The following is a 121,915-nucleotide window of genomic DNA, read 5'->3' as shown; positions in this document are numbered from 1 at the left end:
ATTCCTTGTTGAAGTCAGAGATGGAATGGCCTGACTCTTTGACCTGAACGGTAAGTAAAATTACCACCAGTTACATCCAAGGTATGCAGAAGAGCAGCTTTGAATGCATGTGTCAAATGTCTAAGGAGCTTGGAAACAAAAGCATCTAGACTTCTTTTCTTTAAGTTTTGTCTTTAAGATGTTTCACCTCTTATCTGAGAAGCTTCTTCAGTTCTAAGCACAATTGGTGGAGAATCCCAGATTTTAAGCCCTATGGGAGTGTCCGCAAGAGGGTCATGGACTCTCTATTGATCTTTTACCTAATCACATGAGCCAAGGTCTGAAAACGGGTGTGTCTCACAGTCAGCCAAGGTTTCAGGTGAATCCATTGTGAAACCCATCCCCACCCTATCATGTGATTTATTGAGGTCAAATAGCCCAGGATGTGAGTGGGCGTTAAGGCGTCTGGGAAAGGATCTCAAAACTGTATTGCAGATGGCAGACAGTTGGTGTCGTGAACCACCGCCTCTGTTCAAAGATGGCCGTTCACAGTTGACATAGATGGATTCTTTCACACCATCCTTCTGCTCTGTCCAAAATGTGAACACTGGCATCCTCCTTTAGATGCAGATGTCCTGTGGAGGTGGCTCTTCTGTGTTGTGCCATGCTTTTATGAAGTGTCTGTTTGGTCTCTCCGATGTAGAGGTCTGAGCATTCCTCGCTGCACTGTACAGCATACACTACCTTGTTAAGTTAGTGTTTAGGAGTTTTGTCTTTGCAAGCTCCTTAGACTACGATGACTGAGAACCTTCACAGACACTAGTCAAATCTTGGATCCGCTCACCATAACTGGAAAACAGTAGACTGAATGTTGGGTTGATGAATTTCCATTGCTGTTGGCATAAACAGCCTGAAAGCATGCTTCCACCCTGGCTTGTATCAACTGTTCAGGCTGTTGCTGGAACCTTGTGAGGGATATTTTCCTCGGCCCAGTTTAGATTCCAACTGTACCAACTGAGTATCGTTTAAACATCAAAGACATTCACATCATAGATGTACAGCCAACAGATCAGAAGCAACTGTGTGATGCTATCATGTAAATATGGACAAAAGATTTTTTCCACTATCTTGCTAAATGCCATGATGAAATAAGGCAGTAATGAAAGCAAGAGTCTAATCTGGTACTAGCAGGGTGTAACTAACAGTGTCCAGTAAGTGTATAATACGGTATCCAACAAGTGCAAATTTAATTGTTAAATAATTTAATAATTGTTAAAATATTTCTTTCCACAGCCATTAATAATGATTGTTAACTATTATTTAAGTCCTTTTTAATCGTGAAAGCTTAACAACTGTTAGCAATGGCTAAAAGACAGCGTTTTGTGAGACTGTTTGTGTATTACAAGGAGGGTACGTTTGGGTAATCACTTCAGAAATCCTGGTAATTTCAAAGGTTTCACAAACTTACATGCAACTGGAACTGGAATTACATCACAATTTCTTTTTCAAGCACTTATGAAGAAAATGAGACCAAACAAGTGTTAATAAAAACCTTTATTTTTCTTTTTTTTTTTCTAAGGTTTTCCAATAGTTGTTTCAAGCTTTTCTTGCCCATTTGACCCACCCAGCCCTGTCCCCCCGCCCCAAGTGTTTCTCTAATGATTCCTCCCAGTTACAACCCATAAGCTCCTCTACGATCAAAATAACCACATCTGTTGAACAACCTGCCACATGGAAGAATGCTACAATAAAACACAAAACACGTGCCCGAAAAAGCCAGAAGAGCAGAGCAGAGAGAATCAAGTATCGGAACGAACACGTTAAAGAGTATTCTTAGGAGGAAATACGCAAGAACTCTAACTAGACAAAAATGGAGTGTTGAGAAACCCAGAACTTAAGAGCAAGCTTGACACATTCAAGTGAAATACCTGAAATACAGCACCAGCTGAGGAAACAGAGCTTGGGAATAAACTGTATATACAGAAGATAGCTGCAGTTTTTTTTGTTCGTTCATTGTCAGATATTCACAGTGACCAGCGAGACTGGACATATAGTGGACACGACTACTCTGCTGGTAAACTGTGGTGCTCATTGTGGTTATAAGCAGCAAGTGAATGCTTACAGCTCATACATTAATGCTATACATATATATACCTATGTACACAGAGTATAAATAAAACCACAACAAAATTCAAACCCAAAAATTTTCATACATCATTCAACACCAAAAGAAAAAAAAAGGGGTTGATTTTCTACTGTTACAATTTAGGAAATCCAATCAAATACTTCATAACTTTACAATTGTCATTTGAAGTGCTCTGCTGCTGGGATAAAGAAATGAACATACAGTCAAATAAAAGAAGACTTAAAAACAAAACTCTACAAAGCCCCCCCTCCCATCCTGTTTTTATTCAAGCTTGCTCTTAAGGATTCCCTGCAGGTTGCCAGTTACAACACCCTTTGCTCAAATCTGTATCAGTTACCTTCATTAGTCCTGATTCTCAGGCATTCTTATATAAGAAACCCATTAAAAAAAATAGGAAATTACTTTGAGGAAAATAAGACCAAGGAATCAAATTTTAATAAAGACTGTTATTTTGATCATAGAGGTATTACAGGTCATCTAGAAAAAACTACAAGTTAGAGAAGAAAAAAAAAGAGGGAGACCAGAGATTTAAAGGGGCAGTGTCTTTAAACAAATATTTTTTCTTAAACGGCTTTCTAGGATTTTTACTAGTGAGGACCTTTTTTTTTTTTCTTTGTTACACTGGAGTGTTCATAAGTGGGAGTGAAACGCATTGATCAACTGGGTGGGATGACAACGTTGCATAGACGAAAAACTAAAATTAGAGCTGTGTGACAAACTGTATTTTGCTTGGAAGTATCCTCTACAACACATCACTGTATTGGCCATAAAGATTTAGTCAGATTTTTAAATGTAGAAGCTTACATACAAAGGAAGTGCAGTTCACTCCCACAATTCCCTTTGAATGCCACTACCTATTCTTAGTTTAGACCCAGTGTACAATGAGAAGCACCGCTCAGGGGAAATCTTAGCAATGCTAGCAGACCTAAAAGTGGTAGGTAGTTTGAGCCTACCGTGGCCATATATAAAGTTTGTTCTGCTCATGTTTTAGATAGAGAGACATGATTGGAAAGCCTGTCAGTGATTAACTAAACACACTTGAAGACTAATGCTATGACAATTTAAAAAGGCCCTTTTTTTGTGAAATGGCATTGAAAGAATACTGTCTCTTTGAATCCTATTAAATCCCTGGGGTTGGAAATGACAAGGGGTCAACTTATATCTGCTTTTTGATGTTTCCACCTCCTCCCACCCTTAACACTAACCCACAGCTACTTCCAGGTTGGTGCTTCAGCCTGACTTTGCTCCAACCAAAGACATCAGTCCATCTGTGCTCATGGACTTGGGGCGCTCCAGGGGGAAGCCCAGGGCTCTACTCCACACCAGCTGGGCCAGCACGCCGAGGGCACGGGACACACCGAAGAGCACAGTGTAGTAGTTCATTTCACTCATTCCATAGTACTGAACATACACACAAACAGGGAAGCAGTCAGTTACTTCGGCATCTGTGATTATTTCAGTTAGATAACAAATGCATGATTATAATCCCAGGTCTTACCTGCAGCAGCACTCCACTGTGAGCATCTACATTGGGCCAGGGGTTCTTGGCCTTACCCTGCTCCAGGAGCACATTGGGTACAATCTTGTAAAGCTGAGCAACCATCTTGAACATGGGGTCACTGGGCAGATGCTTCAGGGCAAACTCACGCTGGCAGGTATAACGTGGATCAGTCTTCCTTAGGACAGCATGGCCATAACCTGGAACCACCTACAGCCAAGAAACATTTTTAACCTGACAGTGCACTCTTCTAGTCTCTCTGACAACTCTAAGTACTCACGAGACCTTCAGAAACGCATTAAGAACTTAAACACACCCATATGGTCAATTTACAATCACTAATTACCCTAGCATGCATGTTTTGGGGAACAAAACCAGAAGAAACCAACCAGGTGCAGAACTTACATGTAAAACAACTTGCTGTTGTTGCTGGTGACATCAACACCGTTCTATCTGTGCTAAAATACTATTATTTTACAAATTCTTTATGGTATACATTAACAATTTTAACCTATTATGAAAGACAAAAACAGAATTTAGTTATTCAGTAAATCAATAAACTAGAATATGAAGGTTTAGATGAAGGTCAGAGTAAATCAGGTGTAAAATATAGTAAATTATAAAAATTGTAATAATAGCAATTTCTTGGTTTTGGAAACAAAAAAACTGTAATTACACAACTTTATTTGTGCCAACATTAAATCAACTACTCCTCTTAGTCCTGTAGGTGAAGGAAGACTATACAAAAAACAATGATGCCATATAAAGTGACAACACTGCTCCAACAATAAGCCACTTGTGTTGATGTTGCTTTCGAGTTACTGCTTTGACAATGGGGTCCTAACAGATTTCACACACTATTAGGGAGATTAGAACCAATTAGAAATGTTTAATGCAGAAAGCCTCATGCCCAAAGTTTCTACTCTTTTAGACAAAAGCCCACCAGGGACTTTTTAAAGTGTTAATTTTTTTTTCTTTTAATAAAGAATCTGGTTTGAGCTCCTCCAAAGGTTCCTAAATCTAGCTGTAACTTCTGGTAGAAACAACTGGACCCCTGACATCCCCAGAAGTGTTATTCTGAAAATGAGTGAGAGTGGAAAATGAAGTCATAATAATAACTATAGTTGTTTGTTTGCAGATGTGGTGCTTATTTACCCTTCCAGACTTGAGTGTGTTCCAGATATAATCCCTCATCCTCTCATCAGACACCTCTCCTCCCAACTCCTTCTGCAGAGCAGTCAGCCACACCAGTACCTCCTGTAGGTGCAGCAAAAACCCACAAAACAAGACAAAACACACATTCATAAGCTAAGTGAATTTTCTGCAGTATTTTTGTTGGCACTGTGTTTGAAATCAAACCAAAAATCATTTTAAGTGTCAATATGTCAAATATGTGAGCAAAGCGCAAACTGAAAGAAAAAATCATTATGAACATTTTAATCTAAAATCATAGGTTATTGTACAACTGCTCATAATAGTTGGTCATATCATATGACTGTATTTAACTAGTTAAGTAGCTAATAAATAAATGAAGCAGGGACAGGCTCCAGCCCCCCTGACACTATAATTGGATAAGCACTTAAGAAAATGGATGGATAGTAATTAAACAGATGCCAAAATTTATTGGAGGAGGTAGAAGGAGCTTTGACAAATTGCTAGCTAATAAAAGTAGGGGAGACCTTTCCTCGGGCGCTGGTAAACAAGCAGTGCTTTGTGAACGTTATTGAACTCTAAAATAATATTTATAATTGAGCACCACAGCAGTTTGACTCTGAACTCTTGGTTCTTTGTCATTTTCACCTTTAGTGTTTGTCTACTGCACTGACCAAAAACAGCCAAGTCCTCAATGATTATGTTGCCATGTTGGCACAAAGGTGACAAGGTTGTTTCAAAAAAAGGCTTCTACCACAGTGGATATTTTGATGTGTGATTAAAAACACAGAAGTGTCTAATAATTTAATGATCCGTTTTATTCAAGTGTTGTGACAATGTGACAGTAAGCTAGTATTCAGAATAGCAGGCCTGTGAAAGTAAAGCTAAATAGCAGAACTTGCTCATCGCTAATATGCGAAATAAACTCTAACCCATCTATATGCTACAGAAGAGATCTATGAGATTATAAAGGCATTAAATTCTTATGAACCAACCATTAAACTACACGTTAAACTTGTTTTCAGTTTTTTTCCCCATCAGATTTCAGTTTTTTGGTAAAAATCAAATAATTAAAGTGTTGTATGTAGTGTTTTTGGAACAATTGTAATAAACTGACTGAAATAAAAATCATTATCACATAATAGATATCACATAAACTGCAGTCTTCCTAATAAAAATGCTTTCTTTATAAAAAGATGAATGGGGGATTAACTTGGGATCTCCAAGTTGTTTCTATCAAATCTCAGTGTGAAAACAGAATGAAAATGATGATCTGTGCATTACTAACCTGATTGGCCAGGCCATGGAGAGGACCGGCCAAACCATTCATGGCAGCGCTGAAGGACAGGTAGGGGTCAGACAGGGCACTCCCCACTAGGTGGCTAGTGTGAGCACTGACATTGCCTCCTTCATGATCACTACAATTTTACAAACACACAAAAACACATAGTAATGAACACATTAAAATTTTAATTCTAACAGTAAGGTTTCTAGAGTGTTCCATTTAAGTCTACACCAGCATCTGCTACACATCATCACAATGGCAAACAGTAACACTGGGGAGGCTGGAGAGTTGTCAATCCTTTTTATCTGAGTAGAACCATCTGTGTGGGACATAAATTGAATTTACTCTTTTGTCTGTTTTTTTCAGTGCACATATCCTGCATGGCATGTTTGATTGCTAAACAAACTGCAGACTGTGTAAACCCATATCTATTTTTATTGTATATTGCATCAAATTCAGGATAAGAGGACTGCTGTCACAGTAAAAAGCAGGAATTTCTCCACATAAATAACTAAAGATGCTACTTTCTTGGTTAAATTTCTTTTCTTTTCTTTTTTAAATCTAGCATTTCTTTTGAGACAAGAAAAAGCCTCGCTGCTCTAACCTCTGTCTGTCTGTCTGATAATAGCAATTTTATTTATATACATGCGCCTTAGCAACAGTGGATTCTGTTTATCCAGGAGCACTGAGATTCATTACTTGAGCACTCAAACCTTAAAGCCTTTGCACATCATTGCACACTCAGGTTGGATGGTCTGTTTTGTCATGTTGTAGCAGTGTTGGGTAAGTTACTTTAAAAAAGTGATTAATTACTAATTACTTAATCAATATTGTATTTAAAATACTTATCTAATTACTGTGTCAGAAAAGTAACTTAATTACTCAATAAGTAATTTAACTAAATACATTTTAAAATCCCTATAAACCTTGAGTGGACAAACAATAAAAATTAAACTCTTTAAATAATAAATACATTTTCTGAAAGACGGAGACTCTACAGTACGCAGCAGTAGCATCTCTTCCACAATGTAGCCTGCAATCATTTTTTAAGCTCACCTTCAGACGCTTTCTGTGCTGCTGAAGTAAAATCAAGTTTTGCCTGCTTAGCAGGAGTTGCCGCGCTGTTATCCATGGATGATGAACAAGGATCACTCAGAAGTGTTCGTCTATGCGCTCGTGTCAGGCGCTTCAGTAGATTACTTGTGCTATTAACAACGGCCGATAGTTTTTTCTCCCCAGGACATAGCTTACATATTACTGTAATGTTCTTGTCTGCTTGTTTCAGAAAAGTGAAGTGACGGGAATATTTCCATTTCATAAAACAGCCACACGCTTCAGCCTAGTCCGACATCTTCCGCTTTAAAATATGACCATGCAGCAAACTGGCGCGAAATGACGTGCAGCTGCACTACAGCGATGTTAAAGCGGCAGAGTTTACTTCTACGTTTAGAAGATAAATTATTGAAATTAAATAATAATATTCAGCGAGTTTAATTATTTTACAATGTAACGCAAGTACATTGTAAGTAACTGTGATTAAAATACCTAAAAATGAACAGTAATCAGTTACTCTACTTTTTCAGTGGAAAAGTAATTTAATTACAGTAACTTGTTACTTTAGTAACGCATTACACCCAACACTGTGTCGTAGACTACACTACTATATATATTCCTATTTACAATACTATTCTCAGTCAGCTCCCATCTTACTTAACTGACCTACATCAATCAAAAAGTCTGGGAAGAGTTTTTGCTTCTGTCCATATTAAAATTGGAGAAACAGTCATTACATTTGCAGCTCCTTCCACCTGGATTAAGCAACGAATTCAACTAAGCTTGAGAAGAAAAAAAAAGAAAAAGGTCATGCTAAATAAATTTAAGGTCACTTTAGGAAACCTGTAGGTAGTTACCTCAGGCTGTGTTATAACTACTGCTTCTGTTTGTAATAGTTTGGTTAGTTTTGATGGTCAGATGATGAAAAAAAAACAAAAAAAAACTTTAAATTCCCTCACACTTGGCCAAGTCATCCTCATCAGTAATCAATCAAACCAAGTAGTGACATAATGTCATGCTGTCTAACTCCAGATAGGTTTGCGAGTTTCATTCTCATCTTTTCGACATCTCACTTAACATCTCTAATTCTTAGATTAAAAAGGCAAGACTTTGATTCAAGTGTTACTAGAAAAAAAACAAGATTAAATCCAACTTGTTTTATGTAAAAAGGCATCTTAAGTTGCACCTGTGGATAGTGAGGTAGAGCCTCATAAGCTCAGTGAACTGGGGATCACTGTAGCCCAGCATGTTGGTGAAGTTGTGGGACCAGTCGAGGTTGGAGTCGATAGCTCCGATACTGCTGCCTTCACGGTTCAGGTTACGGTAGATCTTGGCAGCAATGCAGGGGAGCTTGGCAATCAAGTCCATAGAATCTTCATAGATAAACTTTAAAAAAGATAATAGATAAATTACACAACAAGAAAAGACCACATGAAACCAAACTGAAAGTGTTCTTGTGTCTAAAGTGATTCAGTCTCTTGAGCAAAAAAAAATTCTGTTAGTCCATATTTTTCAAAAAAAAGGTATTCGTGTAAACTCACCTCCCAGTACTTGGACTTGTGGACTCCCTCAGAGTAGGCCCGTGCAAAGCTGCTCTCACTGTTCAGAGCTGTAATGGCAGCGCTGAACTGGGACATGGGGTGCAGATTTGTGGGGAAATTATCCAACATGGTGACAACATGAGAGGGAAGTGCTGCTCTCTTTGCCCACTCTTTGGACACCCAGTTCACCTGGAAAGAAAGATGGACACAAAATAAATAGATGAGGCAGAAATCTCAGAAAACTCTTCGATCAATAAGGAGACAAATGTGTGTTGAGAATAAACATTTCCTCCTTGGCTGATTTGAGCAGATATGAGATGCAGGAAGAACAGATGGAGAGGTGCGCTTGAAAGTTGCAAGCAGGTGAAAGGAGCATAGGTTGTCCTCATATCATTCTGTAAGGAGATAGTTGGCAGCAATAAAATCCCTATAGATTGTTTTTACAACTGAGAAACAAGATACAACCTCTAGTTTATACACGCCAAATTTCTGCCGTCATACAATCTCCAGCTAACATGAGCTAGAAACAGTTTTTCTTAGATATCGACTTTGGTTATTGATTCCCTGTAAAAATCAAGATTATTCTTGTATCTACTTTCTAAAAATCTCACAGCTCCATATCGAAAACTTCACTCAGCCTTACTTGTGCTTCTCAGAGCTTTTAAATTAACATAAGTAGCTTTTTTCACCGGCAGATGCTGTACAAAAAACTAAATACTGATGATTACAATTAGGGGGATAGGTTAATTGATTAATCCAAATTGCCTATAGGTGTGAATGCAGGACTGAATGTGAGCGCGAATGGTTGTCTATCTCTGTGTGTTAGCCCTGCGACTTGTCCAGGGCGTACCCCACCTCTCGCCCTATGACAGCTGGAATAGGCTCCAGCGCCCCCCGCAAACGTGAAAAGGAAAAGCGGAAGCGAATTGATGGATGGATTGATTGATACAATTAGGGCTGGCTTAGTTGATTCTGACTCTTGCTGCTACATGGGCCTATGTTGCTGAGACCTCTAAATTCACAGAGCACCTGTCTTGTGCTGTTCTGTATTTCACTCTGCAAGCATTTATTTATTATAGTATTGTATGTCATTTGCTTCTATTTTCTTTCTTGTAGTTTGTGCATTTTGTTCTGTCCTCACTGTCCCTGTACCTTTTCTGCAAACATTACAAATCTTTGAGTTTAAAACTGCATGCATTTCATCAACAGTGACTGGCCCTACCAACCTGCCCAGAAGTTATTATTGTTGTGTCATTTGGTTTGTAAAATGCTCATCTTCGCTTTCCTCAACCCAACCAATCAAGGCAGACTGCCACACACACAGAGCCTGTTTTTTTATACTCCCCACTGCAAACAGGTTCTTGCTCAAGGGTGGGGTTTTTTTTTTTGCCTTAAGTGATTCTCAAAATTTTGGTGACTCAGTGCAAATATATTTTTACAGGCTGCACAAGAGAAATGCTCACGTCAAGACATTTAGTATAATATATCACTTCAGTTGGTTGTTTGTGTGCATTTGTCACTTTTTCACCGAGTTAGCTTTTAAACTACTGTTAAGGTACTATTTCTTTTATTGTGAACGTAAAGAAAAATTAAATGTAGATGATAACTAGAAACAACTGAAATTAAGACATTTCTGAGTTAAAGATTACTACCGTAATTGTCGGGCTATAAGCTGCTACTTTTTGCACAAGCTTTGAACCCTGTGGCTTTTAGTCAGGTGGGGCTTTTCTATGGATTGTCCATGATTTTTGTGATATTGTAAGAGGATTTGTTTTGTTTGTTCCGCTGTTGTACGGCACTACGTTGCCTGGCGGAACCCCGATACACACAGTATCGGGGTTCAAGAGTGGTATGTTGGTCACATGTCCGTTCGCCAGGCAACGTAATCCCGTACAAAGTAGTGCAAAAAACAAACTTCAAAGTAGCGCTACGCGTTCAGTGGGAGGGGTGGATGACGAGCGGTGATAAACTTGCGAAAAGCAAGTTATGCCCAACTCCACCAGTGGATTCTGACAGCGTGGAAAAGTGTGAAAACATCCATGATCACCAACGGATTTCGAAGGGCTGGACTGCTGCATGATGGAGAGGAGGACACCGCCACGGCCCTTCTGAGGGTGTTCGACTCTGACACTGACGACGAGGATTTCTTTGATTTTGAAAGTGACAACGAAGGAGAGAAGCGGAGAGTGGATGACGTAGCCATCCTGAGCCTGTTCGTTTCCGACACTGGAGAAGAGGACTTTGGTGGTTTTAGTGCGCAGGAAGAAGAGAAAGACGGTGGTGAATGACTGACTTTTCTTCTTGTTAAAGCCGTGTCACTGCACCTGAGCCTAAAGGGTAGTCCGAATCTATTTTTCTGGTGTGCTGTAGGTTATTGTTATGTACTACATTTGTTACTCATTTATGAAGCACAGTACATGTTTCGTACTTGTAATTACCGGTACTTGTACATCTACCTAAAAAGTTATGCAAATATGTACCCATAACTTGTTTTCAAAATATTAATAAAAGGGATGTGTCTCCAAACAGCCATCTCTTTCCTAACAATTCCCTTGCATATTCCCCGTGCATATTCTCTTACATATGATAAGTCAACATTGAAACACCTGCGGCTTTTAGTCAGGTGCGGCTAATGTATGTACAAAACAGGATTTTCCCCTGATTTTAGCTTGTGCGGCTAATATTCAGGTGCGCTTTGTAGTCCAGAAAATACAGTATATAAATTCTTTCCTTGACAAGGCCATTGAATTTTTTTTTTAACAAGGATGGCAGTTTGCACTTTGAGAAGAACCAAGGTTAAAATTTAATGTGCCTTGAGCCTTTGTACATTTGTATCTGTCATTACATAAATACACTTGAACTGAACACACGCCAAGCATCTTGTTATTCACGTTTCCATGATGCAAAAGAAAATGTCGTGACTCACGACCTTAACTGATCCAGGTGCCAAAGTCACCTTATTTACTGCACTGCAAGAATATTCAGTTTTGATGAAGCATTCTGAAGAGATTTGACAGCGTCTGACATACCATGACAGATACCTGCTCACTGAAACTCCAGTAGACAACAACATTTTACGACAATAACTTCTTGCATCGACTCACCTGCTCCTCAGTTGGGATCTGTCCTGTGACCAGCAGCCAGAAAAGACCCTCGGGCAGTGGCTCCTCACCTCCTGGAGCTTTAGGCAGCAGCTTCTGACACTCTGGAATACTGTAGCCCCTGAAGCGGATGCCCTGATTATCAAAGTAGAGACGAGAGGGGAGAGAAGATGTTGAAGTAAATGTTATTTGTGATAATTAGCTACATATTCCTGTTATCATCAAATGCACAATCAATTGAGTGCTGGCAAGCTGCATCTCTACCAATGAATATTGATGATTCAATGCCTCAGAGTGCCACAGCTTTGGCCAGAAAGCAATCAACTCAAGTGCCTACAGGGAATGCTGATGCGTATGCAGTTAAGAATAAAATAACAGAAAAAAAGCTTACCATAATAATACCTTGTGCTTTTTGTGTTTAGAGTCTGACTGATAACATGTTTGTTCAAAAACCTTATCTGATTTAAATTTAAGATATCATGCCATGCCAGTGCAGCTTTCTGGCTGCTGCCTTTTCTACATTACTTTCAAGAACTCTCCGCACAGAGCAAGTGGTCACTGCTATGAGAACTTACACTATGCACTCTGCGCTTTTGTCATCGATGTTGAACGTGAGCAGAGAGCAACCATTAATTTCTAATATAGATTAACCTGAATTTCAAGCTATGCAGTTATCAGCAATTTTCAACAGGAGAGTCAATAATTTTTAAGGAGAACAAGAGGAAGTATGCTTGTTGTTAACAGAGTATCTGAAGCATGTGAGGGAAGTCAATCACTGAACAACCTGAATTGATGTGCATGACAGTATGCCAAGTAAATTCATTTTAGGCCTGAAACCAATTTTATGCGGTACACAGCGCTCAAAAATCTGTCAAAAAATGTTTTAGTACGACTTTGGTAAGCTACAAAGCCGCACCGCTTGATGGATTGTCAGAACATTAAGACTACCGTAGTCAGGAGCCTGGTGGAGTAATACGTACAGTGCTTCAACATAATTTTACCGTATTGTGTCTGTGGCACTTATGTGTATGAAGCAGATTTTAAACTCAAGGCTATCTGACTGTTTTGTTTCGCTTAATCTGTCTTATAATCCCGTGCACCTTATGGTCTGAAAAGTACGTATTTGACTTATTTATTTGGCACACTGCAGTTTCATGTTGCAAAGCACCTCTTTTAACTTTTGTGGATATTATACGTGGTTATGCTGAGGATACGTCAGCCCATTTCCACTGGAAATGCCTTTTGGTTAAACTGTCAGCAAGGAATTTGCGTTTGCACTGTTACATTTTTTACATGGCTTTAATGCACATAAAAAACAGCTGCTTTTTTAAGTGAAAATAAAGTTATGGGGGTTTTGAGTTGTGGAGTTGCAACATATTTTGTCTTGCATCAATTAAAACGTCAGTTATATAGTTATCGCAAATTTTCAAATATATAACATGATAAATATTTATGGCCATATTGCCCTGCCCTACTTTGCAGTACTGACTTGATCACAAGTCGTTCTGTTTCTAAACAACCTCAAACCTAGTGTTTGAGGTTGTCTTGCAACCCCCCCCCCCCCTTTTTTTTTTTTAAATATAAATGTACCAACAAACGCAGGCACTAATAGATCTGCAATAATATATCAGTGTATTCTCTGTGGCTCTGATACTGACCTCCTCAGGATCCAACACAGAGGTTTCATACACCAGACCCTTCATTCCCCTCATACCCCCATAGACCTATGGATGAAAACAAACAAAAACATGGAATGACATTCAGAAAATTGTCTTGTCAATAATATATATAAACAGCCATGTGTGTTTGTAGTAACCAAGTTACGCTATACTGGACTTTAAAACCTTTTATCTACTGATTATTTTTATCAGTAGACCATTTCAGAAGCTCACCTCTTTGATTTTGCTATCAGTGTTCACCAAATGTCTTTATAAAGGCAGGAAGAAACATCCTAAATACTATTCAGGTTTGTAATTCTGCACACAGAAATAAGTTAATAGACACTGAATGCATTATTGCCGTGACACATGAAGCTCAACTTAAATCTACAATGCAACAAGTTAGATGCAGTGTTTGATAGATGGAAGAGGATAGATTTGTTGCAGTGGTGTGTGTGTGTGTGTGTGTGTGTGTGTGTGTGTGCGCGCGTGCGAGAGAAAAAGTGCAAGTGCCAGTTTACAGTGGAGGTTTGAGAGTCAGCTCAAATATGCCTGTTGGCAGGAAGCAGCACAATTTGTGACCTTTGAGGGAGATGACCGAACAGTGATACCTGGCACAGTAAACAAGACCAGGCAGGCCTAGATGGATTATGTGCAGCTAACATGCCACAGCTAATCTGCATCAAGGTAAAGCCCAAATGCTCCTCCCTGAATTAATATAATCGATCTGAGGAATCCAGCTCAGTGCCTCACTTGTGTGAGGGTCTTATTTTATTCAGCTCACTAAACGTGTGCAAAAATCTCTGCCACTTACCATGTCTACAGTAATCTGCCCTATGTTGGTTTTCCCATACTGTTGTTTGAAGTTCTTGATCCTGGTCTGTTCTTTAGGAATGAGGTCTGAGAGGACATCCTTCAGATTCTGTAAAAGACGATGTTTACTCTTTAATGCCCTTGAATAAACATTCAGCCTTAAAATAGACTACATTCCCTTGTGATCCGTGATTAAACAAACTTTATGCAAACATTTCAGGAAAAAAATGATTTGTTGCTCCACAAATGTCAATATCTTCACAGAGATCACAGAGTAAGGACCAATGTCTCTTCCAAAGGTTGTTAACACAAACAGTAAAACTACAGAACAGCTATATAAAACAAGCAGAAAACAGTGGAGTAAATTAAATGCACTTACTGTTGTTGATGCGCTGGCATTTCTGGCAGCCACAAATAGGAAAGAGGCATTCTGCAGAACATATTAGGAAATACAATTTGGATTGTTAGTACAACAAAACACACACACAAAACAACATTATAGCAATAACAGAATTTCTAGACTACCTACTGCTTGTATTTAAAATGAAACAACCTTGGAGGTCCTTAAAAGCTACAAAACATTTCTAAGGATAATACTGCAATCAGTCTGTGAGTGAAATGGCTCCAACTCTGTAGTAAGCAATATACATGTTAAACGAATCACAGTGTTTTTACCAAGTGTACAGAAACTTTTACACAGGAAAAAAAACATTTTCTATAATAGTCAAAGGAGCTTGCAAAGAAAAGCGTCTGGAGCTTGCTTTTCTTTGCAAGCTCCTTTGACTACGATGACCTGGATGACTGAGAACCTTCACAGACATTTTCTATAATAATTTTTTTCTCTTTTTTTGATTTCCCACAGTAACAATTGTTCTTATTGTGGTCCAGAAAAAAAATGACACTACAAGCAAACAGTATTATATTTATATAATACTGCATGCTTGTTTTGTCCACAGCACTAGCACGGCTGTCACTCAGGAGGTAGAGCTACTAATTGGAAGGTCAGTAGTTCGGTTAGAGGCTCCTCCTCCAAATGTTAATATATCCTTGTGCAAGACTGGTGCTACACCAATATTACACTGATTGTTACAAGCACAAGCCCATTTCCATTTATACTTTCATCAAACAATTTCTGAACACTAACCATTACATGGTACCAAATACATATCGGCTACTGATGTTGGTAAATGCCATCTTATTTTTTTTAATATGACGATAACAGTGTAGAGCACCATATTTTCAGTAACAATGTTTGTTTGCTGTACAGGTGCCTGCCTAATACATATAATTACAGGTTCTTTCTAGCATTTTACCTATTAAAGTGTACCTTGTAGCATAATACATAGCTTTCACTAAACTAAGCAGTTATTCAGAGTACTTTCTCCATTTTCATCATCATTTTCTAACTGCCACTCAAACTTGCCCAAAATTTAGAGTTAAAAAAACAACAACACTTATAACTGGGTAGTTCACAGTACATGGTCTGCAACAAAGAGCCACTAGTGACAGCCATTTCAGGGCATTCTGCACCTGATACCTTCAAAGCCTGACAACCTGGCCAAAAAAAAAGAAAAAAAAAAAAAAAACGGATCACAAACTGGGGCTTTGTGTTATCTGCCAAAACTGTGGAGATGTTCCAAGTCACACAAATATTACCCCGCCTCTTTCAAACAGCACAGTGTGCACCTTTTCTAAAAACCTCACACCACAATCTCATTATAATATAAACAAATTATTCGCGCTCGTGTGTCATTTCTAGTTTGTTTTTTTCACAATGTTAATGCTGGTGTAAAACAATCAGACTGGTCCTGTAAAGCCAGGAAAAGTACATCTACTCTTATTCTTTCAGATCTAACTGTTGGTAAAATGTAAACCAGCCATTACATGTATCCAAGGGGCAAATCCAGAGTGAAGCAACCTAATTACAAACTAGGAAAAGATGCCTCCTTCCTTTCATGTCAAGGCATGAATTTAAAAAAAAAAAAAAAAGTGTTTATGAAAGTACTCTTAATGGAAACTCATTAATAGTAGTGAGAAGTTCAGCTGGCTGTCTCACTCACTAGTGAAATACAACTCCTGTGTGTTCATTTAAACATATCAGTAGATTATCAATGGGCAGGAGACAGTTACTCCTCATAACCACAACCGTTTTGAATAATCAGGACCATCAAGGCTCAGCGAAACAAAAAGGTAGGGTGCGTCACTACATACACAGTTTACCCAGCTGAGCATCAGGGAGATTATGTAACAGCTCAGTGTCTTAAATATAGAGCACCAGTTAAACTCACTCACTCCCAACTGTCCATCAGCCAGGGTTAAAGAGCAACTACAAAAATTACTCCACACAAAAAGGCAACCCCTCCAGAGGCTGTGTTTAGAAGAAACACATGATGCTTGAGTGATTAGCAACAAAGCCATCCTCTCTATGGACAAACAAATCAAAACAGACATCTTGGTATAAGGAATACACATTTTAATGACATTTAAATCTAGAGGTACTTAAAACAATCCCCCTTTTCAAAAGATGAAATGATCTGAAGCAAGAAAAAAATAAATCATGAGACTCTCCTTTATAAGACTTCATTGTGTCACTAAAAATCACATGACTTTCATAGTTCAGACACATACGTTCTTATGTAACTACAGCTTACTAATAAATCTCCAGAGCAACGATTACAAATGATAAGAGAGAAAGGTAACTGTGACATAGGTGAGCTCCCCTCATATGATAGAGATTTCAAAGAAAGAGAGACACTACTTAGTCGCCATGACTGAAAAATTATCTCTATTATTTCAGTAGTAGGAGACTTGACTTGATATGGCAACCAAGTAGTTCATACTGAGAGGTCACTGGAGTAAAGCAGTGGACTAAGGTCACTGGAAGGGTACTTTAAGATTGACAGGCTGGCCAAAGCATATTTTAAATGATTTAATTAAAACAAAGTCATTTATCTGTTCAAATAATCACATTTTTTCAATGGACATTACAGCAATATGCTCTTCCAAATGCAATTGGATTTTACCCTAATGTTGGATATTTACAAAAACATAAGATACAAAATGTGCCCTGCCCATTTCATAAACCATAAATCTTATTTCTGTCTCCATGTCAAGATAAAGCCACATTTAACCGGTTAATCTCCAATCTCACAGACAAAACCCAGACTGCTGCTGATGGGATTATATCATCAATCATGCAATTTTACCATTAGAAACAGAACACCACAGGGGATCTCTAGTTGTCAATGTAATTATTTTAATGAATACCTAATTGTCCTAGCTCAGAGTATGACTATGCTTCATCTACCTTTAACATTTTCCAAGCAGCCACATCCTAGTTTTAAAGGCAGAAAATAAAAATGGTGTTATATGCCCTTACAAAACACTTTCATTTAAGGGAAAATAAAACAGTTTACAATGAAAGAACCCTGACTTCCTCCACTGTAGTCAACCTTCATGCCTGTCCTTGACCATGGACATCTTCAAGATTGTGGGGTGTACCTATAAATACTTCTGCAGTTAAACCACGTCTAATAAACAACATTTTATACTCATCACTGCTCTTTTTGAAAAGGTTGAATGGACTTCCTTCCCGTCAAGAATTAAAAGCTATTTTATGGTATTCATTTGTAAAGCTTTCAAACCATCCCATAACTATTATATTATTAACCACACAACATAATAAATACTTCACCTCTTAACCCCAGATGTTCCAAAGGTATGCACCCTTCTACCTTGTAAGTAGTATAATCTCTCCCTTTAGATATCATAAAGTTTTATTATATGATTTTTGCAGCTTTTTTTCGCTGTAATTGTCTGCTGACTGCCTCTTCATAGCTCTTATTTTAAGAGAGGTCTTTTCAGTGGACCTAACCTGATTACATAAAAATTGATTTATGAAAAATGATTTACACCGGCTATTCAGCTGTATTTTAAACATATAAGCATTATATGGTTGGTTAAAATCTTAATATAAAGATCAACTGCGATGGTGAATAAACACTGAGTTTAAAGTGAATTTAAAAGAAAATACAATTTTATGTTATTACGCTATACTACAAATAGTTAGAAACTCGTAGCGTAAAGTTAAGAGTTTGCTCTGTGGTGGTTGGACATACATACCACAGTTATGACACTACAAGGCCAACATGAGTGTAATGATTCATGCGCTATCGTTAGCTAACAAGATACGAGATACACGGTTTCTGTCTCTGAATAATATCTACGAAAAACAGGGTCCATACATTACTATGATTAAAGTTCTTGTCAGTGTTTAAGCAAATTGCAAAAAACTCGGCCAATTGCATTTCACAATGTGGTTGACAGGGCTAAGCTAGCCTGTTAGCTACCAAACCCGACGTTAGCTTAAAGGAAACGTCCACAGATTTAACCAAGAAAGAGGCATCGAGGCTCATTCTGTTTCTCTTACCTTTGAATTAAGTAGTTTGGGCGCTAGCCTGGTGACAGTGAGGAACGACATTGTGTCTGTCTAAAAGTCTTGTTTCCAGTTATTCTTTACAACTAAGACAGCCGCTGCCAGTGCACCGCGGACCTGGTTGAAGGTGCCCCTCCAGAAAGCAGAAGGTTGAAGAGGGATTCAGGCCCGCATTTACAAACAGCGTTGATTGGACAACGGGCTGGATCGGCGCACTTACGTAAAGGCATCTGATTGGTTTACATACCGTTGAGGTTATTTTCATTGGATAGAGATTCTCCTTCAACCTGTGACAAGGGCTGAATATCAGGCTGTGTTCACAAACACTGGCATTATAAAAACGCGCAATTATTTAGCTTAATCTGACAAATCGAACAAATTGAAGGATTTTTCTTCTAAAATGATCTTTATCCTTCCTATTGTTCAGATGCAGTTAAAGAGCTTTTTTGTGAGGCTACAGTAACATATACTTAACATTTAAGTCTTCACAATGTTAATAAGTGGTATTCAGATAAAAGGACAACAGCAACATAGTGTAGTTTTTCTCATTTGACTGCCTCCTTCAAAGGTTCCCACATCTACCTATAGCTACCCCAACCCTAGCATTGTGCTATGTCCTCCTTTTACCCATGAGTCTCCTCTGTGGTATTCTTCATTTCCTCCTTCCTGGGAGCTCCATCTTCAACATCCTTTATCCACTGTACCCAGCATTCCTCCTCTGCCGGTGTATAAAAAATAATCTCAACATTGCCTCTCAAATTTGTCTCTAAACTACTTTACCTGAGCTGTCCTGTTTACTCTTGCTGCTATTCTTCTGTCACAAATCATCCCGACACTCATCTCCAACTGCTCCATCCTGCCTGCACTTCTCTTCACCCATCTCATGCACAGTCTGTTGTTCTGGGTGGTTGACCCAAGTTATTTAAACTCATCCAGCTTCACTTCCTGCTCTTTGCATCTTTAAATTTCAATCTGTTACCCTCCCATTCATGCACACCTATACTGTCATGTTTATACTGGGTTTCATTCTTCTTCTCTTCAGGGCATACCTCCACCTCTCCAGGCTCTCTTCCACCTGCTCACTACTCTCAAGACAGATCACAGTGTTGTCTTTGAACATCATAATTCAAACACCCTTCCTGCTTCCATCCTTCCCACTTCATCCTTCCTGGCCTCATCTGTCAACCTATCCAACACCACTGCAAACAAAAAGCCAATCCTTGAGGTAATCCCACCCCCACCCCACCTTAAACCTTTCTATAACTCCTGCTACATACCTCACCACTGTCTCGCTGTCTTCATGTGTGTTCTTCACCAACCTCAAATGCTTCTTTCCCATTATTGACTTCCAGATGCAGTACCATAGTCCCTGTCTGTCATATACTTACTCCAGATCCACAAAAGCACTCCTTCTGACCTCCTCTATTCTTCTCTAGCAACAATCTGAGATCAACCATGTCATCTGTACTGTTCTTTCTCTGCATGAAGCCATACTGCTGCTCACTAATCGTCACCTCTCTTCTAAATCTAGCCTTCTCATGTCTTCATGGTGTAGCTCATCAGCTTTATCCCTCTGCAGTTAATACTTTACAATACACTACACTACCCATGTTCTTTAAACTCTATACCAGTAGCTATTCTCATTTCCTCCAGGATCCTCTCACTCCCTAACATTCTCTATTAGAAATACTCCACATGATACTAAACAATCTGGTTAAAAGGTCCACTGCCCTCTCTCCTAGTCTTCTTCCATACCCCCCACATGTGTGTAATCCGGAACAACCTGCTTTCCACTCTTCATCCCCTTCATCGCTGCCCTTACTTCCTCATTACTAGCAAAGAAAGCAAAATGTATTTTCACTGTAAAATGGGAAACTTTATTTTCAGGGATTTATAGGGAAAGGAATAGCTGGTTGTCTACAATCAATGGCATTCTTTTCATACCAACTGCATGCATGGTTGACAGACTGATGGTCAGGCCCAGCATCTGTGGACTGTAACATAATGGCTCAACAGTTTGTTTCAAGGAATAATTTAACTGTGCAATACACAATAAATGGTTAAAATGTATCAAAACAGAAATGTACTGCACTTCCAAATACAGTACACAGGCCTACAGTTGTTTTCATTCTTAAACTGGAGCATTTAGTATAAATACGCTCAGCCTCAAAGTCATTCATAATCACAAAATGCAAACAAAACAAGTGGATAAAGTCCACAAAATGTATTTGGCACACTAAAAATGATCCTTATCTTAGTTTATTTAAGCCGGGAACACACTACATAAAAAAAGAACTTGAAATAACTGATTTTACAGTGACACCTCAAATACTGTGCAGAGTATGCATAGCTCAGTGACCAGTGGTGACAGCTTGTGTTGTATCTTAACTTTTGTGATGCAGACATCTTGCATCACAGCTGTCCCAAATATTTGGTTTTGTAAGACTGGACTTGTTCAGATGGGGTGATCCAGCAGCTGATTTATTTTAAGCCTTTTAACGGCATTTAATGCAAATCACTAAACATGCAAGGCTGATTCATCTCTTACACCGAGTTTCCTTTAAAGTGCGTCGTGTATTCCCGGCTGTTGGCAGATTTTGCCTTTGCAGGCAAGATTTAAAATCAGCAAAACACCCAAAATGCAATGTAAACTAATCCACATCATGCAGCCATTACGACATGCATGTTTTAAAATCTTTGTAAACTCTCAGCAGAATCATTAGCTGTCTAGTAGTCCACATCTTCTAAAGTGAATTTTGTAAACAAATAGGGCCTCAAACATACATTAAAACAGCAGGAACTGTGCAACACATTATACAGTACATCAATGTTTCCAGAAGTTATAAGAGGTGATCTGATGCGGTTGGTCCCCACTCCTGTGCTCTTGCGCCTGATATCCGACTCAAGGTAATGCATTAGATGGCATACAATCCTTAGAGTGTCCCTTCAGAAGAAAAAAAGGGGAACGCTGGGCTCAGTCATCTTCCTCCTCCTCATCCTCTATGGGATCTAGGAGGGGCCTGTGCTTCAAGCAGGTCTGGAGGTAGTTCACCACTGTCCGCTGGAAGTGTTTGATGCTGCGGGGCTCTCTTAGGACGTGGCCTTCATCTGGGTACAGCTGCAGAGAGTAGTTGGCCTCCACCTTTACCAGACGGCTCAGGAGCTCAGCGCTGTGCTGGAAGTGTACTCTTGCTTTGGATGAATACACACAAACCCACAAATAATGTAAGGAAAATTTACCCCCCAGAAATATAGCTGTCACATTTTTCATAAAATGAACATGATCTCACCGTCTGCAGTTCCATGCAGAATGAGGAAGTTCTCATCTTTCAGCTTGTTAACCTCCTCCAGCATGGAGGCAGTCTGAAAAGATTACAAAAGAGGATGAGATATTGGGTACACCTAAGCGAAATAATAGCAGTCTATCACACTGGCTCCGCAGTAAATCCCTCCTTGACAAAAAAGTTTCAATGTTTAGTATTGGTTTAACTCTCTACCCCTTGAAAGTAGACTAGAAGTAACCCTTAAACGACCTAAGCTCTTTTCTGAACTGAACAATCAGTTTCTGGGTTTCTGGCAAAATTACTGTGTCTATATGAGAAGTAAGTGAGGGTGGTCTTGACGGCTATCTTTGAAAAAAGAAAAAAAAACAGTAAAAACTAATCTAATGGTCATCAAATCATGTATTTATTGATACATATCATATACTGAAATGTCAAAACTCATAATTGAGGTTACTGGGGAGTTAAATGTCGTCTTAATAGGGTAAAAAGTTAAAGGGTGGTGATTCAACTTTGAAATCTTCCATGAGGCTGTGGTCTTTTGTTCAGGACAATTTTATCATCAATGTATTTATAATATTTCGCACCATTCATAAATCAGCGAGGGAACACAGTACAATTCAACAGCTCTGCAAACTAAAGTCTCCAAAATGACCATAAATTGTTATTAACAACTTGGTAAAATGGTTTAGTTATTAGTGATTAACTTGCAATCAACTTCAAGTTATCTCTTAACCTATCAAAACACACTGAGACACCTGAATGTCTCAGTTCTAGACTAACTTTAGAGTCTCACCAAGTAAGCATGTTCCTCCTTTGCAGGAAGTCCTAGGTACCTCTCCGAGAATGCAGCACCTTCAAACAGTAGAAAAACTTTTACTCTGATAAATTAACAGCCTCTGAGCTGTGACACAATTTTTGTAGCCCGGTTACATGAATAGTTAATGACAAGATCTCTGCTCACTGTAAAGCCTGAAGTCAGTTATTGGTGCCACAGCAGCTGAGCACTGGAAGAGCTTATCTGTTGCTGCCAACATCTTGAGAGTTAAATAACCACCAAATGCCTGTATTGAGAAAATGAAACGTGTTAACATCAATTATATCTGCGATGAGTTTCATCCAAAGGAAATAAATGTCTAAAATGAAAAGTGCCATAACCTTTCCATAGAGGGCCATCCGGCGATCGTCTATATAAGGCAGCTGCATTAACAACCTGCGGAAACAACATAAAAGACCTTTAGTTTTTCAATTACCAAGATTTATTTTTATATTTAATCTATAAATGCTTCTGTTTTAGCATAACTGGACTGACTCTATAATTGCCAGATAGTCTTTGACTCTCATTGAGCCAAGTTTGCGTGGATCCACAGCAGTGGTCTTCTGTCCACGGCCAACCCCGCTCCTGCCATCCACCTGGGCCAAGGCCACGTTGTGCATGCTGGAGAAGACCTGAGGCCAGTCGAGGGCAAACTCCTCCGTTACGGACTGACTGCCAGGAATGCCATCTCTGAACAACAAGAGGAATAGGATCAGCAAGTGTGGCGAAATCTGTTAGTCTCGGACGAGCGATGAAAAGATTAGGGGTCACAGGTTGCAAAACAAATGGCAGCTGTCATTTATCAAGCTTGTTTAATGATACTTACACAATGATGAGGAGAGGGTGCAGGTTGGCCTCATACCCCTGAGGTAGAGATAGCTTCAGGTGCAGATCTACAGAAAGGAAACAGGCCTTGAAGAAACACATTTGTCTGCAGATATTTTTTTAGTTACTAATTACATCCCAACCAAAGGACATTTTTACTATAACTCACAACCAAATAAAACGAATTACTGCTTTGGTCAACACTTAACTACAGTTGTCCCTTCCAGGCAGAGATTCTTGTTCTGCCAGTGCTCCATTGTTTCTACTGATATTAACTGATTGCTTAAGAAGTATACTTCTTCAAACAGAGTTTAACAAATAAGTGCAGCGGTGTCTTTGCGGTACCATGGTTATCTGCTGAGAGTGTCCTGAACAGAGTCTCAGGGAGTCGTTTGTCCTCCAGAGCTTTAGACAGACGGCTGTTATCTTCCAAGACGACATACCCTGTGGAGATTAAAAGACAAACAAAACACCCCCCCAATACTGTCTTAATGTTTTTCCCCCATCAAGACAGGCGCAGCATGCCACCTGGTTCCATATCATCTTCACATAAATGGCTCTAACTGAGAGCCACAAGCAGAGGGCGGTGTTCACAAGCATGACAGTAATGGATTTACATTTGGGCTCTGCTTGAATGTATTGCTCTCTGTAGGCTGTCTGGGGAAACTGCAGACAGCCGGTGTGTATGTGTATATGTGTGTATTACTTTACCATTACTGAGACAAGAAGATCTAACACTCACTGGAGGGTTCCTTTGTACTGTGAACCGTCACTTTAGGGATTCCCGGGCCTGTGGATTTTTCAAATTGACATTATAAAACCAACTGTCTGAGCAATGCAAGCCTGTATGTGTATAAATATGCGCGTGCGTGGGTGATTTACCCAAACAGTAGAGTGTAAAGTGGGTTTGATTGGGGCTGAAAACGGCTTTATAGAAACGGCATCCATCTATGAGGTTACAGGTAATGCACTGGCGCTGAAACACTCCATCTAAGTCCACGCTTTGAAAAAAAGAGAAGAGATTATTGATCACACTTCAAAAGAACAGGAAAGTCTAAAGCAGTTTGATTTGCTCCAGGAGTGGGACAAATGACTGGGGCAATATAAAGGAAAATGTCAATGTCAAGAGACAGACTGTTCACAGAGTTGACTTTTCAGAAACAAATGGGGTTCAATAAGGTTAGACGTAAAAGTCGTTATACAGATTGCTCTGTTAGGCGGTGTTGAGTCTCTAAATGTCTCTCCACCACAGTGCTTACAAATTTTATACAGTATTAATCATAGTCAAAGTTTAAGCAAGCCATCTTCCCTTCTCTATAATGGTGAAGCATTTCCCCAAGCCCGAAGGTATGTAAGCTCATAAAAAAGATATGAAAGGTAGGAGGCTGATGAGGGAACAGACAAGTGGTTTACCATAGGTGAGATCATTTGTCTTAAATGACTCTGGCCCAAGCAGCTGGTGTGGCTCATATACAGCTGATGCAAAAATGTGCAGCTACTCTTTCTTAGCTTTATTTGATAATTTTATAGAAACATGACATCCTGCTAACATTCCCACTAAACATCGCACCGCTTTCTTTGGTTTTAAGTAAAGTATCTTAACAGCTATTACCCGGATTGTGATAAAGTTGGCTTAGACATTTATGTTGCATTTGAGATAAATTAAAATTACTTTGGTCATCCTCTAATTTCTCATTTAGCAACATCCTGAGGCAAAAATAAAAAATTAAGTCTGTCACGGTTTATGGCCAAGTTCCCAGAACATTAATGACATTTCCACCAGCCTCAGCTGCACTTTCTGTTATCTTCTAATTAGCAAATGTTAGCAAATAAGAACAGCCTCACAGAGCTGCTAACAGAGCAGCAGACTATAGGTCTAATTATATGTTAGAACAAGTAATGTTAATAAGCTAAATATCTAATTACCCTGACTACTGTCACAATGTTGCACAAAATCTGCATCAGATCAGTGTCTATGACAAGCAATTTTAAGTGACACTCCTTTTTGTAGTTTCATTTTATGTATCAATAACTGCATTTCTCCTAATGCAACGTTTAATTTTGAAGGTTCCACGTTTACATGACTTGCTATAGCAATATAAAGTACTGTAAAGTAACTTTTATATTTTTGGCTGTATTTTTGACATCCTGAATTAACATTCTGGACCAAGACATAGAAAAACAGGTCTTTGGTCAAGAGTCAGGTACTTCTTTTTAAGCACTCTAAGCACTAAAACAACAGAAGTTGACCAATATGCCCTCCAGCTGAAAGAGCAACAGCGATGAATAATAAGAAAAAAGTAAAACAAAGGTCTGATGGGAGTTAAAAGATCAGAGAGGTTAGGAGGTGCTAATTCATACAGTGATTTTACAAACAGGCAATAAAATCTTTACATCAGTACTAAGATCACCTGTGAGGAAATGCAGAGAGGTGAATATAGTTAATACATCTTAATTAAATATGCATTTTTTTAGGTGACTGCAAAGACTAGCTGCCACGTACATAAAGAATTATACAGCCAGTGTGAAATGAATGAGGGAACCACCTTCTTAAAGTCAGAGAAGGAAATGAAGCTAAGAAAATGATTCTGACAACTGATAACTTTATTTTCATTAAATGAAAAGATTTTATTTTGGATTTTATGGTAGCCAAGGTCACCACAAGGCATGAGACAACAAACAATGTTAAAAGCAGGTTATTCAAAACAACCAGAAGTGAAGCTGCGAAATTTTAGTTGGTTTTGGAGTACATCTCTAATTAGTCGTTTTGCATCTTTGTAGTTGAGCTGAGAACTACTCTTTGTGTTTTTGGAGTGGTTTTTAATCTTTCATTCATCTTTCAATGGTTTCAAACATCACTTTAAACAGTCTGCCTACCCTTTGGGTCCCTGGGCCTTTATATATTATGATTATGATATAACCATTATATATCATAATCCATTACAAGCCATAATTACAATTTCAGATCAAACATTACCTGTAAAGGTGTCTGCTCTGTCTGGATTCTTCTGTGCTCAGGAAATAGCTGAGGAGGACAAAAACAAATCATAGTCATAGCACGTTACTCACAGTATAGTCCTAGCACTGCAGATAACATCTGAGAGCCCCTGCTACATCCTAATTATTCCAGATATCAATAATTCATGACAAAAATCTATTTACAGCTATTTACATACTCCAGCATGTAATAAAAAATCAGCCATGTTTATTTTCTAAAACAGAATTAGAAATGATGATTTTTCTCACAGTACAGTATTCCTCATGCTTACCAGCCACTGTATAAATGTAATCATAGGATTGTACACTTGTGTCAAATGTAAGTAGAACACTGTAAGTCAGAACTACTTGTCTTCAGGCAGAAAGCAGCTACCTGGGGGCTTTGAGACTGAAAATAACTGCCTTTCTTTGCTTGTCTGCCATGCTCACACCTCAGTCAATCAGTTCATGTGGGGTTTCTGGCCCCAGCAGGATAAAGACAGATTTAAGCAATAATCTGCTCTGGTCCAGTCTAAGTAATCCTTTACGCTCTTCAGATTCAATGCAATACATTCCAAAGTCAGAGTTAAAGCTGTTTCCTTTGGGGTATTTAACCGAGATCAATCCTACATGTTAAAATGGCTTTTTAGTTATTTTTAATTACAATCACGTGTGTTTGGCCTGATAAAAGAGCCGAGCAGGTTCAGGATGTGTCAACCTCTGGGGAGCACCCAGAGGTTGACACATCTAGAACTTATTCTCAGCTCACAGAGCATAATTATGGCCAGTGTTCGACTCTACTATACCCGCTGTCACTTGTGTGTTCATGGTAAGAAGCAGAGCACTGATAAAGCCTTATTCGCCCCAGCACCACACACTGTGGCTCACACATACATTTTTCCAGCCTTCTCGTCTAGGGCGCAGAGCACGGTGACGTCCCAGCTCCCTGATGTCAAGAAGCGAGGAGGGACAGAGGGGATGGCAGGCTGCGTTAGACAGAGACACAGAGATGAAGAAGTAGACACCTTCGCTGACTAAAAATAGGCAGAAAGATACAACAAGAATGCGCCAGAAGATGACAACAAACACGAAGAAAGGGTCATGAAGTTCAGTCGAGGAAACTGACACAGAGTGAGGTGCAAAACTAAAGTTAAAGAGATATAGGAGAGAAACCTCAGAATATGAGCCCAAAAACAACAAAGGTGTTGACTTTGAAAAGATAATTTTCTCCTGAATAGTTTATGTTTCTTATAAAGCATCATTAAACATGTTTAATTACCCTGCTCAAGATGAATGAGCTGTAAAATGGAAATAAACTGCAAAGATAAAAACAGCGAAGGACCAAGAAAATATTAATCTGCAAAATCACTCCGGGGATAAAGACTCAATTGTTTGTATAATTAGGGGGGAAATAAATGCAATCAAATAGCTTTGCCTGTGAAAGAAATGGAGGAGACGGTGAGAAAAACACACTTTAGATTCTACTGTATGCTGAAGAGATTAGCAATCACAGTGGGGGCGTTTATGTGACGTCCCCCAAATGTTAACAACAGCTTATTTTAAAAACCTCCCAAAACTGACCTGGGCTGCAAGACCAGCAATGTGGCGAAACTCTCCACGAGCACCTTGTTTTGCTGGCAGGATGGTATAGAAAACAGAGCCGTCTGCTGAAAACAGTGGCACATCCTGCCACAGAAAAGGACACAGTCAAAAGAAAGACAGAAGAAGAAGAATGAACAGATTTCATAGGACAAAAGAACAACATACCTGTCGCTGGTTTTGCATTATGTCCATGGCCATCTTGTGTTTCTGTGAATTTTAATTTCAGATAAGGTAGAAAAACATTAATTATATGAGTTATAAAGTGCTTTATACTAATAAAAGTGAACTAAAGCAAATGAAAATAGAAATTGTTGTGGGTTAGGGTTCAGCTTTTATTCTTTAGACTTTTTAATTGAATAGAGTTACCCGAGGCTCTCAGTGTATTAGAGATAGATAATAGTAGAGGAGAGGGCAGTAAACACTGAACAAATATGGATTACATTCTTTCAACTTTTCTCTAATGTTTACTGTTTTTTCTTTAGCCTTCAGGATTAGTCAATTCTGTTAATGTGTTTTTATTATTGGACTCCAGTACAGCGTGCTTTAGCGCAACCTCTGATAACACATCGCCTGACTGTCACACACAAGTCATTCTAGCTCTCTTTCCTCTTCCTTTAAGTCAGCTTTCTTTTGATTGCTTGCCCCTCACAAACACAGGGTCTGAACTGTATGGGCGGGGCTTTTGTGCTCACACAGAAAAAAAACTTTGAGAAACCAAGCATTTAGAGCACTCTAGTACGTCAGGATTTGGCTTCCAGGGCTATGCAAAAGTCTTGAGCCACCCCTCAATTCCTCATATTTTTCTGGGAAAATGGGAAATCGATGCAGCAATTTACTGAAACATGCAAACATAAATAGAAATACAGTATATATGTCAAAAACATAATTTGTTCTGGTATTGAATGGTGGATCAAAATCTGTACTTTTCTGTGTTCATAATTCAGTTTCGATAAGATCTCCAACACCCCTGGCTGAAGTGCAGCCCAAAACCATGACAGAGCCTTCACTGTGTTTTATAGCTGCAGACAGTCACTGTTTGATCTCTTACATGACCCCTTCTATACATACTGATGACAATACAAACCAAACATTTTGAATTTGTCTTCATCAGTCCACAACATGTTCTCACTCCCAAAGCTTAACATTTTACACTAGGTGACAAATCGTCAATATATTACCCTCCTATCCACCCAACACGTCCCTGGATTACGAGACTGGAAAAATGAGGAAACATGAATCTACACATTTACTTTTGTTTTACTTAAATGGCTTTGGAAAACACTATCTAATATCGTTAAAGTGCTGTTTAAGGTTAGGGATAAGGTTATGGTAAGGGCTGGAATACATGGCTGGAACGTATATTATCACGGGAGTGTCATTCTACTGGATTACATCCATAACTTGGCACGTAGCCTAAGAACGCGGATGGTCACCTTTCACGTTCCTCAGGAACGCCGTGGCACGTGACAAATCGTCATTATATTACTCCTTGGGAGTGAGTCCTTATAACCAGTTACCACTGATTATCTGCCCATTTCTTCTATAACTATCAGACTGTAGTGATGATGATTTGAACCAAAATTTTCAAAATCGAATCCACTGGTTGTAACTTGACAAACCTCAGACTTTTTCTCTTTTTCTGTTTCCTTTCCTTAAGAAAAACTCTTGGCAGCCACCCTTCCACTGAGACCATTTCTGATGAAGCTTCAGTGAACAGTAGATGGATGAACTGAAGGGCCAGATGGATCTCTTAAGTCCTGTGTCAGCAGTTTGCTGGATTTTTTCCCACAATTTCCTAAGTACATGACTTTCTGTTCATCTACTGTAGATGGGAAATGAGAACAAATTGTTCTTCTCGGGACAGGCTGCCAGTAGGAAAGTCCCCAGAGATACAAGTAAATTTGTTTATTTGCTAAGTTGTCTGCTATGTGTAGACACAGCAGTGGTTCATCCCTTGAATTAGATGCCACTTGTATGCTCGAATGATTCATCGTTCTGTGTTACTTGCCTTAACAAACAAACAGACATCCTTCTGAAAACAGTCAGGTACAAGGATCGAACGGAAAATGAGGGAAAAAGCCGCCAATGTCCAAAGAAAATTTTTAAAAGACATTACTTTGAAAACCTGGAGAACTGTTGCTCAAGACCTTTTCAAAAAGTTACAACCGAGTCTGGCGCCTTCGAAGCAAAATGAGGCCTCGCTTAACATTTTTTCACAGTACTGTATATATGACAAGAAGGAAAGATTAAAATAGGTCCCCTTTAATATAATATTTTGGAATATTGAAGTGAGATCTGTGAGGATTTATAGAAGAGCAGCAGGGCTAAAATACTGCAGTACATCACTGAAAATTCTTCTCATGCAGCAAATGACCTTAAATATTAATCCAGTCAGTGGAGATTTGAGAGCTTAAGGAAATCAATCTTAACTCCCAACACTGTGTAAATGAAGCAAAAATTCTATTACAGCTGTATATTGCAGCAGAAGGTGCTCAGATTACTAATGTGGAGCAAGTGATGACCGCTCACCTCTGAGCATGCCCCTGTGGTAGCCTCGCAAACACAGAGCACAGATTGGTTCTGTGCACGATTCAGCCAACGAACTGCGAGCCGGGTGCTGCTGATCCAAGTCACCATGGATATGTAGTTGTCTCTGAAGAAAAAAAAAGGATACATGAAGAAAGTATTAGAAAGTGGTGCAAAGAAACTGAAAGAAAAAGAAAAACAAGCAAGAAAACTTTGGACACGTGTAGTAATTTCAGGTGTGCTTTGAATCCTTTAAGGCTTATTCTGTTTCAACATTTACAAAGGTGTACTACCTGGCTCTGAGGGAGTCCGGAGGCATCATTTCCAGAGTGTGAGCTGGACCATACAGATTCACCACAAACAGACTGACTGATGGGATACTTGAGCCAGCCTGTGAAGACATCCACATGAAGGAAAAAAACCCAGATCAAATAAACTTAAAAAATATGAAGTGGATGCTCTTTATAAAAGCAAATCTTTTTAGTCATGCTAAGAGCAAGAGACCAACTGCACTACTTGTCAGTCCGCTATTTTGGTTCAGGCTGAGGCACAGCTGCTTCAGAAAGACCCTTTGTTTTTCCCTTTATAGTTTATTTTATAGTTTTGCAAACTCAACTTCAAATGATGAAACTGTGGCATTTTTCTAAACTGCCTACACTTGGTGACTGCAAAGTGCTTAGCTGTTTTCACCTTGGGGTAAGGGAAGAGCACATTGGAGGGGTAGAGACCACCTAAGAAATGAGGTATTTCCATCACAGGTGTAACAGAGTTGTTGATGCTGATGTATGCAAGCCGGGCACCATCCACAGACCACCAGTGGGCGGCATATTGTAGCAGCACCTCCTCTGTTTTGGAAGAAAGAACTATTGTAATATCAAAGTAAAAGTATGAATCTGCTTTTCATGACTGCTGCCGTGGAGAGTCGGCAGGTGAACTACATTTTACCTTCATAAGTCCAGTCAGAGAGGCCGTTCACCACGTATTGCTCCTGGTCAGTGGATGTAAGACGTAGGGGTTCGCTGGTCACACTCGGTTTGTAGTAGATATCTCCGTCAAACACAAAGGCCTGGCATGAGCAGCACAGACAGAAAGCACCGCCAATCCATTATCAAAGACAGCAAGGTTGCAGACTTCATTGCTGGCTCCATGATTCGAGAAGCGGACACCCTCCAAGAATGAATGAATCATTGGCTAGCACACACACGGGTGGGAGCCAATACATCTTCACTTGCCAGTTAATAAGCTGCAGATGAGCACTGACAAAGCAGCAAAAGCCAATTACATTGCAGGTCAGGTAGATGAATTATATATGTATTATGAGCACAAAACCCCATTACAGTGCGACAGCCACTTCAGGTGGAGTTCATTGTATAAGATATTGTACCTTTGACATTATGATGAATAAAATTATGTCAAATGGAGGATGCATTCAGCATTATTATGGATTTTAAAGGGTGATAAACACTTCCATCTGACTGACAGTTTTAATTGATGCAGATGACAACACATGAGTAAGGCCCTCACTTACCAGCTGGTTCCCCTGAGGTCCCCAGGAAGCGTACTGTAGTGCTGCCTTCTGCCCCTCTGGAGGGCTGAGTTCAAGCAGATCCCTGAAACACACACAAAAACTCAAACATAAGCCCTCCATTAGGGAACACTCTCCTCTTTGAAGCCATCCAAGGTCCATCCAAGCCCTGCCCTTGAGGGAGCTACTGCACTGTGAGAACAAAGGGGCAAGATGCAGAGAGGGAAAATGAAACAGAGAACGGGGCTGATTCATGCAAGAGTGCAACATTTCTTTTTCTATATTTCTAGCCACAATTTTTTTTTATTTTCTTAGGACAGGCAAACATTTTTCTCCAAGGCATACTCGGGCAATATTGCAGGTCCTCCAGAAATCCTTTTCAGAATAACTCCTTAGAATTTCAAGGGATCACCCACAGCTACCAAAGAGTTTTTTTTCCCAGAGATAATGCTGAATATGATTCTCAGGCAGTGAAATCTGAAGTACAATACAAACCTTATAGAGCCTGGAAAGAACACTGACAAATGAATGGACGTCTGAAAGAAACATGAAATACTGATTCAAATGAAACACGCTTTGGGGAAAGTTTTTTTTTTTTTTTTTCCAATCTGCAGGTCCGCTTGCATTGGTAACGCTCATGCCCAGTGCAGCCCATGCATTAGCAGTGATGATTCCACCTACCCATTAGCCACACTGTAGATAGCATAGGAGGCAGTGAAGGACTGAGAGAACACCTGAAAAAGGTAGAGGATATCATGCACAAAGGTGTGCCGCACATAGATGAAAACACATACTTTAGTGCTCACACATGCACCTGTGCATGTACAATTAAGGTTAAATGCAAATGAGACAAATACTATGACAAAAAAATTTACAGTTAAGCATAAGCAACAAGGAGCTGTGTTTGCAACGTCTAAGTGCTTCTGAAATCACTGCAAAGACTGAGTCGAGTGGCTTATTACTTGGCAAAAAGGAGCAGCATAATTTTATTCCAAAATTACAAAGGTAAAGGTTTAGTGAGCCTATAAATATTTCACTGATAATAGTTATATTTAATATTATTCTTTCACCTAACCTAGAATGGAAGTGGAAAATTGCTTCGTGCTGTAAGTATTTGCATATGCAATCATTTTTAGTAGATGGTATTTTAACACTCCCCTACTTTTTATTGAGCCAATCACATCTTTACGTCGTAGTGATATGGACTTAATTTGCAGGAGTCATTAAACTACTGGCAGCAATTTCATCCATATTACATCATAACTGAGATCTCAAGTGAATAAGAGAAAGTTGGACCTTCAAGACTGAGCAAAAGAGACAACACCAAAGACATGGCATGTGAAAGAAAAGACAGACATTCCCATTAAACAGCATCGTTAAAGTTAATATCCTTCACACTGAGCTCTATAGTGGCTGGCAGCTGTGTCGCAAACCTTAGAAAAGCATCAGAAGCTCTGAATAATTAAATGAACACGTGTGTGAACGAATTTGTGCATGTAAGTGTGTCTCTTAACCGCAACTGATCAAAGCAATAGCTAATGAATTCAAGGCAAAATATTGATTTGCACACCTCTTTTTTAAGCAAAGAGTTGGAAGCAGCATTTGCCCACTGGCCACTAAGGGCCCCAGCCACCTGGAAAACCAATCCCTAAAGAAATTAAATGTCACATCCTCTATACAACACACTTAGTAGTGAAATTGGATTTTTTCCCCCCTTCTTCAGTGCTGTCTGTTGTTAGAAAATGCATGAATGGAGTGACACAGCGCTAAAGCTGCAGGGATAAAGGAGTGGAAATAAATTTTAAGGCTATCTAAATGAAATCGAAATCTGATTGTAGCATAACGGCTGCGCATGAGGGGCTATGCATTAGGTGGAGCAGAAAAAGAGCTGTTCACAACACAAAACAGGAGCAAGGAAAGGAAGAGGATAACATGAAGTGGTGGACACAAAAGGGAAGGTGAGGGAAGAAGACAGAAGAAGCGACAGAACGTTAAAGGGGGGTACAAGTCTTCGAGACCAAAGGGGGCAGCACTGCCGTCAGCACCATACTAAATCAGCTATTTGTGATTTTTTTAGAAACCAAAAGATTCTGCTTGTGATTTAACATCACTGGCAGATTCTGTGTTATTGTGTGTTTGTGTGATAAATAGAAAGAGAGAGTGAGAGCATCTGTCATAAAGAGGCAGAGTGAAATCTAATGTGGCAGTAACATATCATAAATCCTCCAGACCGCGCTGCCTGTCAGCCTCCCTTTTACTACCCACCCCCTTCATGCTGCCAAATAAGGGGGTATGGGCACAACACATGATTACATTCTCAGAAGATATTGCTGGATAATGTGACAAAGACTGCGTATAGAGATTACAGCACCCTTTGCAGGAGCACAGTTATTAGAAGCTTTTGTACAACGTAAAACTCACAATGCGGAGATAATAGCATCCTTCCTTCTCCACATTGTTCCTGCCTCACATGCATTACTTAGCAGCCCCACAATGCGCTGCCTTTGATACAAGCACCCATCAGGGTTTGCTGCAGAGTGCAGACCCAACTCCCTTTGCTTTTTATTTGTCCCGAAACTACACTGTCTTGGCAGGCACCGGTTCATTTGCCTCTGCTCATCAATCCTGGTAACCTCCACCGCCGCTGAACTATTTCAACATCACTCATTTGAAAATATGTACGTCCTCGCTTTTTGCTTTTCTGCTCTCACACACACAGAAAAGAAACTCTTAAGGCAAACCTCTTCAATTCAAATAAGCTTTAAGAAAAGATATTTTCCTGCTTTCTCTTGTTCCTATGTGTGGCAAAATTCCCTAACTGACTTATGCACATACTCTCTTATCAAAATCCATTTATTTTCACTCACGGGGCACAACTCTCCCCTAAAGCCTCTAGAGGTAGTACAAAATCCAAAGAAGCCTTTTAACTTTACACATAGCCTGCACACACATTTCTCTCTCTACTACAGCTCTCTCCTTCTAGTATGGGCATTTTTGGGTATTCTTTCTGACTAATTTCAACTGGGCATTATATCTAAGGTCAAGCGATGCATATCCCATTTGCAAACTCCTCCATCGTTACTGCCTTTCCCCACTGCTTTCTGTGTTTTTTCCTCTCATTCTCTACCACTCTCTGCTCTTCTGAACGGCAAAGCCGCTGCCTGGCGCAAACTGCTTCAGTCAGCACAAATCCCCCCAGAGATAGACAGAAAAAAGGAGTGAGAGTGAGGAAGATGAAGCAGGAGAAAGAAGGAGGCAGCCACAGAAAAGAGGAGCATGGAGGAGGAATAGCCCCCGCGCACACTGACAATATGCCAGCCATGCTAACACAGAAATTCATTTCTAAATAAACAAACGATTCCAGGTGCCATGCCCATTGTCTCTGATTTCTTCGAGTATGCGCACACTCTGAGCATACAGATTAGACAGGACATTTCCTGCTGATATCAAAGGAAGTATGCTAATGACATAGAGTACGATCAAGCAAAGCAACCCACAATCTGGGCACAGATCTGAGCCCTTTCTCTATAGAAATGTGTGAAAGCTGACTGAATCCCCACTAACCGCTCAATAATTTAGTTAGAATGGATGCACTGTGTTTGTGATGATGCTGTAACACAGCAACAGGCTCATTCGTTCCCCCCACACAGAGAAAATATGATACGCAGTGATTAGAGCAAAAGCAGGTCTCTAAAGGAAACCCAGAGAAATGGAAAAGGCTGTGAGGTTGAATAAAGAGGAGACCGAGAAAGCATAAAAATCTGTTTCAAGATTGTTAATAAAAACGTAGGGAAATGTGCTGAGAGCCTTCATTTCCTCCTAATTCTGTTTTCTTGCCTCATCGATTACTTGCACATTACACAACTTGCCTTCCCTTTGAAGAAAGATTCACCTGTTTATTAACCATGAGGGCATTTAGAGAGCGAGGTGGCTGGTGGGGGGTGGAAACACCGAGCTACGCGGTGTTAAAAGTAAAGTGAGCAAAAGATCTGTGTTTTGTCCACCCCAGCGCTGATCTGAAACCACCTGCAATCGAGATTCTCGTCAGATTCTCATTAAAATCCCCCCTCCCTAAACAGGCAGAGGTGATTTCATTACTGCAGCTCCAACTTCACCTCTTCATCTCCTTGATCTCCCCTTCCCCCATTTGCACTTGTGTGCTAAACTCTTCACGGCAATCACATTCAACGCTTTCCTCAACTCCCTGCGCGTCGTGCCATCAGCCAGTTTAAATATTCAGCCCCTCATATGTTAACCCAGTCATCAAGCAAGTGGTGTTATGGAGCTGAAGATTGCTGCAGTTGCATAAATGAGCTCACTCACACGCTCTTTTCTCCTCACACTCCTTCTGTTCTTGCTCTTCTCCTCGTTTTTTCATTGGGGCTCTGATCAGGATGCCTGTCGCAATTGTTTTGCTTGTCACTAGTGGCCTGTCAGACATATGGTGGTCTGTGAGTCATAACAGCTTGTCTTTGATACTAGTGGATAATTCATGACCCTGGATAATTTCTGGATAAGATTGATAATTCTTTCTGGGGGAATCTGAGCCCACTTGTCATTCAAAGGCAACTTACCGGTCGAATGTTATATGCCAAGAGGACAAACCTCTTGTCTGCAGACACTTGGAACTGAGTAGTGGTCAGGTCCTACAGAAAAAAAAAGACAACAACGCTTTATTAGAAAATCTTCTTTTTCATTCCAAAATGTTTTAGAATATTTAGTATGATAATTCCACTTTTAACTGCCCTCTATCATTTCAAATAAAGCCTGTGACTGTTGTTCTCTGATGTCGAGTTTTTTCTCAAGAATCATGTCTGTCTTGTACTTTCTATAGCTGCTTTACTGGAAACATTACCTGCCCATTATTATGATGCCGATGATGCATTTATAATTTTGGGAATTCTGCACATCTTGCAAATGTCACATAAAGTCAAAGAGGAAAGAATATGATGTAAATAACGTGGAAATAATGTGTATTTCCAAGTGACATTGAATAAACTGAGCCACACACGCACATTAAACGTAATAACTGTCATGTATCCTGTAATTTTTGTTTCCTCTGTTGTGTACGGGGTCTCCAGCCTTTCATGTATCCAGAACAAAGCCAAAGACCATCAAATATAAATTACTGCCGACAGAATATCAGTCTTCTTTTCACTACTGTGGTGTTCACTAAAGCAAAGATTTCTTCAGTCCTTTTATTCAGTGTGTAACAAGACATACACAGAAAACTCACAAATAACCAAAACTACTGTTTGTTCTTCAGTGCTATAAAAAAGCTACATAGCTTCAAACATCAGTCTGCTGTTCTCCTTCACATTTCGACAGTTTTAATGTTTTATATTCTAGTTTAAACCAAGTAGCTGTGGGATGATTATAGTTTAAAATTCTCGAGGACATTTTCTAGCTAAAACTCCATGTCACACTAATTCCTTCTTCAGATTACTGACTTCCTCCATAATTCATGACTTAATTAAAAATCCCTCTTACAAGCCAGTTTTGTGTCATGAGAACATGTGCCGTGTGTTTAAGGCTTGTGGTGATCTAGCTTTTGCTTCCCATGTTTTTGCTTTCATTAAAATCTTCATTCACTCATTCTTCATTGTCTCTTATACAGGTACGAAACTCTTGGAAATAAAGTTTTACTGATTTAATGTGAATTTTTTATTTTAAGGATAGACACTATATTTAGGTGGATCTGTCTCAGTGATTCATTTATTTAAGGAAATCCTGTATACTTCTTCATACCAAAACAATTTTTTTTTTCTGGAATTGGAAACAGCAGCAAAGATGAAAAAACGCTCTATCCCAAAACCGAGGAGTGACTTCTCAACCTGACAACACAGCCCTGCTTTAAGCTCCTCGGCAATGACCCACATAAGTCTGTCAGTGTCGTGCAGAGGCGGCGTTCAAAATGATGCCCCTGCTTGGGAAATTCTCTTTGAAGGCTCGTATTGAGGGCTCACAGAGCAGCCAGATTGGGGGGGAAATTAGACGATGCTGTCACTCTTCCAAATCTTTTTTTGTCTGAAGTGTGGGATGTGGAGCAGTGGGAAATACAGCATACTCCTCTTAATCTGTCTATTTGGGCATCAGTGTGCCCAGGTCTCTGTGGATATGATCAATTGTGTATACTGAAATCTATTCTCTAAAAGTTTAGTGTTCCTGTTACTCACCAGGGAGCTGTTGTCCAGCAGAGTTGTGGTTAAGTTGCTGGTGAGGCTGAACGACAGGACATGTCCCTCTCTGGTGCGAAGAGCAACTTCGTTTTCTAAAAAAGGTCGAGTTCACAGAAGAAGGTCTTGTGCTATTCGAATGAAAGAACAGAACCAGTGGCTGCTGCTGCAAACCAGTGGCTCAGTCGTAGGTGACCTCATTAAAGAGGCGTCAGACTGTTATGAGGACTTTATCAATGAAGAGTGATTTGTGAGTGAGAATATGGATCCTTACCATTCAGCCATGCCACACAGGGGTTATGAATCTTAAACTCTTCACTCTCGAGGTCCTCCATCGTGAGATGGGAGCGAAGTAACAGGTGAGACTCGTCTTTAAAAGCAAAGAGACAGCGATAACTAGCACATCGAAAACTCTCCTTTGTTTACAGAAATGCAAAGTCTGAGGCTTTTCGCAACTTGGCCTACATTCCTGCTTCATCTTGGATTCATATTTTGCATTCTCAAAGTTACTGTTATTATTTTGCAACACTCAGTGGAATATTTTCAATAATGTAAGGATGGGGGGGGGGGGGGGGGGGGGGAATACCACTGCGAGCTGGCCTAAAATTATCAGTAGTAAAACAGACATCTCAGTTCTTTAAAGGGACTCAGTATGGCATCAAGCACAGTACAGCTACAGGAGCATTGGTGCATTTAATATTTGTACGTGTCATTACCATATTATGAGCACAGGGCAGATGTCTCATTACCCCATAAGTCTCAGTTATGGAGCCATGTTGCTATTTAAATTTAATAATAATTCTCCTCTCTTGAAGATGAACATTAAGAGTTTCATGAGACTCCAGAGCTGTCCACGCAGAACTGTCAGTAGCCTAAAGAAACCACCTCACTCAGTCATTGAATTTAGTATCTGAGTGTGTGAACTAATCTAAACATTTTCCACATTATTAAATACCTACCACTACTAAAATGCAATTTACAACAACGCCCTTTTCCTTTTTTTGGACCCCTTGGATCTGAATTTATATTCACTGAGCAGCCTTGGGGGAACCGCTAACCTGGCCCGACAATAACAACCTACCAGCAGCTCTAATTAACAGAATATATCCTGTTTGTTTAATCTCTACTGATTCTAAAATGTGAACCCAAGAAGTCACTTTTGCAGGTTTTTATGATCTCTCTAGTCTGGCTGTATAGCTTCCTGAATTCGTCCTTGGTTGCCTGGCAACTGCTCAGGGCCAAGAAATTGTCACCTAGATTAAAATCCCATAAACGGTTGTATTTACACTGTGTTTTTTTGTCAGGATTAAACAAACAGGAGAGACAGCGTTAATTAGTGAGCTTTAGAGGTGCCGGTAGGAGGATGCTGTTACTTCTGGAAAGAAGGGAGCTGGTTCCCTCTGTTTCCAGTCTTTATGCAACTAAGCTAAGCTGCCTGGCTGCTGGCCTCATATATTCCCTGCCCTACTATAGACTTATGAGGAGTGTATGCAATCAGCATTGCATCAGAGGTTCTTCAGTGCTCCTTAAAACATCTCCTCTCTGCTATGATACTTTTACTTTCCCCAACATCTTTACAACTATTTTAACCATTTTCTTTGTCCACATTCTTACCAGGTGTGAGGAGGATGACGGAGAGAATGACCAGAGACATAACAGCCAGGATCACCACCATGGCGATCCCTATGCCCTTCCAGTTCCTCGGAGGACCATCTGTACTGCCCAGGTCCTTATGTTGAAGAGTACACAAACACACAAACACTGTGATGAATGCGAGAACAGCTGAGGAGGAGGAGGACATTAGTGCTGCTTCATTTCCACAGTCACAGAAATTTCTCCCCGACAGGCTCAGGGGGCTAAGACCAGCCTTCAGCATCGTAGGGCTCTCACTGAATTACACCAATTTTCCATATGAGAACAGCACAAAATTGCTGCATATGAGAGATATGTCTTTAATTGCGGCACCAATTTTAGCCACGCCATATAAAATTTTTCATCTCTGCTTCATTTCACCTGTTACATGACTGATGGGCCATGTGGTACGGCTAAAACAGAGGGGGATGAGTTAAAGAGTTGTTGAGAAATGTGTTGTTCTTGTGTGCATTTACAGAAAAAAAAAAAGCTATCTCATACTTCACCTCCAAAGAGCTGCTTTGTGTGTCGGGATTTAGACAACAGCACTGGATGAAGTTGTTAAAAAGTAAAAAGGAAGCAATAAAAGGAAGAAGAAGATAATATGATGAGCAACAAACAACAAGCAATTACCAAGAGAAAAAACATTTCAAACTTTAGATTCTAGTCCTCGCGTACCCTCCGAATGCAATCAGGGGAAACTGATAGAATGAGCCTGCATCAGTATCAGTCACAATTAAACACAATTGTGTGTCATTCCCAGGCTGTGCCCTGCTCCCCTCATAATGAGTTGCTGGCACTGCTGGAGCCACGCACCTGCTGGAGTGTGAAAGTTCAGTCACAAAGCAGCCATAAAACTCAGGCTTCATTATTTCTGTTCACCCCTTTGACTTGGCCCTCAAAACCTCGCTGGTCCTGATCACTTTCCACCAGGCCGTCAAGAGGAGGGCAGCGGAAGAAGGCCATATGGGGTGCACTGGTCAACAGATTGCTGCTCTTCCGTGCTCCCTGCATGACACCAGATGCCCCAGTTCTGTGCCATACTATCCTTGACATCAGCCTTTAATATCTTAGCACTTTCTCTCCCCCACACATGTGCCCTTACCTCTCTTCACAGTCTGATTTAAAGCCCCCGATACTTTGTCTATTAAAGTGCTGAAAGCTGACAATGTACTTACATAGCTGGAGTTAAAATGTCTGAAAAAACTCATTTCCATGTGTGTTTCTTTATGGGTCCAACTGCATCAAAAGGTTAGTTCTGAGACACATTTTTTACCACTTTCTAAAACATTACATGTTTTTACACTCAGAGCCTGCCAGCACAAAACTCCTGCCAAGGTCTCATCTTTAATAGATCTGCTTGGCTGCAGTATTGTAACATGTTCAAAATGAAAACCAGTTACACCTGCAGGGCCAACTTGTAAGCGATGTTTGAACTTTCTGTGCAGGCCAGAGCTAGAAGATTGATGTCGAAGGCTGTGTATCTCCTGGCTGGTCTAACACTGCTTTATCACATTCTCTTGCCCTCTTGGTTAACAATTGCTCCCCAGTCTGCTTCTGTTAGATAAAAAACCTATAGTATGTGAAGACTTTGGTAGAGTACAGTTACTGAATCATATTGCACAGTTAGCACTTTTGGCTAAAAGTTTTAAAAACTGCTATAAAAACAATTGAAGGTCCATAACAAAACAGTGGATATGCCGTAAAATGCAGTCATTATTAAGCATAAAATAAAACTGCATTGTTATTTCAGTCAAAACAGGCATTTTCAACTAAAGTCTTCACTTAACTGATACCACTACACTTTGTTTTCATTTGCACGTCCTTTCTATCTTTATATGAGCAATATGAGACCTGGAACATCTGCCTAATGAGATGCACGGCTCTTATTATTCTCCTGAGCACAGACATTAAGCTATACTTCCAATTAAGGTCGCGCTGTTGTTAAGGCAGACAGGGAGAATCCCAGATTTCAGTATATAAGGAGTTTTGTCACGCTTGTAAATGAGGTACAGAGCCGACAGACTGAGCAGAATCCCCAGAGTGAACATTGGCGAGGCTGCTAGTGCCTACTGGCTGCTGGTCACAAAGCATGTGGGAACCTAATGCAGCACAAACTGCTGTCACAGTCGAACAGATGACAAGCTGTATGACAGACCAGGTTTATCTCAGTCAGCACCCTGACGGACAAGCAAAAATATCTCCATGTGGGTTTTCTGCTGAGCCAAACCACAACTGAATCACACATAGACTGTCTTTTTATTCAGCCTGCGTGATCCCACACGAGCTGGAGTGGAATCCGGGATGTGGTGTCAGTCAAACACCAGAGGGTGCAAGATTGCAAATCAAAGGCAATACCTCTGTGGATAACTCATCCTGAAGGCATCCCTGTGAGAGGATTTTTGGCGAACCACGCAGAACTGAATTAGAAGAGAGAGAGAGGTCTTACATTTGCCAGCAGAGCCACGGGCTTTTCATTCAGCCAAATCATAGAATCAATAATGTGTACAAGGTCCAAGGAGAAACAATTAACAGTGGGAATACAGCCACTGAGAAAACTTTTAGACAGACACTCTTCGTTAAACACGGTTTCCTGCAATATATGACAGCTCCTAGTGGAAGAACCTCACAAAAACTAAGCCTGTTTTGTGCCTTCTACTATTTTGACTTAGAAATTACACTAAATAGAAGCAATTGTTTATTTAACTGCACACAAACAGACTCAAACAAACTGGCCCCCTTTCCTCAATGAAGTGCACACAAAATCAGACAATCTGAACTGTATTGATCGAATTTGCACACTACAAAAGCAAGTCACGCCAAACACAATTACTCAGTCTGCACAGCCATGCACCACAACTGGGTTGCGCAGAATCCAGGCGGCGCTCAGAATTCATAAATTAGGCTCAGGAGACCTCCTTAACTCCATCTTCTGTGTCTTTGAGGCATCCAACAATAAATCACATGCAGGGGAATGAGGAAACCAATGCAGGCTGTTCAGGGATTCTGCTTGTAGATTTGCATACCTCCGGGCACCCACCCTACTCCACCTCATCCCTTAATACTGGCTAGTAATGTTTATTGCACACAAAACATCGGAGAAGGCATCAACGAAATAAATACCAACATATAAAAGGGAGAGATGTATTGGCAGTCACATACAGCCCTCGATATAAACAAAAGCTTCCTGATTTTAAGGATTCACAATAACAGGTTGCAAGGGACATCTGCAGATAACCCACATATGCATTATCTTGTCAATATTTCCCCTTCCCTTCATTAAAAATGAAGGTCATCATTAGAGCAGACTGCTAACTTTAGCATAGTTTGAATAAATGGTAACCAAACTGCTGTAGTAATGAGATCAATACTGATCCGTATCTAACGCTGTCTTTCATGAACTTCAGTGCTCCCACTCACTGCACCAGAATTATGATTTTTAGTTTCTTATCCCCCCCCCAAAAAACCCCAAAAACAGTAGGTGGTAGGACACCATATGGAACTAACAGGGCAGTTCTTTTTGCCCTCGAGGCTATTACCAGACAATGCAGCAAAAGCCTTAGTGAAATGAAAGGCTGCTTTAGCCTCTACTGCTGCAAGGCTGCCCTATCTTCTTTTCATGCTCCCCATCACGCGCACGAAAATTACTGTACAAAAGGTTGCTGTACAAGGGAGCTTTTCCTCAGCGTGTCCAGCCACTCAAAGTGGCCAAGCTCCTGCCTTAGGAAATAAGCAGCATCAGTAAAAACACATGTGGGAGAGCTACGGGTGAGATACAGAGTTACAGTACAAAAAAACCCCAAAAAAACCGAACATGCCATTTTTTAGCAAGCTCTAAAGGGATACCAGCAAATGATATACACGTAATAGGTTCAGTGTAAGAGCTCACAGTGTCATGCTGGCACTTAACCAGTGTTAAGGATAAAAAATATTGCTGTCACTGCTAGTTGCATTCCTTAATGGCAGGGATTTACTGAACCACAAACAAAGCGCTGTGTTTTTCTGACACAAATATGCATTATTTTGTTGATGATTGTCACATTAAGTGGAATCCACAATCCACTTTGTGCATTTTCTATCTAATATTTTGACACACCAACACACGACACAAGTCATTTTCACTTTTTTCTTTTCTGGTCCAAAGGCCAAGAGACAGATGGTGCCTCGTGAGGCTGTAGATTGCAGTCTTGTAATACTAGGCTTTATAGTGTCAATAGTATTTGAACTTCGCTGACTTGAGACAGGTTAGAGTCTATAACCCAGTGAAGCAGCAACAAACCCTCTTATTGAAAATGAACAAATATTATTGTCTCATTAATTGCTTCGCATATTGATTGGAGACTGCACTGAGATGCTGTGTCACTTGCAGCTAATGGAATATTTATAAGCCTCACAGCCGTTTGTGGCCCTCTGAAAGAGACAAAAGTGCAGAAGGGTTATTATAAAAGATTATTTTAGACTACGATTTCATTAATACTTCCTCTCATCAGCCTGTAAGTAAAAGACTTAAATATAAGTGTGTCACTTAATGCCAGACATCTCCGTGATCTGTATCACAAATAGGCTATGTACTAATTAGATATAATAAAACTACTCAATCTAGTCTCTTGAACACTTTCACCTTCAGGGTAGCCCTGTTCTAATGACCACTTGATTGAAACCCTTTCCCAAGAAGAGTGACAGTTTGACCTGCTCATTATTTGACTTGCCAAGATTTGAAAATGGACTCTGCTGAAGAGCAGCCAATAAAAATTCCTGAATAATTCAAGATTTAGTTTTTAATTTAAGGGTTAAATTCAGAGTTTACAAATGATGCCACCTAACGTACGTGTATTTTCAATTTTACATTAAACCATTTATAATGCAACCACACTTACACACCATCGGTGAATGAAAGGCAGAAATGAATCTTGCAGATCACATCCTGTGCAATAACATTTCATGTAAATGCATATCAGTGAGCTCACAAGTTGTTTAGAGGCAAAACTGTCTACTCATGAAAATACATGAATGTTACATTTGAATAGGGAATCTGTATGGAATCAGAATTACAGATATTGTGGAATGTGTGTCACAACTAGTAAGGGTTTAAAGTGTAAAAAGAAGATATTGGCTCATAATCTTTGCTCATTGACAACACATCTATGCAGCAGAGGGCTGATCAATCATACAGCGCAGCCTGCCTCTTTATCACTGTGCAGGTAAACGCTGGAGGGGACAGTGTCTTAGAACAAATTCTCACGTCTGACTGTTGGAGGAATGGGCATTGTTTCTGGTGCAGATATTTTGCTGAAAAAGTCTGCATGGGACAGAAAGACAATGTAGGAGTGACAACGACCGGACGTTAGCCCAGCCTGCACCGCAGTGCACAGAGTCAAGCCTGTCCAGGTGATGGATATTAACGAAGAAAAGTGTGAACGGGCGAAAAGGCAAAAACACCAATTCCTCACTGCACATCACAAAACACCCCCTTCTCTCACACACATACACGTGCTCTGAATCTAAAAAGGAAAAAAAAGAAAAAAGTGCGGACAAAACAAAAGAAAATGCACACATACCAGATCCGTGGTCATATTTTGTTGAGTTGTTGCAATCATTGTTATCCGCTGCAAGCTCTGCTCTGCCTCTGTAGCCTCAAAACTCGCCGAGCTGCTGCACTGTTGTCTTGCGGAGCCTTTTCTGTATCCTCTGCTTCTTGCAAGTTTGTCCTCGGTGGGCTGGTGGTCCCCCTCCCCACACTCAACCAACCCACTCCCTCTAAACGTCTCTCTCCGCCTCAGTTTCTCTCTGGTTGGGTGCCTTTCGTTGATTCACTCATCTGTTTTTAGGCTATTAATCATGATAAAATATTGTTGGGTATGTAAATACAACCGTAGGCGACTCCAGATGTTCAGCTTTTCCAGTCCCCCTTTAAAATGCGTAATTATAAAACAATAAAACATGTTGGAGGTGATATAAACCAGATTAACGTAAAAGCACTGGCAAAGGTTAGTGCCATAATATAATAGCGTGACTATTGCCTCTATAAGTAAATTAAAGCGCAGTGAACACCTATTTTAATATAAGGAGTACCACAATAGGCAAGGACCTTTATATAGACACATTTAGCCCGTCTGTCATGACTTGACTAGCTCATACACAATTCTGAATATAATATGGCCAGAGAATAATAATATTGCTTTAAAAGTATGATTGGAGAAGTTAAAAGTTAAGTATGTGTTCTTTAGGGGGTCGGTGTCAAATACTTTACCACGCAACGTCCTTCTGAAGTTTGTGTTAACAGAACACATTTAATATGGAAAAAGTGAAACTATTTGCGCTCCTGTCGAATAGAAAAATACCCATATTATAAGGTGAAGATAGTTATTTTTATAGGTTTATTTGAAAAAATGCAATAATAAATTATGCATAAAAATTAATAAACACAGTCTAAGTGAAAGCCCTTTGGGACGTTATGCTCTAAAAACATTAAAATATATAATTAATTTTAAGCAAAGCAATAATCAAAAATTGAAACGGAAGAGTTTGAAATACAGTGTAAATTCTTAGCTGCCCTGCTGTGATGCTGGTTGTGCAGAAGGGTTCGCCCTGTTAAAAGGGAGTTGTTGTTTTTTTTCTTTAAAGTGCTTGCACATATTGGGCTGCCTGATTTGGGGGATTTTTTCCAGAAAGCGATAGGGTCTTTACTTTACGGTATAAAGCGCCTTGAGGCGACTGTTGTCGCGAACTGGTGCTATATTAAAAACAAAACAAAACTTGAATTGAATTATGACCTATGTTGGACACAAACAGGTTAAGGATGGTAATTTTAGTTTTTGGTGTATCCGTGGCCCTGCAGATTCTGGCCATATTACTTGCTAGCATGAGCAGTATATGTTTTATAGAGTGTCTGTGTTTTGACAGCCGCAGCATAACGGCATTAACAGTCCAAACTCGGAAGTCGTTATTTTTCCACTTACGTGCTCGTAGGGAAAAAACACGGGTCTCTATTTTTGAAAGATATGACCGGAAGTATTACTTTTTATTCTCATTTCTTCTTAGTTCTAAATTTGTTTGCTTATTTGTTTGCTAAATATTAAATGTATTATCATTAGGGTTAACACTGGATCTATAAACAGTTCTACCCATTCTGACGCAAATCTAATCGCTTACCTGTGAAGCGACTGGCCGTTACGGGGGTTTTACTTTGAAAATACAAACACGGAAGTTGCATCTATTTTTTGCGTTCACACCCGAGCCGTCTTCATCTCTCATTGGGTAGCGGTGAAATTTGAAATGCAACCCGCTCAGTGTGGCTGTAGCTGCCGAAGGATGCGGACAAAGGTTCGAAAAGCTAACAGCTAAAAAAAAGAAACGGAAAAAGAGCAGTGTGGTGGCTAAATATCGCCGAAAGGCTTTTTTGTACAACGCCTCTCCAGGTATGTAGGTAACTGTTGCTTTCTGAATTTTGCAAATGGAGGAGATACACCACCTAAACTTAGACCCATCGTAATCGCCATGTTGTTTAGGCAGTGTGCGGTTAATAGAGAGTTTCGTCTTTCCGTCAGAAGAAAAGCAAAATAAGCCAGCGTGTCCAACATAAGGGCAAACACATATTTGCGTGAGCATACCAATACAGCAAGTTATCTGTTTTGGTTAAAATACTTGCAAAACTGAAAGGCAGCTAGAAAATCTAGATAATCCACTGTATTCTGTGTGGTTGAACTTTAAAATGTATTTCTTCTCAGAGGGCCTTAAATTGTAAGACACCATGGAGACTGCGGTGCTGAACCTCCAGGGCTTATATGAAAGGATGAGGACGCAAGTTGACCTTCTCAGTGAGAACATTGAACCCAGTGAGTATATCATGGCTACAGGTTCTGTTGTCTTTACCTTCTATTAATTCACACAGGCACTTCAGGCCCCTATAGACTATACTGATGCTCCCATTTCCCCCTAGACTTTATTCAGATGGCACAAAACTTTGATGACTGCCGTCGCAAATGGCTAAAGACTGAGCATGAACTGGGGTCATGCAAAGAGATGCTGAGAAAAACGGAGACTGAGAGGGGAGCCTTGGAGGTCAAACTGAAGCATGCCCGTAACCAGGTAGACGTGGAGATACGGCGCAGACAAAAGGCTGAGACAGACTGTGAGACACTGGTAGGAAGGATGACTGGACCCTCATTGCCAACCCTTATTTGTTGTTGGTGTCAATTTAGGCTACAGTGTGATTTCAATTGACTCATTTTTGTGTCGTGCTTGGATTTCTATGATACAGGACCGTCAAATTCAGTTGATCCGGGACCTCTTGACCTGTGAGGGATCCAGTAACAGCATCCAGTTGAGTGCAGAACAGCGCTCAGCTCTGGCTTTCCTGAACACAAACTGTCAGGCAACATCCAACCTTAATACCAGCCGAAGGTAAGTAACTCAAGCTGTTTAATGTAAAGCTCTTATTTCTGATCACTGATTGTTTGATTTTAAGGTACTTTCTCTTACACATGGGTACATCTAAACATTTCAGCCTTTTTATTGCATTACTACTTAGAGTTTTGAATCAGCCATTAAGTTAGGTGGGACACATGTGAGTAAAAGAACAGCATTAGCTGATCTGATGCATATTTTCTGTTGCTCTTGATAGACTGATGACGATAGATGAATCAGGCTCCATCTTGTCAGATATCAGCTATGACAAAACGGATGACTCTCTTGTAAGTATTTCTCTTTTACAAGTTAAAGCTTGAATGTATGAAAAAAAAAAAAACAACCTTTAATTTTGAAACCTTTTTTTTTTAAACTTTATTTTTATCACTTTGTTTCAAAGGAGCAGACATAACAGAGCAAAATAAAACCGGTCACCAGGGGTAGGTAATACAATAAAGCACACAGTTACTGTGTGCTTTATTGTATTACTGCTTTACTGTGCTATTTTATTGTTTTTTGAACATTATTTTTATCATTGCATTTCAAAGAAGCAAACAGATTTCACAAGACAGAGCAGATCAAAACAAGTCAACTGGGGTAATACATGAAGCACACAGTGGCTAGTTAAGTACATGATAGCGATTGTTTTTTGAATTAATCCCAGGGGTCTACCCATGCAACTGTGGAAAATCAACAAAAGAAAATGAATGGAAGTCCAGACTAGTCCATCAAGTCCTTCCAGACCCCAGATGAAGTCAAATGTTCACGCATAAAAAAGTCGATTATGAACAGTGCACAATGTTCAAAACTATGGTTACCACAGAAAGAATTGTCTAATATGATATAGTTATTATATAATTATCAGTCCATCTCAATCTCATCTAAAACTGCTCTTCATATATAACAGCCATACTTCTGAAATGTATCTCTACAAACTCTTTTCATTCCTTTTCCATTTCTTTTACAAGGCCAGCCATATTCTCAAATTTAGTGTCTTTAATTTATGATACTATATCTAAGCAGTAAGATTGGACTGCTGGGCATTTCCAAAATATATGATAGTGGTCAGCCAATTTATAATTACATTGTCAAATCCATGAAAATTCTCTCCACAGGCTACGACTGGAGGTGCTGACATTTATTTCACATATATTTTAGCAATCCTCATTTGTTGGTGTTATTTTTGCTTCCTTCTCCCATTTAACTTTGAAATATAAGGTGAAGTGTTTCCTGAGAAATTGCATACACTAATACATTGTAGATACCAGATTGTTGTGGATGATATGGATGATACCCTGTCGGTATCAATGAAAATAATTGAAATCTGTTAATGACATGCTCGATCTTGACAGGATTGGGATTCCTCCACTGTGAGGACAGTGCGACTCAAGAAACGAGAAAAAAGGGTGTGTTACTTCTGCTCTTTCAAATTTGAGAAGTGATGACATTGTTTTATATGTAATGGAAACAAGAGTGTTAAAGTTCCGTTTTGATTTTAGCGCTCCTCGAGAAATCATGTTGATGGTCCTCCAGTTACCTCCAAAAGGTCACGATCAACAGGAAAAACTTCAGAGATGGTAGGTTATTTATTTAGCTCTGGTATTGCTTTCATATATCATACATGATCTTAATCATTCATCGTTTTTGTTAGCTTTGGCAACCAAATGCTGATGGCAGATTGCAGCCAAGTCTTGCAGCTCATTGCTGTGCCCTGATGTAGTTTGGCTGTATTTGGTTATTCTGACTGTTCTTATGTATTGTGACAGGGAAATGAGGCCATTGTGACAAAGACCACAGTGACTGTTCCTGCAAATGGAGGCTCTGTTGAGGCAGTTTCTACCATTGAGACTGTTCCATACTGGACCCGCAGCAGGAGAAAGACTGGTAAGATGTCTGTTATGAGGTAGTATATAGCTAAAATATCTGTGGACGCTGCTTTTATATGTGGCTTATCTATGCTGGAGTTATATTCCAGCCTGCTCAAATGATTGTGCTTAGTTTCATCCAGCTAACTTTGTTCTTCAGTAAGTAAAATCATCTACTCGGCTAACAAGATAACAACATGGGGCTCTGTTGGGTTTCAGCAAAAGTAATAACACATAATTTAATGGAAAAACAATGTTGGATGTGTTGGAAAAAAAAAACTTCATTATGCAGTAGGAGTGATTCAGAACTGCACGATGAAGGTTTGTGCTATTTTACAAGCAGGTATTTATTTTCTATCTCTCCTGTTCAGCTGCCATGGAATGGGACTCTGAATCTGTCAAGTCTGAGGATGTCTTCAAGCAGCCTGCCAACCCTGAGCTAGAGATGAAAGCTGTGCCTAGTACTCCACAAAGCAATGGAGGCGTCCGCCTTCATGAGTTCGTCTCCAAAACTGTAAGAATGACATTAATGCGAAAGAACAGCACTGACTGAATGTGACTAGAAAAGCACATTTTCCTTTTGGATTAAAGGAGGGTTCTCTTTATCTCCAAATTAAATATGTCTTGCCATTATACAGCAATGGCTGAAAAAGTAAAAGGAATATTTACTTATACTTTTTAAGATTTGAATATGTTAAATTATTTATTTTTTTATTGACTTAATTTAGTGTCGCTATAGCAAGGGTGCACAATTAATTTCCCCAAGGGGCCACATGAGAGACTGGGGCTATTGTGGGGACCTGCACTAACATGCTTATGAAAAGATAAAATTAATATTGAACAGAATTGAGTTCAGCTTCAGATTGGTACCCCCCCAAAACAATAGTCCCAGTTTCTCTTGCGGCCCCATGGGAAATAAATTACCCAGACCTGTGCTTCAAAAAAAAATGTTGGCATCCATATTGACAATGTTGTTTGCTCATTTGTATCGCTATTTATGCAGGCTATTAAACAAAGTGTCTCCGCTTCTTTAGCTCCATATATATGGTAGATAACTTCACAGTCTTCTGTGGAATGTCTTTATAGGTCATTAAGCCTGAATCCTGTGTGCCCTGCGGAAAGAGGATCAAGTTTGGCAAGATTTCACTGAAGTGCAGGGACTGCAGGGTGGTCTCGCACCCCGAGTGTCGTGAGCGTTGCCCTCTACCATGCATTCCCAACCTAGGTGGCACACCAGTCAAAATTGGGGAGGTTTGTAATAAAAAAATTTACTTTTCATGTGCAGGTGGATCCACTGAAATTTAATCACAGTTCTGGCTGCTTAACCCATATCCTGTCTTTGTTTTTGTTTTGTTTTTTCAGGGTGTTCTCGCAGACTACGTCCCAGACACATCACCCATGATCCCTCCCATTGTGGTCCACTGTATCAGTGAGATCGAGCAAAGGGGACTGCATGAAGTGAGTGCTATTTCACCGTCCTAATATTATGCAGAAATGTGAAGAACAGTAAAGCCTCAAGCCCCAGTAGTTATTTTTAATGTCTTCCCCTTAAGCTGAGACAGAGCTGTAACTAAGATTTTACAATCTGTTACTGGGAGCTTAAGTTTGTAATTGGGCTATGGAAAGGCTCCAGATCTGCTGATTGCTGTTTGACTTTGCTGCCATCTCTTCTTTCTGGGTTGTTTATTTAGCACTTGTCTTACTTGCCTTTTTTGTGCATAACTATCAATTTCATGTGAAAATTGTTGCGTTTTCCTACCCGAGTTTCTTGCCTTTTCTGTTCTTATTAGATATCCTTTATCTTAACAAGATGAGTTGTGGACTCATCAAACTCTCTTATTTGCAGAAATTTTGCTAAAATTAATGTGCAAATGGAGCTTAAGTATGACTGACTGACAGATCTGCTGATACTCTGTGTGATTTCATGTGCTTTGCTATTTATCAGTAAATATTTAGTTGAACCATTTCTATGAAACGGTGAAAGAGGAAGGCAGAAAATTAAGGAAATCAGAGCTAGCAAATGTCCTGGGGATGCTGTCTTTTGGATATTGGATTTTTTTTATTCGCATAGTACTAAATCACAGCAATAACAGAGTTAAGACACTTTATATTGAAAGATAAAGACCCTACAATAATAGAGAGAAATCCCCAACAATTGGACATTGCCTAATAAATAAGCACTTGGCAACAGTGGGATGAAAAACTCCCTTTTAACAGGAAGAAACCTCAGGCAGAATCATGGATTGGGAGGGGCAGCCATCTGACACGACCAGTTGGGAGTGATGGGGGAAGACAGGATAACTAAGGGAGAGTTCAGTCACCTGATCCAGCCCAAACTATCAGCTCTATCAAAAAAAAAAAATTAAGCCTAATTCAGACTGGGAGCTTTTCCATAGAAGAGGGGCCTGGAAGGCTTTTCCTCCCAGCCCTACGAACCATAACAGCCTACAGTATAAGAGTGAAGTGCTCTGTTGGGCTTATATGGTACTATGAGGTGTCTAAGATAAGATGGGGCCTTATTATTCAAGACCTCTTGTTTCTGGATTTTAGTACCTTGCTGCAGAGGTGCCCCTTCATATCAAACAGTACATTACAGATAACAGCTGCAGTAATTTTCCCTAGAAACAATATCAGTATAATTCAGATAAAAAATGTTTTTCCTCTTACTCAGGCTGGACTGTACCGTCTTTCTGGTGCTGAGCGCACTGTGAAGGAGCTGAAGGAAAAGTTTCTCCGTAGCAAAACTGTTCCCGTGCTCAGTAAGGTGGATGATATCCATGCCGTCACTGGCCTCCTCAAGGACTTTTTGAGGAACCTCAAGGAGCCTCTTCTCACCTTCCGCCTCAACCGTTCCTTCATGGACGCAGCTGGTAAGCGTGTGTTTACTAGTCTAGGGTTTTGGCACAAAGCAATGTCTACTTGAACTAACTGCAGTGTTGAAAGTTAAGCAATTTATCCAACACATGATTAAATACAGGTTTCATAAGTGCTTTTGCTTTACATTTGTGATTTGTTTTGATGAGTGATGGAAACCTCTGGTGGGAATTTGCCTGGAACAAAAACAAAAGATTGATCTCTAAGTCTGTTAGCCTTTTTAGTGTTTGTTTTCTACTGTAGTCAGATGCATTTTCCTTCTAGCCGCTAATAAATCCACAGAAGTCACAACACCCTATTTCTTGGTCTGTACTGAAAAAATGTGTTTTTCTTGTTTTCCCACAGAGATTTCAGATGACGACAACAGCATAGCTCTGATGTACCAAACCATTGGTGACCTGCCACAGCCCAACAGAGACACGCTGGCTTTCGTAATCCTTCACCTTCAGAGGTTTGCACCTACTCTTCTCTCACCACATAAGTCATATATACATCATGTTAAAAAAAAAAAAAAAAGAAAGTTTATTCTCTCTAAAGACAACATAGCAGCGCAGTTTTGGTTTGCGACGTTGCATCTTAACATCAGCTGTCTTTACGGCAGATGAGACCAAAGTTTTTGGCCATAATGCACATCACATGCAGCATCACATTTGGTGAAACCCAAACAGCACAAATTATGTCAGCACAAATACATCATGAAGCACTGTGGGGGAAGATTTAGACTCGTTTTGGGCACCTTGCCAGCATGGAGTGGAGCATAAACTCCTCTTTATACCAAAGTTATTCCAGAGTCAAATGTTATGCATGCTGCCTCACAGCTAAAGCTTGGACCAAACTGATTAATACAACAAAAACTATAAAACTAAATGGCTGAAAAAGAAGAATCAAGATGTTGCAATGGGCCAGTCAAAGTCCAGATTTGAACCAAAATGAAATGGTGTGGCATGACGTTGAGCGCTGCGGATAAATGAATGCCCCACAAACCTCAATGAACAGAAGCAGAACAAGTAAGAAGTTGGCCAGAATTCCTCCAACATTGTGAGAGCCTGATAAATGTTATTACTTCTAAGTTATTGCTGCTAAAAGTGGTTCTACAAGATATTGAATTATGGAGTATACTTAGTATTTCACAGGCTTTCAGAGTCCTGTGGTAAATTTCTTTTTCAAGCGACTGTATTTGTGCTTTGGTAGATATATTTTAACTCTAGTCTCTTTGTACCTCACCTTTATAGAATATCGATATGCATTCTCTAATTGTAATTGGGTCGAGAGAATTGCATAAACAACCTGAACTTTTTACTATATATTTATTTCTGCTGTTAAACTTAAAATGAACTTTTTTTTAAAGGATGCTTTTGTTTTTACTTTTTATTATATTTATTCAAAAACATGGTGGATGCTCATTTTTAAAACAGAAATCACAACAGCACATGTACTGTTGTACCTGTGAGCCAAAAGCGCTGTTTGAGTTTTCTAAACTAAGTCAAAAGGCTTAAAGGCAGAGAGGGGCCGCTCCAAGGACTGTATACGATAAATGATTATTTTAAGTGGTGAATGATGCAAAATCACTTTCTGCAGGCACCAAATTAACATTTTGGAGCTGGACAAGGGCATTATAGGCCCTCTTTAAAATATCAGTGTAATCTCTCGGGAGTTATTTTCATATATATATATTTCATATTTCGTTGATTATACATCAGCTGGTCAGTACTGAATCTAATCAATTCTTTCAGAGTTGCTGACAGTTTGGACACCAAGATGGACATCAGTAACCTGTCCCGAGTTTTTGGTCCAACAATTGTGGGACACGCAGTTCCCAATCCTGACCCTATGACAATCCTACAGGATACCAAACGACAGCCTAAGGTAAGCTTGGAAGATGAGACACAGTTCTTGCATACCTGTCCTAGTGTGCACCTGTTGAGCGCCTGCTGCAAAAATAAACTAAAGAAGAGCAACGGATGCCTCTCTTTAAGGTGTAGTTGCACACACTTTACAATTGCACAGTTTCCTTTGCCTTAAACTGAAGCAATCTGAAATGCTGAGAACAGCTCTTCATCTTTTTCAATTACTCTTGGATTATTTATAACTGATTCTCTGACAAAAGTGACCATAATAAACCAAGTCTGTGGCAAACACAGTTGGCTCATTTTAATATGTTCGCTGCAGGCATCAACAAAACGTGTAATTTGCCCAGGGGTAGCCAGACTTCTTGCAGCTGTTCCCTTCATTACACTTGTTGTGGTTACAGTCTCCTTCCACATTTGCTGGTTGAATACTTTTAATGTGAAATACCAAGTTGGTGAAAGCACAAATTTATCTCAATGACACAAAATGACACGCAGTTTTCCTGTGAATCCCTGTGAGCTGTTATTATATAGAGATGTACCTCTACAATGTAAAGATTGTTTAATAGTTAGTGCTAGAAAAGAATGCATAAATAATTTTTAAGATGTCTTAAATCTCACAGATTATAAATGCATTATACTTTCACTAGAATTTGCAGCAAAAGCTGCCATTTCTTAAACATTTACTTATTTTTTAACATTTATAACATATTAAAGTGTTTTTTTGTTGTTGTTGTTGTTTGTTTTTTTTTAATCTAATTCTGATGCATTTTGCTATTTATCAGGATGACAGTGTCTGGCAACAGATTTAATATAAATTATGTGGAATGGCTTAATCTAGGAGACTGAACACACACAACAGCTGGAGGCCACAAAAAAAATCTCCTTACAGTGTAATATTGCACAGAAGAAGAGCATAACACCATTATTTTTTTTCCATTTTTCTTTTTTCTTTTTTTAGTAACTCCCCTCGATCTTGCTTGAGGCAAGCCTAACTAGCGTAGCACGGGCGGAAGTGGATTAGGCAATACTCTGAAATAACCCTGATCTTTTTCCATTTTTTACTAATCCCTTTCTGTTCAGGTTGTGGCGCGTCTGTTGGCTCTGCCGGTGGATTTCTGGGCCCAGTTTGTGATGGCAGCAGAAAACGAGCAGCCGAACTTGGAGCATTTGATCATTGAAAATGCAAACTGCTACGCCACCCCTGAGAGAGCTGGAGGTTCGTTAAAACTTTCTTTGTTGTTGCCGTATGAGTGTGGGCGCAGTCGTTTCAACAGCCTGACATTTCATGGGAGGCTGAGATTGTAAATGTTAACTGTTTGTGATATTTCAGTGAGCATACTGGGACCTCTGACCACTCCGGAGTACCAGCTCAATAAAACCCCCTCCTCCAGCTCTCTGTCTCAGCGCATGAAGTCCTCTCTGACACCCAGGTAATCACATGAGCACAGTCCTCCCAGCCCTGCTGGCATTATAATCAATGATCTCATGATTAATTGAGAAGATAAAGTTACAAAGTGTTTTCTCTCCTAATTTACATAAATGCTGACTTCTTCTGACTATCATATAACTTAATCTACTGTGTAATATCTCATTATCATTCATCAGCTCTGTTTTATTGACTATAGCTCCTAATTAATAATTCCATCATGTTTTTTTTTATGTATGCTGTTTGTTGCAGATTTGGGTCAAAGAGCAAATCAGCAGTGGGATTTTCTCGCCAAGGAAAGTTCTTTTCTTCTCCGCTCCTCAAATAATATCAAAGCAGCTGCATTTAATCCTTTATTCTTACTGCAATAACAGCGACTAGTTTGTTTTATGAATAACATTTAATTGCGTCTATAAACACCTCCAATGTAGTCTTCCTCTGCATTCTTAAAAATTCTGTTTCTGAATGTTAGTTTTTATTGTTGTTGTTTTTTTTTGTTTGTTTTTAACATTTGTAAAATGGGAATTTTTTTTATTTTATTTTTTTAAAACAACTAGTTTTTTCTGTCTGTGCACACATGTGTCTTTAGGACTGTTGCTCCTAATAAATGTCCAGAGTGGCATTCTCATTTCAGATGACAACACATGAAAATGCACTGTCTATTCACTCTTAGATAAGTGTGCTCATAGATGAAAATATGTACTGTATATGAACAGTTTTATTGTGACCTGCTTCTAAATGTAATTGTTTCCCTTTAATAGTTTTTCAGCTCATGTGTCACTCAGAAGTTGAGAAACTTATTTTTTATTATTATTATTTTTTTGGTATTTTATTCTAGGTTAGAGTTGATTGTGTGGCTGATGTTTGTATTTCATTTGTTTTTATTTTATTTAGATTGTCTTCATCCCACAGTATTTTGTTTAGTGAATATAATTTAGAAGTGTGCATACCCTTTCCTTCTTGCTTAATAACAAACTGTAGTAATAAGAACTCAATGAAGACTTTTCAACCAGATCTACTTGGTCATCGTCTGCAAGCTTCACTAGGTGTGGATCGTTTTAGTAAATGTCAATGATCTCATTGTCATTGAAAGGCAACAAAGCTTTTACCAGGAGCTTTGGTCACTGGTTTGTGCTGCAGGCTGTAGCCTCTGCTGCACCAGACCCTTTGGTGTTTATTGATCTGTGTAATATTTGTACTGTGGGAGGTTGCTTAAAAGCAGTCCTGCACAAAAGGCAATTACAGTGGGCTATTAGCCTGTCCAATTACTGGGGCATTATTTGATAAACTATAATCACGCAGTTTGAACAAAAATTAACTATCTGAATTTCATATAAAATACATTTACAAAAATGTCTCCTGTCCTTTCTGTGAATGTTTTGTGTAGCTTCTTTACATTTTGAAAATTAATCAGTAAAGAAGGGTGCAATCCCATTTAGTCTACTTTAATATCATTATGTGGGATCATCCTGAAAGGAAGGCTAAAGCTGGTTGAGTAGGAGATCCATATTGCCGAAAGCCAGTGGAGAGGCTTGTGCTCCCATCGTTAAGATGATTAGGTGTACTAAGAGCCAATTATTTTTTGGATTTTGTATTGTTGCAACCAATAATATTGCTGATGTGAGGACTCCATATTTGGATTTTAAGTCTTAAGAGAAACATCGGGAAACCTCAAGAAAAATTCTAACTCCTGTAACTGATACCACCTCCTCCGATGACTGATTCTATTTCCACTTTGATGCCCATTACCATGTTTCACTCTTAATGCCAATAACGCCTGAATAACTCAAAATTATTACCAGCACTCAAAGTAGAAACATTGAATGTAAAAACAGAGGTGACTTTATGCTCAACAAAAATGTATATATTCAGATATTGATCAAAGCCCCAACAAAATATTTAACATGACTTTTATGTAGATGGTGTATGTGAAAAATTTACATTTAAAAATTGCAGACACCAAAAGTAAATTACAAAAAACCTCACTCATTTTCAGTGATTTGAACGTGCGTAGCTTCTTTGTGAGAGGTAACTCTTGTTCAGTGTTCAAACATTATAAAAGTGACATCAAAATTTAGGGAGTGGCCACAGAAGGGGGGTATTTTTCACATAGTTCTGGAAGGCAGGGTCAGATCCCCACTTCTTCATGGCCTGCTTTTCTAAGATGGGGATACCGCTGACGTAACGTAGCAGGAACCAGACGAATAGAGGGGAGACCACACTGAGATACTGGGAACCCTGCATCGCTGAGGAGGCTGAGAGCCAGAGACCTGACCACTGCAGGATTTCTCCAAAGTAGTTAGGATGTCTACTGTAAGCCCAGAGTCCACTCTGGATGAACTTCCCCTGGAGGTGAGAAAGTAAATTGGACAGTACAGTTACAACACTCGGTGAGTGAGACATTAATACAGTTTAGGGTTATCCTCACTTACAGCATTATCTGGGTCACGCTTGAAAACCCACTTCTGCTGGTCAGCAATAGCTTCTGTAGCAAAGCCAAGTCCCCAAATGGTCCAGCCAATGTAGTCCCTCGTTCCCAGAGGCACATTTCGCTTCTCACTGTTCAGCATGAGGGTGGGCAGGAGGGTCATAAATACCCACACAGCTGAAAGAATGGAGGAAAAAATGTATGATTTTCAAACAGCATAACCTTAATACTTCCATGAAATAAATATAACTGTAACCAACAGCTCTTGCCTAGAATAAATACATATAAAGAGCCAGAAACTAGACAGTGATTTATTTGTGCAAAGTCTCCCTTCACTTGGGTGCAGTTGGTCAAGGACTCTGGTAACAAGAAAGAGGTGTTTACATTACTTCCAAGTACCTTGAACAGTCCAATACACAAAGAATGTCCCAGGGCTGTCTCTAACATTGTTAAACCTGCGATCATGACCGTCCTTTAAGATCCGCATGAAGAGGAATGTCCCCAGCCTGCAGAAAAAACATACTTAAAGTCTTTTCACATTAACCAGGCCATTATTCATTAACTTGAGTTACCTGGCTTTAAAGTCTCACATGCATTAGTTCCTCTGACCTTACCAATGACCCTCTAGGACTAAAATTACACAAAACTCTGATAAAAAAAAAAACATAACCTGCTCATATCTCTGTTTAGTATTCTAGCGTAGCAGAGCGGTCAAGAGGTGTTTGGCACTTGGCATCAATACTGACTGCCTTACCTGAGTCCCCATGCTGTTACCAACCCTGTCTGCACCTTCTGCCGGGTATGACTGGCCCCTCCCCAGATACGACTCAGGTGTGCAAGTAGTATAAATGTGCCAGAGCCTGAAAATTTAGAAAAAGAGAGACAGAGTTGTAGAGTGAGGGTGGTTTGAAAGTGGGCACGGCTGGTGGCTGTACTTGTTGCAGACTAAGGTGTGTCCGATAAATCTTTTACTCAGGATACTGCAGGCAATTGGTTCCAAAGTTCAAGGGTACAAATACACAGGAGAACAGCGCGGAGTTGGAAAACCAGAAGAAGACGAGTAAAAGAGAAGTGTCAAGGTGATTAATTTGGGATTTCTTTTTTCTAATTCCGTCACTGGCGTGGCCAGGTAAGCAACGTCAGTCTATATCTGACAAATGTTTGAGAACTAACTTTAGGCAGACTATGTTCATTTCTATACTTCCTTATTGATTGTGAGTGTACGTTTTTTTAATAGATATCACAGGCAGATTCAAAGTCACACCAGGCTGCAACTAACATTTATTTTTTAATAATTTGTACATCTTAGTTATTTTCTCAGTTAGAAAGTTTGCAATGTGTGGTATTGATAATAATATGGGCTACGTGATGCTGTATTAACCTGCACAACACCCAATGACATTCAGTTTTCTTTCAAATGAAAAAATGACAACCCCCCCCCCCCCCCCCTAAAATTAGGTAACTATATGTAGAAGTACAAAGTAAAAGCTATTCAATTATCAGAATAAGTGCAGTGAAATTTGCTGTAAACTGGCTTACTGACTCATTGGGTAATTCTGTCAGCTGTGGCGTGCAGTAACGAAATGCAAAAATGATTAAATATGACACTAATATCCCTCTACAGCCATATGAAATACTGTTAAGCTTTCTCTCTGTCTCTCTCTCTTTTAACCACTGCATGATTAAAACTAATTATAAATTGTTTAATGGGGGCCCTTAAAAAGCGCCCTTTTTGATTCAACCCAGGATAGCTGTGCACGCCCCTGCTGACACATGCGCCTGTTAAGCCGAAGGAGGAGCTCCTTCCGCGCTGTTTCACAACAAAGCTGTTTTAGATAATGCAGGTTTTGTAATGATCAGTCTTTTTTTAAGTGCAAAACACGCTTTTACAAATTAAATCAGTCTACACGGATCAGATATATCGACTGTTCCCCCTTTAGATGTATTTTGCTTTCAGTCGAGTCGAGTTCGAGCACTTTTTAGTTGCAGTTCACTGGCAGACAAGCAAAGCTGCAAAAGTAATCAGTACAGGGTCGCAAATTACTGTTTAGGAAACGGGTTTTCAGATTACCTGCCAAGTCATAAAACTTCTCGGTTTTGAAAGCCGCAGCCAGAGCCCAGCCAGCCCACTGGATGCCCAGGTTGGTGATGGCACATTTGGCCAGAACGCTCCCCATGATCATGTCCTGCAGCTCGGCGAGTAGCAAGAGAATCCGCGATTCTGTCATAAGACCACTCCTCCTACGCCAAAAGTAATAAAAACACTCCGTGTAGGCGAAAGTTCACCAATATCACACTGCTGGAAGTGGGTTGCCGCAGGGATTTCTGGGTATTGTCGTTCTAAGAGGTGATGTAAGCAAGTTCCATAAGCCGCTGCCCAATATGGAAGACTCCAAGTGCCAAACGAGTTAAGTCAATGCATTAATAAATAAATAATTCCATTTGACATAATAAATTAGTTATATACAATGTTAATTAGATATCAATTTTATTTATTTAAATAATTTCACAAGTTATTTATTTATTTCTGATTTCAATTAATAATGACGCAGTTAGTATGAATTAAATGCATTTATTTAATTCATTTTGTCCTTTGAGGCCTTCTATAATCCCCCAGTGGAATCAGGGGCGTTTCCAGGATTTTTTCAAAAGGCCCAGAAAAGTCATGAGTCCTCAGAGAGCACAACTTCCCCCGAAGGGCAACACTAAACACTAAAACGTTGAGTTTTACAATACGATGATGTCAACTTGTGACGAAGCAGGGTGTCAGACTGGAAAAATACGAAGTGCATTTTATTCTCTCCATGCCCTTTCATATTCAATACATTTCCTTGAAATTATTTTTCAAGGTCAACTTTGACCTTAAGTGCTAACAATGAAGGTCAAGGTAAAATACTAACCCTAGGTACTCATATCACCAAGGCCTAGTATATTGTTGTGAAGTTTGAAGACATTTTAAAAGTTTTTACTCATTTTCACGTTGCTTGTGACCTTGACACAATTTTCACCAACATTAAATCAGCTTGAGCTGTTATTGGTATTTACTGTCACAAAGAAGTTAAACATTATATCTTGGAAACCGTGATACATTAATGTGTATGTGACTTAAATGCTGCTGCTGGAGATTATTTTAATGACTTGTTGCTCTGTCTGCTGACACACAGACTCAGCTTTGTATTGGCCACTATTGTTTATTTGCAAAAACTGTTCACACTTTAGCACTGTGGGTTTTTTTTTTTTTTTCCAGTCGTGCACATTGTGACAGCCCTGCACTGCCATGTGTACTCAGGGTTAGATTTCTCTGTTGGTTTCCAGCTATTGTCTGTGCTTCCATCCTGCGTTGGTGCCAGCATGCTGCTGCATAAGTAGAACAGACTTATTAGTCCATGTGCAACAGCTGTCCCAGTCAGCCTTTCCTCTGCAGTGAACCTTGAACTTCCTGCTTCACCTCTCCCGCCACAGCTGAGCCAAAACCAGAACCACACCCTGCAGCCACACTTATATACAGTAGCTTTATTTATATGTGGCTCCTGCCAATGCAGCAAGGGTCCTGCAATTTAGTTTTAGGTTGATTTATAGTGCTTAACAAATTTATTCTACCACCCAATGTAAGGTTAATGTCACAGTAATTTACTTGCATCTACTTGACGTAAACTAACAGTATTGGTATTTACTAAAATCCTTTTTAATGCTTCTTTAATGGTTAGACTATTGTTATGTGAAAGTTAGTTATTCAAATTCTAATAAAAAGGCACATGGTCAATGATCTGTTAAAACAAAAAATTGCAGAGGCACATCAGACTTGCACATAAGGCCATAAAAAGGAAGTAATATTGAAAAACTGTACTTAAAGTACTCGAGTAAATGCGCTTAGTTACAATCCAAACCTCTCTCTATCAGTGTTTTCACTCAGCAGTGTTGTGAGGTTATTCTTTGTTCCAGACACAGTAGTAATTCATGTCCACCAAAAATGTTTGGTGCATTGTAGTGTATTTTCTCCAGAGAGGTAAACTCACAGAATTGAAAACCCGCCATCAAGACTTTTCTCGTCCAATGGGTTTGGTGGGTGTGGGGCAATCACACTTTACAGGGTGTCATTGCCAACCTGTGCCGTCCCTTTAGAGGTAACTCTGCCTCCTACATTTTCAGAAACTCCCACAATATTCTTGGGTCTACCTTTCTACAGTGATGTCAAGTGCCAAATAACAGTACTTCAGCTGTTTTGTGATTAAAAAAGAAGACAATGCATGAATGTTTAACTAATTGTCCCACACAATATAAAACATTGTGTCTTTGTTCCACATTTAGTCTGTTGGTTTCTTGTTACTAATGCAAGTGTCATCAGTGTGTGTTGCCTACAAATACGGCTAGGAATTAAATGTATCCTGTATCGTTCTATTAACTGTAGTTATGCACATTTTAAACCTGATTTTACCTATTTTATTCTCTTATATTGGTGTGCATTAATTTTCCAACTTGTGATTTCCATCTTGTGTGTTTCCGTCACTTGTAATCACTTGAATTACATTTAATTTGTATGGAAGGTGCAACAAATTGAAATGAATACTGTGATATAACAGCCACAAAGGTAACAATGCTCTCAGGCAAAATATATTTGAACCAGACATTCTGCAGAAGTACACCTAGTAATTGTGATGTTGCAGGACAGTATTGTGATATTTATTTTTCTCTTTTTCCTCTTAGGAATAAACACAGACAAGACAAAATATGGCAGATAAGACAAGTCCGAGAGGCAATTCTGGTGACTTTGCTAAAAAAGTCCAAAGACAGCTGAGCAGGGGCAAAGAAAAGGTACATAGTCTGCAAGTTCCTGTTTCCCCTATGGCAAGAAAGACAAATTTATTGCCATTTAATTGCTGTTTCTTTGAGATTTAGCTTTTTTCTGTGCTTTATCTGCAGGTAATGCAAAGGCTGGGAAAGTCAATGGAGACCAGAGATGACCTTTTTGAACATTGTCTCCAAAACTTTAGTGACCAGCAGGTAATCATCCCCCAGCATTGTTTTTATTATGGGAGTTGAAAAAGACTTTGAGCAGAAAGTTTTTCATATCTGTCTTAACACATTTTGCAGTATATGCAAACACAGGGTTATTGAGTAAAAGCAGTGAATCAAACATCATAAAAGTTAATAAACGTAAGCAAGATAATCATGTGTATACTTATGCTTTATTTGCAGACTGATGGGAACCGAATATACAAGGACTTGAGGGTCTACGTTAATGCAGTTAGAGGTGAAAATAGTCTTTGTTTGAAGATGCTGTAGAACTGTGGATTTGTGCCCTCTGCAGGTCTCAAATAGTCGATTCTGCTTTATACAGACATGCGTGAAGCTTCAAGACGCCTTTCTCAGTCTCTGTTTGATGTTTATGAGTCTGACTGGGCTGGAGAGGAAGATTTAGGAGCCATTGTTGAGGTCAGTGGTACGAAAAAAAAGACCTATTGCAGCACAAGTGCAAAAACAACGAAATGCATGCATCACCAGGGAAATAAGACCCCACATTTTCCCCCTTGTTATGCATAATTAATGCAATATTTATGCTGTACTTGTGATGCAGGGGGAGGACCTCCTGTGGAATGACTACGAGGTGAAGCTATTAGACCAGGCCGTGCGCACCATGGAGTCCTACGTGAGCCAATTCCCTGATGTCAGGGTAAGGCAAACAAGTATGCAAGCAAACATAAGTCAATATGGAGACAGACAAAGAGCCTGAGAGCAAATGCACAAAACTAAGTTAAGACAAACATGTACTATAATTCACTTACATATACATAGACAATATGTATGACTCTGTTTTGCTCTGTTGTAAAAACTGTAGGACAAAATTGCCAAGAGGGGAAGAAAGCTGGTTGACTACGACTCCTCCCTTCACCAGCTAGAGGCACTGCAGACTGCGAAAAAGAGGGATGATATCAAGATAAGCAAGGTAATTAGAATAACATCAATATCTCTTTGTAATCAACCCTAATTTGTTATAACACATGCATTGAAATTGACTTGCTTTTTCATTCTGCAGGCAAAAGAAGAGATGAATACTGCCAAAGTTATCTATGAGGGGATCAATAACGATCTGAAAGAAGAGCTCCCAGTTCTCTTTGACAGGTCTGACAGTATATATTTATTCTGTCAGAATGAATATGAAGATTAGTCAGTATTGGATATTATTCAAATATTAACTGAATTTGCAACAATTTATCTTTTTTTAAACACATTACTTGTCAATGTTTGTCTCCTTTAGTCGTATTGGATGCTACGTAGCTGTCTTCTCAGCTGTGTCAAATTTACGAGACATCTTCTACAAGGAAACGAGTACGGTATGTTTGCTCTCTTATGTGTGACCCAATATTGATTGTTCTGAGTTTTTGGTTTTAACCATCCATCTTCTATTTTAGCTCAATCAAGATCTACAAAATGTGATAAAGGAGCTGCAGGCTCAGCATCCAGACAAAGCATTTGCTGTAAAAGGATTGTCCCGGTGAGAGTTTTTTTAATTCTTAACTTTAAAGCTTGAAGGCAATTTCCAAATGAAAACCATTTTTAATTTCTCATTACAGTTTCAGAAAAATGTGGAAATTACCCGCCATAGTCACATCCGTGTCTTCCCCTAGAGTAATAATACAAGCAGCATTTTCTTTTAATTATTACTTTTGCAGATTCAGAAAGCATTTAATTGTGCTTTATGGCTAAATGCACTGTTGTTATAAAGCTTTATTCATTTGTGAATTGTTCCACCATATTCTGGCAATACTCCACAGTACTGAACTGAATTCTTATCTCCACGATTTGATCTTTCTCTATCTCACTCCCTCTCTCTCACTATATATTCCAGGTATGGCTCACTGAAAAGACGAAGTCTGATCTCTCCAAAGGCTTGGAAGGCCAGCTTTTCTGAGGTTCACAGGAGCTTCAGTCCTAGAACAAGCCAGCGGTTTAGTTTCAGATCCCCGGAAAAACCTCGACACAGCACCTTGTCCAGAGAAGGCAGCATGCTTAGAGGGTCTTTAGTCGAGTCCAGGGAACTGGATGTAGGGTCGTACCAAAGTGAGGTCCACAGCCCTTCTGCACAGGAAGATGCTGTAGAGAGTGCATCAGGAAGTGAGCTGAAGTCGGGAGACAACAACAATCAAGTTGAAGGAGAAAAGGCTGTGAAAGAAGAAGAGCCTAAGCCGCCCGTAGAATCGGAAAATAAAGGAGATGGAAAAAAAGATCTACCAAGTGCAAGCAGCTCTGAACAAAATAACTCCTATGAATCAGATAGCTTGGAGCTCCAGCTGTCTGCAGCAGACAATGGCCCACTGCACATTGAAGAGACGGACGACAGCCCGGTAACCCTCGAAACTCCAAAACTGAACAGACTGGAGAATGGTGACGCTTCTGGCTTGAATTCTGACGCCAAGGATCTGAGCATTCCTCAGAAGGTTTGTCACTCGAGTAGCACACATGTGGTGCAGCTGTCCTTTTTTTTAATGCATATTGTGTCATAACTCTCTTTTTTTTTTTTGGGTGTGCTATGTAGGACGTCCCTGCAGAGAAAGAGATATCCTCGAACTCAAAAAACACAATGGTTTAAAGTTTTCATAATAAAACAAAAGGTTTGTGCGTTTCATTTTGTTCTACAAGATGCCATATTATTATTTCTCTTCTTTCTTTGTCTGCGTTTCTTCGTTTGACTCACTTTATCATCAACCTTTGAACGCCAGAACCAAACAGCGCCGAACTGACTGAAGTCAACAGCTGCAGAAGAAAGAAAAAAAAGACAGGGCGACAGTTGCAACTGTTCAACTGCGATTTCACAACTGACAAACTGTTGCTGTTAGTTTTCTTATTTATCTTTTAAGGAAATCAACTTTACATATATATATTGGTGTCTTTGGGAAAAGCTATATTTTCATAAACTCACTCACTGCATTATTAAAGCAAATACATTTTAAAATGAGGGATTTATACAACTAATGCTAGCAAAGACAGAAGCTCTACATAGGTTTACACTGCTAAAAAGATACTGACCACAGAATGGTTAATCTACACAGATATGATATGTTTCAGTCTCTGTGTAAACGTGAAGAGAATGCCACTCCACTCTTATTTTGGAACCAACAAGGAGGTGTTTTAATCATTTTAGCCTTTTAGTCTGTTTTATTATTTCTTTTTATTTGTTTTTGATTTTATTTTATTAATTATGCCTGCAGTGTGAGGACAAACTTTGTAATTCTGAAAAATAAACATAGTTCAAATTTTGTTTATACTAAAGCTGAATTTCTGACTTTTTAATTTTTGGGTTATTCGATGTATATGTACACAGGATATAAGAACATTGTGTAAACGGCAATAAAAACTGGGTAATGTCACCATTTTGTCTCTCTGCTAGTAGATGTTTAAGATGATGGGGTGGAAAATGGTGAGCGCTCACTCAGCCTGGACTTCAGTACTCATCAGATGTATACAACATTGCTTGCTTAATGATTTGACTGTCATGACAAATTATCTGTGAAATAACATAATTGATTAGACAGTATTGGAAAGGTTTGATTATATATACACACGTTTTAGCTTATGTTTCTTTTATTAGAACGAAACAACATGAAGGGACAGCTTCCTGAAATTTCTCGTGGTCATCTGAGCCCAGTGTGTGTCTCACTTCTTGATGTGGAACGACAAGCAGTTTTGTTTTCAGTTAGACAGCTTCTAACTTACTTACTGGATTTTACTGGTGACCGTTACACATGACAAATGAATGCTTACGCGTAAGAACGCTTACCAAGCGCAACTACATCTACAGAGGTTTTCAATCTGGCTATTTCGGCTTAAGATTGTTCCTGCTGTATGTGCAAACAATGTGAACTTTGTCACACATTTAAATAATCTGTCATGACTCAGTCCCCCATATTTATGCATAATGTAAAATAAAATTGCTTTTAAGGAGATACACCTACACCTATGTAATAAAGAACCCCAGACATAACTAGGATTCTGTATTACATAGATTTCTACACTAGGGCCAGCTAACCAGGGCCATCTTTGTCACAAGTAAAATTATGTTCAGGATTAGTAAAATATTTTTAGAATACATGTTGTCATGAGAATTTTTTATTTTGTTTTTTACTTCACTTAACACGATGTATGTTCTAGCATTCTTTAAGAATTAAAACAATGTTAAATACTACTACTACTACTACTACTACTACTAATAATAATAATAATAATGACCCTAATGTATTTCAACAGGTAATAGTTTATAATACCATTGTAATAATTAAATAGGTAAATTTATTTCAACTATTAGTTATTTTCTGATTGTTGGCTATGTACTAGAACACTGTCTGCAAAGTTAAAACACTTGATAATGTCATAGTGTGTCATTTATAAAGTCTTTGTAAATGATTAATACATACCATAATGCAGCCATAAACATTACAGGCGTGGCTAGCTATTAAGTTGAAACTAATGCTCATAAATCTTGTTTGCGAGTGTGAAGTAGGCAGGTGGGGAGGCGACTGAAGCTGCAAATCAAACACGTAAACCTGGAGAGCTGGTTTGTGTCCTTTCCTACTCACTGTTTACTCTGTTTTCACTTACTCTTTGGTTGGGTTAGCAAAGGATTGTGGTTTACGTTCAAATACCACGAGTCAACGCGTACACTAAACCAAATATCTTGTCATCTGTGACACCATACACAAAACTATGCTGTATATAATTCATAACTAATGACATTTGTAACCCATTGCATAAGTAATTATTATTAAACCATAGTAATTAGTCATCATTATCATCGGTTTACCCTTATTAAAGGGGTTCGCGGTGGTAGTGATACATCTTGATGAGAGACGATCTTTGACATGGAGGAAAGGGAGGGGAGGCGGAAACTGAGCGCGTGTGCTTTATGACTCACGAGTGCTGGAAGGAAAACTGTAACTAGTTAACTGTATTCAACAGACTCAGATTCAGACCCCTTACCAGAGCCGCACGCCGGTTAGATTACCAGACTTAAATAGGGCAGTGGGCGTTAGTTTTCTCTACCATAAAAGCTCTCCCAGGAGGGGGGAAACTCAGTGAATTTGTCCGGTTTTGTGACGCGCTCCTCCGCTGCGCTGCGCCCAGACAGGTAAGCTCACTCAACAGCTGCGATGAACAATGCCTGGTTGATCAGCTCGAGTTTGAAAAGTGTAAAAACTTCTTCTGGAAGTGTGTGTTACTCACTCGTCGGTTTTTGCCCCGGGCTTCAGGTGGATTTGTACCAAACAAGTACATTTTCAGTTGAGGGCTCCTTAAAAATAGTCAGATGGTTGACTGTGATAAAAAAAGACAGCTGCGCTGCGAAACGCGTTGGTAACAAAGCCGAGGGACGAGGTGTTGAGCGGTTTGAGAAAACATGTGTGACAGATTCACATCAACATGTTGGAAAAGCTCTGAGCGGAAATCACCATGAGCTCGTTGTCTGTTTTTACAGTTTTTTGTTTTTCTTTCAGGTATAACCGGTGAGAACAATAACCAACCATGAATCGTAAGCTCTTTTTTCTTTTTGTACTATATAGCCTTTTATTGCTTTCTTCCTGTTTTGTTACAGGTGTCATCTGACAGTTTGATATATTGTTGCGTTTTGGAGAAGTAAAGTTTCAATCTACTTTTACTCGAGTAGTTCTTGTTGGATAACATTTCAACTTAACCATCGTAGAGCTTCCACTCTGGTCGATTAACCGATCACTTCAGTGAAAGTTGGCAGCTATTATGTAAATTGATTATTTAAATAAATAAATACAAGATTGCTTTCCTTTTCCTGGTCTTATATTACACTATATTGTAAATCCTTTGTGTTCAGTTTTGACCTGTTGAATGAAACAAACCAAGTGTAATGGGAATTTAAAAAGTCTTCTTTAAATGTGAAAATATTATTGAAATAACTATATAGTAAAGCTGCATTTAATAGTTTCTTTGTAATTTCTTTTTTACAAGATATAAAAATCCATATATGTCTGTTTTATGTTTTTATTACTGACCATTCTCACAAGCTATAAACCTTTATTGATTAAAGCTGCCTATAAGTCTGTAATAACATAGAACCCAAAATGACATCTTTATTTGTCTTGTTTTGTCCTGCCAGTAATCCTTAAACCACAAAATTTAAATTTGCTGCAATGCAAAGCTCAAAAAATGAAAAAAAAGGCCCAAAGCGATGGCATTTTTGCTGTTTCTGTTAAATCTGTGATTATTGCAGCTCTGAGTTTTTATATTACAGTTACTAGTAATGTGTTTCTCTTTTCCGTGCTCTGACTAATACCATTGCATCACAGCTATTCAGAAACATAGGAGTTGGACAGGTTTGTTTCAGTCCCAGCCCTTAATAATAATCAGATTACTGTGTCTCAACAGTGAATATTCCCTCCTCAGCCAGCAGCTGTGGTGTTACACAAGCCACTCTCAGCAGACTTGGAGCTGAAGATAGAGTGCTGTGACATTTTTAACATGCTTTTTTTTATCTTCCAGATACAGATAGCGAGAATTTGACAACAGCCTTTACCACCACATATAAAAGCAATAAAGTGTGTAAGTACATTTGTCTTTCACTACGATTGTTTTTACTTTGCTTAGACACAACCAACAAATGTTCTGATATTGTGACCTTTAGTTATAGTTTTTCTTATTTTAATAAATAATGTTTATATTTTTTTTCTTCCTCCATTTATTTTCAGCCCCAGATGTGGCACTTGTTGAATCACTTCCCACACAACCAGCATCCACTACCGTTCAGGGTACGCTCGAAAGCTTTTTGTTTTATGTTTTCCTTTACTGGTTGTCTCTTTCTGAACTCACAGCATTACAAATGGCAACATTTACGCAAAGTAGAAGTATATCCTGGTGATGCACGTCTACTTAGCTCTTGTTGTGTGACTTTTTTCTTCAACTAAATACTTCAAAATCAAGAATCGAACTGTTCAGTAGTACAAATCATTTTGAAAGTGCCCTAGGTTCCTTGTCTGCTAATTTGATGTCTTCAGCGTGAAATGATTGCAGTTTGAATCCCTCCCAACCTTTAAACAACACATAGCTGTCCAATTCTGCTTCTTTCAAATAAAAATCCACTCTCTCAAAACCGAAGGGGAAAAAAAATCTCCTGGGCTCTCTGTATACTTTAGAATTGGTTTTAGGATTTTACTGATCCTTTTTAACATTGTAGTCCCAAAGTGCATAGAAGATTACTCTGTATTAGCCAGGTCCTCCAATATGGCTTTACTGGCTGTTCCAAAATTGATGAAGACAATGCAGCTCAATGAACTGATCATCAGCAAGTCTAGACACATATATAAACACATATGTTTTGGTAGCTTGCTGTCTGGAGCATTCAGGTGTGTGTGCAAGTGTGTGGGGACAGCTGCCAATCTTCTCAGGAGTTGACATCCCACCAAATTCACCGTCATACTGTGCAATGATTAGAGAACCTACAGAAAACAAACCAGATTCTACAGGCCCCAGTTAGCACCTTAAAGTTAATAAAAGTACTATTAGAAAAAGACTGAACAAGTATGACTTCTTTGAAAGTTTTGCCAGGAGAAAGCCTTTTTTCTCTAAACAAACATGGCAGCACAGCTTAGGTTTGCAAAGTTCTCAACAAACCCCATATCATTTTGAAACGGTGTCCTTCTAGATAGACAAGACCACGCTGAGTATGTTTGACCATAATGCAGAGCACCATGTTTGGTGAAAACTAAACACAGTATATCAGCACAAACACCTCATACCAGCTGTAAAGCACGGTGGTGGAGGGGGTGATGATTTGGTTTTGTTACACAGCCACAGGATCTGGGCCCATCTGTCCGACAGCTAAAGTTTGGACAAAAATGGGCCATGCGACAGGACAATAATCCTAAGCACAGGAGCAAATCTACAAAAGAAATAGCTGAAAGAGAAAAGATTCAAGGTGTTGCAGTGGCCCAGTCAAAGTCCAGACCTCGACCCAAATGAAACGCTATGGTGGGACCCTAAGAGACCCCCAACACTGAACTGAAGCAACACTGTGCCAAAAGTGAGATAATGACAGTGAAACAAAAAATAATTGCTTATTGTTGCCAAAGTTTGTTCCACAAACTGATGAATCACGCATGGCATATAATTAGTTCTTCCACATACTGCTTCTGCATTTTGGCTCAGTTTATGCTAAATGCTGACACGGTGTAACATGTCACGTGTTGTTCTTCACAGGTTGTTTTTAAAGATCTTGTAAGGACTACATAGTGTTTCATGTACTGATTCGTAAATCCTTAGAAAGGAAAGCAGATGTAACTTATTACATACTTGCTTATTTTTTTATTTCTGACGGTGCTTTAGGGGTCTCTTGACTTCTTAGATCACTTCTGAAAATACATTTTTGTAGACTTTGTGTGGCAGCTTTTTATAGCACTTCTTTAAGCATTTGTTTATCTTTTTTTTCAAGTTTTGTGTATTTCTGTTGTACTTTTATTCCTTTAGTAGCATTAATTTGTTGAATTGTATTTATTTTGGTATTTAATATTGTACATTTGATTTTCAGAGTACTCTTTTTAAATGTTCTATTTTCTTTCCCTCAGTGTTAACAACAGTTGCTCCCACAAGTTCAGACACTGCAGTTATTGCAGGTAACTGTTTGCACTTTATCTTGAGATTTATTTCTTCTTCTTCTTTTTTTTTTTTGCTGCAGTTCAAAGTGTCTTCTAAACCTGCCTCTCCCCCCCCCCCCCCCCCCCCCCCAGTTGTTGTTATTCTCATTCTGCTGACACTAGCTGCTTTGAGCTTTGTGCTCTGCCGGTATCTGTACCACAACAGAGGGGACTACAGGACGACAGGGGAGCTGGCTCCAGGAGAGGACCCTGATGAAGAGGACAATAACAAGCCTGCACCCGAAAAGAAGGAATACTTTATATAAACCTGGTGGAAGACTTACAGCGAGTTAGTTGAGCTTAAGAAAATGATCTGTGGAAGTGTGATAAGAAGGAAAACTATTTCCTTGCATGTGTGTTTTGAGGGAAACCCGTTACTGGCAGCATACTGTGCAGAGGAAAAAAAAGCCTTGTTGAAGATATTTTTCTTTAAAAATGCAAGTGAAGCCAAAGACAAGAGTACCACTGTGAGGGTGAATGTTGATTGGCTGAAGGAGGTGAAAGCTGAAGTTGTGCACAGGTTAGCAGAGCCAAGCACAAAATAGTTACATGATCAGTAAATGCAAAACAGTCAAATCAAAGGAGTGCCTTGAATGTAATATTTATCACCCACATTTAAATTTCTCTTTATTTGCCATTTCAGTTAGTTACCGTACTTTTCCCAAACTAACCATGTTTAAGATGATTTCTGGTGCTATTATGGGCTGTTACTTTCATATTCATTTGCTTTTAAGAAATACTTTTTTTATGCAATTCTTTTATTATAAGCTGGTCAAAGAAAGTGGTTATCTTTTAATAGAACAGGACAGCTACACAATATTTCTTGTTCTTGGTTGTGTTTTGTATACCTGAAGTGGTTGCTGGTTACTTCCTTATTTATGATAAATGTGGAAGTCAATTAAACTTGTTTTTGGACGAGTGTTATTACCGTGTGACAGTGTGTGAATGTTTTAATGCATTGCTGCCCCCAGTCTGACATTGCAGACAATGCACTAGCACACTGCACATTAGACTGAATAGATACACTTGGCTACATCCAATGTAATGTAAAACCTGCTCAAACCAATATGTTGTGATGCTGTTTAGTCTTGAAAGAAATTGCTTAATTTACAAGCCATCTATGTCCACTGTGAGCGACCATCTTTGAACAGAGAGGGTGGTTTACAACACTGTCTGCCACCTGTAATCCAGTTTTGACATCCCTTCCCAGACGCCTTAACGCCCACTCACATCCTGGGCCTTTTAACCTCAGGAAATCACATGATAGGGTGGGGCTAGGTTTCACAGCGGGTTCACCCGAATCCTTACCTTGGCTGATTGTGATCTACACCCGTTTTCACACCTTGTCTTGTTTGATTAGGAAGAGGATCAACAAGGGGTCCATGTCCCTGTTGGGGCATGTCCCCTGTCCCATAGGGCTTAAATCTGGGACTCGCCACCATTTGATCCTAGAATTGAAGAAGCTTCTTGGATGAGAGGTGAAACGTTTTCAAGCAACTTAAAGAAGTCCAGACACTTTTCTTCCTAAGCTTCTTAGACGACGATGACCTGGATGACTGAGAACCTTCACAGACGTATTTCTTAATTTACAATAACCAGAATCGCAATATTTTCCATTCTTATAGGACAGAAATAATTACTTGGCCTGATGTTGTAATGCATCATAAATGTGTAAGAACAATGAACTGAAAGCAGTGGATTTGCTTCATTTTGGTTTGGGAGTTTAAGTATTCTGGGATCTTGTTAGTGTGTAATGTAAAATGGAGCATGAGATGGACAGGTGGATCAGTGCAGCATCAGCAGTAATGCAGGTAGTACGCCATACCATTATGGTGAGGACAGCTGAGCCTATGGCCATTAGCTCTGGGTATCAAAAGAAGGAATGAGGTTGTGGACACATGGCTGGATCAAATATCCTACGCAGGGTGCCTGGTCTTGGACATAAGATCAGAAGCTCAGACATCCAAACTTATACTAGAGGAGCGAGTTGATCGCAACACCTAATTGGATGCTTCCTGGGCACCTTGCTTTGGAGGATTTCCTGGTACGTCCAGCAGGCAGGAGACCCATAATATACTAGAGAGAAAATACATCTCACCTGATCTGGGAACGTGTTGGGATCTCTCAAGATGAAGTGAAAAATGTTGCGGGGAGAAGAACATCTGGAATACTCTGCTTAGCCTGCTTCGATTCAGAAAATGGAGCGACTGATGCACAAAAGGAAGACTTCGCTATGTTTCAAATTTCCAAAATAACCTTTATTCTAAACTTACATTTTAAATTTTAAGTTTAGTATAAAAAAGTTAAGTGCACCTAAGTTCTTTTTTCAAAGTATTCCATCTTTGACATGTCTCAGCAAACTGTAGTGACACTCATCTCCTTTAGTAATCTTAAAAGATAGAATGTGTACCAAAGTCCATCACATCACTTTAGTACATACATCTATTTTAGAAAATATTGTAAAGAGAATCCCTGAACTATAAATGTCCATAATCCTTCAACAAAGAGTGCTCCTTTTGCTGGCTGTGGTTGGCATAGCATCTACTGGTCAGCTGTAAATTACAGTACTTCATATTGCTGGGACAAAGCCACCGTTATGCTGCTTTACAAACAATCAGAGCATAGATGGGAAAAAAAGATAACGTTTATACAGTTTCTAAGTTTTGATAGCTGTGGCCTCCTTTTCCAATGAAGCTGTATGAAATGACAGCATGAGCGGGTAAATAAATGGACATGGAGATGACTGTCACATCTGGTGCTGCAGCTTTATGTATGAGCTGCGGAGGAGAGGTTTATTAGAAGAGTGATGCAGGTTTCCAGACAGATGATTCTTCTGACTTAAATAACACTTGAAAACACTAAATGTTGGTTGACAAGAAAACAGGTTTTGTTTTCTGGCGGCCACAGCTGTTAAAACTTGATATGCTATGTCGGATACCCAGTGACACATTGACGCTTGACACAAATGAACAAGTCTACAAATATTAGCTGATGGTATCCATACAGGCAACTTGCCTATGTTTAGCAGTCTTCTGTCAGTTTGCCAGATTATGTAATATGTTACGACCCTAAGGAAACAAGTTTAAACAGCATTAATTTTTTTTTTTTTTTAAATCCTGGAAATTAAACATTATGCCGACAGTCATTTAGCCTCTTTGCAAAAGGTTTGCATACACGTGCAGGCAACTGAACAATGTGACATGTCAAAAGTTTTAAAATTGTTTAGACTGAATGAATTTTAAAATGTGAAAAGTGCTTAAAAAAAAAACAAAAAAAAAACAAAAGCCCACCCACACAAAAAAATTAAAAAAAAAAAAATTCCCCAAAACATCACAGCTTTCTTAAAAAAAAGCATGAAAACTGATTTTAAAAAAAAGAAAGAAAGAAAGAAAAAAAAAGAGCCCCTTGTCTGCAACTCCTCCGATTTGCTTAGCAGTGCATTTCAGATAAAAAGTACTTTAATCTAACTTGTACAGGTGCAAAAGTATGCAGCAACTTAAAGATGCAGTTTACCCACATTAACTAAAAATTGCAGTCACATCAGATGACCATCGGTTCCAATGGCCAACAGTGTCACAAATTCTTGTCCAAGGAAAAGTTTGCTTTTAAATTGTGACATTTCAAATATGACGTCACAACCAAACATAAGTGCATTGTAGACCAGATCTTTGGTACAACCAGCTCATTGGTTATACTAACAAATTTATTAGCCTAACTACTTGCGTAAGTCACTTAAATGTGGAAATGTAAAGAAACACTGAAATATAAGTCTCAGTAACTTTGCTGAAAATGTTACCTAGAAATGAATGCTATCACAAAAGGTGACATTTTTCTGTGGAGAATAAATACTTGATGATCTAAGATATACTGCGTGAAAAGGAAATAATGAAAAGTAGTTTAAATCTGTACAATAAAACATTTAGTGTATAAACTCTGGGTATCCGACTGTGAAATAGAAACAAGAGACAAAAAAGCTAAAATGTTACACCAACCACCCCTTCCCATCCATCTTTCTATTTGGATTTACTTTAATTTTTCTTTCCTTTAAGTTTACTGAAGTTAATTTGCTTAAATTTAGGGCTATCCCCAGTGCTCTTTGGCACTTGACTATGTTCATCTACAAGTTGCCCAACAAGGTACAGTAAACCACTTTCATATTGCAGTAAATCTTTTGATTTTTTTATTCTTTTTGCTTTAATTTCTTTAATTTACATGTGATTTAAATAGAACAATCTCTCAGAAAGTTCACTGTGCAACAAATTTTCCGTGGTATTTTGGATACTGTGCAAAAGACAAGACATTTCTAGCTAAAAGCATCCAGGATGCTGACTTTTTTTTTTTCTTCTTTTTTTTTTTTTTTAAATAGTTGAGATGTAATTTCTCATAATCATACTGGTACTTACATGGAACTACTAGACACCTATTAATTGAACTACACTAAAAGTTTCAAAAAAAGACAAGTGGATGTTTTTTTTTCTTTTTTACTGCAACTTTGTAACTGCGTTTCACTTTCACCATAAAGCAGCTAAACTATATTTATGCGGGTCTGATATTTCAATATTTCATTAAAGTATTTTTACAGGAGTACAAGAACATCTCAGTGTAATTTGCGACCATTCAATCAAAGAAGAGAAGATCTTGTTGACAAATAAAGATGCCTGAAAGAGGTCAGATCTGGAATGACCAAAGAGGTTATACCCAATGAAGAACTATGGAATGGATTCTGTAACATTACAATTTTCACTTGTCCTCTTCAGGCAATGGAGTTTATCATTTCATCTCTAGGTCAGAAGTGGAGTACTGTACCTTTCACAAGGGCTCTAAAATATTACATTCCATTAGGTGATATCAGTATTGTGGCATGGCCAAGCAGCCTGAAGAGGGAGGCATATGGGATGGGGAAGAACTGGGGCATCATCTGGGATGGGGACATGGTTTAGGCATGAAGAAGGAGCTGCTGTTACCAGATGGTATAACCTCCACTGGATCCACCCAGGAAGAAGTTATTCTTGCGCTGTGTCATTACAACATTGGCACCTTGCATGGCAGCCAGCTGAGCGGCATTAGGGGGGTGTCCAGGAGGTGGGGGCTAGCAAAGGAAAGAAACAAGCACAAACACAGTTAAAGAGTTCCTCATTTTAAAGTGCATCTCATCTAAGGTGGATATGACTTCTTGGGATGGACACTCACTGGGATGGAAACACTGCTGCCGGCCGTGAAGCGAGCACCAGCATCATAGCCGCTCTCCACCATCACAGTTGAACCATGCGGGTAGACTGCTCCCATTGGATAATAAGCCATGGGGACATTCTGGCCCACTGGCCCAACTGGCATATGTGGCTGCATGGGCATATACACCTGAGCACCAGGATAGGGAGAGGACATCTGAGGCACCTGACCAGGCACCTGAGGTGGAAGCACATATCTGGGCTGGTATATCTGGAGACACAGAGAACGGAAAACAGATTTTTCTTTTGTTTATAAATGTAAGTGCGAGTTTGAACTCTGCTCATCATTTGACTTAAATACGGATTGGTTACCTCAGAATATGCAGGTGGTGTGTCTGTGTAAGGAGGTGCCTGAGGAGACATTTGCATAGCAGGAGGGTATACAGGTGCAGTGCTCTGCTGAGGGTACACAGCCTGCTGTGGATATGAACCTGCAATAAAAGATTTTACATTAAAGGAAAGAATTAAGAAAGAACAAAACTCTGAGGGACCAAACATTCCTCTGTCGTGCCTAGTGGTATTAATACATTTTCTACTGTAATAAAAATGTCATTTTGTTTAAATGTGGACAATAGAGGAATGCAACACATTCAATTTTGCTTATGGGGTCAATGTCCATTGTCCAGTGAACTTGAAGATGGCTTCTGAGAGCCTATTAGTAAGATGTAAATTTCCCCAAATATTTTTTTCCACCAATAGTTACATATTCATAATCACAGAAAACCACAAAAAACTGTTTCTTCGGGAGCAGATTATAACAACTCACAGTACACAGGAGAAAAATGAATATATAAAAAATAAGATTCAGGGTTTCAAGTTATGTTAAGTAAAATTTGTTTTATTATTACTATTATAAGAAAAGGAAAAAAATAACCCCATTTAAAAAAAGGGGGTGGGGTGGGGGACGCTACAAGTGATCAATTAGTAAATCAATAGAGAATTAATTAATTCTGATATGCAAAATAATATTTAAAAGTAAGAACTGCACTTCTCCAGTTTTAACTTAACAAGTGTGACTGGTGGATTTTTTTTTTTTTTTCATACTTACTGCTCTTCTTAAACCGAAAATGTAACTAAGGCAATAATAGGCAAATTAAAAATACTTTATGTATGTCTGTTGTGAAACTCTAGGCCAATACAAACGCAGACACGGAAAATAAAAACCTGTCTGACTGGAATTTATTTATTTATTTAGCTTTTATCGTTGTTGTTATTTTCTGTAACTTTTCGGGACAAAGAAAAAAAAGAAATCCTCCTATTCCCCGATGTCGATATCGTTCTCCTCTTATATTACACAATTACATATTATTTCCTCGATACAGATGGCCGATACATCTTTTTAGTCAACCACAGTCATAATCATCAAAAACCTAAAGAGTTAAAATGTACAGATACGAACGAAACTGGGGACAAAAGAAATGAGTGTGTTTAATAAAATAGTCAAATAATATATGAGGATATAATACGTAAATTGACAACAAAAGAAACCAAATATTACTAAAATGAGCCTCACAGATTATATTTGTATGATGGGTCCTACAAAAGAGAAGGAAAGAGAGTCACGTCAGCTGTGCCTTTAAAATGTGCCTGTCTACAGAGATATTAGCTACCTAGAAAACATGTGACCTGCCCACTAATGGTATACGAATATAGAGAGACAGTAAATGTAAGATTTCACTGTAAACAGCTTCACTGCTAACAATATAGCCGCCTTGGTTCAGAGTAGGAGCCACACTGTTACCCAGGAAGCGTCGGGTTATTGTTATGTACGTGGCTAAACGTGAAGTCCGCTTCGGAAAGCCATAACGGCAGCTCTTCGTCTCTAGTTAATCACGTCAGCGTCGTATAGCGAACAGCTGACTAATTACCTAAACGAGGTCTAGAGAAATACCTTTGTTGTTCATTGTCGTGTTATAATTCAGAGGCTGAAGAATATCAGGTTAAACGGAGCTCTGCGTATCTTCTCACGGCCTTAGTTCAGGTCACGGCTTCACACAATCGTCCACTTCCTTGTTTTTCAGCTTCTTGTTGTTGTGGAAGTGGTGACGTCACCCGTTCTCTATCTATCTGCGGTTGCACGCACGGTTTTACGTGCACGCCCGCGCCCCCTACTGGTAGAAATGGAGCAGAGGTTAGCTGCCAGCTGGAAGGAAAAAAGGATTGTCTTGGTTTTAAGGCAGAGGGCGTCAAATTTACTTTTAATAACGCCCACACTGATAAAGTTGGGCTCACATCAGGGGTCATGCATACCTAGTTGCTTCTTCTTCTTTTTCATCTTCGGGCTACTCGATGTACGAGCTGGACACCACCTTATCTGCCCCCATTGCACCATGTCCCTGCTATCCTCCTCTGTTACACTAACCCTCTGAATGTCCTGCTTCACTACATCTATGACTCTCCGCTGTGGTCTACCTCTTTTCCTCCTGCTTGGCAGCTTACAAACCACCCACTCCACCCTACCTGCACTCTTTTCTTCACCTCTGCACTGCACTGCATTGTTTTGGATGGTTGACTCAAGGTATTTAAACACATGAACCATTTTCCCTGATACATCCCCGATGTAATCCTACCCTGACCATGAACCCATCTGTCACTCTTGCCATACAATCAATCCTACCATAAAATTATCCCGGATAATGCTGGTCCATGTCCCATACAGTAATATCACACACAATTCGGTCTGCATGAAGGCCTCAAAACAATCAGCAGAATTTCATGCTATTTACCTCGTTTTTATATTGTTTAATCAATCACAACAATAATAAAAAAATAAAAAGATCTTTGGGGAGTTCACATGTACCACATGTAAACTGCCTTCTAATAAGAAAATATATGGACATAGACATTTATGCAGGTTAACCTACATTTATTGCTGGGCACCATTTGCAAAGGGCCCTGGACCTTGGGTTTGACATATGTACTTTAGGGCCAGTAAAATATAACAGAAATATACAATATTATAACACCATCATTGTTATTTTCTTGAGTGTCCTTAATAAACTCTTGCACGCCCTACACAGCATCCTCATATACAATTTGGTCCAGATAAAGACATCAACAAATCAACAAAAATTAATAAATCAATTATGTTAAGGTCATTTCAGCTATTCATGTTCATAAACATGACCATGAACATTATTCATGGTCATGTTTATGAACATTATTCATGTTCATAAACATGAACACGAATAGCTCATAAACATGAAACACTCTACACAAGAATAGCTCTCTTGTGTAGAGAGTTTACTAAAACTTGCTTAACTTGCTCTTATCCGTTATATCCTGTTTTACTTTTATATTTAGTTGTCTTTTAGGTATTATTTTAAGTTTTATTTCCTCCCCTGTCTAGTGATCTTGATTATCTGCACCCTTAGCTTGTTTTCCCCAGGTGTCTCCACTCTGTCCCGATTAGCCTTCTGAGCATGTGTGTATGTATACAATTAATCTCAGTCAGTAAAACTCCCGAAAATCATTAGGATGGCAAACCAAGCCGATAAAAAATATTAATTTTTGGCATTTGTTTATCCTGATGGGTTACCTAAAAAAAATTAACATTATTAAAATGGTTAGTTTTGTGTGAGTCAACTCATTTATTCATCAAATAAATGATGACCTTTGATCTCGGAACTACGCATTCATTCCTTATGTATCACATTCAGAATTAACACGGGATTATTCAAAATAGCACGACTGTTTACACCATGATCAAAGGTTATATATTATCTTCCCATTTAAAAAATATGTTATGACAATCATCAGTCAGAAATGTTTTAATCCAGTGAGAAACACATATAGAGCAACCACAAAAACATATCTACGTCATTTTAAGAAGAAAGCCCATAAGTCTCCATAATTATTTCTGCTGTATTAAATAATTTAATTCTCGTTCACATAAACGCAAAAACGATGCGAATATCGTGATATTACAGACAAACAGCGGTGTTGGGAAATTGAAACGTATCGGCACAGCGTTTCATGAAAGCGTCTCCATTGCTCGTCTTTGTGTGCGCTACTTCCCCTTTAAGAGAACCATGGCACCTCTCAAGTCGAGGCAGACATTTTTCAATGCAAGATTTTTTCTTGCATAAATTATGTTCATGACGTAGTGCAAAAGGCCAATTTTGTAGCAATTTTGTCCGACTTTACAGCTCAAATAGGATTCTGTGAGACACCTCAAGGATTTTTGATTATCTGAACTGTTGCAGAAAGGGCATCGTCATTAAATATTAAGAGACAGGAGATCCTAACATTGCAAGCCTCCTTATCAATGCAAATACCTCTTTTGTGTGCGGTCACAGCGCCTGTCTGGGAGCTGAGATGAATTTTTAATTATGTGTGACTGAAACAAACTGTGACAAGGACCTTTTTAAGAGCCGGGGATTACAGAAAATAAGCTGCATATACGCGGTAAGTTGAATATAATAACCGGACCGTATTCTGGCTTGCGCTTCGCGCATAGCAGCGAAATGGCGAGAGGAAATGAGTTTTGGTTAATATGCAATGTTCGTAATTAGCATAATTTATATATTTATGATAAAGAGAGGGAAATACATAATATTCGGTCTCTTGGCACGGATCGAGATGATTTCCGTCGCCTGTGCTCCGTGCTTGCTGCTTGTCCTCAAAAGTGGCCGACGCGGCGAGACTTTTATTGGCCAGGATGGGGGTGGGGAGCCCATCAACACCCGCTGAAGTTTTTGACAGATCCTCATATCTAACGCGGCATTACAGCAGGAAACGCACCGTCTCGAGTCTTTTTGTGATCCGTGGTGGACGCGTAACCACTTAACGTCCACGACCAGCGTCTTTGATCACGTTTTCTGCAGCTTAAGTGCAAAACAGTATGGCCTGTTTACAGGCCCCTTTCAAATAGTCTACTCGTGCAATGACTATCATAGCAATGAATTGAAAAGAAAGAAAGAAAAAAAAACCCTGTCCTCTGCATTTGGTTCTGTTTAAGCTGGGTTTGTCATTAAAGTGCAGACACTGTGGGCTTATCCGGGAAACTTGATACATATTTTAATTTCTAAAATGGTTCTACATTTTTTAAATCACTTTTTTTTTCTTTTTTGTTAACCCAGAATGCCAGGAAGACAGTGATTGTGGTGGTGCAGCAAGCCATGAACTCCCAGGATCTGCCTGCCAAAGATGCCCCACTTACTGTCAATGAGCAGGTAACACTCATGTGTTTGTTAGGGAGCGGTGGACCCCCCTCCCCCCCCTTCCCAACCTACTCTTGCAGTGAGCTTAACTAAACATAACTTTGCCTTCGACTTGTTTGCTGCTGTTTGCTCCTGTCACCCTCCATGCGCCAGCGTGCCACTTCATAATGGAATGATTAACAGTCACACAGCAGACCACTGAGATCCCGATGCACTTTTGTGTTTTATAGACTAATAATACCTATGCTTGTGTTGGAAACGGTCTTTGAATTGCCATGCTTAATAATTAATTGTGGTTTTTCTCTCTCTAGTAACATTGTGTCTAGACATAGTCAGCAAACAAAAGCAATGCTCTTCACAGAAGCACAAAGGCAACCTTGAAGAAAGCATTGCTTGAACTGCTTGTTGGCTGATGCTCTTATCATTGTTTATGTGTACTCATGCTCTTTTCATTTATGTCTCTTTTTTTTTGTTTTTTTTTTTGTTTGGTTCATTTTGTCCTAACATGTGCTCGGCTTCTCTGTTCTCCTTAGCCATTCACTGTCTGACTGCAGAAGTCTTTTTTCAGCCATTTAAACCCTGCACTTTGAAATTCCCTGCCAAAGACAACCAGGTATGCATCCTCCTCTCTCTTCCTGCATTGTCTCTCTGCACCTTGTCCTCCAGCCCAGGTTGTCTTGCTGCCCCTCCACTAGGTCTGTCATTATTGCATACCACGAGTCATCAGCTAAGTTCTTCCAGAGGGAATTGACAAGGTGGAGAAATACTGAATTTACAGAATTTTTGTTTTACACCCCTCAGGTGCTAGGTCAGATGAGAATTATCTCCTGTTGTTTCATAAAATAATTGCACATAACTATTTTATTACATTTTTAATACAAACTCAAACAAAAGCAGAGGCCTTCTTTGCATTTGAGTCCTCTTAGATTTAAATCCTGATCGCTGTGCAGGTCATTGTGATGTCTGGCCATGAAACCATTCGAGTGCTAGAAGTAGAAGTCGATGCGTCTTCAGCCTCTTCAGCAGCTGATGGGAAGAGCGAATGCAAAACTGATGAGGGCGTGGCTGAAGTTGGAGAGCAACCTGATGCCAGCAGCACCCAGGACAGCCCCACAGTGCCCCAGAGCACAGGGGGTGGTGTAGGTAAATCATTGTCATCCTTGATAATGCTGGATAGCAGAGAACTCACTTCTCATATATCCAGACTTGTAGTGAATTCTTAATAACATCTGTGTGATTTAAAAAAAACAACAACTTAAAATGTAATTAATAACCAACTCTGGCTGTGCTCCTGCAGTGCTGGGTGAGCAGCAGCTGGTGTCTGTGGAGCCTCCAGCTCCTACGGTCCAAACTCTGACCCCTGCTGTTCCCATCAGCGTGTCTCTGCCCCAGCACCAGGCCGCCATGCCCATCACTGTGCAAGGCTGTCCACAGGTCTGACTTTTTGAGATGCACACACACTGCACCTCATATTCATATTTAACCATCAGAGAAACAAAGTAGTTTTGCTGTCTGATTTTAAAGGTCGGTAGAAAGAGCTCAGAGTGGGTGGGAAAGCCATTTGGATTTTTCTCATTTTACATATTATTCTTGTAGAAAACGGATGCACCAGAGAGCCAAGTGTCAGTATTATTACATTAAAAAATCATTGTAGGTGATTTAGTGAGGTTGTATACCGATGCCATTGTGCACTGTGAAAGTAAAAAGGATGAGCAAAGTTTAATCCAAGTTGCTGAACACATAGCCTGAGGCTATTAGCACAACATTTTCAGCAATTTCAGCAGTCAAAAGTAAAACCCCTAACATGCTTTTTTAAAAAAGAGCTTAATAGTGGAGTTTTCAGTCCACACACAGTAACCGAAGTATGACTATTTAGTTTCACTGTGTAAAAACACAACAGCAAAAATAATAAGGAGACAAAATAGTCCACTGAAAGCACATTGAATACCTCGCAGGCATAAATGTTGATGGATTTTTTTCACTAGGTGCTGACCCAGGAAAGTCTGGCCACTCTGATGACTGGTATGATGGCACAGACGGGGTCACTGGGTCAGCCGCTGCTCATTCCTCTCAGCATGCCAGGTTCCATCGGTGGCCAGGGCGGTTTGGCTGTTCTTACTCTTCCTACCACCAATGTAGCTACTCTCCCTGGTTTCACAGCGGCTAACCCAGCTGGAAGTCTCCTAAAACTGCCCTTTGCTGGCTTTCAAGGTAAAACAACGTGAATGTCTGCTTTTATTTGACCTCCTATATCTTCAATATGTCTGCATTTGTGTTGACAAGATTACAATTAAAAATTTCAACAACAAATGCAGACATCATTATCTTCACCAGCTTTTTTTATTGAATCGTATGACCTTTTGTACATTTGATTGTGATATGAGAATAATAGTGCTTGCTTAAAGGGAATTGTTGAGTTTCAGCTCAATGAAATATGCTCTGTAATGACCTATACTGTGATTTCAGCCTCTTTGAATGAAATAAAATGAAATTACTAAGTTAATGTATCTGATGAAGTAAACTGTCTAAACGGCATAAACATCTATGTCCTCCTATTATACTTGTAAATGTGTAATTGATGTTTCAGGTCAGATTTTCCATCAGCTATTATAAATTGGTGTGGTAAACACTAAACAATTAACCCCAAAAAACTAAACCACAATAAGTAAAAATGTTACCGCGAGCTACTGTAGACTGTATATAGAAAATGGACACCTGTTTGTCAGTGTAGTGTCATTGTGAAGTATCAAGCTGAAAGTTTTCTTTTCCTCAAGCTTAGCTTTTTTTAAAAGTAGTCATCACCAATACAGATAAGATGCAAAGCAGTGGAAACTGCATGCTCATTGGTTAACTACTTGTCAGTGATACAGTTAAGCATACTTTGCTCTATCCTCCTTTTTGACTCTATTTTGGAATGTCATCTATAAAATGATAATCTTGCTGTGTTCAGACAGACTTGTATCTGGTGATCGAGGCCATAAACTTATCGGGAAAGTCTAAATCAAGGCCATAGATCATGACAGGGCTGTTTTCCCATAAAATCCTATGCAACGACATGCATTTTTGCAAGCACAGTCGCCCTCTGTTGACCACTAGAAAGACTGCACATTTAAAGGCAATTTTGCATTGGCTTCACTTTCCATTACAAGCTGCTACATCGGACTGTACTAAGTACACAGAGCTGCTAGTATAGCTGTAGACTTTCCAACATACTGTATATGTAAAAAAGTACTGCACTACCTACACACCTACACATGCACTACCTGCCATGGATGCTCCAAGCGCACAGTTTCTATGCTTATGTTAATGTCAGAGGAAGTTTCGTGTTCTTCAGTTACTGAGTCAGCAAAGAGCTAGCTACCTTTATTGGCTATTTGCTTCAGCACACTGTAACTTTACCTTGTCTACAACTTTGTGCTGAGCTGCAGTGGTTCTCAATCTTTGCAGTTATACCACTTGCACATAATCATGGAATATAGGTGGGCAGAAATTCCACAAACTTACTTGTTATACTGTTGGTTATCTATCGATCGATCTATCGATCTATCGATCTATCTATCTATCTATCTATCTGTCTATCTATCATTGCAGAACATTACAATGTTGCATAATATCTTTCTCAGCTGCAACTGTCCTGAACTCAGTCCAGCCTCAGCTGCAAGCCAATGCACAGGCGGTGTTCCAGTCTCAGTCAGCACCCATTCAGCAGGTGCAAGCAGCCATGCAGCAGGTGACATCTCAGGCACCGCAGGTAACCGGTGCACAGATTACTGTTGCTCAGGTGGGAACAGCCCAGACGACCACTGCCACCAACACCATCTCTCCGTCCAACTTGTCAGTGGCAGCACTTCAGACTGCAGGACTCTCCATTAACCCTGCTATTGTAAGAAATCTCTTCCTCTGTTCATACCATTCTTCATTTGTCATCTTTCTAATACACAATGAACATGTTATGATCTTTGTGCCTAGATCAATGCTGCTTCCTTGGGAGCGCAACCGCAGTTCCTCAGTTCCCTTACATCCACTCCCATCATTAACAGTGCCATGTCCAGCATGGCTGGAATCACCAGTCAGATCATCACAAATGCCCAGGGCCAGGTGAGTGCCATAAAATGCTGCTGCTGTAATAATATTATGTCAGTGAGCTTAGATTTGAGTAATGACCTTGTCTTGTTCTCATCCTGTTACCCGCCTTTCTTCTCTTTACTTGATTGTTTCAGCTAACAGGAAAATGCCTTTAATAAAATGAAAGCAATCCTGGCAGCAACACCATTGTCCTTGCAGTAGGAGCTAGACAAAACGTAGACTAGAGCACATATTGGACGCCATTAAAAAGAGAAATGAGACAAATAGGAGATTGGCAGACAGTGTTGTTTACTTTCTTAACGTGGCTCACACTTTTGCAAAACTTTTAAAATGATGCATAGTGAACTATAATCATTCCAAAGACAATTATATTGTTTTCATGCATGTCTGTTATGGAAGAATTGCCTCCAGCCTCCAGTTTACATTAGTTCACAGTGCTATTTCAAGGCAGTAGAGCATCAGACAATTTCAACTGAAACTGCTTGACCTCTAAATAGTTTCATTACTCACTCCCACCATTATTGCAGCCTTTTGGACTTGTGTAGTGTTTAATATTGAAAAATACAAGAGAACCTCTAATAGGATGTACATATTCCCCAGTAGCAAAAACACGAGCATATCAGGATACTGAATGTCCTAAAAGCGGATTTAAGCGAAAATCAGCTGAGAAGTTTATATTTAAATGTTTGTTTGGATTTCATTTTTAACAATGTTTTTAGGTCATAGGGACACTCCCACTTTTAGTGAACCCAGCCTCTCTGGCTGGAGGAGCTGCAACTCCCACGCTTCCGCTCCAGGGTCTCCAGGTCCAGACTGTGGCCCCACAGCTGCTTTTTAACACACAGGGACAAATCATCGCCACTGTAGGGAATGGTCCTGCTGCAGTCGCAACTTCTGCAGCAGTTCTGCCTAAAACCACAGCTCCTCCAACACTTACCAAACCTTGCACACAGGTAGGAAATAACAAAAAGTACTGTTTGAGCTTATGACAAATTAAAATATTGTTGAACATTTAAATATTGGGGATTTGTTTTTGTAAAACTGGATTATAACACATTGAATCTAACAATTATTTTTATTAAAAATCCTCCCAGGCTTCAGTAACAACTGTCACCCAGTCACCGGTTGTCATTGCCCCACAGCCAACTGTACTAAAGACCGCCACCACACTCTCCCCCTCAGTTCCCATCACCTGTGGAGACACAGCAAAAGTGGGCCAGCTTGTCAGCAGTATGTACACCTGCTTCTCCTTCCCAGCCACTGATCTGTTTTAAGTAAGTAGATATTTTTAACCAGATTCTTCTGAATTGTAGAACCCCAGCAGGCAGTCAGCACAGAGGAGGGCATTAATCTGGAGGAAATTCGAGAGTTTGCCAAGAATTTCAAGATCCGTCGGCTGTCCTTGGGGCTTACTCAGACACAAGTAGGGCAGGCTCTCACTGCAACTGAGGGTCCAGCTTACAGCCAGTCTGCCATTTGCAGGTATTACCCTCCTGTTTTTGTTGCTCTCCACGCAGATGTTTTTTTTCTTCTACTTTTTTATAATTCTTGTGATTGTAATTCATCTGCAGCCTTCATTTTATACAGCTCACTCGTCTGTCTTTTATGTAAGAGAAATGAAAATGTAACTACAAGGGAAAAGCAAAGACGCTTAGTAAAATTAGTCCTGATATTCTAACTACATACAAGCAGTTTGCTTTTAATATATATGCTCACACTTTATTGTTTAGAAAGTTGCCAGTATATCTGTCAATGCGCTTCTCAACAGTCATTAAATAAGAAAATAATTATTGTTATAGAAATAAGGAAAACTAATTATACTAATGGAGAGTCCTGCAGTCTGATATATCTATTATATTCTGATATAATAGAACAGGACATTACAACGTTACAGCTCACACTCATTTTTCTTGGTTTTCTTTTTACACCCGTATTGTCTGTTTGCACGTGTTTAAATTAATTTATGGACCTTATGGACCTTACTAACAAAATCTAAAAAAATTAGGGTAGCTTTAACACTACTGTACATATAGTCAACCAAGGTTATCAAGAACCTAGTAAATTTGTCTGGCTGCAGTCTGCAATAAATAGTCAGCTTCGCTAAGAGGTACACAGTATATTATGCATTACATTTGTTCAGTTCTCAGCGTCAGTTACAACTCTTTCTTCAGCCATGTTTGAGTAATGGCTTTTCGGCTTGCAGTCGGTATTATCCTAAACATAAATTTGTCTCCAGGGCTTTTAAGTCTTTTGTTAATTTGTCCTCAAATATATTACCTTTGGATTTTACCCCTGTAGAGTACTGTAAAAATACTTTATTTCACCTTATATCACTGCTGAATCAATGACAGGGATCATTCACACAGCAAGATTAACCGCTCCAATGTGACATGAATAATAACAAACCTACAAACACCCTGCAAATCTTAAAGCCATTATTACAGGTACCTGAATTATACCTGTGCATTTGCTTCGGCACAGGTCTGTTTGTGCATAAATTGGACTTATGCACAGCTCATTAAGCATGCATCCAGGTTTGCTGTGGAGCTGCGTAACATACCACGTATTCCCATTACTGATGTGATGATCACAGTAATTAATTTGTGTATTGGATAAAAATTAACATTCTCAATAACAGCAGATGGGTTGCAGGGGGTTGATATAATACATAATTAATGATGATGGCTCCATTTATTTTCATTTGAAACCAGCCAAACGTCTTTGAAATGTTACTGTATCATATCATCAGGCTTACATATATATCCCACTGAGAAATAATGGCAATGCATGTTAGGGCCTTTAATTTGGAGATACTAATTAGTTTGGGCATGTGCAGTTTAGTGGTTTGTTTGTGCATGCACATTCAGATGATCTCTGAGCCATTTCTTGCATCCCTAATCGCTTTGAAAAAGTTCAGATTGAACTTTCTTTTCTTTTGCAGGTTTGAAAAGCTGGATATCACTCCTAAAAGCGCTCAGAAACTAAAGCCTGTGTTGGAAAAGTGGCTGGCTGAAGCCGAGCACTGGAACCAGAAAGGCCAGCAAAATCTGATGGAGTTTGTCGGCGGGGAACCTTCCAAAAAACGCAAGAGGCGTACTAGTTTCACACCTCAGGCAATAGAAGTGCTCAACTCCTACTTTGAGAAGAATGCTCTGCCAACAGGACAGGAGATTACAGAGATTGCAAGAGAGCTAAACTATGACCGAGAGGTTGTGCGTGTATGGTTCTGCAACCGGAGACAGACACTGAAAAACACAAGCAAGATCAACGTTTTCCAGGTTCAGTAGTGACCTCATTCTGGGAGATTTTCTAACCGATCTTTTATCCTTTTGGGAATTTGAACATGTAATTCAGCAGCACAGAAGTGAATTGTGTTGTAAATATGACTGAAAGAATAGCAACTTTTTGAGAAAATGAAGAAATTACAAAGATCTTTTGAAAGAGTGCTAAAACTGAAGTATAATTGTGTTCTACTTGTTTACACTACTTTTGTGTGGTGCATACTAAGTCAAACTGCATGGTCCTCTTACCTTATACAGTGATATTAACATGTTATATTTAAAACAGTTCATGAACTTTTATACAAGTGGTTTTATAGGCTATCCCTCTGACTTATGTTAAGTGGTTATGTATTAAGTCACATTGAGTTTAGTTACATGTATGTCACGCTGCGACAATGGCTTGATGTTTGAATACGAATATGCTTGGGTCAGAATGGATAATGTGAAATTTCTAGCTGCTTTAATTTATATCCAGAAAGTATTTGTCCTGCATGAGCAGCTCTGCGAACATAAATGCAGTGTTGCCTGACTGACATAGGACTCTGCAGGCTGTGGCTCTGCAGAGTAGTGGTTTACACATTTGCCTAACAGGAGAAAGATCCGGAGTCCTCACAAGGAGGACACACAAATCTCTTTGGGGTTGCATCAGGAGGGCATCCAGCATGAAAAGTCCAAATCAAACACGTGGAGCTACTCGCTTAGGTGACCTCCTGTGAGTAAAGGAGAGGCTGAAAGTAGCTTCTTTTTCTATAGGACTTTACAGACTATATTAACATTCATTTCATCAGATTTATTAGGTCCAATAAGCCCTTAAAGTCACAGACTCCTGATTGTGTTTTGGGACAATCATAACTTTGATATATTTAGTTGCTCATCATAAAGGTGAGCAACTGTGCACCTGTGTGAAGTGTGTGACGCTGCTCCATGTCCATGGGTAACAAGTTAAGTTATCAAACTAGTATTATAGCAGTCATCTATGGTGCCACAAGTGTAAACGTCTTTTTTTTCATGACGCTTTGTTTGTTTGTGACTAACTGATTGTGCAAATGCTCATGACGTTTCTATGTGAATTTACGATCGTCTGACCTATTTTTAAACTTTTTTTTCTTTACTCTTTTTTTCATTCGGCTTTTAGGTGCTCATATTACTCTGAGTGTCTTTTGCTTTCTCTTTGCTCATTGCTTTGACTGTTACATTTTTCATCTTGAGTTTGATTAAGTATATTTGGAAAATGGGAGCTTAATTGGTCTATTATGAAGTCGATTTAAAGCGGTGTCATGCCGTTTGAAACATTAGTAGCATTTTTGGGCACTCTTAATAAGCCTAATGTCAATCAAATTGATTAAGTAAATTTAAAAAAAAAGTGTGTAATTAACTGTTCAGTGAAGGAAAGCAGTTTGTGGTTTGGTGCGTTATGATATTCAGCCTAAGCTCTTAGTGAACACTTTGCACATGCAGTATAAAGCTACTTTCTGATTGGAAGAAAACAAAAAAAAACCAGTTGGCGTCTTCTGTACTGATGTTTCAAGGATTCTTTGCACTTTAGTGACAGTGAAGGGTTATGAATGGTTAATCTACCGTCAAGGTTTCAGTTTTGATTTTGAAAGAATTCTCTTTGCTTTTTAATGTGCTTGAACAGTAGGAAGCTTTGCAAAATGTAGCAGTACTGGCAACAGTGCAGCCATCAACCTGACAAGCAACATCTATTATTAAGATTCGCTTCCTTTTTATGCAGATAAAATGTCAAATACTGCAAAGTATAAAGGCTATTATTATTCTGTTATGAGTTTGTGGAACGAATAATACATTTTATGTTCCAGCTAATATTTACCTTTTGAATGACGGTATGAAGGCCTTTGTTGCGGTGGACATGTACCTAACCATAAAGTAATAAATATTACAAAGATTTTGTTTTCCTTGGTGATCAAAAAGGGAAGGCAATATATCATATTGATCAATATAAGTTGTCCAATAAGATAAATTAGATTAATAATATGAAAGTTATATTAATTTGATTCAACAACAAACATAAAGCTTTGTGTTTTTGGAGGATAAGGGAAAAAGAAAATTGGAAACTGTTGTTTTTTTTTATATATATAATTTTTTTTTTGTCAAATAAATAAACCCATCTTTATTACTTACTGATTGTTGTCTGTTGATATACATGACTCAAAAAATGAAAAAAGAGTGTCCTTATTAATATACATTGTGGGCCAGTCATCTGGCCCACATCACATTACATTTTGCCCACACACTCTGGTCACAGAAGGCTGAGCATTGTCCTGCACCCGAAGGAGCCTGGGGCCCACTCCACCAGCAAAAGGTCTCACAGTGGGCCTGAGGATTTCATCCTGATACCACAATTCATGACATTCAGTGCAGTGTCTCCAGACTTTATTATGTGTATTACATGTGGTCAGTGTGAATTTGCTCTAAATTATAACGACAACAGGGCACCAGTGGCGGACCTGCCACTTGATGTTCTCGAGTGAATGCCAGTTAAGCTGCATGGTGCTAGGCTGATAGCACATGTTCTCACTGAAGGATATTGGGCCTCTGTGCCATACTCAGTGTGTTTTTGACAGTTTGCTTAGAAAAATACATCTTAGTACCCTGCTGGAGGTCATTTTGTAGGGCTCTGGCAGTTCTCCTCCTGTTCCCCCTCACCCAAAGGAACAGATATCAGTCCTGCTGCTGGGTTGATGTGCTTATTCAGCCCTGAGCTGTCCTTGTGAAGTGGCCCATTTCCAGCTATGTCCTCCACACTCTTCAGACTATGATGGGAAACAACAAACTTTCCTATGGTGGTACAGATGGCTGTGTCATCCTAAAGGAGCTGGACTACCTGTGTAACTTGAATAGGCTGCAGAAACAAGACAATACCTACAGGACACTGACAAAAAGCAAAATTAAACCAAAACCAGTGAGGACACTGGTCAGATCACCTGTTAAACCATTTATTTTCTGGGGAGTTGGTTTGTTGTTGTCTGTCCAGAGGACCTGTTGTGACTTTCTTTTGGTGAAATTGATTCACAGTGGTTTTTACTCTCTTGACAGACTTATATGGCTGAAATGTAACTGAATTTGTGTTATACTGTGAAAATGACGTGTTCCCTTATTTTTTTCAGCAGTGCATATTGTTTCTAGGTAGCTGATAGTGAACGATGAAATGTGCTTTTCAACAGAGATATACAATTTTTTTTTAAAGGTTTTCTTTGGATCCCTGTAACACAGACTGAACAATAGAAAATGGATAGTTACAGTAGATGTTACAGTCTATCAGTTTATGTATTCATTTTAGTTTTTTTGGGTATAACATGGTGTGAACAAAGAGCAAAATGTAGGAAGTTTAGATTACATGTTACAATAGAAGCTTAATTCTCTGTGAAGGTTTTGTTCACAGCCTGAATAAACATATTCTTGCTGTGTTGGACAGGTTGACAAACTGAATGTGACCACCTTTATTCTCGCTTTTAAAAATAATTTTGTTGATTAGTTTAATTAATTATTAATTAATGGTTTTTGTTTTAAAGCTTGCTTGGTTGGAGACCTTTCTTTATGGAAAAAAGAAATGAGGCGCATAGTAGAAAAGGATCCTTGGGGATTTTGTGACAGAATTTATTGGTGTGGTTGGTCAAGTAAAATGATTTTTAATTTGGTGAGTGATTTTAAATATGGAGAAAAAAACAAACAAACAAAAACTTGTGATGGGTATCCTGCAGAGCTAAAAAAAAAAAAAAAATCACAACAAAAGGATATCCAAGGAGATGAGAGATGAGTGGAGGAGCTGGTTGATCTCTCTCGGAAAACTTCCGGTGACAGCTACTTTGCCTTGGAGTTGTTATGTGACAGCTAAAAAGCGTGCTATAGTGCCATATTTGCAGTGAAGAGGAATCACAACAGCATATTTTATTGGACTGTTTCAGAGTTCAGGACAACAATGTGGGACTTTGGTGTGAGATTCCACCTGAATTATGAATCTGTAATTTATGGTTTTTTTGGATAACAATTTGCCAGCATCTTTTCAATTGATAATGTATGTTGTATGTTTTAAATTAAAGAAAACTACACAAGCCATTGGATTAAATCAGGTCTTTCATGACAGTGCTGTGGTAATTAAACAGATTCTTGGTGAAAGGAAAATCTTTAGACCATAAAGATGGATGAAATGCCCTGTGGATATTTGTCATTTAGGAATCCAGCTGAGTGGAATGGTCTTGTGTGGTAAATGACATTTTGTTTTATTCTGGTTGTTGTATATGGTTTATTTTAAGGAAAATGCCCCAGTAAAGGGAGCTGCCGAAAAAAAGTAAAAGAAGAAAAGCATTATTTGTCGTCACTGACACGTTACAAGCAACAGTCATTGGTTATTTCAGCCATGACCTCAGCGGAGGGTGGCGGTAATGAGTCACAACGGTGTTTGCTAGCACTCTGAGACGATACAAAGAAGGAGACGGAACGGAAATTACGGCAACTCCTTTCCCGAGGAAGCTAGATAAACAAACAAAAGCAAGACATTATAATACATATATTTAAACATCTCGTGCGATTTTGACCACTTTTTATGTATAGATATGCTAACCACAAATAAACCGAACCACAGAATAAGCTAGAGAAGGGCTAGCATCCCGGAACGTTTTAATGATTTCTAGCATCCTGCTAGCTGAACGAACTGGCAGGCTACGCAGCTAAAGTGTTAGCTCGACATGTTTATTTTAGCGCTTGGGCGAAGGAGCGTGACATGATGGCGTAAAACTTGCAGTTATTACCAAATAGTCACACTTCCCACCTAAAGGTAAGCTTTGCAGTTCCAACGACTTACGTTACTATGTGAATAAAAAAAAGGTAAAGACATAAAGTGTATTTTAGCGTGACACAAGTTAGTGTGTGTAAGCAATACACAGTTACATAAAACGTGTGTTAACGACTACCGTTATCTTTAACCACGGGAACGCTGCTTTCCTTTATGACACCTGACTGGTTCGTGTTTTTAACATGTTTGGGGGAGTGTCCTGCTAACAAACACAGAAATATCCACTGTTTTTTAAACATCAGAGCCACACTCACGCATTTTTTTACTTTCTCTTCTAAATCTTGAAAGGCTGTGAGAAACTGATAACGTTTGCCTCGAGTTTCAACCGGAACTGCACTCCGTTAAAATCTCCACACCGTCACAATGGCGTGGGCTCTGAAACTGCCTCTCACGGATGAAGTGATTGAGTCCGGACTGGTCCAGGACTTTGATGCCAGTCTGTCCGGCATTGGCCAGGAACTCGGTGCAGGGGCGTACAGTATGAGGTACAGTATGAGTTTTGGACGGGTAAGGCCTTTTACTGAATGCTGCCAGTGCTACATTTATAATGGACCATATGGTCATTTATTAGATTAAACAGTGTTGAACAGTGTTTTGGTTTATTTATTTTTTTAAAGATGTAAGCTATCTTGTAGTTTGTCTTCAGACAGCTGCTCATGTCAAATTCATTTGGACATTTTGTGTAATTTAAAGATGAGTGATCAGGTGCATCCATTATGTGCAGTGTTTCCCATTTTCTGACTGCTACTTGGGTAGTTTGAGTGGCAAAATCTCTTCATGCTGGCAGTCGTGCGAATTAAATGCCATGTGCAGATAAAGTGAAAAGCCAAAACACTACTTGGAGAATATTAGCTGGAGTCTAATAGTCTTTGAAGAAAATAGTTCCCTGGGGCATTTGATCTATCTTATCACTCTGTAGCATATCCTGAATTCATTAGTGTAATTATCTGCAGACACTTCTGTGCTTTTTCATTTGCTGTAGCTTATCTAAAAGTTTAAAGAAAATATTTTTTGCTGATTGAAGTACTTTGCACCAACCCCCATCTCTTTTTGTGTGCTTTTCTGGCTCATTAAAACTGTTGAAAGTGGTGGCTTGTTTTAGAAATTCTTGTGTGGAGAGGAACAGTGACATGTAGACTGGATACCTTGGTATTTGGTAGTGTTGCCTCCATTATAGTTACTGAGCTGTGAAGCTAGAGAACACCATAATTCTCCAGCCAGTTTTAAGTGTTGTCTAGTAATGACAGGGAGACCTTTTGTATCATGAGGCTGAAGGTCGTATCGGATCAGTAAGTATAAGTGTTTAGACTGGTTTTCTGTAAACTCTTTGAAAAAAGCCCTGTTTTAATAAAAGATGTTCTGTATTGCATAATGAAGTGATAAGAATTTGGCGGCTTACCGAGTTTGTTTTCCTTTTGTCTCTGCAGCGATGTACTTGCCCTTCCCATTTTCAAACAGGAGGAGTCCAACCTCCCACCGGACAGTGACAACAAGATCCTACCCTTTCAGTATGTTCTGTGTGCACCTACCTCGCCAGCCGTTAAACTGCATGATGAAACACTCACCTACCTCAACCAAGGTCAGCATCAGGATCCCAGCTGCTGTGTACTTTTCAACTTTGTGCAAATTTAATGATATCTAAGAGTTCAAAGTCAAAAGCTGCTGAGAGAAAATTCAGCTGCCTACATATATATTTATTTTTTATGTGGACTTGTCATTGCAGGGCAATCCTATGAAATTAGAATGCTTGACAATCGGAAAATTGGGGAACTTCCAGAAATCACTGGCAAAATGGTGAAGGTAAGAAAATCTTTAAAAATATATTTGCATAATCCAGCAGCTGCTAGTGTAAACCTGTATAAATATTATTGGAAAAGCTCCAGCCAACGGCTCATTTTGCATCCAGCCATGCTTCACAAAATCCCAGGGGGCTGCGAGTAGAATGGAATAAGTAACTCCAGGGTTAGATTAAATTAATGGATGATTCATTTTTGTGTGATTACATTTCTTATATTCAGTGTAATATGAATTTTAATCAACTTTTACTTTGAAGGTATCTTCAGTGTGTCAGAAGCATCTCTTCAGTGGTGGAAAATACAGATTGTGTGTGTCTCAGCCAACTTCTCAGCCAGTTGTCTGTAGTCTCAAAAGTCTCAAAGGCATTTTCTTAGTATTAAAACTATACCTAGAGATTAAAAACAGTCTAACAGCTAAGATCTGTTTTATTGTTTATTGCTGAAGTGTTTATGGGGAATGAAATAGCCACTAGGGAAAGGTTTTGGGACAAAGACCACATCTGGATGAATCTCCTTCACACCAGCCTTTTGTAAATTGCTTAGAATCTTATATTGTTGAGTAGTTAGGCAACCTAATCACATCGCTTTATTGCAAGGCTGAACTAAGCCCTTGTGCTGGGGTACCAGGGTAACAATAGTGTATGTTCTCTTTAATCCTTCAGTAAAAATTACTTTCTCTGAATTTCAGAGCATAATTCGTGTGGTGTTTCATGACCGACGACTTCAATACACAGAGCACCAGCAGCTGGAAGGCTGGCGCTGGAACAGGCCAGGGGATCGCATTCTCGATCTGGGTGAGCCTTAAAAAATATTTTTAAAAAGCTAACAGAAAGATCAGGCATTTATTTATTTATTATACTAAATTTGTGCTTTGCAATGTGGTTGCTGTGTAGCCCTATTTGTATGCTAACAATGAAATAGTTTTTGCAGAAAGTTAATTCAGGATACCAACTGTTAACCAAAACCGGAAATTCATACTCATGGTTGCAATAACGAGAAGATGGTGTATATTAAAAGCATCTTTGATAACTGCTTGTTTTGCTTTGATCCATTGCAGATATCCCGATGTCAGTGGGGATAATTGACCCCAGGGCTAACCCCACTCAGCTTAACACGGTGGAGTTCCTTTGGGACCCATCAAAACGAACCTCAGTTTTTATCCAGGTAGCTTGATGGGCAACACATAGTAATGATTGTGTCATTAATTCTTATTCTCTGTATTATTAAATTAAAATGAGCAATAGTGATATGAGGCAGTTTAGAGTGCTTTGGCGTGACGGAGATGAGACTGTTTACATTTGGTTTACTCATTTATTGTACAAGTAAACTGAATATCAGTCTGCACTTACTAATGTAACACTTTTGGCATGATTTGTTGATATTACAGTTAGGTCATCAGTCTTGTGTAGATTTTGTTTTCATATTCCTTTCCTTTTTAGGTTCACTGCATTAGCACAGAATTCACCATGCGGAAGCATGGCGGAGAAAAGGGCGTGCCTTTCCGCATCCAGATTGACACGTTTAAGGAGAACGAGAATGGAGAGTACACAGAACATCTTCACTCTGCCTCCTGTCAGGTCAAAGTCTTCAAGGTCAGAGGAATGACATGGAAAAAGAGAAAATCTGAAATAAAATCTTTAATGCACCCCAGTGCAAATGTTGTATTTGGTCCCTGTGGTAGTGCTGTCCATATTCACCATCTTTATTTCCTCCACTTGACGTGTTCTAGCCCAAAGGTGCAGACAGAAAGCAGAAGACGGACAGGGAGAAGATGGAGAAGAGGGCGCCACAGGAAAAGGAAAAGTACCAGCCTTCCTATGAAACCACAATCCTGACAGAGGTAAGCATATAAGAGCTCAAAGCAGTAATCACTGCTTGGATAAAAGTAGTTTAAAGGAAATCAAAATGAATTTTAACTTAATTTAATTAACTAGGCTGCTGATGTTAGCCTACTGTCAAACTATATTATGTACTTATTTTAAAAAAGTAACAAAACATTTTTTCTAAGCATAACCAGAGAATGTTTTTGTGATAAATCGGTTATCAAAAGAAATAACTCTTAGTTTTTTTTTCTTGAAGTGACTAATGAGCTTGTCATTTTAACCTCAGAATTTGAAAAGTATTTACTAGGAAATAACAGGTGATTTGACACTTGCGGAAGAGACACAGACACAGCGAGACACAAATGATGTGGAATCATCCATCTTTTAAATCCATTTTCCTAAGCACTTAAGGAGTTTGGCTCAAATTCAGTTTAATTGAAACCTAAGATCAAATCTACTGGCAGCAAAAAATACTGGTGATGTATGTAGACGCTACAGTAACACAAATGTTGGGTCTTTTATAGTGCTCTCCCTGGCCTGAGATCACATATGTCAACAACTCCCCATCTCCTGGCTTCAATAGCACCCACAACAGCTTTCCAGTGGCTGAAGGGTATGCTGCCTGGATTACTTTAAAAATCACTATGAAATCCATGTAGTGGCCTTATTTGTTTAGTAAGGGCAACACATGAGGTCTACGTTTTTCTTAATGTGGAGTTTGTTGTTATTGCTTCTTTCTAACTGACAAATTTTTCATCCTTTGTAGAAACGGGTCACCAAACCACCAGCCTGAGCCTGTTGTTCAGGTGGCAGATGTAAGTTCATTTTTAGTTTGTGGATTTATTTGGATTTATTTTACCGGCTGCTTACCTCCTGCCACACCAAGCAACTGCATTTTAATAAGCTCAAATGCAAAGCTGACATCTGGGTGTTAAACTTCTGCCTGGGATGAGATTCATTAGCAAGTATAAAATATGACTCAGTGTGTAACTAGAAAGCATTTGATATATATCTGATTTGAGTCATATATATATGTCAGATTCAGATATGATGTAGGTCATCGTGCTTATATCTAAATCGTTTTTGAAATGAGTTTTAACTGTCTCTAAAATCCTGCCTTTTAAGGTAAAATCCAGCAGCTCTTGATAATCTTCACTGATGTGTGTTTACAAATTTAATTTTTTTTATGTTTTACAAATTGACTTGATGGGGTAACCATGGTGACACGGTCTCTGACACGGTTGCATATGTCCGAGTATTTTGATGAATTCTTTTTTCTTTTTCAGAATTTGTTACCAACAGCAACACCACAGGATGCACAACAGTGGCTTCATAGAAACCGCTTCTCGCCTTTCTGTCGACTCTTCACTAACTTCTCAGGTAATATGGTTACCTCTTTGGTCATATCATAAGATAAAAGGCTGCTCTTTAATGTGAAACTAGAAAGATATTTTCTGGAAATGTACTCATTTATTTAAATAGCACCTTGTTATATCCAGAGGTTATTCAGAGTGCTTTACTGAAGGAGACATGAGAATTAAAATTGGGTAAAAGATGACAAGACAAATTTGAATCATAATTCATAGATTTAAAAACTAATTATGTAAAAGTAACAGTGTGTTTGTAGAGACTGAGAATAGGATCTGCTTTTGTGTACCAGGGGTAGACCTGTTGAAGCTGACCAGGGAGGATGTTATTCAGATCTGTGGGCCAGCTGATGGTATAAGACTCTTCAATGCACTTAAAGGACGGTGGGTTATATTAAATTTTCCTACCTTCTTTGGATATATAATTTACCCAATTTATAAAAAGAGTATGAATGTTTTTAGGCATCTGCATTTTAGTTGTTTCTCTCTTTGAATTCAGGGTGGTACGTCCAAGACTCACCATCTATGTTTGCCAGGAATCTCAGCAGGCACGGGAACAGCATCCGAAACATGAAAATGGAGATGCTTCTGCCAGCGCTTTCTTTGGTCAGTGTATGTTCAGGGTCAAATTTAATCATTATCTTTGTTGACGTCCAAAATTTTTTTTAATCGAATGAATTTCCCTTTGGGATTAATAAAGTTTTTCTTATTCTCTCTTTTTTTAATTTTTATTTCGAGGGGCCTCAGTCACACTAGAGTAAAGCTAGGATTGCAACCTCCTCGTAAACAGGAAAAACTGGTGGTTGGCGAGTGATTGCACTAAAAAAAATTTATGTCTGGGACTGATGCAAGTAGTATGTTGCCAGGTGGGAGGAAGCCTTCTTCCAAACCATCTTTGTTGGACTCATACTGACTGGAGAGTCTCAAAAGATTGGCAAGGATGTGCAAAAAATTGTTGTCTAAATTTTAAATGCAGACAGAATGCTAACACAATGATCTCAAACCTGGTCTGTCTGTTCAAAATGACCATTTCCATAAGCAGGCTGATAACAAGTTGATTGCACGTGGTGACAAAACTTTTGGTCATGTAGCAGTCTGTCCACTGTTATTCTAGTCTGCTGTAGTGACTGTAGCCTAATATTAAGGATCTAACCATTCACAGGTGCCCAGCCAGGAAATAGCCCCGCACTATTATTCTTCTGAAGTCTAAGCAACAATTATGATTTAGTTTTGCTATAATTGAGCATGCCTAATATCTAGTGAGCATCCTTTGTTGTTTAGCTTGTGTTAACCTTTCTGTTTCTCTCTCTGCAGTATATCACGCCATTTACCTGGAGGAACTCACGGTTACAGAACTGACAGAGAAAATTGCTCATCTGTTCAGCATCTCACCCAGGCAGATCAATCAGATCTTTAAACAAGGCCCTACTGGCATCCATGTGCTGGTTAGTGATGAGGTAAGGCAATCCCCCTCTTATGATCTTACTGTGAGTTGAAGATTTGCACTTTTTGAATCAGTAGAGACTTGCTGTTATTATATATGAATTCAAGCACAGGGTTTCCCCAGGAAAACTGGTAGATCTTGCGCCTGGGGTGGGTTGGGTGGATTGATTTGGTAAAATTAAATGTTGCACTGGATCCATGTAGCTAACGCTGATGTTAATTGCTAATAGTGCAGTTGCACAGACAGAATAGTGGAGCTGTGTAAATGTACCTATATTCACAGGAGAGAGGAACCAGGAGGATGCAGGAGTTTTCCTGCATGAAAATATATATACACACACACACACCATTAGGAGAGCAACAAATCACATTTAGTCTGCCTTAATTAGTGGATCGATATCAACAAGACAGGCAAATGTTTTTAAAAAAGTAGAAAAGATCCAGAAGATAATAACACGACTTGTTAAGTTTTTGTTCTCATACTTTTATACAGTTTTTTTTTTTTTGTGCTGCCTGGCTCAAACGACAGTCATTTGTGAGTTTCAACACGGGGTTATTTTCCCCATGTTAGAAGACACCCTGTTGTTATGGAAAGATGTTAGGAAAGGTTGGATCACGTTATTGCCAAACAAAGAAAACAACCAAGGATACTGCTTAAACTACTAAAAGTGGGTTAAAACCTGTCCAACGCTTTGTTAAAAACTGGAAGGATCACCATCTTGGAGAAAGAAGTGTGGTTGGAATAAATCCTGAATGTTTGAAGATCAATGGGGGAAAAACAGCAGTGGAATAGACAGCTATGTTTTAATAGTGAAAGTAAAAACATTTTCCCACAATGCAAAGAGAACTCAAGGAGTTATAACTGAACAGCCATGTGGCCTTAAAATAACTACTCAGTAGTAATGCTAATTAGTAGGGCCGCAACTAAAGATTATTTTGGTAGTCGACTAATCTGCCAATTTCTTTGATTAGTCAATTAGCCAATGATTATAACTCTTATCTCCACTAAACTAAACAAAACTAAAATTGGCTTCAGTCTATAAGTTCAAATACAGTTTCGAATTAAATTAAAAAGTTTGTTTTCCAGTCCAAAAAAAACAGTTTCCAAAGTTTACAGATGACTTGGTTCATGAATTCATGATTGCAGTGGACATGATCTGGAGTGAGGCTTGCTCTTGTTTTTGAGATGATGTTCTCAGCTGCAGCTGATACCATGCGGCCATTTGAGAGGTGCACGAGCCTCTTTTAAGGACAAACTCATCTATACGCCTGTGCTTAATACTAGTAAAACAGAATTAGAAAAGACTGTTATATCATAGTTTCTCAGATGGTGTAGTACTCAATGCCAATGAACCTGTTTAACTGATTATAAATATAGTTATTTAATGATATAGTCCAACCCACAGATTATCTACCTAACGTTAGGTGGAAGAGGTTTACTATAATATTAATATGAGGAAAAAAACTAAGAACTAGTTTAGCTACTCCTGTTTAATGGTTTACTATCAGATTGAACTCAATAGCTAACAAAACTAAAATGTTGTTTGTTTACAAAGTATCATCCTAAGAAGTTTCTGACGACTAAGCTAACATAAACATTACTGTACAAACACTAACATAAACAACGTATCAACGCACTAACTTAACTCTCTAAAACTGTCAAACTGCAGCTCCAGGGCACCAGCGTTTTAAATGCTTGTGCACTGCAGTAGTGCTGTCTGCTTTAGGGGTGGGTTTTTATAATCGATTTATCGATTAAAATCGATTCTGGCTTGGATTACGTAAAATCGATTCATTAAAATCCTGAATCGATTTTTTAATATAAATTTATTTTGCCCGAAATGCCAGAATCTCAGGTGAAATCTCACAAAACTTCAACAACCACCAAACAGCTAAAACAGTAAATGAGAGCAGGAACACGGATTCTGCACAAAGACTTAAACACACAGCGCAGCCCGCGGATCAGAATCAGATGTCGAATTTCTCACAGTCGGGGCTGAAAGCCGACAGCCCGCTGATTCTGATCTGTCGGCGGGTCCGCGCTTTGTGTTCACGCCCTTTATGCGCTGATTGTAAAGCTGTTAGTTTGATGTCTCTCCAAACAATATTGACCGAACCAGCAGCAAAAGAAGATCCAAACTACACTTCACATAAACATCGTCATGTATTCACTCTTACTTTTACTGTTTTGCTTCTACCATGATGCACAGCTCTCTCTCTCTCTCTCTCTCTCTCTCTCTCTCTCTCTCTCTCTCTCTCTCTCTCTCTCTCTCTCTCTCTCTCTCTCTCTCTCTCTCTCTCTCTGTATGGTTTTCTGCATTATTTGCTTGCTTGTTACGCACAAGTCTACCTTTGTTTACAGCGCTATCGGCCGACTTTTTTTTTCTTTCCGTTTTATATACTTCCGAAAAGAAAACCTAATTTCTGCCGTTCAATGCTGAACAAATTTAAACTTTTTAAAATTATGCAAAATGCAAAATGCTTAGCCGTGTCTCTAATAAAACCGCTGTAACTTCAGAGGTAATGTTCATATGTTGATTAATGGTTTTCTTTCGTTTTTGATATACTGCAGAATATTTTTATAAAATCCCAGGCCAGGAAAAATCACCTTCATGTGTTTCAGTGTTTTATCTTCAGCTACTTTGACACAAAGGCATCTGCTGTGGCTCACACCTTTGATAAAGTCTTGCGTGTGTCAGCTTCCTTTTTATAGATACAAAAATATGTAAATGTACTAATCTGAATTATAATATTTCTGACTGTCAAAATTTTCCATATTCAAATCGAAGTGAATCGAATCGAATTAAATCGAATCGTGGATCGAATCGATTCTGGACCTTGTGAATCGGAATTGAATCGATTCTAGAAATCAGTGACGATACCCAGCCCTAGTCTGCTTTGCACCATCTGCATTCAACTTTGTTTGTTGTCTGGGAAATTATTTCACATTTAAAAAAGAAAGTTTCCATTTTCTTCTATCCTCCTGTTTTGCTGTTTGTGCTACGTTCTTCTTTGAAAGTGTTGAGTGCAGCCTTGGAAGACAATATAAGTGATAGTGTCCCCATAGCTTCCTGTAGTCTATTGCAGTTACAAAAACACATTTACTTGGCATTAGTATATAACACGTGGAAAATTGAATTCCACATCAGTTTACAAGGAAACATAAAGATGGGACTCTGGAGCAATAAAAAAAAAAGATCATGTGGTCTGCTGAGTACAGATTTACCCTGTTCCAGAGCGATGGGTGCCTTAGGGTAGGAAGACATGTGGATGAAGTGATGCACCGATCAAGACTAGTGTCTACATTACAAGCTTGTGGATTCAGGATTTAGGTCCAAAGTCAGCTGACTACCTGAATCTATTGAATGACTACATTTATTTTCATCAGCAGATTTTGTTTTTTCATCTCTCTGATAGTACAGCATATTCTGAGATGACAACGCCAGTATTCATGAGGCTCAAATTGTGAAAGAGTGGTTCAGACAGCGTGACACATCATTTTCAAACTCATCCACATCTTAACCCGAGTGAGAATCTTTGGGATATGCTGGGGAAGACTTCACACAGCGGTCCGACTCTCTCATCATCCATACAAGTTAAAAAAATGAATCCAACTCTGGACAAAACTAAATGTTGCATTACTTAACCCGATCGAAATGATACCACAGTAAATATGTGTCGTTATATAAGCTAAAAGTTGCCCAATTCATTTTTAGACTATGACTTTTTTCCCCCTTTTGTTGAGGGAGCCAGGCAGTACATATGTAAAAACAGCCAATTGAAACAGTTGGCTAATGACTTATCAGTTGTAGCTTTTTGTTTGTCTTAAAAGATTTTCAAAGAAAGACAGAAATATGGTCAACTTACGGTCTCAAGAGCTTACACAAGCATAAACCTGCAAACAATATTGTCGTTTTCCCACCTGCATAATCATTTCCTCTCCTCTCAACAGATGATTCAGAATTTCCAAGATGAAGTTTGTTTTGTTTTGGACACGATGAAAGGTATGACTATGGCAGCAAAGAATGATAGTGTATCTCTAGCTGTATTTACTATTATAGTCTTGCTGCAAGTTTATCTTAGTGTGTTTCCCTGATATTTTTTATTTTTATTTTGATTCCTATTCCTTTCTTTTTCAGATGACACAAGTGACGGCTACCACATAATCTTAAAGTGAATCCCAGGCAGGAGAGTTGTCGAGTCCTTCTCTCTTGTTTAGTCCTGGTTCAGTCAGCCCCTCTAGAGCTTTGTACTTTTTGCTGTTCCTTTATGGAGATGCAGCCCCCCCCCCCCCCCCAAAAAAAACAAAAAAACAAAAAACAACACAAAATCCAACAAACCCAAAACAAAAACCTTGTGAGGCAGCTAGGAGGAAGATGCAACTGAAGCAGTTGCCCCTCTTTTAACTTTACCTTATCGTCTGACTTTTGAGGGAGTGACTCTGGTTCCACAGTGAAGTCTTACCCTGCCGTTTGCTCACTTAAATGGTTGCATTTCCCTCTGTTGGTTACATCTCAAGAAGGAGGTTAATGGCACTACATCTGCTGTTGTTTGTTACCTGATCATCTGGCGTGCCAAGACTCTTTGCTTCGAGTTCAGCTGTTTGTTCTCTCTTTAAAAAAACAAAAGAAATGATGACTGTTAAGATGACAGTACTTGACTTTCAGCCTGCAATTCAGCATGAGTCCTCCTCTTCATGCGCGGTTGCCTTATCGAATTCAAGCCAGTTTGCAAGAAACACAACCACTCAGTTGAATCATAGTACAACAGGTATTAAAATTAGCAACTGGACAATTAAGGGAAACCGTTAGAATCCAGCTGCCCTTCCAAATATCCGAGGTTCCTTTGAAAGCTAACAATGTCTGCCTGTTACTTCTGTGGAAAAAAAGGCTACTAAACACTGTTAGATTGTCACAGTTTGTTTAGAATGCTTACTGGCACATGTGATTGTTACTTAATCGTCTTAAAAGAGGATAAGCACTGTCTGTGTTAGTGATCTCCGTGGTAACACCAGCAAATTGTCTCCATCTGCTTCCTGTATCTATGAGCTTGTTTAGCACACCAGCGTTTTATTGTTTGTTTTTTTTGGTCATTTCCATCATAATTTTGAAATAGATCATTGTTTTAAAATAATTTAAAATAATGAATCATGCTTTTTTGACATTTAAAAAAAATATTTTTTACGTACTTTCATCTACTCTGCTTCCTTTTTTGGATGTTACAAATGCTAATAAATTAATAAGTTTTGGGGCAGGACAGAGCTTAATGTGAATAATATGGTTTATGTTGAGTATTTTGTAAATGGAATTGATGGCTCGATAGCCGTATTTGCCCCTCATCTCATTGGCATTATTAAAACTTAACCATGTACTGGCTGCTATTTGCTGTCTTTCTTTTAAAAAATACGAAATAGTGTTAAACTAAATGTTTTGAAGCTTTCCTAAAAAAGGAGACATGATATTTTATTGGCACTATCTAGCACAGGCTCCACATCTGTCCCTTTGGTGTACAGATGTGGATGCCTAGTCACTTACATTTGACTAGACTTTAGCATGTCATATACTGTTAACCAAATTAAGCTTAAGTGCAGGTTAATTTAGCGCACTACGGTTTCGTGCTTTGCACATCTGCTTCTGCACAATATGAACAAAGAAACAGGGGAAAAAAAACTGAATAGATACTTCATTTCCCAGCATACCCCGGCGCAGGACATGCCCGTGATGTCACAATAAGTATATATACTGCTACAGGGAAGAATTTCTACCTCCATTGTTACATTGTAACAAACGGGGCCGGGGCGAAGCGGGGAGAAAGGCGTCTTCTCGCTAGAAAACCTGCAAGATTTTGACACCAAACGATAAAGAGCAGAGCGCACCGTTATTGCGAGAAGACGGCGAAGTAAGCCCAGACGACTGAACCCGCCCCGGCGAGAAGAAAAGGATAAACGAACACAGATGTCAGCGGATTTCTCCATTACACCCATTTAAAGGCTTACATCAGGAAGACAAGACACTGAGGGTCTTACATTATTCATGCTGCACCGAAAAATGTTGGAGAATAAAGCGCAGCTAACCCTATGACGCCCCTTCTTCCTATCGTCTGTCCTTTAAATAGATAGGAATGCATCATTTAAATAAAACCCGCCGGTCTTGCACAGCTCCCGTTTTCTTCGTCATCTTTCAGTGTGCAGAACAATGAGCATGAAGCCTAAGTAGCCTGAAATAGCCAAATATAAGTGTTGCAAATTGACAATCACGCAAGCTTTCATCCAGATTACTTCGGCTCCACGGTTGCAGTCTGGATACTCGTTCAGGGATCTCGGTTTTGGCATAAAAGAGCGTCTCATAGGGCGTTGAAAGATTGATGTGCAGCTCCTATTGGAAACAGAAACGACCTACGAGTTGGTTGGAATAAGGGTCCCTGTTTCTGCCCCAGGTAAGTGGGTTTAGTGTTTCATTTACCGGGCGGTTTGCCATTGTGTCTCTGTGTGGCTCTTTTACCTCTCTCTCTGTGTGTGTATGTGTGTGAAATGGAAAGAGAGAGAGAGACAGAAAGAAAGAGCCTTGCCTTGTCAGACTGGCAATATCTAACCTCCCCCAACACAGTCAGTCGGTATGTCCACATTTAAACAAATAGCTCCTCTAAACTGCGTGTCCCTGACGGGTAATATACCGTGAAGTCACACCTGTCGGTAAACATCCTGTAACATGTCAAAGGCAAACTTAAGTCCTGAAAGAAAAGCCTTAAATTCTTAAACTGAAATAAACATTTAATGTCAGATGTGTTACTCTGTTTTTTAAAAAAGGGCACACATTTGGTGTCATAACCACAGCTGCATCTTTACAGGTTAGGCCCTGTCCCTTACAGCCTGTCAAGGTGGGTAATTTTGTTGAAATTAGGTCAAGGTATTAGTCTTTAATGCTCATAATTATTATTAGGACATAGATTAGATAATTTTGGACTTTGCCCCCCTCAGAAGTAGTTCCAGGAAAGATCACTTAGACTGCATTTGAGCAGCTTTTTGGTATCAGCACATCCCTTTTCTCTTTTTAGCTGAAGGACAAATTGAATTGTGCAGTTATTACATAAATTATGCTATAAATGTACGTGTCAGTTTGAACATTCTGCTGCAAGCACTTAAAAAAAACTGAATGAAAAACTACAGAATGGGAGTTGCTCCATTTGGTATGACATTACAATATGTTGCAGGCAGTAGCATGCTGCATAGTAAAATATGAATTACCTTGAGAAGTAGCTGGTTCACACTATAGGATGTATGGTAGTAATATGGTAGGTTTAAGGTAGATGGATATAGTGTCTCTATGGGATATAATCATCCGTGTTAATATTGATGTATAATTATTTTGAATGTATCTGTGTAAATGCAGATGCCTGTGTAATGCACAGGACATAACACAGTGTAACATCAGACATGTATTTAGCTGCTTTCATTCACCTTGTTTGACCTCTCAACAGATGCAAGTGATCAGCTCCCTCCTTCAAATTCACCCATATTGATCCCTCCCCCTACACTCAGTTTATAGCAGATTTTCTTTAGGGGTAAAAACAGATTGTGAAGCCACAGACATTATTTGCTTCAAGGCTGCTTGCATAAACTGTGCTTGCCTAGTTGCCATGGTTACATTTTCAGACTTGATAATTTCAAAGTCGGATTTCATGTGAGATGGGAGCCACACAGACGAAATGATGGAGCTGGAATACAGATGAAAGGAGGCAGGAGCGAACAGATGTCACCTTTTTGTTCTGTTTGTGTTGTCAAGGGCTGACCTTACACGGGAACAGTTTGATAAAAAAAGTAGCTCATTCTCTAAGTGATGACAGGAGCATTTTGTTTCTGTGGTAGTAAATAACAATGTGTCATGTGTTCACATCTTTTGAACACTGGTGCCGGGTATGTTTTTTTTGTGCTCCTCTGTGCCCCCAGATACTTAAGTTTCCATGGAGGCAGGTTCGTCCCTCAGCCTCAAACGAAGATATGAAGAGGTGGACAACAGCTCTCCATTCTCTACACCTAAGGACTCTGACGATGACATCTCCAGCAGTGACAGTGCTGACAGCTGTGACAGCCTCAACCCTCCCTCCAGCACTGCATTTACCCGTAAGAATCTCATTAAAGGAAGTCGAAAGAAACTGAACAGTTAATCAACGCAAGTATTTAGTATTTGGTGTGTAAGACTATTGAAAATCTTTCTCCCTTTTCCCCCGCTTTAGCCACCTCTATCCTCAGGCAGCACAAGCCGTCACCAGGGGGGAAACGCGTACGTTTTGATTTGGTGACGGTGTATTACTTCCCCCGGCGGCAGGGCTTCACCAGCGTGCCCAGCCAAGGGGGCAGCTCCCTGGGTATGGCCCGTCACCACTCCTCCATCAGACACTACACACTGGGGGAGTTTGCACGCGAACAGGAAACCAGTCACCGGCACACTTTGCGACAGCACCTGCGCCAGGAGAAGCTGAATGCCCGCAAGATGAAGGTAGATTAGATGTATCAGTCGTGCCCCAAGAGGGTCAAAATTCAAGGCACAGTAGTATCTTCCAGCTGTGGGCCCTTTGCATGTCTCCACATGCAGTAGTGACTCAGTACATGTACTTCCGCTCTGTCCTTCAAGACTTTCTGCTTTGTGACCCCGTACAAAAACAGTCTGGCTGGGGCCCCTTTCCACAGTTCCCATGCTTGTGAGTTGCTAGGTGTCCCGCTGAAGACTAATTACCCCCATTAAACTCCTGAAACAATTTTACTTCAATAACTGTTTGAGGCCAGAGAGGTAAAAGTCACTGATGTTTCAAACAAATTCACACAGATTAAAGATCGATACAAAAGATGCATATGTGTTTATTTAGTGAAACTTAGTTTTTTCTTCTTTCCTCCCCCACAAATCAAGTCATAATCCCCTCAGATTTATCTTGTGACCCACTGGAGGGCTCCGGCCTCCAGGCTGGGAACCAGTGAACCAAACTACCAAAATAGAAAGTATTTAAAAGGAGTTCAGTTTGGACCAGCTGTAAAATGACGCTTACATACAAGCTAATGTGTATGTAACACTTAACCAACGTAATACAGCAAAAAGTTACTAATTTTCTCATGATAGCTTATGTTCATTGAATCCTATCTGGGTTTGTGTCCTTTAATTTATGCAGGAGTTTTAGTTTTTTGAGGCCTTTTCTTAAATAAAGATCGCAGTACTTCCTTCACCATTCTCCATTTGAAAACCCTTTGTTCAATCAGCTGCAAATATAATTGTTTTTGAAGTATCACTCTTCAGGATACTTATCTACCACTTGAGCTTAAAATAGGCAATCAGTTCCTTTTTCACCTCAGCTCACAGTTCCACGCTGTCGTCCACAGCTGACAAGGAACGGCACGGTGGAGTGCGCTCAGGCGGAGCTGCTGACTCTGGACGATGTGTCGGATGAGGATCTCGATGTGGACGGCGTGGAAGTGGACGACTGTTTCTTCCTTCAGCCGCTGCCCACCAAACGGCGTCGAGCCCTCCTGCGAGCCTCCGGCATCACCCGCATCGATGCGCGTGAGAAAGCTGAGCTCCGAGCTATCCGCCTCTCTCGGGAGGAATGCGGCTGCGACTGCCGTTTGTACTGTGACCCTCGCCATTGTGGCTGCAGCCAGGCTGGTATTAAGTGCCAGGTAAGAGCTGTTGAAAGCGAGTTGGGTGCATTTGCAGAAAGAGGAGAGCTTCTTTGCAGTTTGCTGAGACTAACAACTTCAAAAACACATTTACAGTATTTGAATTGTCTTTTATTTGAATTAAACTGTGAGTGACATTTTGCTGCTTGTACGCTAAGAGGGAAGTTTCACTGCAAATCAAGCCAAAGTTGCTCTGAGTGATCCTGAAACATTTCTATCCTGAGAGAAGTGGTCTCCTCCATGATTACAATGGCCCCCTTTGAGTTCAATTACACGCTGTTGCCATTGCAGCCTACAGATCTCAACCCAACTGAAGACCTGTGGGACATTTTGGTCAGATGTGTTGCAGAGCTTCTCCACCATCATCATCATTATGACCCCAAATGAGGGAATATCTTTTTGAAGAATGGCGTTCATCCCTTCAGGAGAGTTCAGTTGCACTGATGCATGTAGATGCCCAACAATTGACTAAAACAGTCTATGCTGGTTTTCAGTGTTTCTCCCCTAAGATAAAATAAATAACAATAAATACATGAAAATAACGAAACCAAAATATTTGGGTGTTCCGTAACAGTGTCTCCCCTCATTTACGGCCACGCTAGTTCCTGTCATCCTGTTTCTCTATTGGCAGACTTCAGCCTATGTCTGTCAGAGAAAAAACGTGTAGCGCAGTAGCAGAAGAGGAGATTGTGACAAGTTGTTAGCCTGCAGCGCACACTTCCCCACAAAAAAGCAAAAGACAGGGCGTCAGAAGACTTCAACCTCCTTTCCTTTCAATTTGTTTTTCACTCACTTGTAGGTGTTTTGACATTTCACAGGGGGAGGGAAGCGCATTAGTAAATAAATAATAGAAACAAATGATGACTGACTCCTGTTTTGTTGCTTCTGTTTAAGTGTGCTGGTTTCGTGCAGGGCTACATGCCGGCTCGCTGTCACATTGTCATGGCGTTCCGGGGCTCTCGAGTATAACAGAGCCATTGTTAATATTATTAATAACACTGGTGCTCTCCCTACGATAGCTTAAAATGTCTGCTATGAAAAAAGCCTATTCATCTGATTTTATGTGTTTTTTTTCCCTCTCTCTTTTCTCGGCTAAGGCGAGTGCTGAGGCGGAGAGATGTGATCAGAGCTGGTTTTTTTTTTCTTAAATCTTCTCTTCTTTTTTAGCACGATCATAAAAAAACAACAACCAAAAAACAAAATACAAAGCCAGTTTCTAGCACTTTTCATGAAATCTGGTGGTTAGATGGAACACGGGGAAAGGAAGGTCCCGTTTAATTGTGGACCAGATATATGTCAGCTAAATAAACCAGTTCAGTGATTCTAATAAGAATATCTTTACTCTTTGGTCATTTTTAAGCAGCAAGTTAAACAGTGTGAATGCATAGGCGAGCTGTGTTGAGTAACTTCGTTCAAGTTTTGAGATGTGTTTTATAGAGGCAGATGCTTTATTCTGCTTGCTCTGTTATCTCTTTCCTCGCTATCACAATGCTGTTATCTGATCCAGAACCGGCTGCACGCTTTTATTGATCAGTGCAGTGAAATCAGAATTCATAAAACATCAGAATGAAGCAGTAAATCAGACATTGTGTTATCATTTATTTATACACCTGGTGTATAAATAATAACCTGAATCTTTTGTCTCATTTGCTTATATTTTTACCTGTTAGGAGGAAGTACATCTCTGTCTCAGCCTGACTTGTTGCACAGTAACCAGATTATCTCTTGATTGCCATGATTTCCTAGATTTTCCTAGATCTCCTGAACAACCGTAAACACTTTCATAACTTATGTAAATTTAATCAGTATTTAAGCATTTTACTTTCAAGATGAAATGAGAGTAAATTACCTCTGCCTTATTCTTCAGGTGGATCGAATGTCTTTCCCGTGTGGCTGCTCTAGGGATGGCTGCGGCAACGTAGCAGGTCGTATTGAATTCAACCCTCTACGTGTCAGAACTCACTACCTGCACACCATCATGAAGCTGGACGTGGAGAAGAGGAGGATGCTCATACAAGGAACAGGAGACCAGTATGCCGAATCAGACCCGCTGTCTTCCCCCTCCTCCACGTGTCCCACTTCACCGGACCTTTCTTCAGTCGCTGGCCTGGACTCGGAGCTGGAGGAGAGCGAGGTGCAGTCGGTCGTGGAGGTTCAGGATCTTCTGGCGGAGCAAGATATACTGGAGAGGGAGAACGAGACAGCCGTGCTGCACCTGCAGAGTGCAGAGGAGCAGGAGAGGAGGGAGAGGGAGGAGGCTGAAGGGGAAGCAGTGCAGCCAGAGCTGAGTGCTGATGGGCTCGCAGAGCAGCCTCTTTGCCTCCTACCCAGTGCCTTGGGAGGGGAGCTGCCTGAGCAGGCAGAAGTTCCAGGTGTTGAGCAGGTCCTCCTGCAGGGGCCTTTCCCTACAGGGGCTACGGTCTTGTGCATCACCGACAACCAGGAGGAGAGCCCCTCTGACCTCCTCAAAGACTCCTCTTCCCTGCTCTACTATCAACTCAGTCCCATAGAGCCTGGAGCCTTTGAGACGCTGCCCAGAACAGAGGAAGCTGAACAGGAGGAGCCTTTGGTGAGGGAACAAGATGCAAGAGAAGATGAGTTTGCGGAAAGGAAACAAGAAGGAGGAGAGGAGCTGAAGGAAGATAAGCATGAAGACAAGCCTTTGACCGATGTTATTTTGTGCTCAGAGGAATGCGTGGCAGCAGTGGAGGAGAGGCCTGCGAGTCCTCAGCAGAAGATCCCGGAAGAACAGTGCCAAGAGCAGTCGTGCATGAAGAAAGAAGTAGATCTACTGCCTCCTGAAGTTTAGTACTAGCGTCTCTGCAGATAATTTGCACAATAGCTTCATCTAAGATGAGTAAATTACACATTTTACATGTATTACTGCTATTATCATAAATAACTACAGGTCTCCTATAGTGACTGTCAATAAAATATGTGAAGAATGAGCTTGAGTGTTACACAAAGGAGGAGAGATGCTGAAAGCACATACAGATCACTCCCCAGAAGTAATATGGATGCAGTTCAAAGACAACATTGTAGGTAATTCTGTTGGGGGTGATGAATGCGGCCTTAATGGAAAAAAACACGGAAACACTTGCGCGTAGGAGTCGATTAGGAGTTCAGCGAGTAGTGTTTTGTTAATTTCCAGCGCAGCAAACAGAAAATACAGTGTGTGAATGCTGACATAAGCCTTTTGTTTTGTGATGTATAAAGGTGTCAACACTAAACACAAATTGTTTTTTCAGCGCGCAGGAAGCTGGTGTATTTTGATACTTTACCGGCTCACTTTCCATCGCAGCAATCTCACACTGTAGTCAAGCCAAATGAAGGCCTCCGATCCAACCTTCCCCTGAAAATAGACCTAATAATCCTGGAAATACTTGTTTTCGTGTACTGTATATGCATTTGCAATGTGCAGGACAGAGATGAAGTTTCTTTGATCTGTGTGCACATTGCGAAATGAGGGCAGCAAACGTCGTGGCTCTGTCGCATTGAGAGGAGGAGGAAAAATAATTTTAAAAAAAGAGCAGAAATTAGCACTGGCTGTAGTTGTTACTCACTTCGGACTGCTCGTACAAATGCAGTCGATTTGTCAAAAAAAAAAAAAAAAAGTTTACTTGTAGTTGCAATGCCTATGACATTATTTCTTCGAGTAACGTGTCATTTGTGGATACTATACTATTGGTTTTGAAGTTGAAGTCGTTGCAGTTCGTTTTCTTTGGGAATGAAAGGAAATGTAATTTTTTTTCATACTGCTACATTATAATGTCATGTTATGATGAGTTGCCAGAATAGCGCTTCCTAGTCTTTTTTAAATTGATGTTCTATAAGAAAGCGAGGATTTTGAATCAAGTCAAATTTCCCGAGAAGAAAACAGCAGTAAGAGTCAAAGTCAAACTGAGGCCTGTGCTGTTGGAAGTAGTTATTATATGAAACAATGTGATGCTAGTAATTTATGGATCAGATTGACATCGACCTGAATCTGCGTGTTTTATGTTCCGTCTGTGTGTGTGCGAGTGTGTGTACACCTACTTTACATTTGTACGTCTGAGTGAGGGAGGAGGGTATGTACTGTATTAGAGATTGGGAGGTGCTGGCGAGGACACGCATTTCATTCATGACAGGTGCTGATGTTACAGATTTACAGTTTACAGGATCTCCTCCCCGTTACCACGAGAAACAATGTTTCTCCACTTGATTGATGTAAGAAGTACCAGAGAGCCTCTCGTAGGGACGCAATAGCTACTGCACTGCAAAAACCATTAATGTGGTGATTATGGAATGAGGTGTCTCATGATTATGTAAATGCAATCGTATCGCATTTCTGCTCTTTCAGTGTCTTTTTTTCTAATCTCGGTCTGATTAGTACTGATCTGCGTAAGCGTGCCGACTCTTCTTACACAAAATCAGTCCTTTGTTTTGTTGCCTATAATTACAGCTGTTGCTTTGTGTAACTGCTCGCCTAACACAGGATGTGCTGCCGTGTATGAGATGTCTGATGTGTTTCTTTGCCTTTTTTGTTTTGAAATTGTCTTAATCTAAATCTGCTTACAAGTTGCACCAAAGCAGTGGTTTCAAACCTAATTAAATGATGCTTTCATCCATCAGATTCTAACAAAGCAGTCTCCTCTAGTTATTGTGAGGCTGCAGATTTATTGTGGCTCTTTGTGTTTGCGTGACTTGCCTTGATATAGTACCATCTTTGAAGTGATGATGATTACAAGCTGCCTATTGTTGAGCTTTTGTCCTCGGCTTTCTACTAATAAACTTAGGTTTGGGACCACTGCACTGAATTAACTCCAGTACACTATGTGATTGTGTGTTTTCTCTGCGTGAATGGGGTGTGTGATTGTTGAGAAGACTGATAAGTTTAGACTTCATCTAACAGCTGTGAGAACTACTCTCATGCTAACTGTTGCCTAAAGTGGACACAAAAGATTTTATACAAAAGTAAAAACAATAAATTACTCATTGCAACAAGGATCAATGTTTCTGTGTGTTTTTTAATAAAGAATGATAAGTCTCCTATATCATTCCTGAGTATTTGTAATCGCAGTAATTCAGACAGATTATGTTGAATCGATTAGTATAAAAATATTACACAACGGAAGGTTTGATATTATCAGCACACAATTATGTATCGATTTAGTTCACAAAAATACATTTTTATTTATTTTTTTAAATACTTAATTTTTGTTGCATGCACATAAAACACAGACATGACTGTAAAAACAGAAATACACAACTGAGTATAACACATTTTTCTTAATAGTTTGAACTGAAACAATCTACAGTTCAATGAAACACAGTTCATTCATTGTTTTGAAATGCAAAATTGAGTGATTTCATTATTAGTGCCTATTTTTAAATTTTTTGCCTTTACCATTGCTATAATTTTAGAAAATTGACTGAAGAATGCGTGAAAAAAGCAGGTAATATGTCGTAATATGTATTTTTGAAAATGAAGTAGAAGTGGAAAACGAAAAGGCTTTCTTCTCATTTAGTTAAGTGTTACGACTTATGGGTGTCCACGGTGCAATATGACGTGTCGCCGCTAGATGGCGGCATAGAATCAGTACAGTATCTGTGATACGGCTTCCACTCTCTGCAGTTACCGTTAAGAAATCTAAGGCGCCACATGTTAACTATGGCTCCGAATTGTAAACGACTTAACAGATATTTAAAAATTAATATGTATAATAAGTATGCCAGCTAGGTTAACGGGTTTCCTCTTTTACAATCATTTTTTATTTTATTTTAAATGTCATTGATATGGGTCTAAGTATTCAATCTGACCATTTCAGCATTGCCCTGCCTATGCCTCTTGACGTTTTCTTACATTTACAGTTCAGTGGATGTACCAGCCAATTGTGGAACAAAAAATATTTTCCCTTTCCTATCTTAAGTTGCAGGAAACTGTCAGCTAGATAAGCTATCGCCTCTGTTTTCCACTGGCTGCTAATATAATAAGCTCTTCTAAGGGATACAAGTGTAAGTAAGTGTACAGCTCTGAGGTCTTTGCTCTGGGATCCAGGATGCCACTGCACTTACATTCACTATCTGGCAAACAGCTCTGCAAGCCAGTCACTGGTAACTCTGGTGCAGACAGAAATCATACAGTGACTGTGTGAGTCTCTCAAAGATTGCTATAATGTAATTATATATTAAACAGCTCCATTTTTAGACATGAACTTCATTTTCAAGTTGAGTTTACTCCTCAGCTTGTGAAAACAGCAGGTCTACAAGAGGTGTGTCCAGTCTATGAAAATAACCCTAACTTCCAAGACTAACATTATGTGACCATAGTGATAAAACTTTAAAACATAGCCTGTAATTAAATGTGTACGTCTGCAGCAAGATATTACTTATAATTACTTCATAAGTAATTATAAGTAGTGCTAAATTAAATCGTGATTCTAAATCAGCTATTGGTGTGAATGTGAGCGAGAATGCTTGTCTGTCTGTGTGTTGGCCCTGAAATAGACTGGCAGCATGTCCAGGGTTAAACCTCGGTTTTATCCTATGCCTGGTGCCCCTATGACTCTGGAATGAATAATCAGTTCAGAAAATGGACAGATTTACAAAGTTACTGTTAATAAATGTATTTCTTTTTCATTATTTTGGCCACAACTGTGAGCAGGCTAAAGCAACTTGAATAGCTGGATGCATAAAAGAGAACCTGCTGAGCCTTTATTTGATGTGGGCTGGAACTGATGTGAGGTGATTTGCTGAGGTCTGCTAGAATCAGTGGTATGCTCAATTTATCTGAAATAAATCCCCCTCTTTTTGTGCCTGTCACTGTGTGTTTGTGTTTTTATGTGTAGAATCCAGGATCGAGACTAAAACAACAAGCATATTACATCGGGAACAATTGTGGCAGTGGTCCATGGCTCTGAGAGCTATACATCATCTGTTTAGCATTGTTGAACTTCTCCAGTGGCCGGAAGAACTGATAGCTTTCAGGATGATGATGGAGTCCATCATGAGCCTGTGGAAAGACTTAAAGAAAACAGTTAAAAAAAACCATTGTAATCAGAGAGAATCACTCCCACAGTCATCTCAGAGCGTGTTGACATATGTGCTAAATCGCCAGCTTTATCTAGGCTTTAATTTTACTGTTGTGACTGGACAGATCCATGAGGAGCAGCTGGGTGTTATGAGTGACGTATGTGACATGGAAAATTGCCACACCATCTCACTCCAGCCTCCCAGTCTGAAAGTGCTGCTCCAGCGCCTGGAAAGAATGCTCTCTGCCCCCCCCCCCCCCCCGCTCCCCCCCGTCCGTGACGCCAGCGCTATGGCATCATTAGACCTTCACCGAAACCGGTCCGTTTTAAATGGAACTATTCATAAAACTGGCTCATGTTATTTTCACTAGTCTGCCCCGCTCGTCACATGCTGGCTGAACTGAAGAGGGAAATCCAGACCCTCTTGTGCAAAGTTCATTCTGTGCACTCGGGAGAGAAGATCGCAATAACCTTCTGAAGGCAGGAAGAAGGAAACAATGGGGGCAGTGAAGGTAAAAACAATACTGTGGCTGCTCAAACTTTCCCTCTTTGCCCACTGGTGAAAATACAATATATCTTCCTGAACTTCCATCCATTCGCGTCCGCTTATGTACAGGGTGTGCACCCTGGACAGGTCGCCAATTTGTCGCAGGGCCAACACACAGAGACAGACAACTATTCGCACTCAAATTCACTCGCACATTTACACCTATGGGCAATTTGGATTAACCAATTAACCTATCCCCACTAAGTGCATGTCTTTGGACAGTGGGAGGAAGCCGGAGCGCCCGGAGAGAACCCACGCAAACACGAGGAGAACATGCAAACTCCACACAGAAAGACCCTGATTGGCCTGATGGTGGAATTGAACTCAGGACCTTCTTCTTCTTCTTCCTGTGTGTCAACAGTGCTAACCACCGTTCCACCGTGCTGCCCCATCTTCTTGAACTTGTCGCACATTTTATGCTGATGTGTTAGAAACTCCAGTCTCTATACTTACCATTATACATATATTTATATATTTTGTTAAGCTCTTATTAAACGTAAGTTTGCCTAAAGGTAACAAAATCCCCCCAAAAGCAAGGAATCTGAACACTCCTGGGACATATAGCAACAACTTCAATTTTTAAACACTTTATTTTTTTTAAACTTAAAGGTACTGCTGAAAGGTACTGATAGCTGATATGTTACTTTGTAACATATCAGTGTAATCCTGTGTGTAATCCTGTGTTTCTGATACAATGCCAACACAACAATAAATGAAAGATAATAAATGATACATTTGTATTGTAACCTTTTGAATTTAGCAAGGCAGTTGACATGCAGTTAGAAATAACAAAAATAAAAATGTATACATTACTTTATAATTCTGTTGTTCTTTTTGTAAAAAGATTGTGTTTTAATAATTTCTGGTAATTGACTTTGTCGTATTGAAAATGTGCAAGAACACACAGCAGCCCAAATTGGAAGATTTCTATTATGTCATGTAGCTCTGGGTATGGGATGGCACTGACAGAACAAGCACACAAAAACAAAACAATGCAAGTCGACGAAAGCCAAACGACTCTCACCAGAACCAGAAAAACAGCTGTGGACACACAGCTGTGTGAAATATGGTGTGTCTTGCACTGACTGCTGGTCCCCAAGGACATGTTCGTCATAGCTATCCAACTTCCCTAACAACAGCCCTGAAACACCACACATTGTGGAAGTAAGATAAAAAAATAGCAGCATGTAGTTTCAGTCTTGTGCATGTTTCCCTTTGTTTTTTCTTAAATGTTCCATGTTCTTCCTTCCTTTCAGTCTTATAATAAAAACCATCCCATTAGCTAAGCACCTGGCGGCACGCCCAGCTTCCCTCGAGGTGGAATAAATATCTATATGCTTACAAAGTCTCTTAACAAAAGCCAGTATGGATAACCTCATTTGAATGTTTTCTATTTTACCCAATGAGGAATAAGAGGTGACTTCATATCAGAGGCATCTGGAGGAAGAGGAATCTCTTGGCTTGACCTTTGCAGCTGTCAGGATGCGTTCAATTTGTGTAAACAAAAAAGGGGCCTTTAAATTGCCTGTTGTTAATTGGTCGGTAAAAGTGGTGCTCAATTTTGGCGGTTAGTGTCTTTGCTTGCCGAGACTTCTCTTTATGTTTATTTCAAGTCTCGAGAGGCAGCTGAATGGTCGCAGTGGTTGATGTTAATGAGAGAAACGCAAGTTTCAGGGAATGTCTGGTGAATGATGACATCGTCTTTGTGTGTGATAATATGTCGTTAAAATAAGGTTCTGACCGTCAAACTGCATTTTAGCCACATATCCACCGCGGCTCTGGGGATGGGAGTGTCAGTCGGCCCATAACGCTGTTCCACGTTGAAATATATCAGCACTAATTTGATGGATTGCATGAAACATCGCAAATATGAATGTGTCACAAAGCCAGGCGTCCTTTTTGTTATAAATAGTTTGTCATGTTGGAAAAGTCTTTTTTAAAAAAAAGAAAATTACAGCTTCGCTCTGAGAGTTAAATGTAATGTAACACAGGAGAGGCCCAAAATTGTGCCGTGTTGTGCATGAAAAAAAAGTTAAGCTTTTCTAAGCATGCATTTTTTATCAGTACTGTTGTGGCCCTGTTCATCTGTTGATTGCTGCTGATATGTATCCAAACTTCTTTAATCTTAAAGTACTTACTTAATAATGACAACTGATTTTTAGTTGCACTGTATTAGTTGCATTAAGCCACATGTAGCAATCTAGGTACATACATGTCTTCTTTATGTCTTCCTGTTATTTCAGTGTTCTTCATAACTTCTTCTTCTCTTTCTCTCTGTTTTGTCTGATTTTATATTTGTTGTTTTACCCTTTTTCTCTTTTAATACATGACTTTCCCTGTTTTTAGTATGTTATTTTTATGCACATGAAGCCCTTTGAACCTTTACATTTGCTACTGGCGTAACAAATAAAACTGACTGGACTTGACACAATCTGCTGGGGTGGTCCTTGTTTCACAGAGGTGGTGGGAACAAGAGATAACTGTGCTTTCAGAAATCTGGGAAAGGATACAGAATCACTTCCTGTCCATGTGCCCTATTCCCTAATGGACAATTAAGTGAATCATGTAAAAGTCCCCACTTGTGGCAAATGTCTAACCCCCATTACAGCGGCCAAGTCACTTAGCTTAATTAAAACCATGCCCCAACTTCATATTTTTTGTGTTTCTCCCATTCTCATAAAAAACCTAGCAATGATAGTCATCCTCAGCAGGGGCCAGGCTGTGCTGACTTTTATAGCAGCTCAGTTTTCAGTAGTGGTATTGTACATTGATGCTTTAATCGAATGACCTCATTTCCTGTAACAAAGGGGTTCATTGGCCTACCTGTAAAAACAATGCGCTGCCCTGCTGCCTCTGCGGGTAAGACTTTCCATACTGTGTGTGCTGAGCTATGTATGTGCAGTGTGGAGTGTGTGTGTGTGTGTGTGTTTAGGGCAGTGATGACTTTCCATACTGTGTGTGCTGAGCTATGTATGTGCAGTGTGGAGTGTGTGTGTGTGTGTGTGTGTGTGTTTAGGGCAGTGATGTTGGTAGGACTGAGGGTGATTTCCAATGTGGAATAATCTGCAGGGTTGCAGGAAACATATTGCATTAAGGGGGTTGCAGGTGCAGTTGAGTTTGAAACTGATAAGAAATATTATGTTTTATATGATTGTTTTTGTTTCTTTCCCCAACACACT

General features: G+C 39.5%; 10 protein-coding genes across 14 annotated transcripts; 6 read left to right on the top strand and 4 right to left on the bottom strand.

The window, feature by feature from the left end:
• Window positions 1–1,515: 1,515 nt before the first annotated feature.
• Window positions 1,516–18,824, bottom strand: cs (citrate synthase). The gene is made up of 11 exons (XM_085144583.1): window positions 18,656–18,824; window positions 14,606–14,656; window positions 14,228–14,335; window positions 13,414–13,479; window positions 11,759–11,890; window positions 8,655–8,843; window positions 8,300–8,499; window positions 6,064–6,193; window positions 4,779–4,880; window positions 3,624–3,833; window positions 1,516–3,526 (listed from the first exon to the last, which is right to left on the bottom strand). The coding sequence occupies exons 1-11, from the start codon at window positions 18,704–18,706 to the stop codon at window positions 3,356–3,358; spliced, it is 1,410 nt and encodes a 469-aa protein (XP_085000709.1). The 5' UTR covers window positions 18,707–18,824; the 3' UTR covers window positions 1,516–3,355.
• Window positions 18,825–19,951: 1,127 nt separating this feature from the next.
• Window positions 19,952–46,505, bottom strand: LOC146494312 (inactive dipeptidyl peptidase 10). The gene is made up of 25 exons (XM_085144578.1): window positions 45,580–46,505; window positions 40,004–40,118; window positions 38,664–38,759; window positions 38,390–38,484; window positions 36,788–36,859; window positions 32,895–32,947; window positions 32,217–32,298; window positions 31,634–31,754; window positions 31,379–31,533; window positions 30,982–31,079; window positions 30,692–30,815; window positions 28,328–28,369; window positions 28,142–28,246; window positions 27,455–27,546; window positions 26,562–26,609; window positions 24,467–24,585; window positions 24,327–24,374; window positions 23,930–24,028; window positions 23,586–23,652; window positions 23,255–23,449; window positions 23,101–23,155; window positions 22,907–23,006; window positions 22,739–22,797; window positions 21,952–22,024; window positions 19,952–21,853 (listed from the first exon to the last, which is right to left on the bottom strand). The coding sequence occupies exons 1-25, from the start codon at window positions 45,616–45,618 to the stop codon at window positions 21,636–21,638; spliced, it is 2,370 nt and encodes a 789-aa protein (XP_085000704.1). The 5' UTR covers window positions 45,619–46,505; the 3' UTR covers window positions 19,952–21,635.
• Window positions 46,506–47,238: 733 nt separating this feature from the next.
• racgap1 (Rac GTPase activating protein 1) lies at window positions 47,239–58,496 on the top strand. Of its 2 annotated transcripts, none has more exons than XM_085144582.1 (17): window positions 47,239–47,447; window positions 47,749–47,856; window positions 47,961–48,163; window positions 48,282–48,424; window positions 48,645–48,714; window positions 49,780–49,833; window positions 49,927–50,004; window positions 50,194–50,311; window positions 50,664–50,806; window positions 51,379–51,543; window positions 51,655–51,750; window positions 52,964–53,162; window positions 53,512–53,617; window positions 54,900–55,032; window positions 56,097–56,232; window positions 56,347–56,446; window positions 56,695–58,496. In XM_085144582.1, the coding sequence occupies exons 2-17, from the start codon at window positions 47,772–47,774 to the stop codon at window positions 56,768–56,770; spliced, it is 1,905 nt and encodes a 634-aa protein (XP_085000708.1). In that variant the 5' UTR covers window positions 47,239–47,447; window positions 47,749–47,771; the 3' UTR covers window positions 56,771–58,496. The 2 variants fall into 2 exon arrangements, with proteins under 2 accessions (XP_085000708.1, XP_085000707.1); XM_085144581.1 differs by having other exon boundaries at window positions 47,241–47,439.
• LOC146494310 (uncharacterized) lies at window positions 58,339–61,210 on the bottom strand. Its single transcript, XM_085144588.1, has 5 exons — window positions 60,942–61,210; window positions 59,625–59,730; window positions 59,270–59,376; window positions 58,875–59,047; window positions 58,339–58,788 (listed from the first exon to the last, which is right to left on the bottom strand). Exons 1-5 carry the CDS (start codon window positions 61,096–61,098, stop codon window positions 58,510–58,512), a joined length of 822 nt encoding a protein of 273 aa, XP_085000714.1. The 5' UTR covers window positions 61,099–61,210; the 3' UTR covers window positions 58,339–58,509.
• On the top strand, window positions 59,695–68,150 carry bin2a (bridging integrator 2a). 2 transcript variants are annotated; one of them, XM_085144585.1, is made up of 13 exons: window positions 59,695–59,949; window positions 63,575–63,682; window positions 63,791–63,871; window positions 64,067–64,121; window positions 64,209–64,303; window positions 64,446–64,541; window positions 64,707–64,814; window positions 64,905–64,990; window positions 65,127–65,202; window positions 65,281–65,363; window positions 65,718–66,306; window positions 66,405–66,480; window positions 66,589–68,150. In XM_085144585.1, exons 2-12 carry the CDS (start codon window positions 63,599–63,601, stop codon window positions 66,456–66,458), a joined length of 1,407 nt encoding a protein of 468 aa, XP_085000711.1. In that variant the 5' UTR covers window positions 59,695–59,949; window positions 63,575–63,598; the 3' UTR covers window positions 66,459–66,480; window positions 66,589–68,150. The 2 variants fall into 2 exon arrangements, with proteins under 2 accessions (XP_085000711.1, XP_085000710.1); XM_085144584.1 differs by having other exon boundaries at window positions 59,695–59,999.
• Window positions 68,151–68,747: 597 nt separating this feature from the next.
• On the top strand, window positions 68,748–75,800 carry LOC146494308 (uncharacterized). Its single transcript, XM_085144592.1, has 6 exons — window positions 68,748–68,990; window positions 69,355–69,389; window positions 70,370–70,429; window positions 70,576–70,635; window positions 72,448–72,495; window positions 72,610–75,800. Exons 2-6 carry the CDS (start codon window positions 69,383–69,385, stop codon window positions 72,780–72,782), a joined length of 348 nt encoding a protein of 115 aa, XP_085000718.1. The 5' UTR covers window positions 68,748–68,990; window positions 69,355–69,382; the 3' UTR covers window positions 72,783–75,800.
• On the bottom strand, window positions 74,753–79,794 carry dazap2 (DAZ associated protein 2). The gene is made up of 4 exons (XM_085144590.1): window positions 79,636–79,794; window positions 78,057–78,175; window positions 77,707–77,955; window positions 74,753–77,605 (listed from the first exon to the last, which is right to left on the bottom strand). Exons 1-4 carry the CDS (start codon window positions 79,646–79,648, stop codon window positions 77,477–77,479), a joined length of 510 nt encoding a protein of 169 aa, XP_085000716.1. The 5' UTR covers window positions 79,649–79,794; the 3' UTR covers window positions 74,753–77,476.
• Window positions 79,795–81,748: 1,954 nt separating this feature from the next.
• Window positions 81,749–94,875, top strand: pou6f1 (POU class 6 homeobox 1). 3 transcript variants are annotated; one of them, XM_085145917.1, is made up of 12 exons: window positions 82,164–82,521; window positions 82,826–82,918; window positions 83,475–83,519; window positions 83,857–84,049; window positions 84,204–84,340; window positions 84,892–85,117; window positions 86,530–86,789; window positions 86,876–87,004; window positions 87,712–87,945; window positions 88,087–88,222; window positions 88,306–88,474; window positions 89,934–94,875. In XM_085145917.1, the coding sequence occupies exons 1-12, from the start codon at window positions 82,405–82,407 to the stop codon at window positions 90,277–90,279; spliced, it is 2,085 nt and encodes a 694-aa protein (XP_085002043.1). In that variant the 5' UTR covers window positions 82,164–82,404; the 3' UTR covers window positions 90,280–94,875. The 3 variants fall into 3 exon arrangements, with proteins under 3 accessions (XP_085002041.1, XP_085002043.1, XP_085002042.1); XM_085145915.1 differs by lacking the exons at window positions 82,164–82,521; window positions 83,475–83,519 and adding an exon at window positions 81,749–82,151; XM_085145916.1 differs by lacking the exon at window positions 82,164–82,521 and having other exon boundaries at window positions 82,868–82,918; window positions 83,440–83,519.
• On the top strand, window positions 94,740–106,885 carry tfcp2 (transcription factor CP2). The gene is made up of 16 exons (XM_085145920.1): window positions 94,740–95,068; window positions 95,375–95,571; window positions 96,514–96,665; window positions 96,810–96,886; window positions 97,571–97,676; window positions 97,940–98,046; window positions 98,322–98,474; window positions 98,612–98,722; window positions 99,230–99,318; window positions 99,472–99,520; window positions 99,992–100,085; window positions 100,366–100,456; window positions 100,572–100,678; window positions 101,387–101,529; window positions 105,468–105,519; window positions 105,655–106,885. Exons 2-16 carry the CDS (start codon window positions 95,450–95,452, stop codon window positions 105,690–105,692), a joined length of 1,491 nt encoding a protein of 496 aa, XP_085002046.1. The 5' UTR covers window positions 94,740–95,068; window positions 95,375–95,449; the 3' UTR covers window positions 105,693–106,885.
• Window positions 106,886–107,004: 119 nt separating this feature from the next.
• csrnp2 (cysteine-serine-rich nuclear protein 2) lies at window positions 107,005–116,165 on the top strand. Its single transcript, XM_085145919.1, has 5 exons — window positions 107,005–107,950; window positions 109,461–109,634; window positions 109,748–110,010; window positions 110,883–111,179; window positions 113,047–116,165. The coding sequence occupies exons 2-5, from the start codon at window positions 109,475–109,477 to the stop codon at window positions 113,986–113,988; spliced, it is 1,662 nt and encodes a 553-aa protein (XP_085002045.1). The 5' UTR covers window positions 107,005–107,950; window positions 109,461–109,474; the 3' UTR covers window positions 113,989–116,165.
• Window positions 116,166–121,915: the final 5,750 nt, after the last annotated feature.

This window comes from Neolamprologus multifasciatus, chromosome 20 (assembly GCF_963576455.1).
Source record: "Neolamprologus multifasciatus chromosome 20, fNeoMul1.2, whole genome shotgun sequence".
Lineage (NCBI taxonomy): Eukaryota > Metazoa > Chordata > Actinopteri > Cichliformes > Cichlidae > Neolamprologus > Neolamprologus multifasciatus.
The sequence above is the reverse complement of the archived record's forward strand: the minus strand, read 5'-3'. Positions and strand labels throughout refer to the sequence as shown.

Coding starts and splice junctions, on each gene's coding strand:
- racgap1 (XM_085144582.1), top strand. CDS start 47,772: ATGGAGACTGCGGTGCTGAACCTCCAGGGCTTATATGAAAGGATGAGG. Junction 53,618..54,899: donor GTAATCCTTCACCTTCAGAG/GTTTGCACCTAC, acceptor CAATTCTTTCAG/AGTTGCTGACAGTTTGGACA. Junction 56,447..56,694: donor AAGTCCTCTCTGACACCCAG/GTAATCACATGA, acceptor TGTTTGTTGCAG/ATTTGGGTCAAAGAGCAAAT.
- dazap2 (XM_085144590.1), bottom strand. Junction 77,956..78,056: donor CACCACCTGCATATTCTGAG/GTAACCAATCCG, acceptor CTGTGTCTCCAG/ATATACCAGCCCAGATATGT. Junction 77,606..77,706: donor GCAGCAGTGTTTCCATCCCA/GTGAGTGTCCAT, acceptor TTCCTTTGCTAG/CCCCCACCTCCTGGACACCC.
- LOC146494308 (XM_085144592.1), top strand. Junction 70,636..72,447: donor AGCATCCACTACCGTTCAGG/GTACGCTCGAAA, acceptor TCTTTCCCTCAG/TGTTAACAACAGTTGCTCCC. Junction 72,496..72,609: donor AGACACTGCAGTTATTGCAG/GTAACTGTTTGC, acceptor CCCCCCCCCCAG/TTGTTGTTATTCTCATTCTG.
- pou6f1 (XM_085145917.1), top strand. CDS start 82,405: ATGGGGGTGGGGAGCCCATCAACACCCGCTGAAGTTTTTGACAGATCC. Junction 86,790..86,875: donor TCTCCATTAACCCTGCTATT/GTAAGAAATCTC, acceptor CTTTGTGCCTAG/ATCAATGCTGCTTCCTTGGG. Junction 88,223..88,305: donor AGTGGGCCAGCTTGTCAGCA/GTATGTACACCT, acceptor TCTGAATTGTAG/AACCCCAGCAGGCAGTCAGC.
- tfcp2 (XM_085145920.1), top strand. CDS start 95,450: ATGGCGTGGGCTCTGAAACTGCCTCTCACGGATGAAGTGATTGAGTCC. Junction 98,475..98,611: donor GTCAGGTCAAAGTCTTCAAG/GTCAGAGGAATG, acceptor GACGTGTTCTAG/CCCAAAGGTGCAGACAGAAA. Junction 100,457..100,571: donor TTCAATGCACTTAAAGGACG/GTGGGTTATATT, acceptor CTTTGAATTCAG/GGTGGTACGTCCAAGACTCA.
- cs (XM_085144583.1), bottom strand. CDS start 18,706: ATGTCGTTCCTCACTGTCACCAGGCTAGCGCCCAAACTACTTAATTCA. Junction 14,336..14,605: donor ATGCCAGCGCATCAACAACA/GTAAGTGCATTT, acceptor CGTCTTTTACAG/AATCTGAAGGATGTCCTCTC. Junction 4,881..6,063: donor TCCATGGCCTGGCCAATCAG/GTTAGTAATGCA, acceptor CTGCACCTACAG/GAGGTACTGGTGTGGCTGAC.
- LOC146494312 (XM_085144578.1), bottom strand. CDS start 45,618: ATGATTGCAACAACTCAACAAAATATGACCACGGATCTG. Junction 31,534..31,633: donor CTCTGACTGGACTTATGAAG/GTAAAATGTAGT, acceptor CTTCCAAAACAG/AGGAGGTGCTGCTACAATAT. Junction 28,247..28,327: donor TAATGCAAAACCAGCGACAG/GTATGTTGTTCT, acceptor TTTCTGTGGCAG/GATGTGCCACTGTTTTCAGC.
- csrnp2 (XM_085145919.1), top strand. CDS start 109,475: ATGGAGGCAGGTTCGTCCCTCAGCCTCAAACGAAGATATGAAGAGGTG. Junction 109,635..109,747: donor CTCCAGCACTGCATTTACCC/GTAAGAATCTCA, acceptor CCCCCGCTTTAG/CCACCTCTATCCTCAGGCAG. Junction 110,011..110,882: donor TGAATGCCCGCAAGATGAAG/GTAGATTAGATG, acceptor TGTCGTCCACAG/CTGACAAGGAACGGCACGGT.
- bin2a (XM_085144585.1), top strand. CDS start 63,599: ATGGCAGATAAGACAAGTCCGAGAGGCAATTCTGGTGACTTTGCTAAA. Junction 65,364..65,717: donor GCTGTAAAAGGATTGTCCCG/GTGAGAGTTTTT, acceptor TATATATTCCAG/GTATGGCTCACTGAAAAGAC. Junction 66,307..66,404: donor ATCTGAGCATTCCTCAGAAG/GTTTGTCACTCG, acceptor TGTGCTATGTAG/GACGTCCCTGCAGAGAAAGA.
- LOC146494310 (XM_085144588.1), bottom strand. CDS start 61,098: ATGACAGAATCGCGGATTCTCTTGCTACTCGCCGAGCTGCAGGACATG. Junction 59,377..59,624: donor GTAACAGCATGGGGACTCAG/GTAAGGCAGTCA, acceptor TTTTTTCTGCAG/GCTGGGGACATTCCTCTTCA. Junction 58,789..58,874: donor AGCGTGACCCAGATAATGCT/GTAAGTGAGGAT, acceptor TCTCACCTCCAG/GGGAAGTTCATCCAGAGTGG.